This window comes from Zalophus californianus, chromosome 2 (genome assembly GCF_009762305.2).
Source record: "Zalophus californianus isolate mZalCal1 chromosome 2, mZalCal1.pri.v2, whole genome shotgun sequence".
NCBI classification, from domain to species: Eukaryota; Metazoa; Chordata; class Mammalia; order Carnivora; family Otariidae; genus Zalophus; species Zalophus californianus.
This window is the reverse complement of record NC_045596.1, coordinates 156,873,808-157,017,986: the sequence shown is the minus strand read 5'-3', so window position 1 is coordinate 157,017,986 and position 144,179 is coordinate 156,873,808. Positions and strand designations below refer to the sequence as shown.

Below are 144,179 nucleotides of genomic sequence, written 5' to 3'. Positions count from 1 at the left end.
CTGCCTTTAGTATCTTTTCAAATTTGTCTTATTTTCTATCTTAGATTGTAATGTTAAGTGACAGTAGGGATTATGTACCATTAATCTCTGTTTTTTTTTTAAGATTTTATTTTTCAGTAATCTCTACACCCAGCGTGGGACTTGAATTCACAACCTTGAGATCTAGAGTCCCATATTCCACCGACTGACCAACCAAGTGCCCCTATCTTTGTTTTATCTATAGTCTCTAGAACAATGCCCATATATAATGGGTAATCAATAAATATTCACTAAATTCACAAAGACACTCAGTTCTTGAGGTATTATGGAAAAAGCCACCCCAAAAATGGAATGGCTGATGGGAAAACTGCTGATAACAGTAAAGATTGCAAAAAGCAATCTTGGCTTACTTATACATTTTCTCCTAGGCGCAGATATAGCCACCCATCTTCAGCAAGAAACAGGAAATTAATACAAGAAATGCGTACAGTTAGGCCCTATATTACCATCATGTGTTTCTTATTTTCCATTGGTTTCCTTTGTGATTGGCAAGCCCTACATATTTAGCCTAACTATTCATTCTGGGAATTCTTCCAGAAATATCATGAGGTTAGCTCACTTATGAAACTTGAGCAATTTTACTACATGATTATTACTAGTAATAACAATAATTAGTTAATAAAGAGAAACATTGATTCAGAACCAACAGAGCTCTATGGAATCATTTACTGTTTGAAACATGATTGGAGGTGGTGCCTGAGGAGCCAGTGAGCAGAGGGTCGACATTTTAAACCAGGTCTGAGCCAAGAATTATGGTAACAAACCTTAGGCGAACTAACTTCCAACTCTATAAATTTCCTCATAAATTTTCAGAGTGACTTTTCTGAAAGTTTTCATAAAATTCCGGCACTTTCCATTTCATTTTGGAACTGGATTGTCTTAGGATCAAGCCACTGATTTTATCAGACTTTTACAGTTGATTTCATACTGCCTTTTCATTACTTTTACTGGTGCTGCCTCTAGCACCAGGCCTAACAATGTGGGCATGTCAAGAAAATCCAGTTTTTTTGTTTTGTTCTGTTTTTATTGCCAGCATGTTATGTATGCCCTCAAAGAAAGCTTATTAAGTAAATGGATAGTCTCCATTCATTGTGGCAATTGGAATTATTTTTCAATACAGTCACTTGCTGAAAATCAATGTGCTGGTGTAGGCTACTGCTTATGCCAACAGGGCATAAAATTAGAACCACATTATAAGAAACCTTAAAATATGAAGACTTTATTTAAATCTTTTAGAGTTTTAAAATTCATAGGTCAGTATTTGATTTCTTAGACTCACACATGATGTATAGAATGTTTACCAGGAAAGAAGTAGTGGTGGGGGGAGAAAAAGACAAGAAAAACATAAAACAATCTTTCCTTTGAATTTTATTGAGTTTTTTAGCCCATATAGGCAAAACAAAGTTCAGAATTCATTATCAAATATTTATTCTGTGAACGTAAGTCAAATTAAATGAAGACATGCTAGTATAAACATTTTTAAAATTATAAATAGCTAAATAAATGGAATAGCACTTAAAGTAATATTAGGCAATAAAGATCAGAAAATGTTTGAATTTTAGGACAGATTGTAAGCTCCTCAATGCCAGGAAAGATGTTTTGCTTTATCTTTGTACCTGTTCAGGAAGTTGGTCTATCTGAAGTGACGACATAAATGTGAATATATTAATATATAATTTGATATAAATGTATATAATTTATATATAACTATATTTATATATGTATAAATAACATATAAATATATATGAAATTTACAAAGTAGTACCAACTTAACAAATTTGTATTTTCATCACCTTAATAGTCACAACTGTGTGCTTCTTTTGTTCTGTGGAAACATAAAGAGTTAAATTCAGAAAAGTGAGACAAAGCAGGAACCCAAAATTCTCCAGTGTGACACACTGGGAATATTCCTACAAAACAGAAATGTCTATGGATTGATGTGGCTTACCTGAGAATACAATCCTACAGAGATAATAGAATGAAAAAAAAGTCTTGGTGGCTTGTTTATTTTCAGTAAGTGTTCTACAGTGTATTATAAATGGAAGGCATTCCTGCTCCAAAGTAACACACCCACATTCTTTAAATGAAGTTAACTTTATATGTCTGTTTTTTTATAGAAAATTTTAAAGCCAACTCCTAACACACTTTGGAGACTTAATACAGGTTTACCAAAAATGTGGAATTGACTTTCTCCCCTCCTTATTAATCCTACCAGACCCTCCAGACCCAAGTCTTGTCTCACCTTCTCTTAGAGGCATCTAAAGTGCAGAAAGAAAAATTAAAAATCATCTTACTGGCTTAGTTATTTTCCACATGAGAAAACTGAGACATAGAGAGATTAAATGAATTACCTAAAGCCCCACAGTCTATTGCTCTGAGGCCAGAACGTAAAACTTCCAGTCAAAGTCTATTTCATTTTCCTGGCTTCCTCACCATCCCCACCACCCCCTGAACTTCTCAGGCTTTAAAATGACCAAATAGATGCAATATAGAATGATAGTGTTCTAGGAAACGGATGAAATGTTCCAGGACCAGCTGTCCCACCTCATCAGGAAGTGGGTCTTCCTGACAAAGAAAATAAATGTAGGAGGCCCGTTAGAGGCAAGGCCTCCCTCCGTGCTGGCTGGTTAGTTCGAGGGGGTGATGATGGCAATTACAGCAGGGTGGGAACAACCTCCTTGTCAACATGATTATAGTTTACCTTTAATATCAGGAATCAGTGTACATTCTAGAACACTGATTTTGAAACCGGATCTATAAATGGACTTCAGGGAGTCAGTTTTCCCTGCATAAAAATCTAGGCAGAACTTTTTTTTTTTTTTTTGCATTTATCTGAGATAAAATTCACAGGTGTCCTCAAATTTTCTGAGGGGTTTTGTGAACTAAATAAGAGTTAAATATCACAGACCTGGACTTTCAATAGAGGTAAATGCTAAAATAAAAACTGTAATGTTGGTATTTATCTTTGGTATTTCCAGCCTCTTCTTTCTGTAATATTTTACCTTTATTAATAATACTCTGTTTCTATCATCCCTTACCATTTTATGTACTCAGCATTCTCACTGTCTTTTTCTGTCTTTTAAAAGAAAAGGAAAAGTACTCTCAAACTCTGGATGCCCCACTGAGATGTATGACTGATAAGGCAATCACCCATCTGTTCTCTTCTGTTTAGTTGAGCTAGGGTTTGAGGAGGGCCACCTACTTCCTGCTTTGGTAATGAGAGGATGTCTTCAACAATCCTTGGATCTTTGCAGGCCAACTTTAATGATTCCAGGTGGAATATAGTTCCCTTCCTGTGTTTATCAATTTAACCTTCTGAGAACATAGAGTTTTGTCTATGGGAGCTAGGTAATATTTCTATTTCTATTGTCATTGTCTATGGGAGCTAGGTAATATTTCTACTTCTATTATCATTAAGTCCTAAGAATTCTCTAATTTCCCTTAAGATTTGTGTTTGTTTGATCTTCATTTGTTTAGAAATCTGGTTTTAAATTCCCAATCATAAGCCTCTTATAAATTCAATGCAATCTCTATCAAGATTCTAATGGCATTTTTCATAGAAATAGAGAAAACATTTCTCTATTTATATTTATAAAACATTTCTCTATTTATATTTATAAAGAACCACAAAAGACCCTAAATAGCCAAGGAAATCCTGAGAAATAAGAACAAAGCAGAAGGAATCATACTTCCTGATTTCAAGCTATACTGCAAAGCTATAATCATCAAAACAGTATAGTACTGGCATAAAAACAAATAGACCATGGAACAGAATGGAGAGCCCAGCAATAAACCTAAATATATATATACAACTAATATTTTACAAGGGAGCCAAGTATAGTCAATGGAGAAAAGACAGTCTATTCAATAAATGGTGCTGTAATAATTAGATATTTGCATGTATAGGAATAAAGCTGGACCTATTATACCATTCACAAAAACTAACTTGAAGAAGATTGAAGATTTAAGTGGAAGACCTGAATCCATGCAAGTCCTAGAAGAAAATATAAAAATTAAACTTCTTGTTATAGATTTTGGATAATTTTTTTTGATATGATGCCTAAAACAAAGCAATAGCAACAACAATAAAAAAGTGAGAATACATCAAACTAAAAAGTTTCTGCACAGCAAAAGAAACCATCAACAAAGTGAAAAGATAACCTACAGAATGGGAAAATATATTTGCAAACCATATATACGATAAGAGGTTAATATCCAAAACATGAAAATACTCATATAACTCAATAGTAAAGAGTCAGTAAGCTAATTAAAGAATGGGAAAAGGACTCGAATAGACATTTCTTGAAAGAAGATATATATAAAAGGCCAATGGGTACATGAAAAGATGCTCAACATCATTAGTCATTAGGGAAATGCAAATTAAAACCAACATGAGATATTCCCTCACACCTGGTGAAATGGCCATCATCAAAAAGACAAGAGATAACAAATGCTGGCATAGATGTGGAGAGAAGGGAACTCTTGTCCACTGTTGTTGAGATTGTAAATTGGTATAGCCACTATGGAAAACAGTATGGAGCATCTTAAAAAAAATTAAAAATAGAGCTACCACATTGTCCAACAATTCCATTGCTGGTGAGAGTGCAGCTACTGTGAGCACCATCTGTGAGCACCATACTAGATACAAGGTATTGCTTTGGGACTCACAGGAAAACTAAGCCGCGAAAATTTTACAATACAGATTTTCCTTGACTTACAATGGGATTATGTCCCAATAAACCCATTGTAAATTGATAATAGCCCATGTCGAAAAAAATCCATTTAATACATCTAACCTACCAACATCATAGCTTAACCTAGTTAGTGTACCTTAAATGTTCTAAGAACACTTACATGAGTCCACAGTTAAGCAAAATCATCTAACACAAAGCCTATTTTATAACAAAGTATTGAATATCTCATGTAATTTATTGAATACTGTCCTGAAAATGAACTACAGAAGAGTTGTATGGGTACAGAATTGTTGTAAGTATATCAGTTGTTTGCCCTTGTGATCTGGGTGGCTGACCAGGGCCTGTGGCTTGCTGCCACTGCCCAGCATCATGAGAAAATATTATATTGCATATCAGTAGCTCAGAAAAAGATCTAAATTCAAAATTCAAAGTACAGTTTCTATGGAATGTGTAGCGCTTTCACACCATTATAAGTCAAAAAAATCATGAGTCAATCCATTGTAAGTCGGGGACCATCTGTATTTTGGTGGTATCTAAGTAGGGGAGGTAGAAGGACAGGTATGAGTAACAATGTATAAAGTTGTGTTTTTTTGGCTTATTTTGATTTTATTAGTTTTTTGACAAATAAAAATTGTATATATCTAAGGTGCTGTGATAGGCATCAGGACATCTCTCCCTACCAAGAAGTTGACAAAATCCCAAATCAAAAACACTGGACAGTGGACTAGGCCAACACTTGGTTGAGTTGGAAAAGGAGTTATATCAGCCACATAACTTGCATCTAGAACTCTTTTCTGGAAATACAAAGATCTAGACAACAAGAAGGACTCAGAAAATATCATAGAAATCGAACAGGTATGACTGGACCATTTATTCCTGAGTCTAGAAGGGGTAACAATTCCTACTAATAAAGTCTACTAGAGAGGAATAGAGACTATAGTTTACATTTTACATCCTATACTATTTAGGATTAACACAAATGCTGGTATGAGACACATTGACTCTAAGGGTGGTAACGCCAATAAAATTGCTGTGACGAGCTGGAGTGGCTAAGGGGAGGGGAAATTTGTGAAGACTACAAAAAAAAAAAAAGACGGAAGTCATGTTTTAGAAAGATCAGTCTAAATGAGAGATGCAAAGTATTCTATAGGAGAGAAAGCTTAGGCTTAGGAGAGTCAAATTTATACACTGGAACATTTCAGAAGTCCAGGCATAATAATAGAAATTGAGAAGGGGGTGATGAACATACCAAAAACTGTAGGTGAATAGAAAGTCTTGCAAGTATACAATTGAGACTTTGGGGCTAGATGAGTTACTATATAATTTACCATCCAAATCAAGCCATATTGAGAGTGAAAAGTGGTAATACCAATAGTTAGGCCAAGACAAGAGGAGTAAATGGGACAACTCACCGCTTGTCCCAGGTGAGTTAAGATGTATGGTCACCCTGGGTATGGGGTGAAAGTACAGGAAAGATTCTCAGGTTTGCTCAGCTCATGGGAGACTCCAATCCCGCATACAGGGAAGTAGCACTTTACCTTCACTCACCCTTTGTATGATGTGGGATCACAGAGGGGTTAAATCACCTAAGTAGGTGTGATTTTCTTTTCAGACCCAGGTGAGGTTATAAACTTCCATCCAGGCCTCAGAGCCATGCTCTGAGGAAATGTTCAGGTTCTGTGGGGAGACCTTGTGTGTGTGGTTGTGTGGTCCAAGCTGATGCCTGACTTGGGTCCCAGGCAACAGCCAGCGCTAACCTCCAGACGTGAGAAAAGGATCCTTCAGGTGTTTCAAGCCCCAGCTGCAATACACTGCAATTGTATGAGAGATTCCAAGCAAGAACTGCCTAACCCAGGCAAATCCCAGAAATATGAGGGATAACAATACTCATATATTATTGTTTTGTAAGTACTGATGTGTGTGAGATGATATGTTATGCAGCAGAGATCACTGGAACAGATGGTAACCATTCTTTCACCAAAATTAGTTTCATGATCAAATATCTTCTGGAAATTCTAGATAGTATCTTGGCATATAAGCAGATATAGTAACATTAAAGTTCCTGATAAGTCTTTCAGTAAAGAAAGCCTATCTATCATAAAAGGTATACACCTCTGCCCCACCTTTTTTGGTAGAAACAGCTCTTAATATCTAAAAAGATTTTCACAGAGAATATTGAAAAAAAACTAGAAAAGCTCTGTTTCCACTTGGCATTGCAGATTGTTACTGAAATATCTCATTCGGGGCTAAATTTATGCTTTCATGTGCATTGCTATCTTTCTAATTTTGCCAAAATAGATACTGTGCAACTGAATAAAAGCTTTTGCTCAAATTCATCAAATGTCTTTTATGGACCAGTAAAGATCTTCCTTTCAAGAACGGGCTAGGGGCACCTGGACGGCTCAGTTGGTTAAGCATCCAACTCTTGATTTTGGCTCAGGACATGATCTCAGTTTCTTCGGGCTCCGTGCTCAGCACAGAGTCTCCTTGCTATTCTCTCTCCCTCTGCCCTTCCCCCCGCTTATACTCCCTCTTAAATAAATACATAAATACATAAATACATAAATAGATGAAATCTTTAAAAAAAATGGGCTAGACAGAACCCAGGGGTGATGGCACAGATTATTAGGTGGAACAGAATAAAACTCAAGTTTGTGGGTAGCCTAAACTCAAATTATCTACCTGGATGTCTCCTGAATCTCTATCCTGATCTCAAAATGCCATCTGAAGTTTATCAGAAGTAAAGATTAGCAGGCTGAAACAATGCTAGAGCAATTGTAAGGAGAACAGAACCATGATTAATATATACTTAGGGTCTTTGGAGAAGATGGAGCAATACACAATTCACTCTGATATGAAGCTTTTTTTAAAATATTTATCTATTTGAGAGAGAGAAAGAGAGAGCACAAGCAGGGGGAGGGGCAGAGGAACAAGCAAGCTCCCTGCTGAGTGAGGAGCTGGATGCCAAGGCTCAATCCCAGGACCCTGAGATCATGACCTGAACTGAAGTCAGACGCTTAACCAACAGCCACCCAGGCACCCCTCTGATATTAAGCTTTAACGAGAAATGATAAAGAGAAGTATAAATTAGTCATGACTCACTTTGTAATCTGGTACAGACCGCACCCTCTTATGTGAAATACAGCAAGCCCTGTCCCTCTTTCCCATACACAACTGCTGGGAACAGATGGCTTTGGAGAAATTTGTTTTGTAAGATGAGCTTCTGAATTGTCTAATGCACTTTTTTACACAAGCTTTACCTCTAAACATAAGACCTTCAAATCCTTTATTTATCACACTGTTAGGGGATGCCAACTCCTCTCATTCTACACTGACAAATCTCATGCTCTGGCCCTGGTCCATTTCTGCCTAAATTAACAAATGAAAAATGCTATAACTGGAAAAGAGTTTTGAAGGAAAAAAAAAAGCCCTTGATTGAGAGGTAAGAGAACTGAGTTTATTTCCTTTTTTGGCATGAACTGATGGTGGGATTTTTTTTTTTTTTTAAGTAACTTGGCATGACTGACCTCAGCTTTCTTAGGAAAATAAGTGGGTTTGGCTCAAAGGCTTCTTAAGAATTCTTCCCACCAAACTAGTTATGCAGTAGCTCAGATCCCTGATCCATTCAGCAGTACCTCTGTTGGGGTTAAAAAGAGTGTGTTCTGCAAAACAGGTTTGATTTTCACAGCTCAGTTTTTCACTTTCCTGGTTGTATTTTCTCCCTCTCCTCCACCGATTTCCAATTATCTTCTCACCACGCACATTATCAGCTAACTTTGCTTCAGCTAGCATCCCCAGACTTCCTGTCCCTTTTACCTTTCATTAGTTCTAAATTCTAATGTTCTCTCCTCATTTCCTCATCAGCTCCTTTCTCTCAGCCCTCAACCCCGTATCCAGGTTGTTAGCAATCACTAGAACTGTTACTTACGTCTTCAGCCTGCCACTTATCTATTTCTATTCCCGTACAAGATTTTGAAATATTGTAGCTTCATGATTGATTCTAACATCTGCTGAAAATTGACCCCCTCTTGTTCTCACTTTAATGAATTAATGTATTAATCAAGAAGGTCGAGAACATGAAAAAGACCGTTCAGGGGCCATTTACAAAGTTTTGACAGGTAAACTGACAATGTATTTCCTTAGGTCTCTGGGCCAGTAATTTCATTATGACTTGTTTAGATACATAGACAGTTTTCATCTGCAGATCAGTGCTTCTCCTAATCAGCTCATAGAGCTCTTTGGATTCTGTGGTTCGTGTTTCATTCTATTTATTCTACTGCTCTAGTCTCATTCACAAGGTATCACTGTTCCTGATAAATACCTTTTCTACAGTAAACATGTTCTAAGGTGTGTACCCAGCAGATAAGGTATATCAAGCAACTCTGGCAATGATTCATTAGGAAATGCATGCTTTAGACATTTAGGATTGCTTTTGGAAGTTTCTGTGATACACAAAGATAGTTCAAGACAATGTATGTACATGAAAACTCTCATCTCCCATTTCTGCATTCTCCTTATTTTTCTCCTACAACTGTATCTTTTTTCCTAGAATTGTACCTTTTTCTTTCAAGTCCTGGCATCCTTGGTTATCTTTCCAAATAGAAACTACTTTGGTAATTTTTTTTTCTCTACTCTTCTCTAAAAAGTTCTCTGTTCTTCCTAGGCTAACTTGTCACCTCGCCACTGCTCTGTCTTCCAGGCAGGCTAGTGTGCCTTCCAGAATGTTTCATTGTTTACAAAACCTGTATCATTTTCAACATCTCTTCACCTCATTCAACTACTCCAAGGACAGCATACATGTGTAGCTTTTTTGTAGACAATCCTCATTCTATCATTTTCCTAGGAATGGAGAAAGCAGTGGTTAATTTCCATAAGTTTCCCACTGACATTCACATGCTTTTTTCTTCTACCTGCTGCAAGGATATCTTTTTCCTTGTAGTCAGGAACCTCTCCTCATTTGCTTAGCCCCCAAGCTATTTCTCCGCACTTACCTAAAATTTAGCACATAGTTAACAGGTTTTCCTCTTTCAAACCCTAGTTTCTGCCATCATCCCACATGATTACAATGTTCAAGTCATCTGATAGAAAACCTTAACTTACCTTTCAATTTCTGGACATTCAGTTGCAGTTATTGTCTCTCTTCTTATGCCATTTCCAGAAATAGCTTCATTCTTGACCTGTTCATCACTCTAAAATTCTTCAGCTTTGAAAAATTAAAAAAAAAGTTTTGATTTCTTACTTATTTTATAAAAATAATAATGTTCATTTTAGAAAATTCTAAGAAATCACAAATATATAAAGAAAATACAAATTCCCAGTAAGTTCATGATATTGGTAATTTGTATATTATATATGGACCTCTATATCTACCATCTATCTATCATCTATCTATCTAATCTGTCTATCTATATCTATCATCTATCTATCTATTCATCTATCATCATCTATTTATTATCTATTGTATGTATGGTATCTGGCTAGTTAGCTATTATCTAGCTATCTAGCTATCTAATTATCTATAATTCTTCCTCTTCACACCCACAGCCGCCCACTAACACACCTATACTAATATATAGGTATACATAACATAATTTTGTCTATGTCTATGTGAGGTGGCATAGAGCCCATTCTGGCCCAGCCTGCTAGGAATAAGCATGTGCTCTGGAAAATGACTGGGTAGATGAATTTTCAAAATTGTAATGGTATGATCCAAGCCAATTTGAGCAAAGAGCACAAAACTTCAGACATACTAGCTCTCATAGTCTAAATGGAAGACCTCTTTAACTGTCTATAGCTCTTAAATAGTTGCCAATAGTGTGACCAGCAGTGGTGCAGCAACTGTCCTAAAGGAAATCCAAGCTACACTATGTTCTGTATATCTCCAGAGGACTTGGAGTGTCTGGAGCAGAAAGATCAGGTGCTTATGTTCACATTGCCATCTTACACGTTTGTCTCATTACAGGCAGCTCTCTCTGCATGTTTAAGTGTGGTTCCTTCTCATGCCTTTTTCTTCCTGCTATACAGAGATTTAAAAAAAATACATTTTGGAGGGCAACATACGCCTCCTAAATTTTTTATATAGCTTTCATAAAATTATTTTAACATTCATGTTTTTTTATTAAATTTGAGGGTAACGTTCAGTTGCCTTAATTCTGCACATATTTTCATTGACTCCAAGTTGGTTATTTTATCTATATTCAGCTTGGATGGAAAGATATCCTTCTAGTTCTGGTGTTTCCTAATAGGCATGTTGATGGAACTGCACTGCGGATTAATGGATCCCAACATCCAACATGCTTCTCAAGTCCCTCACCTAGAGCAGGTTACTTTGCTCTTTTTTTTTCTTGGAGAAAATAGTTTTCATAGTGTGTGTACTTCTTTACTAGCTGCCAATATTTTTTACACATTTCTTTTTTTTAAGATTTTATTTATTTATTTATTTAGAGAGAGGGAGGAGGAGCAGAGAGAGAGGGAGAGAGAGAATCTCAAGCAGACACTGCGCTGAGTGTGGAGCCTGATATGGGCCTTGATCTCATGACCCTGAGATCACAAATTGAGCTGAAATCAAGAGTCAAACGCTTAACTGACTGAGCCACCCATGTGCCCTTTTTAGATGTTTCTATACATGTAACCACTTATAATTAGTAACTCCAGTGTAATCCATTTATAAATCCTCACATAAGTGGTCAACTACTATTTGACAAAGGAACCAAGAATACTCAATGGAGAAAGCTTAGCTTCTTCAATTAAGACTATTGGGAAAACTGGATAATTACATGCAGAAGAAATAAGTTGGACCCTTATCTTACACCAAACACAAAAAAACTAACTCAGAAAGTATTAAAGACACATATGAGACCTGAAACCATAAGACTCCCAGAAGAAAACATAGGGAGCAAGCTCATTAACGTTGGTCCTGGTGATGACTTTTTGGATGTGACACCAAAAGCACCACCAACAAAAGCAAAAATAAATAAGTTGGACTACAGCAAACTAAGAAAACTTCTGCATAGCAAAATAAGCAATCAACAACATTGTTGGTTTGTAACCTCCTCGGTAGCTTCCTGGGTCTAATCAGAAACTGGCCCCTGAACATGGAGGGCAGGGAGAGACCAAAGAAAGAGGCAGGCCAGTCCATGTTGGTAGGTGGTGGCAGTTTTAAGAAGCAAAGGGAACTTGCATACAAGGCTTGTCTGGGGCAACAGCCAGACAAATGGATCCTTGCACCTGCCCCCTACAAATCTTAAAAGTCATCTTTTCAATGTTGCCCCCCAACATTCCACCCCTTGCAGCCAGCTCTTACATTCTCACATACTCCCCTCTTCTCCCATGGCCCCTGAGTGGTCAGCACAGGTTTCACTAGTATGGAAGTGGCTCTTTTGATGGCTACCTGCCTGCACTGAAGGCAGCGCTACAGCCACGAATCAGGCACATGCAAAAGAAAACATAGATTAGACCACGATTCCCAAAATCAGTGACAACCTTTTCTATTCAGAGCTCCATGATATGAACCCTAATATGCATGTTGATCAAGTCCCCTAAACTGAGGGTCAGATCATTCAGGGTGTTTACGTGTGTTCTCATATGACTTAATAAAAAGGATTCATTCACAGATTCATCAGGTATGAACACACAACATTCTGTCTGGATAATGGCACAGGTGCCTCCTTGAGAGGGAATAATAATGTCTTTGGCTCTTAATTTTGGAAGACAGCTTTTCTCAAGAGATACATTTTGGTGTTCTCCAAACCAAGACAGGTTTTGTTGCTATTAGTTAAGGCTTGCTCAGTGGAATTTAGTAAAGGCTTCTATGTGTGCTATCCTGTCCTCCAGGCCAATCGAGGAGACAAAGATGGCTGCCAAATGATTGTGGGTGGAAAAACCTGACCTGGTTTTACATACTGTACATATTAGCTCGGGGAGGCACCACTATCAGGCATAGATAGGCTGGGAATGGGATATGCCAGACCAAGACCCCCATCTTTGCCCCCTCTTTCAATGGAGTGTGCTCCATTTCAGGTATAACACATTTTAACAGGTCCAGCTTGAAGTAGGACAATGGGATCCTAGTGGAGATTGAATAGTTCCCCTTCACCCCGAGGTGTGAAGTAACTCACCCATCTCAGCAAGATGTCCCATTGTAAATTCCAATGTGCTCTCAGTGGCATAATATGTTGATCCATGGTGAAAATAAGGGGAAAGGCTGTTTCCCACGACTTCCACATTTTCACAGTATTGGGTGCCTTGGCCGGGGTCCCCTGTCTGGCATATGAGGGAACAGGACCTACAAGTTGATCATTCAAATGTATTAAAGCTTGGGACAATACTTCAGTCTACCTGGCCAGGGTGGTTTTATGTGTTAATAGTTTAATCTGCTGCTTTAATTTTCCATTTTTCTTTTCTACCAACCCTTTTGCTTGTGGGTTAATAGGGGAGATGAAATCACCATTCAATGTCATGTTCTTTTGCTCAGCCTTGCATGCCATGGCTTTTGAAATGTGTTCCCTAAAGACTGTCTTGTCAATGAGGGTATCCATAGATTCTATTTCATTTTTTTAAGCACCTAATGGTGGCAGTCTGGTTTGCACTCTAATAGGAAAAGCTTAAGTTAGGCCAGATGTAGTGTCCACACAAACTGAAGCATATTTAGAACACTTACTCAGAGGGAGAGTGCCAATATAATCAATTTGCCAATCCCTCACTGGTTGGGAACTCAGGATTCTTTTGGTAGTAGCTTGGGCACTGTTTAAAACACACAAGACACGCTGTTATGGCATTTACCAAGTCACTAATTCTTCAGGGTCAACTGGCATTCTTGGCAATATGCCATCTTATTTAGGCATCATAGTAGCTTTATGTACCTAATCTACTGCACCTACTGAAGGGTCAATACCTAAGTCTCATACCGAAGCTAAGGCATCTGCTTCCTGATTACCAGAGGCTGTCAGTATCTTATGAGCTGGGACATGAGAAACATTGAGGTCTGGCTGCCTTAGGCTCTTGCAGATGGACCCCAATGTCTTTCCACATATCTTACCCCACAAGGACTTATTTATGATCATCCACTCCCATTTTCTATTGTCCAAGCCATAGATAGGGTTAATCCCTTTAAAATAGCCCAACTGTCCGTGCAAAGGGTTAAGGGCTCATGAGTGATCAATCTCCAGCCAGACAGTTCTGAGCTCAGCCCACTGACGGCTGTGTGAAAGGCTTTAGCTGGAGAAGTTCCATGTACACTGCCAGGGTATATATTGGGTTTCTGCCCCCTTCTAGAGCTTGGACCCCAATTCTAGGGGCATTCTTCCCTTATTGTGTCTACCACAGGGTCCGACCCATACCTTCTAAATTCATAGACACAACTCACTCAAATAGTGGCCCATGCTTAGGAGATATCCCAGAACTTTAATCTGCTTTACTGGTATTTTTGCCTTCTAAAAGGCAACTTGTTGCTCTGATCTCCAGTCCCACACATGCCCTTTCTTTATCAGGCAGTACAAAGGACAGGGGCACTGTGCCAGGTAGGGATTAAAAGTCTTCCCAAACCCCCAAATCCCTACAGAGGTCTGCCCCTCTTTCACATTCTTACCGGTTAGATGAGCTTGCACCTGATTAATCACAACTTTTGGGACAACACCCATCTTACCTGTCCAGATGACTTCCAAACCTTTACAGTGGTGCCTGGGCCTTGAATTTTTCATGGGTTTATTTTCCAGCTTCTCCCTCACAGATGTTCCCCCAAAGCCTTCAGTTTGTCCTGCAACAGAGGTAAGTCTTCACTTGTTAACTTTATACTATCAATGTAATGGGCCCATTTTACTGATGTGGGAAAGAAGAACAAGGGTGGGTCCCTAGCTGCCATCCCATGACATATTGTGGGGCTCTGCAGGTAGCCTTGAGGGAGCACTTGAAAGATCTATCACACATGAAGGCAAACTGATCTTAGTTATCATCTACCTGTACTTGTCAAAGTCGTTTCCATAAATATCTTTGAAGATTAAGCACTTTTGAAGGAACACATTTTTTTTGCTAAAGGATCAAAGTGAAACTATAATTGTCTGCACATGACCAAAGACTTAAAAATGGCCATGGTTGAAGATGTGGTGAGAGTTTGTTATAATGCAATTGACAAAGGAATTTGATTATTTCTGCGACATACATACATATATTTTAAAATTATGACTGACATTATACCAAGACAAATGAAATGGAACAGGTCCAGCTCAAGGGTCAATTTGTGGTTATGTCTTCTCAATGACCTCTCCCAGCACTTACTAAAAAAACAAAAGGATTAAAAACACAGCTTCTAACCATGCAAGTCTCTTCTGGACCACTTATATGCAATTGGTATTTAGTTAGCTGTTGTAGCAGAGTGCATTACAGCAGTCTGTATTTTAAGAGGTCTCTCTCCCGCCTTGTTTTTCTTCAATCTCTGTGGGCAGTGTTTTTGTTATATTCTGGGGTGTTTACATTCTCAAAGACAAGGAAAGATTTACAACTTTAAAAGACAGAGAAAGAATGCAAGTTTTCTCCTATGAGTTTTGGGGTAATTACTATTTTAAAATGTTCCTTTGTATGCGGGGTCAGAAGTCTGGGGCATTTTAGCTGTTTCCTCGTCAATTACAATACCCTCCTCTTCATTTTCATCACTTACTCAGAGGTTCCTCCTCAGCATCCTAATCCAGGTGTGTCACAAGTGCCTGGAACTTAAATCCAGGCATTCGACCCCTCCTAGTTTTACAAGACAGCACGTTAAAGGCTCTAATTCATTATCCTGCTCTCCCACCTTATCTGTCAGCCTCCAAACTGGCTGACTAGTGGACATCCACACATTCTTCTCTAACCTTAGCTCGTCTTCTAACTTCCTGACCTGAGCCTCAGCCCCCAGTTGGGCATTGGTGGCCAACTGAACTGCCCGCAGTAGAGGCCAACCCACTGCACATACCATGTGCTTCCCTCTCCTGCTGCAGTGTGCTATGTATGTGTAGTTCCTCCAACAAATGCATGAGACTGGCTCGTGTTTGGGGAAGTGCCCCTGTACTTACATGGTGATCCACAAGCATCTAATGTGCTGGTCACCCCTCCCCACATAGAGGTCAATGGCCACCTTGGGATTTCCCCTGAGGTTGCCTTATTCACATTTCTCTGGTCTCCTGGCAGGCTCAGCAGTTGTTGGTTTGTAATCTCTTTGGGAGCTTCTGGTAGAATCTGAAACTGGATCCCTAATGAAGAGGGCAGAGAGAGAGAAAGAGGCAGCCACTCCACTTTGGTTGGTGGCAGTTTTAAGAAGCAATGTCCACAATAGCCAAACTGTGGAAAGAGCCAAGATGTCCTTCAACAGATGAATAGAAAGAAGATGTGGTATATATATATATATATATATACACACACAATGGGATATTATGCAGTCATCAAAAAGAATGAAATCTTGCCATTTGCAACTATGTGGATGGAACTAGAGGGTATTATGCTAAGCGAAATAAGTCAATCAGAGAAAGAAATGTATCATATAATCTCACTGATATGAGGAATGCTTAATCTCAGGAAACAAACTGAGGGTTGCTGGAGTGGTGGGGGGTGTGAGGGATGGGGTGGCTGGGTGATAGACATTGGGGAGGGTATGTGCTATGGTGAGCACTGTGAATTGTACAAGACTGATGAATCACAGACCTGTATCTCTGAAACAAATAATACATTATATGTTAAAAAAAAAAAAGAAAGAGAGAAGATAGTAGGAAGGAAGAAATGAAGGGGGGGAAATTGAAGGGGGAGACAAACCATTAGAGACGATGGACTCTGAGAAACAAACTGAGGGTTCTAGAGGGGAGGGGGGTGGGAGGATGGGTTAGCCTGGTGATGGGTATTAAAGAGGGCACGTACTGAATGGAGCACTGGGTGTTATACACAAACAATGAATCATGGAACACTACATCAAAAACTAATGATGTATGGTGATTAACATAACATAATAAAATAAAATTAAAAAAAGGAAATACAATTGGCTATAGCAAAAAAAAAGAAGCATAGGAAGTCTGTCTTGCATGACAGCAAGACAAAAGAATGCACCTGCCCACCAAATCTTAAAAATTTATGAAGAGGCCTTAACTGGCTTCAGTCATGTGTACCACGGAGGTATTCTCCACACATATCACTATCTCAAGGCTATGTCCTTGGAGCAGTCTATGGGATCGGGAAAGGCAAGTGTAACTCATATTCCAAGGATAAGGGAGGAGTTTAGGAGCCTCCAAGTGCCTGGGTTCAGCTCACAGGTCAATCAGTGGCCACAATGATGAGGGAAACAAAGGCAAGAGAAATGTAGCTTAAATTAATCTTCTTACAGTTTGCAGCCCACTGATAGATACCCGAAACGGGCAGTATGTGACTTTCCTCAAGGAATTCATGGCTGCCTTACTGTCTTAATGTTATGTTTTATTAAAGATTAAAAGTAACCTTATCTTTACAGCAGCTAACCCCTCAAAGTCCTAAAAGACTTGCTTCCAAATTCCTTCGAGACTTGCTATCCCTAACCCCCACTAATTAAAAAGTATATAATCAGTCACTCATCACAATCCAGTGTGGCTCTCTCTGCCCACAGGTCCTGTCCCCGTGCTATAATAAAAATCAACTTTTTGCACCAAAAACATCTCAAGAATTCTTCCTTAGCCATTCTCTCATAAGCCCAAAACTTACAAAATTCATCAGCATCATTTTGATGACCCCCCTCAACAAAAATAAAAAAGCAACCTACAGGAGGCACCTGGGTGGCTCAATTGATTAAGCATCAGACTCTTGATTTCGGCTCAGATCATGATTTCAGGGTTGTGAAATTAAGCCCCATTCGGGCTCCACATCCAGAGCCTGCTTAAGATTCTCTTCCTCTGCCCCTCCATTCTCTGTCTCTCTCTCTCTACCTTTCTTAAAAAAAAAAAAAAAAAAGGTAACCTACAGAATGGGAGAAAACGATTACAAATCACCTAAGTGCTTAATAGCCAAAACATAAAAGGAACTCATACAACTCAGTAGCAAAAACCACACAATATAATTTAAATGGGCAAAGGACCTGAATAGACATTTTCCAAAGAATACAAATGGCCAACAAATACATGAAAAGGTGTTCAGCATCACTAATCGTCAGGGAAATGCAAATCAAAAGGACAAGCTATCACCTCACATTTGTTAGAATGACTATCATCAAAAAGATAAGAGATAATAAGTACTAGTGAATATGTGGAGAAAAGGGAGCCCTCATACAACAGTGGTGGGAACGTAAATTGGTGCCGCCACTAAGGAAAACAGTATGGAGGTTCCTCAGAAAATTAAAAATAGAACTCTCCAGCAATCCCAGCAATCCCGCTTCTAGGTATTTATCCAAAGGAATCAGAATCAGAATCTTGAGACATCTGCACTCCCATGTTCATTGAAACTTTATTCATAATAGCCAATGTATGGAAACAACCTGAACGTCCATTGATGGCTGAATGGACAAAGAAAATTTTGTATATTCATACGATTCAGCCTTAAAAAAGAAGGGAATCCTACTATTTATGACAACGTGGATGGACCTGGAGAAGTTAGACACAGAACAACAAATACAGTATAATCTCATTTACATGTAGAATCTAAAATAGTCAAACTTATAGAAGCAGAGAGTAGAATGTTGGTGCTGGGATGGGGTGGGGAGGAGAAACAGGGAGCTGATGGTCAAAGGGTACAAAGTTCAATTATGCAAGGTAAATCAATTCTAGAAATCTACTATACAGAACAGTGCCCACAACTAACAGTACTGTATTGTATACTTACAATTTACTAAGAGGATAGGGGCGCCTGGGTGGCTCAGTCGTTAAGCGTCTGCTTTCAGCTCGGGTCATGATCCCAGAGTCCTGGGATCAAGCCCCACATCAGGCTCCCTGCTCGGCGGGAAGCCTGCTTCTCCCTCTCCCACTCCCCCTGCTTGTGTTCCCTCTCTCGCTGTGTCTCTGTCAAATAAATAAATAAAATCTTAAAAAAAAAAATTTACCAAGAGGATAGATCTTAATGTTAAGTCTTCTTACCACATGAAAATAATAATAACAATAATGATAATAATAAAGAAGCGGGCTTTCTTGGGTGGCAGTGAGAGTGGAGAGTGATCCCTGAAGGCCTGGAGCACACTGCAAGAGTACAGAGTGGTGGGGTGCTGCCTACCTACCCCCAAATGCTGCACTCCTCCCCTCTATCGCATGCGAATCTTTGCACCTCATATTATTGTCAACAAGTCCTGCTTCTGGAACTTTGTGTCTCAGCTGAGGAAGATGAAGTCTTCAGGGGAAATTGTCTACTGTGGCCAAGTATTCAAGAAGTCCACCTTGTGGGTGAAAAACTTCCCCTGGCTGCGCTTTGACTCCCCGAGGGGCACCCACACATGGGCCCCGAACGCCTGGATCTGACCACTGCAGGCGCTGTCAGGCGGTGCTACCGAAACTTGGGTGTCCTGCACCGCACCCAGGCGCACTGCATCCAGATCATGAAGGTGGAGGAGATTGCAGCCAGCAAGTGCCGCAGACCAGCAGTCAAAAGGTTCCACGACTCCAAGATCAAGTTCCCATTGCCCCACTGAATCCTGCATTGTCAGCACCAGCCACGTTTCACCACCATGAGTCCCAATACCTTCTTTTAGATGTAGAGCCTCCTGTCCAAATAAACTCCTTGGGGAAAAAACAAACAAAACAAAACAAAACAAAAAACAGTAATAATAATAAATGGGATGGGAGGAAATTTTAGGAGGAGTTAGATATGTCTATGGCCTTGATAGTGGTGATGACTTCACAGGTGTATACTTATATCCAAATTCATCAACTTGTATACATTAAATATATACAGCTTTTCACATGTCGATCATACCTCAATAAAGTGTTTCTTTAAAAAGTCTGCTGATTTAAATGTAAACCTCATAAAAAACACCTTCATAGAAACATCCAGAATTATATTTGACCAAATATATGGGCATTATGGCAGCCAAGTTGACACAAAAAATTAACCACCAACATATATGTTATATTCTAAATTTTACTTTCTTCAAATACTTTTCTCTCAGTTCCTTGACATTTAGTTACATGTACCTTCTCTCTTCTTAAGCCACTCTCAGATATGGCTTCATTCTTGACCTGTTAAGTAGATCTCCATCTACTTAATCCAAAATTAATTGAATATATGAATAACTAGATGGTTTTCATTCATATATGTAGTGTATAAATGATCACACATTAATAAGACCATGGGGTAACAACTTTGCTTGGTTGAGAGAAAAATCAGAAAGGATTGCCAAGCTTACCCTATATTTTAATCCTATCAACCTTACTGAGCACTTCTTATGACCCCAGAAGCATGTGACACAGGAACAGAATTTGTAAAATGACTTAGCTATACATAGATAAATTGGCTAAATGTTACTCTTGTCAAACAATGTTCTTCCATCTAGTTTCTCTGAAAGTAAGAACACCACCATTAGCCTCAGGGTTTTTGTTTGTCCTGGCTTACATGATCCCACCTGGTGAAAAGATGAACATTTGGGTCTGAGAACTTACCCAAAAACGTTGACTCAGGAATTGCAATCAGCATCTTGATTTCAATTCTAGGTGTTTATAGTTTATTTTTATTAAACTGTCATATCTTCAGGCATGTGGGTATCCCTTACTTTGTAAAATGGGTTTAGGATTTCTAATCGAGAGAAACCGATCCTCTTTGTCCTACAAAGGATCACTTGGAGGGCCTTCTTTGGTATGCAAATGCAGGGCACACATTTTCTAGGATTAGTAGGTTAGTATATAACAAGGTCTTTTTTTCTTTCTCTCTTTTTTTGATGGTCAAAAAGTTGCAATGCCCATTTGGTATGCAGTAGATCTCTGTGGAGAAAGTGACAATTTAAATAAATTTATTTAAATAAAGAGCCCTGGGTTTCCTAGGAAGAAAGAGTCAAATCCCAACCTACATGCCGTGTGATGATTAATTGTATGTGTCAACTTGGCTAGACCATAGAACCCAGATAGTTGGTCAAACAATATTCTATTTCTGTGAAGGCATTTTTTTAGATGAGATTTGCACTTAAATCAACAGACTTTAGTGAAGCAGATTACCCACCATAATATGTGTGGGCCTCATCCAATTTGTTAAAGACCTTCATAGAAAAAAAGAGTGACAGAGGCCTGAGAGAGAGGGCATTTTGCCAGTAGACTGCTTTCAGACTTTCAGACTTGAGCTAACATCAGCTCTTCTGGCACTCCAGCCAGCCGGTGTACCCTCAGACTGTGGACCAGCCAGCCTCTACAATTGTGTGATGCAACTCAGGGAACATTTCAGACCTCTGAATTAAATAACATGTGGAAAGGGAATTTAAGCCACAACTAATAAATCATTGAACACTACATCAAAAACTAATGATGTACTATAATAATTGAACATAATAGTAAAAAATAAAAAGAATTAAGAAAAAGGAATTTAAGCTGGAGAACTGGGCTTTAGACAAAGATATAAGTTCAATTGAGAAGAATAGGTTTGAAGCAATATAGAGCTATTATCCCTTTAGATCTAAGCCGCTCTGGAATAAATGAGCCAGTACGAACAGCAACTAAGTCAACATGAATTAAGAACCTTAATGCCCTATCTGGGAGCACCTTCATAGCCTAGGGAGGGTCCAGGGCCTGTAAAAGTACTTCTACAGTATGGACCAGTTTCAGTTCAGTAACAATAAAATTGCAATAACAGACCAGTCAGAATCTGATCCTTATTCTATGCCTAATATCTTGGAAAGGCACGCCATTCTTTCAACTACGTAAAACTGTAAGAGTTATTGCATGATTTTTGAGAATGGGTATAAAAGAGAAATATGATGGATTTCCTGCTAATAGTGTGTAATGAGGCTCAAATGGGCTACTGAAAACTTTTCTAAAGTTAAAAATATATATCAAATTCTATGTTAATAAATGAAAAAATTCTTACTACAAAAACTTTTTAAAAATCCTTGATTTAAATGTACTCATTTAACAAATATTCACAAATATTTACTGGGCTCTTACTCTGAAACATACACAGTTGTAAGTGCTGGGGCATGCCCTTATGGAACTTAAGGTTCAAGTGGGCAAAAGACAGACTGTAAAAATGAATAAATAAGTAAACAAATGCAGAGTGTAGAATGCTAGTGTTTGATGATTTCAATGGAAAAAATAAAACAGTAAGGGGATAGGTTGTGCTAAAGAAGAGAAAAATGGAAATTATGGTCAGGTTACCTTTCACTGAGAAGGAGATGTTAGACCAAACACTTGAACTAATTGATCATTCAGGTAGATACCTGAGGGAAGCATATTTCAGGAAGAAGTGACAGTCAAAGCAAATGTTGAGGCAGGCATATGTCTGACATATTCAAGGAATATGAAATAATTCAGTGTGGCTAGATTAGAGCAAGCAAGAAGATGAGGTCAAAGATCAGGAGGGAAAGAAGAGTAAATGCAGAACATTGGGCTCCAGTTCCTGTTCAGCCTGAAAGTCATTGCAGTGGATGGAATTGAGTTTAATAGAGATGGTGAAGATTTTTTAATCACTCTGGATTTTCATGTGTAGGCAGACCATGAGTAAACATAAGAAACCTCTCTCTATCCCTGATTATAAATAAGAGGAATGAATAAGATTTCCCTGAGGGAGTTTAACTGTGAAATAAAAACATAATGAATCAAAGCAGATATAAACAGAATACTTCTCATGGCCAAGGACATGTAACTGTGACTGGAGGTATCCTTGTGCTGGGGTGCTTAATGCCTACTATTTACTCCACTGGTGAGGGAGCGATGCCTGCCCTAGTTATGGGGATGGCTGAACACATAACCCCCTACACTGGACAAATGAGATCAACAAGAGTTTATGTCTCATATACTCACAGCCCAGGGTTGGAGGGGTAGCATGCCATGCACGCTGCACCCAAACACCCAAGGGTTGCACTTGGGAACAGAGTGAACCAGGGACTGTGAGAGGTAGGCTTGGTAGTATCAAGGATATGAGGTGACCCCCGGTTCCCATGGAAGCATTTCATTGGTTTGAGTAATTCTGTAAGTTGGCAAGGAACTGAAGCCTGCTATTCAGGAGATAAGCAGGAATTGGGCCTGGTCCTATAATTAAGATTGGTGTTTAACTAGGGGCCCTGACCAATGGAAATAGGGTAGAAACGGAAACTCATGTTTAGGCCAATCCAGGCCCTCTTGTTTTTCCCTAGATGTTAAGGAACACGTAATATTGGATCTTAATTTTAGTTCTTATACCAGATGGAGTGCTGGGGAGAGTGTGGGTCAGCAACGGAACACAGAATTGAAGGATCAGATATAAACATGGACAATATCTATCTTCGTTCTATCTGGATGGTGAAGTGCTCTCCTAGTCCTTTGTACTTAGTAAGCCCTTGTCTGATTGTTAAGTACGTTAGATTATGCAAATGGTCAATCAGTTGATTGGACCCAATAAATCTCTGCTGATTACCTACTGCCTTTTGATTTAGATTTTGCATGATGAGAGGAAATTCATATTGTAGGCATACCTTGGAAATATTATGGGTTCAGTTCCAGAATACTGCAATGCAGTGAATATTGCAATAAAGTGAGTCAAATAAATTTGTTGGTTTCTCAGTGAATATAAAAATGATGTTTATACTGTACTGTAGTCTATTAAGTGTGCAATAGCAGTATGTCTAAAAAAACAATGTAGAGACCTTCATTAAAAAATACTTTATTGCTAAAAAATGCTAACCATCATTTTAGTTTTCAGCCAGTAATAATCACTAATCACAGATCACCATAACAAATAAAATAATAATGAGAAAGTTTGAATTACTGCAAGAATTATCAAAATGTAACAGAGACAGGAAGTGAGCAACTGCTGTTGGAAAAATGGCACCTATAGGTTTGCTGGATGCAAGGTTGGCACAAACCTTCAATTTGTGAAGTGCAATAAATGTAAATAAACATATCTGCAAAAGGAGATACTCCTGTACAAAGAACCTAATGGGATGTAGCAGGCCTTAAACGCATAGCTAATAATTCAGTGCCCGCGGTTATTGGCTGATTATAATATTAAGACCTAAGCAAGAAACTAGACTCTTAGGTAAATACAGTACCTGAAAGGTGATAACAAAATCTCTTGGCTTTCTTATGTAAAAATGTATTTACTAAGCTTAAAAGCAAATAGCTTTCTTTCATTTGTATCACACTACTTACCACAGGTAGGAATCTGATAAGTTAGAATAGGGAACCCTAAGGCTTTAAAGTGGTTTTGGTTTTAAAAGACTACTAGCTATTTCTCTCCCTTTTATTCTAAAACTCAGCTGTTCATGGCTTGTGGTTCAGAGACTCTGCCTGTTTTTTTGAGTGATCCTCCTCCAACCATTAATTCAGCATGCAAACCCATATTTAGTAGCCACTATTTTCAAAGCACTATCTTGGGGTCTTGGGGGTACAATGATGGCTGAAATATATCCTAAAGGAGAGCTCAGTTTAAGGGAGGGAAGGCCCGTCAATGATTTTGGAAAATATTTTGATTTTTTAGTATTTGTTATATAATTTTTAAATTATAAAAAAATAACAACCACTACTTAAAAATCCAGAAATACAGAAAGAGGTAAAAACCCTCAACTTCCCAGCACATACAGCAAAGCTTCTCCAAATATTTTGATTTTTTTTTCTGCTTTGTTTTTCACTCTGAATAGGTTTGTGAAGGTTTTATTTAGTTTTGATCATTTTGTATACAACTTTATTGCTTTACTTTTGTTCTAATATTATAATGGAGAGATTTCCCATAATATTAAAATTCATTACACAGATAATTTTAAATAATGGTTTAATATTTCACTCAATAGATATGTAGTAGATTGCAGAGCCATCTCCTTATTTGGGGGATATTTAGCTTTAGCTTTTTTCCTTTATAAATAATATAATTAACATCTTGATGTATAAATCCATTTTATATTTTAGACAATTTTCATAGATTGATTCTCAGTGGTGGAATTCTTTGTTTAAAATATAAGAAAATACTTCAAAATGTTGAATCTGATGACTAGTCTGTCTTCTTTTGGAGATTACTTTCAAACTCTAAGTTTGTATTTTTGTTTCCTCTCTTACCCTAAATAGAGGTAAGAGATGTGATTAGGTAAAATGTCAACATGTGTACAATGTGTGTATAGAGCAGAGAGAAGGAATTTTCCAACCATGTTAAAACCTGAGCTCCCTATGCCCCTCCACACACATTTTAATGGCATTACTGGAAGCATTGACTCAGTGCCAACTCTGTGCTGTTCATTTCTGGGTGCAGGGTAAACAGTGGAGGCAATGCCTCAGAATTCAGTCACCTTATGGTCTGTCTTTGGTTTGAAGGAGTGGTATGTCTGTGTCTGTTCCAGAAGCAATTGTAACAGCACAGCGGTTTAATGTTTTAATTAAATAAAAACTTATATTAAAGATCCTATCCCCAATGGTACCAAAGTTTGTCACACATGCTTAGAAAAGATCAACTGTCTTTGATATTTCAATGCTACTTCTTTCTCAAGGTGGTGGTAGAGATGGGTCCATGCTCATGTAAAGATCCTGGCACATTCTAATCACCCAGTAAGGCTTTGCTCCCTTCTCTCTTCCTTTTAAGAAGACCTTGCATCCTTGGCCTAACTGGGTCCAAGTGGGTGGTGACTGAATTATCTTTTTCTTTCATTTCCAGTACTAACACCCTTTGTTCTTCTTTCTACATGACAGTCTTTGGAATAATTAAATTGAAAGCAGAAAGGATAGTGAGAAGTATGGGATGAAAAGAGATTTTTGTGAAGTGAGGATATATAATCTTCCACATGTGCAATTCCTTTTCTGCCCTTAGTGAATAGAATAAATGGGATTGGAATCACTATGGTCCTGGGGGTGAAACAGTTACAATGAGGTCTTCCTGGTGCTTCAGTAATAACCCACCTTGGATAGAATGATCTCTCATTCATAGAATTTGGTGGTTCTAAGTAATTATTTCTGAAGATATTTTGAAGCCCTTGAGTGAAATATATTTACAGAGAACAGAGCAAAGTAATTATGTTTATTTATTTAATCAGATCCAATCTATGGGTCTCCAGAAACTACCCATAATTGGGTCCTTTTTTCTCATTCTCATACTCCCAAGTTTTAGGTCCATCCACTCCTAAGAGGGAGAGGTCATCTACCATAAAGATAAGGTGTTTTAAACCTTGAACACCTCCCCTCTCCATTTATCTGTATCTGTTTTATCCAGCACTTTCTTTCTTTCTTGAGATGTGCACCAGAAAGAAAATAGGAGAAGGTATCATACCTTGCTATAGATACTCTGCTCTAAGAAACACCTCACAAAGAACCAGTAAAAAGGCAGTGCTCAGGACCAGATCTTCCTTGAGACAGTAATCCTCATTACGTCTTCTGCTTGGTGCTGGAGAATTCTTTTACTATCAGTCTCATCCCAATCAGCACCCCTGAAGGATTTTTCTCTAACAATCATTACTCAGTGAGCTGTGTCCCCTGAGGGATGGAGCTAGGATCTGAGCAAACTCTGTTGGTGAATGTCACTACCAAACAATCATCAAAAGCTACACACTGCTGGCATCTCTGAGACAGCCCTAATACCTCTGGGCCTCAGTTTCTTCAGATGGAACTTGCAGTTGATGATATCTACATTGAAAGGTTTTTATAAGAATTAGGGACACTAAGTACAATGCACTTCAAATGGTATCAGACATATATTAAAAGAAAGGGGCTTTCCTGATATCCCATAAATTACAACATATAGGAACTACACAATTTGGAACACTGGTACAAAACAGTAATGCTCTTACTGCATCCAAATCAGATTTCATAGCTCATTATTTTTAATCATATGGTTAAAAATGGATCAACTTGTTGGGGTGCCTGGGTAGCTCAGTCAGTTAAGTGTCCGACTCTTGGTTTCAGCTCAGGTCATAATTGCAGGGTCATGAGATTCAGCCTCGAGTGGTCTCCACACTCAGCTGGGAGTCTGCTCTCCTGCTCTTCCCCCTGATCAAACATGCAATAAATAAATAAATAAATAAATAAATAAATAAACCTTAAAAAATGGATCACCTTGCTAGAATCCTCTTTTTTAGCTGATATTTAACTAAAAGAAGCTTGTGTAGAATAGAAAACAAAATAGACATTTTACACATGTGTTGGAAAGGAGGGACAGGAAAGCATCCTTCAAACTGAGAAGGCACTTTGAGACCAAAAAAAAAATGAAGCAGGAGACATCATACAGTTTATGGAGAGTTTTATTCATGTAACTTACTGACGGGGGAGCGGGTGGATTTCACGCCATTCTTCCACAATGACCGTACATCCGAATACTGGGAGGTGACTTGCATCCTTATGCCACAGCAGCAATATAAACATTAACATGAGATTATTATGCATATAAGACAAAAGAAAATACTTAGAACTAGAGTTCCCTCAGTGACCTGGTTAAGAGATGAGCTAAGTAGTGAAGGCATCAGCAAAAGAGATCTTTTCTACATGATTAATAAGCTTCTGCATATGAGGCATTAAGTTCAGCATTCTGCAGATGCAGTAGTGGAGTGATTGTGAATTTCAGCATAGATGGTGGCCCATGACAGCACTAGGTTGAGCCCTCATCCTTTGTAGAACCATTATTTTGGAACTCTCATGTACAGGTATAGAAACATCTGTCCACGGCAGTAAGTGGGGTGTTAAAGTCCTTTAGTATTGTTGTATTATTATCAATGAGTTTCTTTATGTTTGTTATTAATTGATTTATATATTTGGGTACTCCCAAGTTGGGGGAATAAATATTTATAATTGTTAGACCCCTTAATTATGATATAATGCCTTTCTTCATCTCTTGTTATGGTCTGTGGTTTAAAATCTAGTTTGTCTGATATAAGTATGGCTACTCCAGCTTTCTTTTAACATCATTAACATGATAAATTGTTCTGTATCCCCTTACTTTCAATCTGCAGGTGACTTTAGGTCTAAAATGAGTCTTTTGTAGGCAGCATATATATGGGTCTTTTTTTTTTTTTAATCCATTGTAATACTCTGTGTCTTTGGCTGGAGCATTTAGTCCATTTACATTTAGAGTGATTATTGATAGATATGAATTTAGTGCCATTGTAGTACCTGTAAAGTTGGTGTTTCTGGAGATTTTCACCGTTCCTTTCTAATCTTTGTTGCTTTTGGTCTTTCCTTCCCACTCAAAGAGTCCTGTAATATTTCTTGTAGGTCTGGTTTAGTGGTCATGACTCCTTTAGTTTTTGTTTGTCTGGGAAACTTTATCTTTCCTTCTATTCTGAATGACAGACCTTCTGGATAAAGTATTCTTGGCTGCATATTTTTCCCATTCAGCACACTGAATTTATCATGCTACTTTCTTCTGGCCTGTCAAGTTTCTGTAGACTGATCTGCTGCGAACCTTGTTTGTCTTCCTTTGTAGGCTAAAGACTTTTTTTCCTTTGCTGCTTTCAGGATTCTTTTCTTGTCTGTGTATTTTGCAAATTTGACTACGGTTTATGTCTTGGTGTTTGCAGACTTTTGTTAATTTTGATGGGAGTTCTCTGTGACTCTTGGATTTCAATATCTGTTTCCTTCCGCAGATTAGGGAAGTTTTCAGCTATAATTTGCTCAAATAAATCTTTTGCCCCTTTTTCCCTCTCTTCCTCTTCTGGGACTCCTATAATACAAATGTTATTACATCAAGGCTAAGGTCTAAGCCAAATACTTGCCATCAGATTTGCCTACAGTACCTATAGATTTGGATTACTTCATCTTTTTTTGAGATCCCCAAAATATCTTGAGGTTCCTGAGCCTGTCACAAAGTGACCTTCAGTACTTGATTGTGAAGTCCCCCAGAAATGTTATAAAAAAAGGTACCAGGTCAATTTTTCCAAGGGGCTTCACTGGTTGCATGAAGTCAACCTTAGTTCCTTAATACTGTCTTGTCATATCTGAGTCTATGTATGTCTTTCTCAAATATGACATTCCAGTCAAAGCCTTGGTAATATAACCAGCATTTCCCATAGTGTCCTGTTATAAGGAGAACAGATTCTTGTTGAACTTATGCAATAACCGTAATTGCCGTCAAGAAAGAATACTCACTGAGAGTTTCTGAATTCTGGAGGGATCAGGTAGGGAGAAAATGATAAATGTTTTTGTTTTTTAATCTGGTAGAGCAAATATAAGAGTTAGTGATGTTTTAAACAGGAGTCAGAAAAACTATAGTTATCTTTTTTGATTCATTCAGTCCCATGTTACCAATTCTTTTTCTGTTTGAATGAAGTTTTTCCTTTAATTCTAGAAATTCTTACTCAGCTTAGTTTTCTGATCTTAAGTGTATGAGAAACGTTTATTCATCAAAAGTCCTCCCCATAAATCTCTTTGACGATAAAACACATTTGTAAGAACATCAGGACAATAGCTGTAAACAAGACTCAAAAATGACCATGGTTAAAGATCTGATGAGAGTTCAGTATCAATAATTAGAATTACATGTAATGAAGTTATACCAAGACATATGAAACTTCAGGAATTTCATTAATTTCCAGAATAGTTGTAGCATTCACTCATACAATATAACCTAAAAAGGTTTATCCTACCTTTTCTGGCAATGTTTCCAATTTAACTTAACATATCAAGTAAACAAGCCTAATCAGGCAAAAAGGCATCATTTAGAATTTGAATTTTGGGAATTTTGTTAAAAATATCAGAAGGTTTTAAAGCATATGCCTAAATAGGATTATAGGTCATTACAAAATTTAAAACTTAATTATCTGTTTAACCAAGGTGACAATAAGAAATTCTAAAGGCAAATATAGAAGTTTACATAGTTGTCAGCAAAACTTGGCTCTTTTAATATTGAGAAGATTTAGCTTTCCTAAGTAATGAAAGACCCAATAAAGACAAAACATAAGAAACTTTTTTCTGGGCAGATAAACATTTTGTTTACAATTTTCTTATCAAGAGCAGACCAACAATAAAACAAGAAACAAAAAACAAAAAAACCTTTGTCATCTTAACAGAGAGAAAAAAAAACAAATTTTAACCTTACGCCATTATACTTCTGATATTAAAACTCATTCATTCCAATCTTAGTCATTCCTGATTATGCATAAAAATTCTTTTCCAAAGAGTATCTTCTCATAAACTTTCTATAACTTTCTTTTTCATTCAGATTTTGTTCTGTTTTCCCTCTCCAAACAAGCAATCTCATTTTAGGACAAATTTACTTTCTTTTCCCTCAACAAAAATGTATTCCCATTCCTCATACATTTCTTACCAAAAACACATACCTTACTTTCCTTGCATACAGAGTTGTTTCTCTTGTTTCCAGTAGTCTTAATGACATTTATTATAATCTTCATGTTTAGAAAACTCACATTTGAGTGAAAACTAAATAGTAAGCAAGTGTGAACTTTCCACTTCACCAGAATTCTTTGGATTGGCAAATTTATGAATACATTTCATAATCTCTAGAAATGTGTTTTTCCATGGTACCACCTTTCAATAAAGCATAAAACATGTTTACTAACAGACTCAAATTTACTTTATCTGTAATCAGACAAAAGTAGATAAATGTATGTTTAGTAATCAATGTTTCAGTATTTTATCTTACTTGGAAAAGACAGGTATCCAATGAATTCAACCAAATTTATCATTTAACCTAGCCAAACTTTGAAGATTTAGGTTACCAGAGATTCTGAAAGCTATTTAGAAATTTATCTACAAACCATTTTATCTATTCAACCTACTTGTTCCTACTGATTACTCATGAAAACTTCATGAGACAGACAAAATCAACTACCATGTTAAATCATTTTTCCTGACAAATTGCAACAGATACAACATGAATTTAACTAATAAATTCAGGTAGAATATAAGTTGATTATCTGTATTGTATTTGATGTTTATAACTCTAAAAAGCATGCCTATTTTAATTCAACCAACAAACTTAAACTAGCTTTTTTTTTTTTAAAGATTTTATTTATTTATTTGACAGAGAGAGGCACAGTGAGAGAGGAAACACAAGCAAGGGGAGTGGGAGAGGGAGAAGCAGACTTCCTGCCGAGAAAGGAGTCCTATGCAGGGCTCCATCCCAGGACCCTGGGATCATGACCTGAGCCGAAGGCAGACGCTTAACGACTGAGCCACCCAGGTGCCCCTTAAACTAGCTTTAATACTGAATATTTTTCACATGATCACATGAACATGAAAAACATTTGACTTAATCTCTGTTTTTTTTGTTTTGTTTTGTTTTCAGTTTTAGAATGCTCAATTCTTACAAGTGCATGCCTTTTAACCACTGAAATAGAGCTCTTTTACAAATTAATTATAACAATATTATCCGGAGGGAGAAAATATCACATACAGACAGAAACAATGAAATAAAAAAACGTTATAGTGAAGATTTGTATTTATCCTTGATAAGTAACCTCATGGGAGCTGTGACTAGATTTTGAGATACTTTCCTTAAAAGACTTCTTTTTCCCTTTTTTAAAAGTTTCAGTCTTAGGAATGGGAATGATCTAGATAAGAGTTCCCAGAAATGTTGAAAAATCTTGGCTTGTTTCTGGGGCCTCTTTTCTAGTTTTTGCAAAAATTTGCAAGATAAAGACAGTTGCTTTCAATCCCTCAGGGAATTCGGTTGCAACCCAAATGGCATTATAGGTTGATCTACTCATCTGGCTCCATTTTATCCTGTCAGTGTTTTTAGAGGCTTCCAAGTACAATCAAAGTATGCATCCCACTCAGGTTGTTTAATCTACTAGCTGATTTCTCAAGTAGGGTGTACATATACAGTTATTAGATATTTTTTTAAAGATTTTATTTATTTATTTGAGAGAGAGAGAATGAGAGATAGAGAGCACGAGAGGGAAGAGGGTCAGAGGGAGAAGCAGACTCCCGGCTGAGCAGGGAGCCTGATGCGGGACTCGATCCTGGGACTCCAGGATCATGACCTGAGCCGAAGGCAGTCGTTTAACCAACTGAGCCACCCAGGCGCCCAGTTATTAGATATTTTTTAAAAGAACCTCATTTAGGCCATTCAAGTGTTAAAATCATCCTCGGGGGCGCCTGGGTGGCTCAGTTGGTTAAGCGACTGCCTTCGGCTCAGGTCATGATCCCGGCGTCCTGGGATCGAGTCCCACATCGGGCTTCCCCTTCTCTGTGGGGAGCCTGCTTCTCCCTCTGCCTCTGCCTGCCACTCCCCCTGCTTGTGCTCACTCTGTCTCTCTCTCTCTCTATGTCAAATAAATAAATAAAATCTTTAAAAAAAAAAAATAAATAAATAAAATAAAATCATCCTCGGTGTAATCTTAAAATTTTCTTTTGACTTCCTTCATCCAGGGATTTCTAGGCTCTACTTGAAAAGAAGTATTCAGTCTGCCAGTGCATTTACCAAAGGGGGCTTTCTCTTTCTCTCTTTTTTCAAAGGGGGCTATCTCTTAAAATACTTCCCCAGACAGTTCCTTTTTTCCTACTGCTTGAGATAGGGGCAGAGCCCTAAAGCTGATTTGTAGGGCAATTGCCACTCACCTCTCTGAAGGGACTCTCTGATTAAAGTGTCTGGAGTGGCCACTGAGCCTGTTCAGTCAGTCGAGGTGCACAGACCAGCAAGGTGCCAGGAGGGATTCTCCTATGCACCCCTCCCATAGATTCTCCAGCAACACAGATGAGCTGTGGACAATGGACAATGGGCTTTCCCTGGGCAGGACCCCTTCACCCACACTTGTTTTGTTTTCCCATCTCCTGGCTGGCTTCTCAACTGTGAGAAGATTCTATTCAGAGTAACTTACTGATGGGGTAATCTGGTGGTCAACAATCCAGACAGTGACACAGCTATCCCCCACAGAGTCCAAACATTTGTCTACGGATTTTATAAAGTGAGGAGATATGCAGAGGTCAAAGAATCTGCAGGCACTTACTTGATCGTTAACACTTAACAGAATTTGTGGGGCTATTTGGGCAAAGGAGTAGGGGGGAAACAAAATTATCTCTATTGATTATCTAAACAACTTTAGGGAAGACCAGAATAAGCCTCCCTGCCTTTCGGTCAGGGCACACATTAACCTCCAACGGGCCTGGAACCTGTAGTCCCAAGGGAGGTCATCCCATGAATATGAACAAGATGGAGGGCCAAATATGAAGTCAGTATTGTCAGTACTTGCACACTGACAAAACCAGACATAGGATCTCTTCCCATTCCTCCAAGCTCTCTTTGCTCCAACAACACTAAACTATTACCACAAACTAGTATGTTATGACATAATGTCCTCACCTTTTCTCATAATTAATTTTTCATTGACCTCATTATTCTTGCTTCCAGGAAGTCTTCCTTGCCCTGCTAGGGGTAGCCTCTGACCTCCATGCCTATGCACAGACCTATGCACAGTGTCTCATGATATACAGGTAGCACTCACTTTGCACATCTTCATGGCATCTCCCTCACCAGACTGTAAGCATCTCAAAGGGAATGACTATTTTCAACTGTGATCTCAGTGTCTTACATGTCATTGGTACTAATGAATGTGCATAGAATTAATGGGGGGAAATCATGTGACAATTAAGAAATGGGTATAACCTTTCTATTCTCTGAAAAAGAAAAAGCAGTAGAACTTGGATTAAAAGAAAAGAAACCTGTGATGTTCCTAATCCTATGGCTGAAATGCGCAGTAACTAGATTTATTTTTATTTATTTATTTATTTATTTATTTATTTATTTATTTTTAATCAACATATAATGTATTATTTGTTTCAGGGGTACAGGTCATCAGTCTTACACAATTCACAGCACTCACCATAGTACTTACCCTCCCCAATGTCCATCACCCAGCCACCCCATCCTTCCCACCCCCCTCCTCTCCAGCAAACCTCAGTTTGTTTCCTGAGATTAAGAGTCTCTTCATGGTTTGTCTCCCTCTCTGGTTTTGTCTTGTTTCATTTTTCCCTCCCTTCCCCTATAATCCTCTGTCTTGTTTCTCAAATTCCTCATATTAGTGAGATCATATGATACTTGTCTTTCTCTGATTGACTTATTTCGCTTAGTATAATACCTTCTAGTTCTATCCACGTTGTTGCAAATGGCAAGATTTCATTTTTTGATGGCTGCATAATATTCCATTACATCACATCTTTTTTAACCATTCATCTGTTAATGGACATCTAGGCTCTTTCCATAGTTTGACTATTGTGGACATTGCCGCTATAAACATTGGGATGCATGTGCCCCTTCGGATCCCTACATTTGTATCTTTGGGGTAAATACCTAGTAGTGCAATTGCTGTGTCATAAGGTAGCTCTATTTTCAACTTTTTGAGGAACCTCCATGCTCAGTGACTAGATTTAAACAGTCCCTTGTGGTAGTTAGTTGATGCTATATGTCATTTTGAGAAATCCCTTTTCATCAAAATCACTCTATTACAAAAATACGCTTTGGAATCCATAGAACACCGCATAATTTTAGTGGACCAAGAATTGGTTAACACCAATGTCATAACCTCAGGATTGTCTAATAGAACTTTTATTTCATAGGATTAGGACTTGTATTTCATAGGCAGATATTATATAATTTTTCAGTAGAAATAAGACTGGGTGTATAAATCAGCTGTTAGAATGTGTGACTAAGAGCTCAGACAATACTGAGTTCAAGTTCTACTCCTGCCACTTACTGGTTAGATGACCTTGGGCAGAATGCTTAGTCTTATTTACTATATAAAAGGAGGACAACTGAGTCTTAATCTTTTGAATCCTTTATCTTTTTAAATCCTAATTTTTTAATCTACAAAATCGGGGTAAGGTGGCATTTATCATACAGAAGTGTCATAAGAATTAATATGATAGTAAGTATAAAGGACCTGGAACTTAGTAAAGCAACTCAACTTTAGCTATTTAATTCATTACACAGTGTGATATCTGGACATGATGGCTTAGCCTCACTATACCACACCAACAACAGCTCCTAAAGTTTTTCTGGAATTACATCCTTTGGGTCTTGAAGGCCTTCCCCAACTCCTGGTTTTTAGTGATGATACAACTGCCCTTGGGGATCTGAAAAACCTTGAGCTTGTATTATCATCCATTCTTATTTGAGGATAGTTCAAGGTCCCTCGAGCACTGTTGTGTGAGAAGAGAATAGGAGGTAACTGGAAAAGAGAATTTTATGTAATAATTGGATTGGATTAGAAATTGTTTCACTGACTGCATATGCATGTGAGGGAAGAATAACATTCGCAACAATTTGTTGCCAACATAGCAAATACATATATAAATATATTTATATATATTTTTAATATACATAATAAATGCACACTCTTATCAAGGTTCATCAGTCAGTTATGTCAAGGTTGCTTATTGGGCTATAGTAACATACTGGAAACGTACTACTTCTGAGCGGGGAATAAGGAGAAGCAAGAAAAGAGAAACAACGGCTTTTGGTAAAGGAGTCCTACAGCCAGGAGGCGGCCAGAACTTCCGCCTGCTGTGCCATTGTCACAGGACCACAGCTCCAAGATTGTGCAACACCTTTAGTAAACACTTCCTGAAGCAGAGACAAGAATGAACCTGGGAGTTTCATTCTGTCTCACTTGCGAGGAGGCAGGGACAGACCAGACCAAGTCGTGCTCTCGGAGCGCGAACGGCCGGCGCTGTGCGGCCCTACGGGCCCGCAACATGTTGCAGGGGCTTCTTCTGACCGCCACTTTCCTCCTTTCGCCAGTTCCAGGTTGGTGTCTAATTCCTTTTCAGGTTCTGGTAAATATGTCAGTGAACTGCTTGCTTTTCATCTTCTCTCAATAGGTTTTTTTTTTTTAACCAATTTTACTAACCAGTTGGACTGGTTTTAATCTGTTGCTTTGAGGGGGCTGTGACTGATGTAAACTCAATGTAAAGGAGAGGCAAGAAGACGTCTTGAATCGATAGGTCTGATCTGAGACTAAATAAAAATCAAAGGGAAAACTTAATACAGCTTAATTTAAATAGTGAATATGATCTTAGAGTCAAAAAGTGAAATTCGTCAAGTCCCACCTGACCGTTTTTAGAGCAGTAAAGATGCAGCGGATGTGACTAGCTATCTCTGTGCAGGAGGCTTTCAAAAGTATCTCTGTTCTTATTGGGACCAGTTTGGCTGGGTCCTATTCCTTTTGAGTGCACATTTTTATGCTTAGTCCTTCCATAACTGGTGATAATAAATATGTCTAATTAGAAATAAACAGTTGACCGATTCGATACTTATAAAGCATTGTGCTATTACTTGACTAAAATAATGTTGCTGCTAAGCTTAAACTGATAATTCACTTCCATTTTGAATTTAAGAATTCAAAAGTAGAGGAATTTTACTTCCCAATAATAAATCACTTCTAGCATGTCTCTCCATTTCTGAGAAATTCACCAATTAGATTTTGGTTAAGTTCGATTGGGTAACACATTTCCTTAGCTTATTTCTATTTCTAGAGCTTAAGTCACCACATTAGCTTCAATGCCTGGGAATCCTTCCCTAGCAAACCTTTTCTTGGGTTTTAGAATGCTTGCCAGGACCTAGTAACAGGAACAGATTATCAACAAGAAGTATAAGATTAGGGAGGGAAAGATTCTCCTCCCCCTTGCACTCACTCAGCACTTTGTCACTAAAAGTGATTTTCCCCACCCCTGGTTTCTGATTTGTTTTCCAGACTTGTGAAAGTTTTAGTTAATATCATTAAATATAGAACTGTACTAGGCATTTATGTTATTGACTCAAAATTTCTACTTTGTGAGTCAAACTTAATAGAAATATTTTTTCCCTACATTCTCCAAAAGTGCTATCCCTAAAAATTCTTTGGGATCCTTTACTTAGTTGAAACATAAGAATTGCTTGGGAACTAGCTTTATCCAACAGCATAAAGATCAAGCAGGATATATTAACAGAATCACATAGCTAACCCTGGAGTCCACCCACAGGACAGCCTTTTCAGTAAAATAGGCATATGATGGGGCGGCTGGGTGGCTCAGTCGGTTAAGTGTCTGCCTTTGGCTCAGGTCATGATCCCAGGGTCCTGGGATAGAGCCACGCATGGGGCTCCCTGCTTGGTGGGGAGTCTGCTTCTTCCTCTCCCACTCCCCCTGCTGTGCTCTCGAGAGCTCTCTCTCTGTCAAATAAATAAATAATATCTTTAAAAAAATTGGGCATATGAGGTAATTGTTCCCCTGTCTTTGCATTCACAACATGGCACCAAGAGACAACTTCCTTAGAATTATGCCTCAAACTGTAGATTTTCAAGTACTTGGTGGCGGGGACAGAGGTTCTGCAGTGTCTTTTGTGAGAACAGGGGGACATATAGACAGTTGTCCCTTATCTTCCATCTTGAACAGAGAGCTACCTCCTCTTTTACCTTCCATCTTGTATTTTCAAGACTGTCTCCTTGGTATTATTCCCACTGATATTATTACCACATGGATTTATTTCCCAGCCAGAATGTAAAAAATAAAGCAATTTGCATTTTCCCATCTCTTCCCTTTTGTTTATCTGCCCCCATCATCCAAAGGAAAAAATATGCACCTCAGACCATGACTTGTGCTCAGTTTCCATATACATGAAATGAAAGAATGAAACATAATTAGGCCAGCTGTTTGTTTGCCCCTCACCATCCCCTGAGAGAAATAACTTATAGGATTTCATCATAGAAAAAAATACCCCAAATATTTAAAAGGTTGTGACAGTTGTTTGGGGGTGACGATGTAAGTGCAATGACAAAGGAGAAAGGTCTTCAATATACTACAGGAGGATATCTAAAGGATACAGTACTTTTTGAAATTATTTTGTTTCAAATTAGCAATGCTTTCTTGTCTTCATAAAGTGACTAGAAAACCCTCAGAAGTATTTATAATTTAATCTTAATAGCCAAAATGATAGACTTAATCAGGATGTGTTTTCCCTCGATATTTGTACTCACTTTTATAACACTAAATTTAAAATCACCAGATAGTTTGAGGGGTACAGCAAAGCCCAGATCTGAAGTCAATATTGGATAAACTCTGATCCAGGTCTTAATGTCATGTGTCTAGTTTGGGAAGATGTTCTTTAAACAGTTTGGAACAGGTTTGAACAAAAATGAAAATGCCAGTATTATGTATTATGGGCTAAATTCCAAGAATGCTCCAAACTCATTAAAGAATAAAGTAGCAACCCAGACCAGTGCCTGTTATATTAATCTTGTCAATGAGTTTTAACTTTTCTAAAACTAATAAGCAGTAAAATAATTATCTAACCCAATCCAAAATAATAGTTTTATTTTCTTCATCTAAGTTTTGCTTGTCAGGAGTAAACCACCGTGTGAGTTCTCTGGGAGAGAGAAAGCAAGTATTAAAATGAATTAATAGAAACATATTGTGTTACGTCTCAGATTTGTATAATCCCTGGATGGCAGTTAGTTGTGTTTATTCCACAGGCTTCAAAATAATTAGCCTGATGTTATTCAGCTGGGAGGAGGCTGAGTCATTTCCATCAAACTTAAGGATGAATGAGCCAAACAATATTTAGGTCTGTCATATTTCTCTAACTGCCGTCTACTTTGTTCTAATTCAAGTCTCTTTCAGAGTCCTTCTTAGTTTCATAAAAATAAAAGCCATTAAAAGAAATTCTATCTGTTTCTTTTAGAGAATGTACTCTGTTGCAAGAGTTTGGGAAGAGCTGAAAATCTGTTGATTTCAAACCGAAGAAAATGAGAGGTTGCTGGAGGCTTTTTAAAAAATACTCTGGTTCATTTGTTGATTTATTTTGTTTGTCATTTGGAAGTGCTCAGCTATCAAAAAGTTGGGAATAATTTTCTCCACTAATTTATGTATTTGACTCCATATTTAAGTCAATTGGTAATTTCTGATTTCATGAAACATTGATTTAGATATTAACTAGAATCATGGAGATGAGAGTGTATATTAAGAAAGCTTGCAGTGGTTGGATTGGCCTGTTTCCCTCACTACTTCTGAATGGGAAATGTGTGTGGGCTATCATTTTTTGCTTTTATAAAAGAATCAGTTATAATTAGTTATTATTTTATGACCCCAGGGAAGGTTGGACTAATATTTACTCTCAGAATAATGTGTGTATTGGATGAAACCATTTTTCATGCAGCATTTTTAGAAGAGTTACTATGGTTGCAACATTGGTGAATACATGGCTTCAAGAACTCCATATTAGTGGGACTAATTGCATTGATTGGACAAAATCCACTAGACAGCATGTGGTTGCCTTATGGTATGCTTGTTTGGTATTATGGGTTTACAAGAAGCTCCAGGGAATTGTGTCAATACCATCATTTCATTTCTGGCAAGAGTAATTTTCTTACCTCATGGCATCTTATTATTTTGAAATAATTATGATAATTATGAAAATTTTAACTCAATGTTAAGAAAATGATTGTAATGTTCCTTTAGGCTTTTGAATTTGATATAATTTTTTATAAAGTAATGTTATTATTTTCCTTTACCAAAAATTAATTAAATAGAAATAAAAATGCCCAGTGATTATCTCTGTAACAGCAAGAAGTCACTGAGGTACCTTATGCTTGAAGTCTTGACTGTGTAATGAGACTTATTTTATCATAACCAATTAAAACTTTATCCAAATGATCATCACCTTTTCAAAGAGATTATGGGGAATTTTGTATTTATTTTCATAAAATCATAGACTACTTGAACTGTCCTTAAAGATCATTTAATCTGCCCTGTCTGTGCCAACAATTAAAAAATTAGAAGCAAACCCAAAGTTCAAGTATTCTAAGGTTGAATCCATGGTTTTAAAGGGTTTTGAAATGTTTTTAAGAGTAAATCCTGAGGCACATACACCCCAGTCTTTATAGCAGCAATGCCACCATAACCAAAATATGGAAAGAGCCCAGATGTCCATCAACAGATGAAAGGATAAGGAGGAGGTGGTATATATACACAATGGAATATTACTTAGACATCAAAAAGAATGAAATCTTGCCACTTGCAACAACGTGGATGGAACTAGAGGGTATTATGTAAGTGAAATAAGTCAATCAGAGAAAGACAAATATCATATGATTTCACATATGTGGAATTTAAGAAACAAAACATGAACATAGGGGAAGGAAAGGAAAAATAAGACTAAAACAGAGAGAGTGAGACAAACCATAAAAGAATCTTTTATTTATTTATTTAAGAGAGCACAAGCAAGGGGAGTGGCAAGCAGAGGGAGAAGCAGGCTCCCCGCGGAACAGGGAACCCAATGTGGGACTCGATCCCAGGACCCTAAGATCATGACCTGAGCCAAATGCAGATGCTTAACCAACAGAGCTACCAGGTGTCCCAACTGTAAAAGACTCTTACTATAGGAAACAAACTGAGGGGTGCTGGAGGGGAAGTGGGTGGGGATGGGGTGACTGGGTGATGGGCATTAAGGAGGGTACTTGATGGAATGAGCACTGGGTGTTATATGCAACTGATGAATCACTAAATTCTACCTCTGAAACTAATAATACACTATATGTTAATTAAATTGAATTTAAATGTAAAAAAAAAGAGTAAATCTCAAGCCAGTGAAAGAGAAGTTATTGCATCCCTTTAATTTTTCATTTTTGACCTAATAAGTTTTTAGCCAATTTAATTACTTTTCCTATTCTTCAAAGTTAGAAGTAAATGGCTCTTGAGTGATCAAGTGCATTTAGCCATCCTAAAATGATAAAAAAAAGTGACATAAATAGGATTTTTTTAAAGATTCTGCTTTAATTTCTAAAGAAAATTTTTAAAAATAAATATTCTCTGGAGTATTATTGGGATAACTGTACAAGTCATCCAAGATGACTAACAAAAAAATACTCACTTTTATTTGTTAAAAGATCAACAATAATAACATAAATTTATATTACAATAGAATTTAGGTTTGAGTAATTTAATAGGCTGGGATTATCTTTAGAGAGAACTCTAGTCATGACACAGAGAACTAAAGCCTTTCCAGTCCATAGTGTTAGTAAATTGCTAGGCTGGGCCCATACTTTGTTTCCTACTGCATCTATATTCTGGGTAGACCAGTAGCCTCCTGAGAAACCAAAGAGTTGGTCTAGTGACATTTCCTTACACGCTACTCTACCCAGAGCAAGGACTCGATCAAGTGGGCAAATAAAAGAGAAAATAGAAAATTAAGTGTTAGCTTTGGGAAAACTGAATTCCTCTTAAAAATAATTTGTAGAGGGGCACCTGGGTGGCTCAGTCAGTTAAGTGTCTGACTTCTGATTTGGGCTCAGGACAGGTCTCAGGGTCTTGAAATGGAGCCCGGAGTTGGGCTTGTGCTGGGCATGGAGTCTGCTTGGGATTCTCTCTTCCCCCTCCCTTTGCCCCTCCTTGTTTGCTTGTGCATGCCTGCACGTGCTCTCTCTCAAAAAAATAAAAGAAAATTTTATAAACATAACTCATATTGAATGGAGCACTGGGTGTTATACACAGACAATGAATCATGGAACTCTACATCAAAAACTAGTGATGTAATGTATGGTGATTAACATAACATAATAAAATTTAAAAAAGTAATAACTTGTAGAAACAATGTTGACTTGAGAATTCAAAATATAGATAGAAGGTTGGAGATAACTGTTCCGTTCTCTTTCAATATGACTGCAGGCTCAAAAATTTTCCTTCCAGACCAGTAAAAATGTTCTAATTGTTTGCTTCTCTAATTTTCATTCTTTTCATGCTCTGTATGCAAAAATGAAAGTTTATCTGTATTGCAAAAGCCTTGACTTTTTTTCCATTCTATGGAGCTGATATTGGAGGTTTTCTTACTGTGTCTTAGTTTTATTCATTACAATTGGAAAATATAAGAAAAAAATATTAGACTCAGAAATGGCACACATTAGTTATTTCATTTTTGTAACACTGTAGTTTTCAGAGTACTTCTACTCAATTATGCTGACATTGATTAACATTTTAGATTAGGTTGGCTTTTGCCTTCCCGTACTAACTTTTGCCTGTACTGCTTGCTACATTCCTCTATAGAGGATTCAGGGAGCAAGGAGAAATGGAAAAATCCAAAAGAAATATTTTCACCAAATAGAGAAACACTTGTAAACTTTCAGTGGGGAAATATTTGAAGATATAGGTTCAAGATTTGAGAGGAAGTGTGGGCTTCTGATTTTGTCTATCTCTACATTTAAATAACTCTCTGACATAACTCAGGTAAGCCTCTGTGCGTAGCATTATTCATCAGAAATGCAATAAGTCTGATGATTATCAACCAGATTGCTTATATGTTATGCTCCACTAAATCTTCTCTTACCTTTTTTTCCCCCTCAGTAAATGCTATCAAAGAACTCCCTGGAGTAAAGAACTATGAAGTGGTTTATCCCAGAAGACTTCATCCACTACATAAAAGAGAGGTCAAGGAGCCAGAGCAACAGGTACAGCTTTTGGTTTACCAAAGAATCTTGAAAAAATATACATAAATATATTTACATATGATATATAGATAGATATACAACTATAACGTATATACATATTTATATATAGACATTTGCATTTGTTGTTAGACCTTATTTTCATTAATCTTCACAATAATCCAGTGTTTTATCATTAGCCCCATTTTGAAGATTAAGATTCTGACAGTAAATAAACTGCCCAAGGTCACACAGAAAATAAACTTTAATACTTTTATGATAATTTATAATTCTGTGTACTTCCAAAGAGATTTGATACAACTTATTTTATCTATTATCTATCTATCCATCATCTATGTATCTATGTACACACATACAAACAAAACCATAAATAATAAAACTGAGGTGGAAAATAAAATATTGTGGATGAAAATTAAGTTAGAATGAATTACTGTAATTGAACATGAAATTTACCTTTGTCTTTTCTGAAGAGAAAGGTATGAAAGTTTGTATAGTTCTTATTACTTAATGAAAAAACACATTCTCAGTCAAAAGATAAAAGCTAAAACACAATGATCATTCAACAGTTTTCTAAGTACCTGCACCCAGAAGTTTTTGCTGGGAGCTAGGAAGAATATAGATAAATGAGACATAAATAATAATTTGCAGAAATATTGTAAGATGCCACTCCCTGGGAGTACATACTTCCCCAGTGGATAAGGTTCCTAACAGATGATTTCTTCTAAAGCAAATGTTTATAATAGCAGAACCCACAGTAGACATTGTTTATAAAAACAATTCTTTCTCAACAAAATGTTTCTGTTAAATTTAAATGGGACCTATATGCATTGCATTCCTCATCAGTATGGCTCCCTTAAATGCTTTCCAGCATTCTCTTAAAAATGCCAGATATCAGGACACCTGCGTGGCTCAGTCAGTTAAGCGTCTGCCTTCCGCTCAAGTCATGATCCCAGAGTCCTGGGATTGAGCTCCGTATCGGGCTCCTTGTTCAGCAGGGAGCCTGCGTCTCTCTTTCCCTCTGCCTGCACCTCCCCCTGCTTGTGCTCTCTCTCTCTCTGACAAATAAGTAAATAAAAAAATTTTTTTAAATGCCAGATACATTGGGGTGCCTGGGTGACTCGGCTCAGGTCATGATCCCAGGGTCCTGGGAACCAACCCCACATCAGGCTCCTGGCTCAGCGGGGAGCCTGCTTCTCCCTCTCCCACTGCCTCTCCCCCTGCTCAAGCTCTCCCCTCTCTCTCTCTGTATCTCTGTGTCTCAGATGAATAAATAAATAAATAAATAAATAAATAAATAAATAAATAAATAAAATGCCAGATACATTTTGTCACTCATTATTTTGAGGGAAATTTGAATACACATCCAGTGTTTTTTATCGCAGTTATAAAGTGATTTCTTTATAAAACAAATTTAAGTTTTTGAACAATTTATTTTGATGAAAAACCATAGAGTAGTTACTGGTACCTAATAGATGATCATCTTAATTTTTGGAATAGTTGAGTAGATACATGCAGTTGATGCAATGTGTTTGCTATTTATTGCAAATACATCATTTATCTAGTCTACAACTCGATTAACTGGTTGCATGAACCTTATATTTTCGTGATCCAGAGTGAAAGGGTAAAGGATCTGAATTGAAAAGGCTTGTTTATATTCACATCTTAACTTTGTTAATTTTCTTTGTATAAATTTAGACAAAAATGAACTTCAAATTCATGTCTTTAAATTGAGATAATAATAGTAATGCTTATCTTATGTGGCTATTTTGAGAAAACTTGTCTGAAAAGCAGAGCTGGATGCAATCATTAACTCCCTGATCAAGATTATGTTATGACACTGTCCTATGTAACTTATGACTAACCATCATGGCTCTTTTGCTTGATGTTATGGTTTATTAAGCCATTTTGTCTTCTTTTTGCTTTTGACACAACCTCCTTTTTAGTCAGCTTTGGTATTCTCAAGGCCTTTCTTAATAATACACTTGTTTCCACCTCTCTGCACTTTTTTAAGGAGTTTTTCCCTACTTAACGTGTTCTCCTTATATGTAATGCCCAATCTACCTTATATTCTTTGTGAAGTCAACGTGGAATTGTCCATGCTTCAGAAATGGTCAGTATTACACCGTTTGGCTCTTGATTTTCTTTTAATATTGATTTTACTATAGTTATGGTGTGTGTGTGCGCGTGCATGTCTGTGCACGTGCATGTCTGTGAGAGTAAGTTTAATCTTCTCTTCTGGTTTAAAATAGCCCAGGTCAATTAAAAAAAATCATTTCCTTCTAGTGGGTACTTTCCAAATCAAGATGCATCTTTCCTCTCCTCACCCATAGTTCAGGACCCAGGTTGCACACAAATAGGGTAGATTTTTTATTAGCAGGCATTGCTCTCGACCACAGACTTCTACTTGGGACATAAAGTTATCACATCACCCAGTGCACCCTCTTTCATAAATACTTGTTTTCTTCCTTATTGTTTCCTTTCATCTATAATCTCTATGCCAGTGTTGGCTAAAACTTCCAGTCTAAAAGCAATAATCTTTTCTAAAACAATCTCCAAATAATATTTTAGGTGAAAATCCACTAAAAACCATTGCTGACAGGAAATAGAAATTGGAAAGCTCTTCTGGACAGAAGATTATATCTACTATCCTAATATTTTAATTCCATCTGGCCTTTCTTAAATCTAAATGATAAGTGGTACAATGATTCCCCATAACTTTTATTTTCAGCCCTTAGCCTTTTTTTTTCCCCAGCTCCTGCTATTCATCAACATGAAGTGAATTACAGCAGCCTCTCCTCTTCTAGACCTACAGTATAGGATATTTATACCCCGGAGTTTTTGACATCAGAGAGAACTCCAGTAACTAATCATTTAAGGGGAATGCGGACCATACCAACTGACCTTGGAGATGGCAAATCCCTGCACAATCCCCTTGACTTGAAGTCTCTAACTCACTGTTGTCCCTTGCTGAGCTCAGGTATTGTTCTGGCCAGGAGAAGGAGGAGAGAAGAAAAGCTTGGCCTTACGTGCAGCCCAGCAGAGGAAACAGTACTCAGTCATATTTGGTCTGCCGTATTTAGATCTCTTTAATAACAACATCGTGGCACTCCCCAGTGAAAAAACTCTGTTTTATAGAACAAAATCAGAATTCAGTACCCAATAGCATCTTCTTCAACATACAGTCCTCTGTATCTCTTTTGGTATATGTAAATCTCAAAACTGTTCTCCTTTTCCACATGAGGTTTGCTTGAGGTGTTATTTTCTCATTCTTTTCTTCCTGATGACTTCTCTCTGCTTTTGAGTACATATTTCTGTTGTTCTGTCCATATTCTGACCTCCAGTTAGCCGTGAGAAGACCTCCAGACCAAACAACTATCAGTTGGAGTCTTTGAGGTCTTTGGGTCTGTGGGCATACTATTCCTTCTTCTCAAATAACTTCCCCACCCTGCTTCACCTGGCTAATTCATATCTCAGCTTACATGTTACTTCCTCAAGAAAGCCTTTCCTGACCTTAAGATGTTAGACATCTTACATTGCACTCATATTTATATCCCTTGTCATACAACATAAATCACTTTTATTGTCTGTCTTTCCACATGATTATAAGCTTTCTGACAGTAGGTTTCAATTTTTCTTGCTTAGAGTTGAATTTCCAGAACTGAGTAGAGGCATGCATATAATTAACACTCAAATAATATTTGTAAAATGAATGGGTGGATGGGTGGATGGATGGATAGAAAGGTCCCAAATAATTTGTCTATTCAGCTGGCAGGGTTAAATCAAACTAACAAATCAGAAGAGACTGGAAGCAGACATTAGCGATGTAAACTATATAGACTACCATTAAAGAAAGCAAGCATTGTTTGCTAATTATTAAAAAGATGGACATAGCCAAATGAATATTTATGTGTGTTTATAATCACCAGTAAATGTTTGTGCATTTTTGCAGGAAAAATTTGAAACTGAATTGAAGTATAAAATGACAGTTAATGGGAAAATCGCAGTGCTTTACTTGAAAAAAAACAAGTAAGTGTTTTTACTTCTCATATTGTCCTTTTCTTCTGATGTTGCCCTTACCGACGGTAAGTCAGCATGTGGAAAATGTGTTAATTGAGGCTGTTTCTGCTTAAGGCTCTCGAAAACCTCTAATAAGTTTTTTCTTTCAACCGGCCCAAGGGGTTCGGTGAATACTTGTTCCTACTGAAGTGGTGAAAACACATTGAGTAAAGTAACAGTTTACTAGTATTTGGATCCTTCTAAAAAATAACAGTTTACTAGTGTTTGTATCCTTGAGATACTAGCAGATATACATTTTATCAAATTCTGTGAAAAAGCAGATAGATTTTTAAATCTTCCCCTACATTATTGTAGTTTGTTATTCTAATACTGAAAGATTAGGTCTTAAAACAATTTGCAACCATTTCCATCAGGAAAAACAAAAAAGACATACATAATTAAATAAACTCTAGGACCAAAGGACAAGTCAGTGGTAAAACTGGAATTGGGCTCTCCTGATGCCCACACCAGTGCTCCTTCCATCCAGCTACACACTAATCTGCCCACTTTCTCATGCATTATATTGTTCTCTTGTTCCTTCATTCTCTGCATTCAGGTTAGCTACATTCAACATTTCCTTCAAGTTTCACTGTCTCAGCTCTCACTCAAATCTTGATGAGCTTATATGTCGACTATTTCAAAAGTAGTTTTCTCCCCTAATTTTGTGCTTTCAAGCTCTTCCATTCCCTAAACTATTCTATATAGTACAGCAAGATTTTTTCCTCAAATAGACTATTGCCTTTTGCAAAAAATCACAACGGCCTGGACTTTGGAAATGGAGTGCTAAAATGGAAATAGTACACGTGTGGACTTTAGGCAGACCTAGATATGATCCTTTGCCCCTGGAACTGTGTAATCTCATCTGAAAAATGAAGCAAGTCATATTTATCTTATCAGATTGCAGAAAGGATTAAATGAATGATCCATGTAAGGTGTCTAACTCAGTGGCTGGCATAGAGATGGCATTCAACATATAGCAATTACTTCCTTTTCTCCTTGCCCTGCCTCTTTAAAAAGTATATCCAGACGCCTATGTGCTGCCAGGTAATTGAAAGAATTCTGAGAAGTGCAATGAAAATGCCGGAAGGGCCCTAATTACCAAATGCAAGTCAATTCCCAATAAACTTTCCACTGCTACAATTGTTAGCAGTCACTGGGAACCAAAAAGGACTGGGTGAAAATGTAGTTATCTTAAAATGATGAGGAGAACTGCTCTTTCCAGTCATTTTTATCAACTCTCCCCTTCTCAGTTCCATTTCTTCCTCAAATCTCCCCTCAGAGAAGTATCAAAGTCTGATGAGAAAGCAGACACCGTTCCACACTACTCAGGAATGTCAGAAACTCAGCTCTCTCAGTCTTAGCATTGTAAGCATCCTTTTTATGCTTGGATTCCTCTTGAGGGCTTAGGAGAGGGAGCTCAGGAGTTAAAACTTTCCTGCACATCCAGTGGAACCTTTCACTTTGATCACTGCACTTTTCAATTAACATGAGTGACCATGAATTTTTTTTTCTTTTTTTTTCTCCAGGGGTCTCCTTGCACCAGGTTATGTGGAAACATGTTATAATTCCACTGGAGAGGAGGTCACCACAAGTCCACAAATCATGGTAAAAGAATATCCTAGAATCATTGTCATTTGGGGTGTGACTCACATACCCAAAGGTAGTGTCATTGCCAGACAAGTAGTGAAAGTGAAAAAGCATTTACAACATTGCTGCTTTTCCCAGCAGTAGTGATATCTTTTTTTAAAATTTTTATTGTTATGTTAATCACCATACATTACATCATTAGTTTTTGATGTAGTGTTCCATGATTCATTGTTTGTGCATAACACCCAGTGCTCCACGCAGAACGTGCCCTATTTAATACCCATCACCAGGCTAACCCATCCCCACACCCCCCTCCTCTCTAGAACCCTCAGTTTGTTTTTCAGAGTCCATCATCTCTCATGGTTCATCTCCCCCTCCGATTTCCCCCCCTTCATTCTTCCGCTCCTGCTATCTTCTTTTTTTTTCTTAACATATATTGCATTATTTGTTTCACACGTACAGATCTCTGATTCAACAGTCTTGCACAATTCACAGCGCTCACCATAGCACATACCCTCCCCAATGTCTATCATCCAGCCACCCCATGCCTCCCACCCCCCACCACTCCAGCAACCCTCAGTTTGTTTCCTGAGATTAAGAATTCCTCATATCAGTGAGGTCATATGATACATGTCTTTCTCTGATTGACTTATTTCACTCAGCATAACACCCTCCAGTTCCAACCACGTCCTTGCAAATGGCAAGATCTCATTCCTTTTGATGGCTGCATAATATTCCATTGTGTATATATACCACCTCTTCTTTATCCATTCATCTGTCCATGGACATCTTGGCTCTTTCCACAGTTTGGCTATTGTGGACATTGCTGCTATAAACATTGGGGTGCACGTACCCCTTCAGATCCCTACATTTGTATCTTTGGGGTAAATACCCAGGAGTACAATCGCTGGATCATATGGTGGCTCTATTTTCAACTGTTTGAGGAACCTCCATACTGTTTTCCAGAGTGGTTGCACCAGCTTGCATTCCCACCAACAGTGTAGGAGGGTTCCCCTTTCTCCACATCCCTGCCAACATCTGTCATTTCCTGACTTGTTAATTTTAGCCATTCTGACTGGTGTGAGGTGGTATCTCATTGAGGGTTTGATTTGGATTTCCCTGATGCCGAGCGATGTTGAGCACTTTTTTCATCTGTCTGTTGGCCATTTGGATGTCTTCTTTGGAAAAATGTCGTTCATGTCTTCTGCCCATTTCTTGATTGGATTATTTGTTCTTTGGGTGTTGAGTTTGATAAGTTCTTTCTAGATTTTGGATACTAGCCCTTTATCTGATATGTCATTTGCAAATATCTTCTCCCATTCTGTCGGTTGTCTTTTGGTTTTGTGGACTGTTTTCTTTGCTGTGCAAAAGCTTTTTATGTTGATGAAATCCCAATAGTTCATTTTTGCCCTTGCTTCCCTTGCCTTTGGCGATGTTTCTAGGAAGAAGTTGCTACGACTGAGGTCGAAGAGGTTGCTGCCTGTGTTCTCCTTTAGGATTTTGATGGACTCCTGTCTCACATCTAGGTCTTTCAACCATTTTGAGTCTATTTTTGTGTGTGGTGTAAGGAAATGGTCCAGTTTCATTCTTCTGCATGTAGCTGTCCAATTTTCCCAACACCATTTGTTGAAGAGACTGTCTTTTTTCCATTGGACATTCTTTCCTGCTTTGTCAAAGATGAGTTGACCATAGAGTTGAGGATCCATTTTTGGGCTCTCTATTCTGTTCCATTGATCTATGTGTCTGTTTTTGTGCCAGTACCATACTGTCTTGATGATGACAGCTTTGTAATAGAGCTTGTAGTCTGGAATTGTGATGCCTCGAGCTTTGCTTTTCTCTTTCCACGTTCCTCTGGCTATTCAGGGTCTTTTCTCATTCCATACAAATTTTAGGATTATTTGTTCCATTTCTTTGAAATAAGTGGATGGTATTTGGATGGGGATTGCATTGAATGTGTAGATTGCTCTAGGTAGCATTGACATCTTCACAATGTTGGTTCTCCCAATCCATGAGCATGGAACGTTTTTCCATTTCTCTGTGTCTTCCTCCATTTCTTTCATGAGTATTTTATAGTTTTCTGAGTACAGATCTTTTGCCTCTTTGGCAAGGTATTTATTTATTCCTAGGTATCTTATGGTTTGGGGTGCAATTGTAAATGGGATCTACTCCTTAATTTGTCTCTCTTCTTTCTTGTTGTTGGTATATAGGAATGCCACTGATTTCTGTGCATTGATTTTATATCCTGCCACTTTACTGAATTCTCGTATGAGTTCTAGCAGTTTTGGGGTGGAGTCTTTGGATTTTCCACATAAAGTATCATATCATCTGCAAAGAGTGAGAGTTTGACTTCCTCCTTGCCCATTTGGATGCCTTTGATTTCTTTTTGTTGTCTGATTGCTGTGGCTAGGACTTCTAATAGTATGTTGAATAGCAGTGGTGATAGTGGACATCCCTGCCGTGTTCCTGACCTTAGGGGAAAAGCTCTCAGCTTTTCCCCATTGAGAATGATATTCGCTGTAGGTTTTTCATAGATGGCTTATGATATTGATGTAGGTACCCTCTTATCCCTATACTCTGAAGAGTTTTGATCAAGAAAGGATGCTGCACTTTGTCAAATGCTTTCTCTGCATCTGTTGAGAGGATCATATGATTCTTGTTCTTTCTTTTGTTAATATATTGTATCACGTTGATTGATTTGTGGATGTTGAACCAACCTTGCAGCCCAGGGATAAATCCCACTTGGTCATGGTGAAGAATCCTTTTAATGTACTGTTGGATCCTCTTGGCTAGTATTTTGGTGAGAATTTGTGCATCCATGTTCACCAAGGATATTGGTCTGCAATTCTCCTTTTTAATGGGGTTTTGTCTGGTTTGGGGATCAAGGTAATGATCAAGGTAATGGTAACTCATAAAATGAGTTTGGATGTTTTCCTTCCATTTCTATTTTTTGGAACAGTTTCAGAATAGGTATTAATTCTTCTTTAAATGTCTGATAGAATTCCCCTGAGAAGCCATCTGGCCCTGGGCTTTTGTTTGTTGGGAGAGTTTTGATGACTGCTTCAATTTCCTTAGTGGTTCTAAGTCTGTTCAGGTTTTCTATTTCTTCCTGGTTCAGTTTTGGTAGTTGATACATCTCTAGGAATGCACCCATTTCTTCCAGGTTATCTAATTTGCTGGCATAGAGTTGCTCATAATATGTTCTTATAATTGTATTTCTTTGGTGTTGGTTGTGATCTCTCCTCTTTCATGCATGATTTTGATTTGGGTCATTTCTCTTTTCTTTTTGATAAGTCTGGCCAGGGGTTTATCAATCTTGTTAATTCTTTCAAAGAACCAGCTCCTAGTTTCGTTGATCTGTTCTACTGTTCTTTTGGTTTCTATTTCATTGATTTCTGCTCTGACCTTTATTATTTATCTTCTCCTGCTGGGTTTAGGCTTTATTTGCTGTTTTTTCTCTAGCTCCTTTAGGTGTAGGGTTAGGCTGTGTATTTGAGACCTTTCTTGTTTCTTGAGAAAGGCTTGTATTGCTATATACTTTCCTCTCAGGACTGCCTTTGCTGCATCCCAAAGATTTTGAACAGTTGTATTTTCATTTTCATTGGTTTCCATGAATTTTTTAAATTCTTCTTTAATTTCTTGGTTGACCCATTCATTCTTCAGTAGGATGCTCTTTAGCCTCCATGTATTTGAGTTCTTTCTGACTTTCCTCTTGTGACTGAGTTCTAGTTTCAAAGCCTTGTGGTCTGAAAATATGCAGGGAATAATCCCAATCTTTTGGTACCAGTTGAGACCTGATTTGTGACCTAGGATGTGATCTATTCAGGAGAATGTTCCATGGACACTCAAGAAGAATGTGTATCCTGTTACTTTGGGATGGAATGTTCTGAATGGATCTGTGAAGTCCATTTGGTCCAGTGTGTCATTTAAAGTCTTTATATCCTTGTTAATCTTTTGCTTAGATGATCTGTCCATTTCAGTCGGGGGGGGGGTGTTAAAGTCCCCTACTATTATTGTATTGTTGTCAATGTGTTTCTTTGCTTTTGTTATTAATTGCCTTATATAATTGGCTGCTCTCATGATAGGGGCATAGATATTTACAATTGTTAGATCTTCTTGTTGGATAGACCCTTTAAGTAGGATATAGTGTCCTTCCTCATCTCTTATTACAGTCTTTGTTTTAAAATCTAATTTTCTGATATAAGGATTGCCACCCCAGCTTTCTTTTGGTGTCCATTAGCATGGTAAATGGTTTTCCACACCCTCACTTTCAATCTGGGGTGTCTTTGGGTCTAAATTGAGACTTTTGCAGACAGCATATCGCTGGGTCTTGTTTTTTAATCCAATCTGATAGCCTGTGTCTTTTGATTGGGGCATTTAGCCCATTTACATTCAGGGTAACTATTGAAAGATATGAATTTAGTGCCATTGTATTGCTTGTAAGGTGACTGTTACTGTCTATTGTCTGTGTTCCTTTCTGGTCCATGCTACTTTTAGGCCCTCTCTTTACTTAGAGGACCCCTTTCAATATTTCTTGTAGGGCTGGTTTCGTGTTTGCAAATTCCTTTAGTTTTTGTTTGTCCTGGAAGATTTTTATCTCTCCCTCTATGTTCAATGACAGCCTAGCTGGATATAGTATTCTTGGCTGCATATTTTTCTCGTTTAGTGCTCTGAAGATATCATGCCAGTCCTTTCTGGCCTGCCAGGTGTCAGTGGATAGGTCTGTTGCCAATCTAATGTTTCTACCATTACAGGTGAATCTCTCCTCCCGAGCTGCTTTCAGAATTTTCTCTTTGTCTCTGAGACTTTTACTATTAGATGTCGGGTTTGTTGACCTATTTTTATTGATTATGAGAGGGGTGCTCTGTGCCTCCTGGATTTTGATGCCTGTTTCCTTCCCCACATTAGGGAAGTTCTCTGCTATAATTTTCTCCAATATACCTTCTGCCCCTCTCTCTCTTTTGTCTTCTTCTGGGATCCCAATTATTCTAATGTTGTTTTGTCTTAATGTATTGCTTATCTCTCGAATTGTGCCCTCGTGATCCAGTAGTTGTTTATCTCTCTTTTCTCAGCTTCCTTATTTTCCATCGTTTGGTCTTTATATTGCTGATTCTCTCTTCTGCCTCATTTATCCTAGCAGTTAGTGCCCCCATTAATAGCCTTTTTGATTTCAACTTGGTTAGATTTTAGTTCTTTTATTTCTCCAGAAAGGGTTTCTCTAATAACTTCCATGCTGTTTTTAAGCCCAGCTAGTATCTTTAAATGATTCTGAACTCTAGGTCTGACATCGCACTAATGTCCATATTGAGTATGTCCTTGGCAGACGGTTCTATCTCTTGTTCTTTTTGTTGAGGTGATTTTTTTCATCTTGTCATTTTGTCCAGGGGAGAATAGATGAATGAGAGAACAAAATGCTAACAGGTTAACGGTGTCCCCAGAAAATATACTCTAATCAAATCAGAAAAGACCTGAAACCAGGGGAAAAGAAAGGGAAAGAAAGAAAAAAGAAAGAGAAAAAAAAGAAATAGATAAAAACAAACAAAAACAGAACAAAACAAAACAAAAAAACCCAGAATATGATGAAATATGATAAGGGTGGTGCATTGATCAGTGCCACAGCCTAGATTTTGGGTGTATTTTAGTCTGTTAGAAGAAAGTGCCTCCTAAAATTTTAAAGAAAGACATATATGTACAAAATAAGGGTTGATACGATGAAGGGATGGAATATGACTGTAAAGATGAAAATTATAAAAAAATTTTTAAAAAGGAATTGATAAGAAGATGTTTGAAAAAAGAAAGAAGGGGATTTAAAAAAGGAAAGAAAGAAAGAGAAAAAAAGGGGGGGAGAGAATGTGATCAGGCAGGAGACTAGAACAAAGCCATACACTAGAGATGTAGGGTATATTTTGATCTGTTAGAAGAAACCATATCTCAAAATTTTAGAGAGAGAACAACATATATATATATATGCCAAAAATAAGGGTAACTACTATGAAGGGATAGAATATGACTCTAAGAATGAAAAATAAAAATGTTTTTTTAAAAAAAGGGATTGATAAGATGTTGGTTGAAATAGGGAAAAAGAAAAATTTAAAAAAAAGTTAAAAAAATTAACTTTGAAAGTCTAATGAATCATGGTAAGAAAGCCATGAATTCTGGGCGCCTGGGTGGCTCAGTTGGTTAAGCGACTGCCTTTGGCTCAGGTCATGATCCTGGAGTCCCGGGATCGAGTCCCACATCGGGCTCCCTGCTCAGCAGGGAGTCTGCTTCTCCCTCTGACCCTCTTCCCTCTCGTGCTCTCTATTTCTCATTCTCTGTCTCTCAAATAAATAAATAAAATCTTTAAAAGAAAAAAAAAAAAGAAAGCCATGAATTCTATGTGCAGCATTCCCCTAGCGCTGGAGTTCTGCTGTTCTCATTGATCGGTAAACTTGGTCTTGGCTGGCTGTTCCTGCTGATCTTCTGGGGGAGGGGCCTTTTGCCGTGGTTCCCAAATGTCTTTGCCAGAGGCGGAATTGCCTCGCCCTTGCCGGTCTGGGCTAAGTAATCTGCTCGGGTTTGCTCTCAGGAGCTTTTGTTCCCTGCAAGCTTTCTGTACAGTGTTGGAGGATGACAGTGAAAATGGTGGCCTTCCAATCTCCGCCCCGGAGGAGCCAAGAACTCGGGGCCCCGCTCCTCAGTGTGCCCCCAGAGAAAAACAGTCAGTCACTCCCGTCTCCCCAGTCTCTGGCCGCACTCCGTGCTCACCCGGCCTTTGACCGAGCGTTTCTATCTCTGGCACCTGACCCTGTGTGGAGTCTCCAAACCCAGCAGATCCCTGCGGTGCGCTCCCGCGCCGCTCCTCCCAGGGGAGGAAGGGGAGTCTCCCCGGCTCTGCCGCTTGTTGGGTCCCTGCCGGAGGAGCAGTGGCCTGACTGTCACCGATCACAGTTTATGGCAACCCCGAGCTGAGAGCCTGCAGCTCGGCTCCGTCTCTGCAGCCGGCTTCCCCGCTCTGATACCTGGGAGCTCTGCTGCACTCAGGCGCCCCCAGTCTTTCTGTGACCCCGAGGGTCCTGAGACCACACTGTCCCGCGAGGGTTCCATCCCCCGCTTAGCCACTGGAGCGACATCCCTCAGGGGAGCCGACTTCTAAAAGTTCCGATTTTGTGCTCCGCGGCTCTATCACTTGCCAGAAGCGGCCGACGGAGGCCCCCTCCCCCTTCTATCCTCCCGAATATCGCCTCGGATTCACTTCTCTGCATGTCCTACCTTCCAGGAAGTGGTCACTTTTCTCTTCAGAGAGTTGTTCCTATTCTTCTCTTCGATCTCCTGTTGAGTTCGTAGGTGTTCAGAATGGTTTGATCCCTATCCAGCTGAATTCCTGAGACCACAGGAAATCCAGGTCTCCTACTCCTCCACCATCTTGCTCCACCTTGCAGTAGTGATATCTTAATAGATCCTCTAATATTTGTACAGTTTGACAAGAACAAAGGCATTCCTTGACAACCATGGTAACCTCTTCCAACCTTCAGGAGCTCCCTATAACAGAGTGGGCAGGAGTTTCTCATTTTCATTAGAAGAGTGAAGAATTAAATACATCTTATGTTCTTAGTCAATGCCAATCACCTCTCTAGATCATATAGTGGCTCCAACTCAAGACTATTGCCTCAATGACAGAATTATAGGATTCTGTTTTCCTTAAATATTTTTTATTCTTGACTCTTATTTAGAAAATATGGCTGTGTGAAGTAGCGTGAGGAGTCTTTTGTCATTGCCATCTTTTTTGAGCTCCATTTTTCTATTGGATGGCCTTCAGGCATTCTCCTCATAGTGATGGGGCAGACATTTATGTGGGCCAATACCTCATCTATCTCAAAGCACAAAGGTATGCTTGATTCAAGTACATCCACATGGGAAAGTGCTAGGATTGGGCATTTTGCTCCAGATGGAGAAGGGGCTGTCATACTAACTCGGTCTGCTGAAACTCTTTGAATAAATCAAGAAATAACAACATTATCATGATAATCCATTCTTTGGAAAAAGCTTGTAGGTGTTAGAAAATAAAATGAGCAATCAGCCAAGGGAAAGAATGAACCTCTGATGTTTTGGGGGCTCCGATTTTAAACTTCTGTCTCTAAATTTGTTTCTTCCAGATGATGCATCTATCCCTGTTATCCTTTTTCTGCAATACCAATGTGCATTTAGTAAATACTCTTTAAGCATTGGGTTAATTAACTAAATATTACAGATTTTAACCATAAAAAGCTTCTTTTTTTAAAGATTTTATTTATTTATTTGACAGAGAGGGACACAGCGAGAGAGGGAACACAAGCAGGAGGAGCGAGAGAGGGAGAAGCAGGCTCCCGCGGAGCAGGGAGCCCAATGTGGGGCTCGATCCCAGGACCCTGGGACCATGACCTGAGCCGAAGGCAGACGCTTAACGACTGAGCCACCCAGCCGCCCCAACCATAAAGAGCTTCTTAACCATTTTTTTTTTTTACATCTCTAAGTTGACTGTTGCTCAGCATAAAGTGATTTGAAAACATTAGGGATCTTGTTTCAAGCTTTCAAATTCAAATTTAGCAGTGGATCTTCGAAACATATACTTTCCTTTACAAAACCCCCTTTTTCATTTCTATAGGATGACTGTTATTACCAAGGACACATCATTAATGAAAAAGTTTCAGATGCTAGCATCAGCACATGTAGGGGTCTAAGGTAAGGCTTCATGAATGGTTTGTGTATACCTGTGGTATTGGCATGAGTGTGTGTGTTTTAAAAAACCTGATGAATCTCAAATAGAATGAAGTAGGGCGCCTGGGTGGCTCAGTTGGTTAAGCGACTGCCTTCGGCTCAGGTCATGATCCTGGAGTCCCGGGATCGAGTCCCGCATCAGGCTCCCTGCTCAGCGGGGAGTCTGCTTCTCCCTCTGACCCTCTTCCCTCTCGTGCTCTCTGTCTCTCATTCTCTCTCTCTCAAATAAATAAATAAAATCTTAAAAAAAAATAGAATGAAGTATACTGTAGTTAAATATGAATCCTAAGGGTTCAAGGATTTTGAGATTTGAAGGAAACAGGGCTTCTCTTAATGGTGGTTTGTAAATTTACACATTTGAATTGCTTGCAGAGGTGTGTTTGTTTGTTTGTTTTCAAAATATAGGTTTTATGAGTCTGACTCTTTAGGGAATGGGAGCTCTTCACCTTTCCTCTTTATTCTAAACTCTCTCTTCAGTTTGTCCCCATATCAATGCGCATGACATTCTTTTCTTCTGTATATTAATGACTCCCGAGGCATCTCTCTACAATGAGATATTTCTTCTGATGCCCAGACCTGATTATCTAATTTTGTCTTCCATATATCCATATCTGGATAGATTAATGAAATCTCAATCGCAATAAACCCCTAATCAAACTAATGTTTTTCTCCCAAATCTGGTATTTTTCCAGTGTTCTTTATCTCAGTGAATGATATAATCAACCAACCACTTGCCCAATCCAGAAACCTAGGTTCCTTGATGATTTCTTGCCTCTCAGCTGCCCACTTTCAACACATTATCAAGCCCTATTGATTAGATATGCTAAATATTCACTGAGATTATTTACTACATTCTTTCTCTACTGCCACATCCTAGTCCAAACTACCATGATCCTTTATGCAGACCATTGCAACAAACTACTTACTTATCTCCTCCCATCCACTCTTTTAAGATTTTGCAGCAGGGGGGAGGAGCTGCAGGCAGAGGGAGAAGCAAGCTCTCTGCTGAGCAAGGAGCCCGATGCGGGACTCATTCCCGGGACCCCGGGACCACGGGACCACGACTTGAGCCGAAGGCAGACACCCAACCGAGCCACCCAGGCACCCTCCTCCCATCCACTCTTGTCTTCTAGTTCTGTGTACACTTAATCCAGTCTCCTATTATATATCTTTATACTTTTTTGTCCTAGCAGTTATCTGTAATTTTGAATATCTCATATGTCATGTAATTATGTTATTTGTAGGTCAAATGTGACTATTTTATCCACGTCTGTCTTCCTCACTTGACTATAAACTCCATGAAAGGAGAAACCATGACTCTTTTTTCTTATTGTCTGCCTTTAATCCAAGGACTAATGAATAATGGGTGCTCCCTAAATATTGGTTAAATGAATCTTAGCTTGGGGCTTCAGCAGAGATAACTGAGAAGAAATTGGTAATATTTGTTTATCATGTGCTTTATATATTATGTCCTTCAACCTTTATAATCATTCTATTAGGTAGGTACTATTCTCATGTTATGGATGGAGAAACTGAGGCTGTGTGAGTTTAGGTAATTTTCCCATGGTATCACATCCAAAAAGTTATAGACTGAGAATCTTAACTCTTTTTTTTTTTTAAGATTTTATTTATTTATTTGCTAGAGAGAGAGAGCGTGTGCGCCAGGGAGTGAGCAAAAGTACTAGCAGGGGGAGCTGCAGGCAGAGGGAGAAGCAGGCTCGCTGCTGAGTGAAGAGCCCGATGTGGGACTCAATCCCAGGGCCCTGGGATCATGACCTGAGCTGATTAACCACCCAGGTGTATCTAGAATCTCAACTCTTATTTATAAGCCTTCAAAGTCTTTATTTTCAGTGCACCTTTTGAGCAGACAAGGTATTAGATTGGAAGAACACTGAGTGAGAATCAGGAAATTTCCATTCTAATGTCAGCACTGACGTAAGTTAGCTATGTGACATTACGGCAGTCACTTCATCCCAACAGGTCCCATTTCCTTATAGAAAAAATAGGTTTAGGTCATCTCTAAGTGTATCTAGCTACAGTGTTGCACTATAGTCTACTGCCATGAGCTTGAAATTATGTGGAATTGGCAACGTTTTGGAGTCTATAAGTCTATATAGCACCCAAAAGCAGGAATATTTTTTAAGGAGCCCGGATTTTCATGTTTTTCAGGGGCTACTTCAGTCAGGGAGATCAAAAGTACTTCATTGAACCTTTAAGCCCCACAAATCAGGATGGACAGGAACATGCACTCTTCAGGTATGATCCTGATGAAAAGACTAACAGCACCTGTGGGATGGATGACATATTATGGGCACATGGATCTCGGCAGAGTGTGGCTCTACCTGCCACCGGTCTGGTGGTATGCATACTTTCCCTTTTATTTGCAGTGCTTTCATGTATTCTGTCCTGGCTCTGCTGCGCTCCAGTCTTAGTAGTTGCAATTAAAGGAAATTTTATAGTCTTTGTTGAAGTACTAGTACTATCGTAGGCTATAGAGACACTAGAACCTTGTTGTACATTGATGATTTATTTAATAAGTGTTTGTGGATTAACTATTATTAACAACAATGTGCCAGGGTTAAAAAAAAGTATAAATATAATAATGCTTGCCCTCTAGAAACAGGCAACGTTAACAATACTACAACAAACAACAAAGGTGTAAAGTATTATTACTTTGACATAAAATATCCTGCTGTCTTTATGAATGAATTCATTCAACAGTTTTCTTCCAGTCACGGAAGAAAAATGAATATGGTTTGTTGAAACCATAGGAGGTATCTAAAAAGTCATTGCCATAATCACGTTCATTTCCTTCAGGGGACACTTTATACCCAATCATCTCTTCAAATGTTCTCAGAATCCAAAGCACTGGACAGAACTGGTTTAAGCAAAAGAAAATCTCTTTTGGGTTCACTTTGCTGTGTGTTTAAATTCTACCAGGGATATGATACCGGGAACCCAGAAGAACCACTCTTAGGGATGAAGGATAAAAGAATCAAGGATAATTTCTAGATTTGGGCCGGAGCAAATGATGGATGGTAGTACTGTTACCTGAGCTGGGGAGAATGAGGGAGAAGCAGGTTTTGTTTGAAGTTTGGGAATCAGTAGTTTTATTTTGACCATGTTAAATTTGTGGTATTAGACATTTGATGCATGGAATAGGTAGTTAATTATAGCAGTCTGGCCTTTAGAGGAGAGGCCAAGGCTGGAGATACACATTTGAAAGTAATTAGTGCAGAGTTCCTATTTAAACAAGGCATAACACAGGATGGGATTACCTAGGAAGAATGTGTAGATAAAGAATGGGACGTGGGGTTGAGCTTTTATGAGGGCCTTAATATAGAGAGGTCAAAAAGAGGAGGATGACAGTGAGTTACAAATCCTTATATGCTTAGGGCCCCACTTCTATCTGTAATCTACCTCCTTCTACTCCCTGCCTACAAAAAACCTCCCCCAATATATTCTGACAAACACAGATATCTTTTCTGTGCTTTCAACATGCCAATATCAATTTACTTCAGTCTTTTTGTTCATTTTTTTTTCTCTGCTGGAATTATCTTCCAATTTATCTTCCCTCGCCTGCTTTCTCAATGAGGAGGCTGGGAGGGAAGTGTGTAGCTCATTGGACTACACCTAAAAGTCTACTTTCAGTAATGTGTTCTTTTAATGGACGCTCATTTGCCTGTTTAAAAGACAACCACCTCAGGGGGAGGAGCAAAATGGCAGAGGAGGAGGAGATCTAAATTTCATCTGGTCCCAGGAATTCAGCTAGATAGGGATCAAACCATTCTGAACACCTACGAACTCAACAGGAGATGGAAGAAAAGAATAGCGACAACTCTCTGAACAGGAAACCCACCACTTTCTGGAAGGTAGGACGTGTGGAGAAGTGAATCCGACGTGATATTCGGGAGGATAGATGGCAGGGGAGGGGGCCTCCATCAGCTACTACCAGCAAGTGACAGAGCAGCGGAACACAAAATCGGAACTTTTAAAAGTCTTCTCCTCTGAGGGACGTTGTTCCAGTGGCTAAGTGGGGGGTGGAATCCTCGCTGGGACAGTGTGGTCTCAGGAGCCTCGGAGTCACAGAAAGACCGGGGATGCCTGAGTGCGGCAGAGCTCCCAGCTATCGGAGCGGGAAAGCTGGCTGCAGAGACAGAGCCGAGGAGTGGGCTCTCAGCTCGGGGTTGCCATAAACCATGATCCACGGCACAGTTGGGCCACTGCTCCTCCAGCAGGGACTCAACAAGCGGCAGATCCAGGGAGATTCCCCTTCCTCCCCTGGGTGGAGCAACTTGATAGTGCACTGCAGGAACCTGCTGGGTTTGGAGACTCCAAACTGGGTCGTGTGCCAGAGATAGAAATGCTCAGTCACAGGCCAGGTGAGCAGGAGGGCAGCCAGAGACCGGGGAGATGGGAGTGATTGACTGCTATTCTCTGGGGCTCACTGAGGAGTGGGGCCCTGAGTTCTTGGCTCTTCTGGGGCAAAGATTGGGAGGCTGCCATTTTTGCTCTCATCCCCCAAAGCTGTGTGGAAAGCTTGCAGGCAACAAAAGCTCCCGAGAGCAAACCCAAGCATATTACTTAGCCCAGCCCCTGGCAAGGGCAGGGCAATTCTGCCCCCTGCAAAGATATTTGTGAGCTGCTGCGACAGGCCCCTCCCCCAGATCAGCAAGAACAGGCAGCCAAGACCAAGTTTACCCATCAATGAAAACGGCAGAACTCCAGTGCTAGGGGAATACTGCACATAGAATTCATGGCTTTTTCCCCATGATTCTTTAGTCTTTCAAAGTTAACTATTTTTTTAACTTTCTTTTTCTTTCTTTTTTTATTTGAATTTTTCTTTTTCCCTTTTTCAACCAACATCTTATTAATCTCTTTTTTAAAAATGTTTTTTATTTTTCATTTTTAAAGTCATATTCTATCCCTTCATAGTAGTTAAACATATCTTTGGTATATATATATATATATATATATATATATATATATATATATATATACGTTGTTCTCTCTTTAAAATTTTGGGATACAGTTTCTTCTAACACAACTAAATATACCCTCAATCTCTAGTCTCCTGCCTTATCACATTCTCTCCCCTTTTTTTTTAAATCCGCTTCTTTCTGTTTTCAACAAAATTCTTATACTATCAATTCCTATTATAAAATCTTTTATAATTTTCATCTTTACAGTCATATTCTATCCTTTCATCATATTTACCCTTATTTTTCTACATGTATAAGTTTTTCTTTCTTTAAAATTTTGGGAGGCACTTTCTTCGAACAGACCAATATACGCCCAAAATCCAGTGTGTGGCACTGATCGATTCACCAGCCTAATCATATTTGATCATATTCTTTTTTTTATCTTTTCTTTTTCTTTTTCTTTTTTCTTTTTTCTTTCTTCTTTCTTTCCCTTTCTTTTCCCCCGGTTTCAGGTCTCTTCTGATTTGTTTAGTGTACATTTTTCTGGGGTCATTGTTAAGCTGTTAGCATTTTGTTCTCTCATTGATCTATTCTCCTCTGGAAAAAAGACAGGACAGAAAAAATCACGTCAGAAAAAGAACAAGAGGCAGTACCGACTACTAGGGATCTAATCAATAGAGACATTAGTAAGATGTTGGAACTAGAGTTCAGAATGATGACTTAAAGATACTAGCTGGGCTTGAAAAAACCATGGAAGATATTAGAGATACCCTTTCTGGGGAAATAAAATAACTAAAATCTAACCAAGTGGAAATCAAAAAGGCTATTAATGAGGTGTAATCAAAAATTGAGGCTCTAACTGCTAGGATAAATGAGGCAGAAGAGAGAATCAGTGATATAGAAGACCAAATGATGGAAAATAAAGAAGCTGAGAAAAAGAGCTCAGATAAACTGAGATAAAGATCCAGAGATAAACAACTACTGGATCATGAAGGCAGAATTCGAAGATAAGTGATACCATAAGACAAAAAAATATTAAAATAATTGGGATCCCAGAAGAAGAAGAAAGAGAGAGAGGGGCAGAAGGTATATTGGAGCAAATTATAGCAGAGAACTTCCCTAATTTGGGGGAGGAAACAGGCATCAAAATCCACGAGGCACAGAGAAACCCCTCAAAAACAATAAAAATATGTGAACACCTTGACATCTAATAGTAAAACTCAAGAGTCTCAGAGACAAAGAGAAAATCCTGAAAGCAGTTCGAGACAAGAGATCTGTAACCTACAATGGTAGAAAGATTACATTGGCAGCAGACCTATCCACAGAGACGTGGCAGGCCAAAAGGACTGGCATGATATATTCAGAGCACTAAATGGGAAAAATATGCAGCCAAGAATACTATATCCAGCTAGGCTGTCATTGAAAATAGAAGGAGAGATAAAAACTTCTGGGAAAAACAAAAACTAAAGGAATTTGCAAACACGAAACCGGCCCTACAAGAAATATTGAAAGGGGTCCTCTAAGCAAAGAGAGAGCCTAAAGGTAACATAGACCAGAAAGGAACACAGACAATAGACAGTAACAGTCACCTTACAAGCAAAACAGTGGCACTAAATTCATATCTTTCAATAGTTACCCTGAATGTAAATGGGCTAAATGCCCCAATCAAAAGACACAGGCTATCAGATTGGATTAAAAAACAAGACCCATCAATATGCTGTCTGCAAGAGTCTCATTTTAGACCCAAAGACACCCCAGATTGAAAGTGAGGGGGTGGAAAACCATTTTTCATGCTAATGGAAACCAAAAGAAAGCTGGAGTGGCAATCCTTATATCAGACAACTTAGATTTTAAACCAAAGACTATAATAGATGAGGAAGGACACTATATCCTACTTAAAGGGTCTATCCAACAAGAAGATCTAACAACTGTAAATATCTATGCCCCTAACATGGGAGCAGCCAATTATATAAGCCAATTAATAACAAAACCAAAGAAACACATTGACAACAATACAATAATAGGAGGGGACTTTAACACCCCCCTGACCGAAATGGACAGATCATCTAAGCAAAAGATTAACAAGGAAATAAAGACTTTAAATGACACACTGGACCAAATGGACTTCACAGATCTATTCAGAACATTCCATCCCAAAGTAACAGGATACACATTCTTCTTGAGTGTCCATGGAACATTCTCCTGAATAGATCACATCCTAGGTCACAAATCAGGTCTCAACTGATACCAAAAGATTGGGATTATTCCCTGCATATTTTCAGACGACAATGCTTTGATAATAGAACTCAATCACAAGAGGAAAGTCAGAAAGAACTCAAATACATGGAGGCTAAAGAGCATCTTACTAAAGAATGAATGGGTCAACCAGGAAATTAAAGAAGAATTAAAAAAATTCATGGAAACAAATGAAAATGAATACACAACTGTTCAAAATCTTTAGGACAGCAAAGGCAGTCCCTAAGACGAAAGTATATAGCAATACAAGCCTTTCTCAAGAAACAAGAAACGTCTCAAATACACAACCTAACCCTACACCTAAAGGAGCTGGAGAAAGAACAGCAAATAAAGCCTAAAACCAGCAGGAGAAGAGAAATAATAAAGACCAGAGCAGAAATCAATGAAATAGAAACCAAAAGAACAGAGGAACAGATCAATAAAACTAGGAGCTTGTTCTTTGAAAGAATTAGTAAGATTGATAAACCCCTGGCCAGACAAATCAAAAAGAAAAGAGAAAGGACCCGAATAAATAAAATCATGAATGAAAGAGGAGAGATCACAACCAACACCAAAGAAACATAAACAATTATAAGAACATATTATGAGCAACTATATGCCAGCAAATTAGATAATCTGGAAGAAATGGATGCATTACTTGAGATGTATAAACTACCAAAACTGGACCAGGACGAAATGGAAAACCTGAACAGACTTAGAACCACTAAAGAAATTGAAGCAGTAATCAAAATCTCCCAACTAACAAAAGCCCAGGGACCAATGCCTTCCCAGGGGAATTTTACCAAACATTTAAAGAAGAATTAATACCTATTCTTCTGAAACTGTTCTAAAAAATAGAAATGGAAGGAAAACTTCCAAACTCGTTTTATGAGGCCACCATTACCTTGATCCCAAAACCAGACAAGGCCCCATTCAAAAGGAAAATTGCTGACCAATATCCTTGATGAACATGGATGCACATATTCTCACCAAAATACTAGCCAGTAGGATCCAACAGTACATTAAAAGGATTCTTCACCATGACCAAGTGGGAGTTATCCCTGGGTTGCAAGTTTGGTTCAACATCTGCAAATCAATCAATGTGATGCAATACATTAATAAAAGAAAGAACAAGAAACATATGATCCTCTCCATAGATGCAGAAAAAGCATTTGACCCAGTACAGCATCCTTTCTTGATCAAAACTCTTCAGAGTATAGGCATAGAGGGTACATACCTCAATATCATAAAAGCCATCTATGAAAAGCCCACAGCGAATATCATTCTCAAAGGGGAAAAACTGAGAGCTTTCCCCTTAAGGTCAGGAACACATAAAGGATGTCCACTATCACCACTGCTATTAAACATAGTATTAGAAGTCCTAGCCACAGCAATCAGACAACAAAAAGAAATCAAAGGCATCCAAATCAGCAAAGAAGAAGTCAAACTCTCCTCTTTGCAGATGATATGATACTTTATGTGGAAAACCCAAAAGACTCCACCCCAAAACTGCTAGAACTCATAGACGAATTCAGTCAAGAGGCAAGATATAAAATCAATGCACAGAAATCAATGGCATTCCTATACACCAACAACAAGACAGAAGAAAGAGAAATGAAGGAGTCGATCCCATTTACAATTGCACCCAAAACCATAAGATACCTAGGAATAAATCTAACGAAAGAGGCAAAAGATCTGTACTCAGAAAACTATAAAATACTCATGAAAGAAATGGAGGAAGACACAAAGAAATGGAAAAGCATTCCATGCTCATGGATTGGAAGAAGAAATATTGTGAAGATGTCAATGCTACCTAGAGCAATCTACACATTCAAAGCAATCCTTATCAAAATACCATCCACCTTTTTCAAAGAAATGGAACAAATAATCCTAAAATTTGTATGGAATGAGAAAAGACCCCGAATAGCCAGAGGAATGTTGAAAAAGAAAAGTAAACCTGGTGACATCACAATTCCAGACTTCCAGCTCTATTATAAAGCTGTCATCATCAAGACAGTATGGTACTGGCACAAAAACAGACACATAGATCAATGGAACAGAATGGGGAGCCCAGAAATGGACCCTCAACTCTATGGTCAACTCATTTTGAAAAAGTAAGGAAGAATGTCCAATGGCAAAAAGACAGTCTCTTCAACAAATGGTGTTGGGAAAATTGGACAGGCACATGCAGAAGAATGAAACTGGACCATTTCCTTACACTACACACAAAAATAGACTCCAAATGGTTGAAAGACCTAAATGTGAGACAGGACTCCATCAAAATCCTAGAGGAGAACACAGGCAGCAACCTCTTCGACCTCAGCCGCAGCAACTTCTTCCTAGAAACATCACCAAAGGCAAGGGAAGCAAGGGCAAAAATGAACTATTGGGACTTCATCAAGATAAGAAGCTTTTGCACAGCAAAAGAAACAGTCAATAAAACCAAAAGACAACCGACAGAATGGGAGAAGATATTTGCAAATGACATATCAGATAAAGGGCTAGTATCCAAAATCTATAAAGAATTTATCAAACTCAACACCCAAGGAGCAAATGATCCAATCAAGAAATGGGCAGAAGACATGAACAGACATTTTTCCAAAAAAGACATCCCTATGGTCAACAGACTCATGAAAAAGTGCTCAACATCGCTTGGCATCAGGGAAATCCAAATCAAAACCTCAATGTGATGCCACTTCACGTCAGTCAGAATGGCTAAAATTAACAAGTCAGGAAATGACAGATGTTGGCTGAGATGTGGAGAAAGGGGAACCCTCCTACACTGTTGGTGGGAATGGAAGCTGGTGCAGCCACTCTGTAAAACAGTATGGAGGTTCCTCAAAAATTTGAAAATAGATCTACCATACGACCTAGCCTTTGCACTACTGGGTATTTACCCCAAAGATAACAAATGTAGGAATCTGAAGGGGTACGTGCACCCCAATGTTTATAGCAGCAATGTCCACAATAGCCAAACTGTGGAAAGAGCCAAGATGTCCATGGACAGATGAATGGATAAAGAAGAAGTGGTATTTATATACAATGGAATATTATGCAGCCATGAAAAGGAATGAAATCTTGCCATTTGCAACGACTTGGATGGAACTGAAGGGTATTTTGCTGAGCAAAATTAGTCAATCAGAGAAAGACATGTGTCATATGACCTCACTGATATGAGGAATTCTTAATCTCAGGATACAAAGTGAGTGTTTCAGGAGTGGTGGGGGGTGGGAGGGATGGGGTGGCTGGGTGATAGACACTGGGGAGGGTATGTGCTATGGTGAGCGCTGTGAATAGTGTAAGACTGATGAATCACAGACCTGTACCTCTGAAACAAATAATACATTATGTGCTAAAAAAAAAAAAAAAGAAGAAGAAAATAGCAGGAAGGGAAAAATGAAGCGGGGGAAATCAGAGGGGTAGACGAACCATGAGATACTAGGGACCTTGAGAAATAAACTGAGGGTTCTAGAGGGGAGGGGTTTGGGTGAATGGGTTAGCCTGGTGATGGGTATTAAAGAGGGCATGTACTGAATGGAGCACTGGGTGTTATACGCAAACAATGAATCATGGAACACTACATCAAAAACTAATGATGTAATGTATAGTGACTAATCATACATTACATAATAAGAAAAAAAAAAGACAACCACCTCTGGGGCCCCTGGGTGGCTCACTCTGTTAAGCATCGGACTCTTAGTTTTTATTTTTTATTTTTATTTTTTTTTTAAAGATTTTATTTATTTATTTGAGAGAGAGAGAGAATGAGATAGAGAGCATGAGAGGCAAGAGGTTCACAGGGAGAAGCAGACTCCCTGCTCAGCAGGGAGCCCGATGTGGGACTCGATCCCAGGACTCCAGGATCATGACCTGAGCCGAAGGCAGTCGATTAACCAACTGAGCCACCGAGGCGCCCCCGGACTCTTAGTTTTGGCTGAGGTTATGATCTCAGGTTCATGTGATCAAGCCCTGAGTTGGGCTCCATGCTCAGCATGGAGTCTGCTTGAGATTCTCTCTCTCCCTCTCTTTCTGACTGCCCCCACCACCACTCGTGCTCCCTTTCTCTTTCTCTCAAATAAATAAATAAAATGTTAAAAAAATACAAGTACTTCCAGAAATATAATAAACTTTGATAGTTTATTATTTAGTATGAATAATGTATCTGCTACTTTTCAATGGAACAAAGCACTATGAAATGTGTCTTTTGTTGTTGTTTGGTTTGGTTTGGTGGAATAAAAGGAAGCTTGGAATGTGGGAAAGAGATCCACCTCTGCTTGAGGAAAAGAGAGCCATGGTGAAGAGAGATAGGTGCCATGGGGGCTCTGGGCTTTGCACTGTTGCTAAGGAAGGGGGTGCTCACTGACAGAAGGATAAAAGGCTACTTATAGCCACCACCACCACCTCCAGCAACAACAACAACAAGAAAACACTAGGAGGATGATGAAGTCAGAGTTTCTCCATTTCAGGTCAGGATAGTGGAGAAAGCCCATTGTTCAAAAAATCTGAAAACTTTGGTTTTAGTTCCAGCACATGTGCAATCATTTAAATTCTGTCAAAATGGAGTCAGACTAGAATTTCACTCATGTCCCTTCTAGCTCTGATATTCTGAACCTCATCTATAGATAATTTTGCTTGGTTAGAGTTAAAATGGTAATGTTGTTTTCCCTTATTGCCAGATATCAACCAATCTTTTCTAAAATTACACATTTCAAATAAAAGAATGACTCTTGAGGAGAATGATGTTGTTTCAGTAATTTTCTTTTTTATATTTATTACAGAAATCCAAACACCAGAAGGGTCTGGAACATAAGAAATACATAGAATATTATTTGGTGCTGGATAATGGTGAGGTAATTATAACAAATAAATGTGTCTTTTAAAATCCCCTTCTACATGAATTTATTTTGGGAAATATAAAACATATGGATCAGTTTTGAAAAATCATGAATCTGAGCTATTCCTTTTTATGAATTGTTCTGATCCTAGGAAATTTGACATATAATTAGACTGATATGATTTTTCCTTCTCAGGAATGTGCACCTGATATGATATGCATAAAGTGAATTTTTTGCATTTTATCCTCTATTATTGTATCCAAACTTAGTTTCCAATTAAATTCCTTTGTCCTTTTTCTTTCATTAAGCAGTTAAATCACTGGTAAGTTAGAATTTATCCTCATCAGAGAGTGGTAAATGTACAAGACTGATGAATGGAATTTTCTGAAAAAAGCATTTTTTGGTAATATTCATTGTTTATATTATTTACAAGAATGCATTTTCAAATATTGGAAAACTAAGGTTCACATGTGTGATCTCAAAAGGGAAAGCTTTGCACTATGATAATATGATAAGTTAATTTCTTCAGGCCCTAAAGCTTGACCTCTCATTATACTACATTCATTTATCATTTATCATTCATATATATGAATAAGCTACTCCTTGCACCAGTTCTGCACAGCTTGTGAAACCATGGCATTTAAATGAGAATATATTTGGAGTAATTCCTTAGAACTTTACACTGAGCTACTACTTTAGGGGTAAAACATCATCTCTACTCCAAAAGTACTTCAATTTAGCTAAAGAAATAAGGGAGCATTTTGCTTCTATCTTTTAACTGTTAACTTTTATAACTGATTATTAATTATAACCACTGATAAGCAAAATCAACTGAAGTTACCTTTTTATTTTTTTTACCTTCCAATTATATTCATTTCTGTCAGTACCCATATTTTGTCATGGTTGGTTTTTGTTTGTGTGTTTTGTTTTGTTTTTTTTCCAGTTTAAAAAGTACAATCAAGATCCAGAGGAAATAAGAAAGAGGGTGTTTGAAATGGCCAATTATGTCAACATGGTATGGTATACTTCAAGTGCAATTTTAACAATTTGTGAGGCAGTGTCATTGGGTGTATCTATGAATGCTCATGAAGCGAGGAAAGAGAGACAATACTCCTAAGATTAATACTGCTGATTGGTTCTTGAAATTTTGCTACTTAATTGAATATTAATATTACATGATAGAGATGTTTCTTACCTACTTGCCACACAACTCTCAGGCTGATGAAGGTATAAGAAATGGTTTTGTTTGAATTGGTTGTTTTGTTTTGTTTTTCTAAAGCCTGGGGAGATAGCACTGACCAGCAAATCCCAACAGAAAGCCCATCTATGGGAGAACATGGGAAAACAAACAAAATCAGCCAAACTCTGGCACAGTACTATCTTTCAATACATCATTTCATTGAATCTTCAAAACAGCTCTGCGATATTCCTAAACCTAATTTATAGCTAAAGAATTAAATTCTGGGAAGCAAAGTAACTTGCCTAAAATCACAAAGTCAGGAAATGGTAGAGATAAGATTTGAACTTGGATTGGTTGGATTTCAAAGTCCATTTCAATTGGAACGATGTTGATTTCAAAATCCATTTCAATTGGAAAAATTAGATGATTTTGTCATCTAATTAACAAAATCTTTTAAAAATGATTTCTGTATCCCTTCTATTTAAATCTAATTGTTAGTGTCTTGTTCGTTGAACATACAGTTAGTCTGCCTACTTACATGAGTGAGTCACTTTGTGGTAGCCTGCAAGTCCTCTAAGGATAGAGAGAAAATGAAGGTGGATTTAATGACCAATATCATCCCTATCTCATCTTCTCACCACAAAGATCATTCTGACTCCTCTTAAAGAACCCCAAGAACTGGCCATATTTATTGAACATCTTTGTGACAGGAACTTTTCTAGGTGACAGAAATAAAGTGAGGAACAAAACTGACAAATATCCCTTCAAGGAGTTTACATTCTTGTTCAAGATGAACATAAACACACCAAATAAAGAGAATATAGGATGGTGATTATAAGTGGTCTAAAAAAATAAAGCAGCTTAAAAATAAAGAGATAGGTTCATCTTGGGTGCTGTGTTAAATAAGAAAGTTCAAGTCCAAAGTGTCCAAGGTGACATTTGAGTTAAGGAAAGGAACGGAGATAAGAGTCTGACTCTAGGGGAGGTTGTGCAAGGCAGAGTGAGGTTCTGAGGACAGAACCTAGATTGTCATACTTGAGGAACAGTGGGAAGGCCATTGTGGATGGCATGCAGTAAGCCGGGGCAAGGGTGGGAGCAAATGACATCTGACAGGTAGCAGTGGTCGGAATCTGCAGCTCCTGGTAGGCCTGTGTAAGGACTTTGTTATTTTTCACAAGCAAGGAAGACATTGGAGAGCCTGAGCTGAGGTGTAACATGTTCAGATGTGTATTCTTAAAAGGTTATCTTGGCCATTATATTGGAAATAAACTGAAGGAAAGCAATTGGCAGAAGGTAGGGGAATTATTCCCTAACTCAGGGCAAGAAATGATGGTGGCTTGAGAAAAAGCAGTGGTATTGGATCTAATGAGAATAGCTGATCTCTGGATAGAGTACACAGGGTAGATGAGGTAGATGAGAGATAAGTATAAGAAAAGGAAGAGAGTCAAGTGACATCAAGGATTTGAACCTGAGCAACTTTAAGGATGGGTAACATGGTGGGGGATAGTGACTCAGAGGAAAGATGAGGATTTCCATTTGGAACACATTTGCTTTGAGATATCTTTTTGTATAAAGATTTCCAGGTGCACATCATTATGTTGTATACCTAAAACTAATATAATGTTATATGTCAATTATATCTCAACAAAAATATTATTGTTCTTAGTGGGGGTGGCAATGGCAGTGGATTGCTAATTTTTATTAAAAGTGTTCTATGACTATAATTTTTTCAAATGTGTACATGTTTCATTTATACATCTATACATTTTTATATTTAAGAAATGAAAAATTAGAGACTTTACATTTCAAAAATCAGAGAAATAATACTAGGAAATTTCCCTGAGATGAGGGGTAGACATGTCCATATTGACAATGCCCTCCACATGTCCAGCACCTAGTAACATGTGTCAGATTATATCATTGTGAACTTTTGGATCATTAAAGATTAAAGAGAAGATTCATGGATGCAAAAAAAAAAAAAAAGATTTCCAGGTGAAAATGCTAGATATACAAGATTGCTTGGAGTTCAGGGGTTAGGTCTGGGTAGAGATATAAATCCATGTCTTTAACACATACAGATGGCATATGACATGGATCAGCAAACTGTAGCTTGTGGGACAGATTTGGCCTGCTGCCTTTTTAAAAGTAGTTTTAATGAAACATAGCTACACCCAAGAGTGCCAGTGGTGGTGAGTAGTTACCACAGAGACCACGCAGCCTCAAAGTCTGAAGCATTTTCTGTGGACCTTTACAGAATAAGCTTACCAATCCTGGTATAAGAGAACCAAAGGAGTGGGCATAGATAAGTAGAAAAAAGACTGAGAACAGGTCCTTGAAGTTCTTCTTTGAGGAGAAATCAAAGTGCAGGAGAAAATGACAGAGACCAATAAAGAGTAGACAATGAGCTTTGAGAAAAATCGGGGGATAGTGTTGTTCTGGAAGCTACTTGAAACAAAAATCTATCAAAGGAAGAAATGATCAATGATGTTAGATGCTTCTGAGGACTGAGGATTGGCCATTGGATTTAACAAAGTAGAAGTTATTAGTCACCTGATGCATGATGCAAGTTTCTGTAGAGTGTAAGAGTACAAGCATGATTAGAGTGAGTCCAATGAGAATAGGAAGTAGAATTAGAGACAACAGATACAGAAAATTCTCTTCAGAAGTTTTGCTATAAATGGAAGCAGAGAAATGGAAATAAGTGAAAGGGAGAGGGGTCATAAAAATTGTCCCCCAACCATGATGGGTCATCCTTTTTATGCTGATGGGAATGATTCTGTGGAAGGCTAAGCATAGAATTGCAAGGACGATGGAAGAATTGCCAGAATAATCTCCTTGACCTGGGAAGAGGTCGGAAATCTAGTGCATGAGTGGAGAAGTTGGCCTTAGGCATGCAGCATTCATTCATATAGTAAAGAAGGGGAGGTATATGTTGTTTGAAGTAAGCCAGTAGGCAGACAGTGGTGGGAGCTTGTGGATATTCTCTTCTGGTTGCTTCTATACTCTGAGTGAGTTTGGAAGCAGGGGCATCTGCTCAAAGTGAGGTTTTAATAGAAAGTGTCACAATTTCTAAAAGAGAAGAGTGAGCATGGAAAAAATGTGCAGAAGCCTCTGGGAGTAAATGGATTTTGGAAATGCAGCAGGTTTGCTGAGACTGGTAAAGACCACTTGAGGTTAGTAGTCATGGCTTCCAAGTGAAACCAGTCAGCATAGTGTGCTCTCTCCTTTGTTCTGGGGCATGGTGCATGAGAGTCATAGGGAGGAATTGTTTTAACCAGGATTGAAGTTTAGTCAGGTGGGTCAAATAAAGAAAGAACGGAAGAGGGAAGTTGAGGGAATCATCAAGGGGAGGGTTTTAATCTAGTTAGATTCTGACTTCTTTTGATGATAATTGCATTCCTCAATGCTTTTATTGTTTTCCAAACTACTTAAACAGTTCCTTCAGGTTTCTCAGCAAGAAGTTGCCCCATGAGAAAACCTGTCACTGTGCAGGTTTTTTCCCAGCGTTATTGCGATATAATTGGCATATAACATTGTGTGAATTTAAGGGGTCCAGTGTGTTGATTTGATATACTTACTTGCAAAATGATTTCTGCCATGTTAGCTAACACCTCCATTGCATCACATAGTTGCTGTTGCTTTTTTGTGGTGAGAACATTTAAAAATTATTCTCACCAATCTTAAAGTAATTAAGACAGTATTTTTACTGTCACTACCAAGCTATATATTAGATCCCCAGAACTCATTCATTTAATAACTGGAAGTTTATCTGACCAACACTGTGCAGTTTTGTGAACTATAGCAGCAATTTAAACTTTTGTTTTTAGAGTAAACATACTCTCTTATAAGATTAATTCATTATTTCTAAAGATTATCCTATGTGCATTATAGATTATTTGGTTCAGTCCAGTTTTAAGAATTAGAGGACCACTTACTTTATTGTGACTCACAGATGCAGGACTTTTTCATATAGCATGTTCCTTTCCCAGTGTCCAAACCAGTACTGGATCAACCTTGCTAATTCTGAAATGTTATTACTCTGAGAACATTGCAAAGCATTTGAATAAATACACTTAAGTTGAAGTCATAGTAATGAACTACTAACAGAAAATTATAATGTTTCTTGAGGTTGCAAGCAAGAGAAGTTTGTTTCAATAGGAACTTTTCTCCAAAAAAAAAAAAAAGGAGTTTTCACAGTGAATTATCTAAGGGTGTCTGCCTTGCCTAAACAGGGATGCTAGCTAGCATCTGTGAAAAGAGGTAGTAACTTCCATTTCACAAGTATGTTTGGAAAGTTTTTACAGTGCTGCTATTAATAAGTTCAAAAATCTACAGTACATTGAAAATATTGAAAGATAATATCACCATTATGTAGCTCCTTTGACATGTATTCTCTTTGGACAGCTTTACAAAAAGCTCAATACTCATGTGGCCTTAGTTGGTGTGGAAATCTGGAATGATGAGGATAAAATAAAGATAACCCCAAATGCAAGCTTCACCTTGGAAAATTTTTCTAAATGGAGGGGAAGTGTCCTCCTCCGAAGAAAACATCATGATATCGCTCAGTTAATCACGTATGTATAAATTTTCCCTTTGTATGTTAAATGGTATTTAGCATAGAAACTTTCCAAAGCCTTGGCAAGGCAAGTGGTATCTCAGGGGATAGGGTAAGAGGAAGTGGCTTATGCAATGGGGTTGAAAATTTTAAAAAGTACTCATTTGAATATCATGGTGAATATGCTCTTACCTTTGTTACAAGTATTTCTTTTTCTTTCATTTTTAAAGAAAAGCTAACAGTTTAACAATGATTCATCAGAATTTTGTCTGTTTTGATTAGGTATACAGAAAGGAAAGATGGGTTTAGAAAATGGCAAGAGAAATTTCGATTCAATGTTTTAAAAGACCTGATTAGCTTTAAGCACTAGTCAGGACAAACTTCTAGGATTGAAAGAAAATTGCATATTATATTCTAATCCCAAACCTCTACCATCCTGCTGAAATGACTAATTAAAAAAAAAAAAAACAGGAAGTAAATCTGGTGACTATAAATTAGATAAGACTGCTGAGCATATGCCTCAAAAGAAATCAAGAAAATTCTGCTGGATAGTTTGCAGCTGGAATCAGATAGAAGGAAGCAGCAAGAAGTGACTTCAAATTATTCAAGTTTTACTTCCTAAGAAAACAGGAGTTATAGGAAATAAGAATTAATTAATATTCTGTGTAGTTATCTACTACACATAACATATCAGCCCACAACTTCCTGACTTAAAGTAAATCTTCTTAAGTGTCTGGTTCCTTGCCTGGTATGGCTGGAGCATGGGTGCTGGGTTGGTCATCTCTGCATAAACAGCTTTCATGTGGCTAACTAGGACTGCCTCCAGCATGGCAGTCTCAGGGTTCTGGAGATCTTGCAAGGTGACTAGTTTTCCCCCAGAAGAAGCATTCTAAGAGGACCAAAAGAAAGCTTCAAGACTTCCATGACTGAAGCTTAGAAATTGCTCAGTGTCTACTAGGTATTTATCCAAAGGATACAAAAATAATGATTCAGTGGGGCACCTGTACCCCAGTGTTTATAGCAGCAGTGTCCACAATAGCCAAAATATGGAAAGAGCCCAGATGTCCATTGACAGATGAATGGATAAAGAAGATGTGATATATATATATATACACACACACACACACACACACACACAATGGAATATTACTCAGCCATCGAAAAGAAAGAAATCTTGCCTTTTGCAACTATGTGGATGGAACTAAAGTGTATTATGCTAAGTGAAATAAGTCAGTCGAGAAAGACAAATACCATATGATTTCACTCATATGTGGAGTTTAAGAAACAAAATAGATGAACATAGGGGAAGGGAAACAGAAGTAAAATAAGATGAAAACAGAGAGGGAGGCAAACAATAAGAGACTATAGGGAACAAACTTAGGGTTGCTGGAGGGGAGGTAGATGGGGGGATGGGACAATTGGGTGATGGGCATTAAAGAGGGCACAAAACGGCAATCCAATATCAAGAGCAGATTTCCTGACTAGACTAGAATAAACAAGATAAAAGTACTAAAAAGATATGATGGAAGGAAATAACTGTCCTTTCACTTGTAAACTGAAAGTCATAGCCTTTAACTTACAAATTAACAAAAGGTATATATCTATACCTGGCATAACCAGGTAAGAACCTTGTGGTACAGCTATACCCCACCCACTGAAAACAGGAACCAAAATAGCTAACTCCATAATGGGAGAAGATTTTATTTATTATAAATAAGCTGGTAGTGAATATTAAACCCACACAAATGCAGACTTAAGTAATTTTATAATGTAATTTTTAAAGAGGATATAAATGCCATGAATCTTTAAAATATGTATAATGCAAAATACCATTTCAAAATAACAGATATCTGAAAACTTTCCAAAGGAAATGTAAAGTGGGAACAAGTTCTCTAATTTTCCTTATTTTGCATGGCAAAATTAATACTCTCCATTTTTGAGGATGAAAACTGGGAAAATATAAGTTCGACTATTTATGTAAATACATCTACTAAAGGAATTTTTAAAATAATGCATTCTTTGCAAATTACTAAAGACAAACCAGGACTAGGATCTTGAACAAATAGCAGAATAATAACAAAGGCAGCACATGAAATCCCACTACAAACTGAAAGAAAAACAAAATGAACAAAACTAAAATAAAATTATGAAAGACCAAACCAATTGTCTATGCAAATAAATGCAAGTGGTTCTGATTCTTTTTCAGTAACAAATATTTCAATAGCATAAGTGCTTCAGTAACACAAATATGTTCAGAATGGGCCCAAATTCCAAATCCCACTATAGCTAAAACAGTGCTAAAAGAGAACAAAGGTAAATGGATATAAAAATATATGAGACAAAAATATAAATTAAAACAAAGCATGTGTGATAATACTAATATACAAATAAGATATGTATATATACATATATTATAATAAATAAATAATAAAATATATTTAATATTTTATATATATAATATTCAAAAGGTGATTATGTCCAGGTGCTTATATTTAGGTGCTATGACAACCATTGTATATAAAAAAAAGCCTAATTCAATTTCAAAAACTGAAGGAAATATTTAAGTTATTCACAATGTGAGTTTCTCTATTAACCGTTTAGAGTTCTGGATTGTCTATAGGACATATAGTTGAGAGTCATAAATTGTTATATCATTTTTTTTCTTTCTTGCAGAGCAACAAAACTTTCTGGAACAACCGTGGGCCTTGCTTTCATGTCTACAATGTGCTCTCCTTATCATTCTGTTGGCATAGTTCAGGTTTGTTTGAAGATAAATAGTTGGTTCTACAATTCAAGTGTGTCAAATGCTCTTTTTTCTGAATCATGTAGTTTTTTGTTGTTGTTATTGTTGTTGATATGGTAAATAACATGGATTGAATTTCAAACCTTGAAACAGTCTTGCATATCCAGTATAAACCCAGCATGGTCATAATGCATTATCTTTCTTATATCTTGCTGGATTCAACAAGCTAACATATCTTGAGGATTTCTATATTCTATATAATCATGAGGGATATTAGTCTGTAGTTGTCTTTTCCTGTTACCTGTTTTTCAAGTTTTGTTATTAGGGTAAATCTGGTCACATAAAATGATATATTCCCAACTCTTCCATTTTCTGGAATGTCTTAGCAGAATTGGCATTACTACTTCCTAAAATATTTGGTACAATTCATCAGTAAAACCATATGGGTCTGGCATTGTCCTTATGGAAAGGTTTTTAACTACAAATGCAATTTCTTCCATAGATACAGGACTATTCAGGTTATTTATCTTTTCTTGAATAACCTTGGCCATTTGGATCTTTAAGGAAAGTGTCCATTTCATTTAAGTTGGCATAAATTTGTTGATGATATTCTTATAATATCCTTTTTTTATATCTGTAGTGATGTCCTCTCTCATTCATGATATTAGTAATTTATGTCTTTTTCTCATGGTCAGTCTCACTAAGAGTTTATTAATTTTATTCATTTCTAAGAAACTGCTTTTGTTTTATTGATGCTCTGTGGTTTTCCTTCTTTCAGTTTCATTGATTTCTGCTCTTCTCTTGATTATTGAATTTCTTTTGCTTTCTCTGCACTTAATTTGTTCTTTTTTTTTTCCTATTACTTAAGGGAGAATTTTAGATCATTCATTTGAGACTTCTTCTTTTCAAATGTAAACATTTAAAGCATAAATTTCCTGCCATGCACTGCTTTAGCTGAACCCATCATATTTAGATATGTGTGTTTTCATTCAGTTAAAAATATTTTCTAATTTCTTTTTTGATCTCCTTTTTGATTCATGTATTATTTAGGAGTGTACTGTAATAATTTCCATTATGTTTTTTTTTAGTTTCATGTTGTTATGATCTGCTTATTCATTTGCTAGGGCTGCCATAACAAAATACCCCAGAGTGCATGGCTTAAACAACAGAAATGTATTTTCTCAGAGTTTTGGAGGTTAAAAATCCAAGATCCAGGTGTTGGTAGGTTTGGTTTCTCCTGAGGTCTCCCCCGTTGGCTTGCAGATGGCCACCTTCTTGCTGTGTCCTCACATGGCTTTTCCTCTGTGCACACATCCCTTCCTCTTTAGCCCTGTTGTATTAGGGCCCCAGGATCATAGTCTCATTTAATTTTAATTATCTCCTCAGAAGCCCTATCTCCAAATACAGTCACATTGGTGGTTAAGGCTTCAACATATGAATTGGAATGTGTGTGTGGGTGGGCACAATTCAGTCCATAATAGTCTAGGAACATAATTAGTAGAATTTCGATATTTTAAAACTTTTTGAGGTTTGTTCTTGGTCAGTACCGCATATGCACTTGAAAAAGAATACCTTCTGCTGTTATTGGATGGAACATTCTGTAATTGTCAGTCATGTCAAGTTAACTTATAGTGTTGTTCAGTTCTTTTGAATCATTGATGTAGAGAGAGTAGTTAAGTATCCAAGTATAATTGTAGATTTGTCTGTTCTTTCAAATCTATAAATTTTCACTTCATGTATTTTGAAGCTCTGTTGTTAAACAAATACACAAATAGAGTTGTCATGTCTTTTTAGAGAATTAATCCATTTATTATTTCATGTTCCTCTTTTTTCCTGAAATATTCCTGTTATGAAGTCTACCTTGTCTGTTATCATTATAGTTACTCTGACATCTTGTGGCTAAAGTTTGCTTGATACAACCTTTTCCTTACTTGTATTTTTAGCATATATTTTTCTCTGCATTTAAAGGTTTCTTGTAGACAGTATATACTTGGCTTTTACTTTTTATCTAATCTGACAATCTCTGTCTTTTATTTGGTGTATTTAAATCATTTATATGTAATATAATTTTTGATATTGTTGAACTAAAATCTTACATTTTGCTAGATCTTTGCTATTCCTTCTATTCTATATTTTTCTACCCTCTTTAGGATTGAGGATTTTTGAAAATAATTTCATTTATTTTCATTATTAGCTTTTCATTTTTATCTCTCTTTATTTTTAATGGTTGTCTTTGTTTATTATATACCTCCGCTTGTCTGTTTTTACCTTGAAATACTCTTGTCCTCAGTGTGCCTGGGTGGTGCCGTCAGTTAAGCATCAGACACCTGGTTTCACCTCAGGCCGTGATCTAAGGGTTGTGAGATCGATCTCCACGTTGGGCTCCATGCTCAGCATGGAGTCTGCTTAAGACTCTCTCCCTCTGCCCCTCCTCCCTGCACACTCTCTCTCTCTAAAAAAATAAATAAAATCTTAAAAAAAAGAAGAAATATTCTTCAGCTGCTTCACAGGTAGTATAAGGATATTATAGGAGTATACCTCTAATTACTCCCTTCCATTTTTTGTGCTATTGTTATCATATGCTTAACTTTACATACATTAAAAATACACAACATATTGTTACTAATTTTTCTTAGTCTTTCTCAGTGCAATTTAAAATAAGAAAAAAATAATATTATGCTTACCTTATCTTTACCTACACTCACCTTTATCACATTCCCAACACTCTCCATTACTTTTCTTTAACACTCTCCGTTTCTTTTTTTTACCTTTTTTATTTTTTTAATTTTATTTTATTATGTTATGTTAATCACCATACATTACATCATTAGTTTTTGATGACTGTTCCATGATTCATTGTTTGCATATAACCCCAGTGCTCCATTTAATACATGCTCTGTTTAATACCCATCACCAGGCTAACACATTGCCCCACCTCTCTCCCCTTTAGAATCCTCAGTTTGTTTCTCAGAGTCCATAGTCTCTCATGCTACATCTCCCCATCAGGTTTCCCCCCCCTTCATTTTTCCCTTCCTACTGTCTTTTTTTTTTTTTAACATATAATGTATTATTGGTTTCAGAGGCACAGGTATGTGATTCATCAGTCTTACACAATTCACAGTGCTAACCATAGCACATACCCTCCCCAATGTCTATCACTCAGCCACCCCATCCCTCCCAACACAACCACTCCAGCAACCCTAAGTTTTTTTTCCTGAGATTAAGAATTCCTCATATCAGTGAGGTCATATGATACATGTCTTTTTCTGATTGACTTATTTCGCTTAGCATAGTACCCTCTAGTTCCATCTATGTTGTTGCAAATGGCAAGATTTCCAGGTTTTTTTTCTGAAGGCTGCATAATATTCCATTGTATATATACCACATCTTATTTATCCATTCATCTGTTGATGGACATCGTGGCTCTTTCCATAGTTTGGCTGTTGTGGACATTGCTGCTATAAACATCGGGGTACACATACCCCTTCGGATCCCTACATTTGTATCTTTGGGGTAAATACCCAGTAGTGCAATGGCTAGGTTGTATGGTAGCTCTACTTTCAACTTTTTGAGGAACCTCCATACTGCTTTCCAGAGTGGCTGTACCAGCTTGCATTCCCACCAGCAGTGTAGGAGAGTTCCCCTTTCTCCACATCCTTGCCAACATTTGTCATTTCCTGGCTTGTTAATTTTAGCCATTCTGACTGCTGTGAGGTGGAATCTCATCGATGTTTTGATTTGGATTTCCCTGATGCAGAGGGATGTTGAGCACTTTTTCATGTGTCTGTTGTCCATTTGGATGTCTTCTTTGGAAAAATGTCTATTCATGTCGTCTGCCCATTTCTTGATTGGATTATTTGTTCTTTGGGGGTTGAGTTTGATAAGTTCTTTATAGATTTTGGATACTAGCCCTTTAAGTGATATGTCACTTGCAAATATCTCCTCCCATTCTATCTGTTGTCTTTTGGTTTTGTTGACTGTTTTCTTTGCTGTGCAAAAGCTTTTTATCTTGATGAAGTCCCAATAGTTAATTTTTGCCATTGCTTCCCTTGCCTTTGGTAATGTTTCTAGGAAGAAGTTGCTGCAGCTGAAGTCGAAGAGGTTGCTGCCTTGGTTCTCCTTTAGGATTTTGATGGACTCCTGTCTCACATCTAGGTCTTTCAACCATTTGGAGTCTATTTTTGTGTGTGGTGTAAGGAAATGGTCCAGTTTCATTCTTCTGCATGTGGCTGTCCAATTTTCCCAACACCATTTGTTGAAGAGACTGTCTTTTTGCCATTGGACATTCTTCCCTGCTTTGTCGAACATGAGTTGACCATAGAGTTGAGGGTCCATTTCTGGGCTCTCTCTTCTGTTCCATTGATCTATGTGTCTGTTTTTGTGCAGGTACCATACTGACTTGATGATGACAGCTTTGTAATAGTGCTTCAAGTCCGGAAATGTGATGCCACTGGCCTTGCTTTTCTTTTTCAACATTCATCTGGCTATTTGGGGTCTTTTCTGGTTCCATACAAATTTTAGGATTATTTGTTCCATTTCTTTGAAAAAAGTGGATGGTATTTCGATAGGGATTGCTTTGAATGTGTAGATTGCTCTAGGTAGCACGACATCTTCACAATATTTCTTCTTCCAATCCATGAGCATGGAACGTTTTTACATTTCTTTGTGTCTTCCTCAATTTCTTTCATGAGTATTCTATAGTTTTTTGAGTACAGATTCTTTGCCTCTTTGGTTAGATTTATTCCTAGGTATCTTATGGTTTTGGGTGCAATTGTAAATGGGATCTACTCCTTAATTTCTTTCTTCTGTCTCGTTGTGGGTATATAGGAATGCCACTGATTTCTGTGCATTGATTTTATATCCTGCCACTTGACTGAATTCCTCTGTGAGTTCTAGCAGTTTTGGGGTGGAGCCTTTTGGTTTTTCCACATAAAGTATCATATCATCTGCAAACAGTGAGAGTTTCACTTCTTTGCTGATTTGGATGCCTTTTATTTCTCTTTGTTGTCTGATTGCTATGGCTAGGACTTCTAATACTATATTGAATAGCAGTGGTGATAGTGGACATCCCTGCCTCATTCCTGACCTTAGGGGAAAAGCTCTCAGTTTTTTCCCCATTGAGAATGATATTTGCTGTGAGTTTTTCAGAGATGGCTTTTATGATATTGAGGTATGTACATTCTATCCCCATACTCTGAAGAGTTTTGATCAAGAACGGATGCTGTATTTTGTCAGATGCTTTTTCTGCATCTATTGAGAGGATCATATGGTTCTTGTTCTTTCTTTTATTAATGTATTGTCTCACATTGATTGATTTGCAGATGTTGAACTAAACTTGCAGCCCAGGGGTAAATCCCACTTGGTCGTGGTGAATAGTCCTTTTATTCTACTGTTGGATCCTATTGGCTACTATTTTGGTGAGAATTTTTCCATCCATTTTCATCAGGGATAATTGTCTGTAAATCTCCTTTTTGATGAGGTTTTTATCTGATTTTGAGATCAAGGTAATGCTGGCCTCACAAAATGAGTTTGGAAATTTTCCTTCCATTTCTATTTTTTGGAACAGTTTCAGAAGAATACGTATTAATTCTTCTTTAAAAGTTTGGTAGAAATCACCTGGGAAGCCATGTGGCCCTGGGCTCTTGTTTGTTGGGAGATTTTTGATGACTGCTTCAATTTGCTTAGTGGTTGTAGGTCTGTTCAGGTTTTCTATTTCTTCCTGGTTCCGTTTTGGTAGTTGATACATCTCTAGGAATGCACCCATTTCTTCCAGATTATCTAATTTGCTGGCATATAGTTGCTCATAATATGTTCTTATAATTGTTCGTGTTTCTTTGGTGTTGGTTGTGATCTCTTCTCTTTCATTTATGATTTTATGTATTTGGGGCCTTTCTCCTTTCTTTTTGATAAGTCTGGCCAGGGGTTTATCAATCTTACTATTCTTTCAAAGAACCAGCTCCTAGTTTTATTGATCTGTTCCTCAGTTCTTTTGGTTTCTATTTCATTGATTTCTGCTCTGATCTTTATTATATCTCTTCTCCTGCTGGGTTTAGGCTTTATTTGCTGTTCTCCAGCTCCCTTAGGTCTAGGGTTAGGTTGTGTATTTGAGACCTTTCTTGTTTCTTGAGAAAGGTTTGTATTGCTATATACTTTCCTCTTAGGACTGCCTTTGCTGCATCCCAAAGATTTTGAACAGTTGTGTTTTCATTTTCATTGGTTTCCATGAATTTTTTTTTTAAAGATTTATTTATTTATTCGACAGAGAGAGACAGTGAGAGAGGGAACACAAGCAGGGGGAGTGGGAGAGGGAGAAGCAGGCTTCCCACTGAGTAGGGAGCCTGATGCAGGGCTTGATCCCAGGACCCTAGGATAACGACCTGAGCCGAAGGCAGACGCTTAATGACTGAGCCACCCTGGCGCCCCTCCATGAATTTTTTAAATTCTTCTTTAATTTCCTGGTTGACCCATTCATTCTTTAGTAGGATGCTCTTTAGCCTCCATGTATTTGAATTCTTTCCAACTTTCCTCTTGTGATTGAGTTCTAGTTTCAAAGAATTGTGATCCAAAAATATTCAGGGAATGATCCCAGTCTTTTGGTACTGGTTGAGACCTGATCTGTGACCTGGGATGTGATCTATTCTGGAGAATGTTCCATGGGCACTAGAAAAGAATGTGCATTCTGTTGCTTTGGGATGGAATGTTCTGAATATGTCTGTGAAGTCCATTTGGTCCAGTGTGTCATTTAAAGTCTTTATTTCCTTGTTGATCTTTTGCTTACAGGACCTGTCCATTTCAGCGAGGGGGGTGTTAAAGTCCCCTACTATTATTGTATTGCTGTCGATGGTTTCTTTGCTTTTGTTATTAATTGCCTTATATAATTGGCTGCTCCCACGTTAGGGGCATAGATATTTACAATTGTTAGATCTTCTTGTTGGATAGACCCTTTTAGTAGGATATAGTGTCCTTCCTCATCTCTTATTATAGTCTTTCTTTTAAAATCTAATTTGTCTGATATAAGGATTGCCACCCCAGCTTTCTTTTGGTGTCCATTAGCATGGTAAATGGTTTTTCAACCCCTCACTTTCAATGTGGAAGTGTCTTTGGTTCTAAAATGAGTCTCTTGCAGACAGCATATCAATGGGTCTTATTTTTTTATCCATCCTGATAGCCTGTGTCTTTTGATTGGGGCATTGAGCCCATTTACATTCAGGGTAACTATTGAAAGGTATGAATTTAGTGCCACTGTATTGCCTGTAAGGTGACTGTTACTGTATATTGTCTGTATTCCTTTCTGGTCTATGCTGCTTTTAGGCTGTGTCTTTTCTTAGAGGACCCCTTTCAATATTTCTTGGCGCGCTGGTTTCGTGTTTGCAAATTCCTTTAGTTTTTGTTTGTCCTGGAAGCTTTTTATCTCTCCTTCTATTTTCAATGACAGCCTAGCTGGATATAGTATTCTTGGCTGCATATTTTTCTCGTTTAGTGCTCTGAAGGTATCATGCCAGTCCTTTCTGACATGCCAGGTCTCTGTGGATAGGTCTGTTGCCAATCTAATGTTTCTACCATTGTAGGTTACATATCTCTTCTCCCGAGCTGCTTTCAGGATTTTCTCTTTGTCTCTGAGACTCGTAAGTTTTACTATTAGATGTCGGGGTGTTGACCTATTATTATTGATTTTGAGAGGGGTTCTCTGTGCCTCCTGGATTTTGATGCCTGTTTCCTTCCTCACATTAGGGAAGTTCTCTGCTATAATTTGCTCCAATATACCTTCTGCTCCTCTCTCTCTTTCTTCTTCTTCTTCTGGGATCCTAATTACTCTAATATTGTTTCATCTTATGGTATCACTTATCTCTCGAATTCTGCCCTCATGATCCAGTAGTTGTTTATCTCTTTTTCTCTCAGCTTCTTGATTTTCCATCGTTTGGTCTTCTATTTCACTAATTCTCTCCTCTGTCTCATTTATGCTAGTAGTTAGAGCCTCCATTTTTGATTGCACGTCATTAATAGCCTTTTTGATTTCGACTTGGTTAGATTTTAGTCTTTTATTTCTCCAGAAAGGGTTTCTCTAGTATCTTCCATGCTTTTTTCAAGCCCAGCTAGTATCTCTATAATCGTCATTCTGAACTCTCATTCCAACATCTTACTAATGTCCATATTGATTAGGTCCCTGGCAGTCAGTACTGCCTCTTCTTTTTTTTTTTTTTTGAGGTGATTTTTTTCCGTCTTGTCATTTTGTCCAGAGGAGAATAGATGAATGAGACAACAAAATGTTAACAGGGTAACAATGATCCCAGAAAAATATACACTAAGCAAATCGGAGGAGCCCTGAACCCGGGGGAAAAGAAAGGGAAAGAAAGAAAAAAAAAGAAAAAGATAAAGATTAAAAAAAAGAATGTGATCAAATATGATCAGGCTGGTGAATAGAGCAGTGCAACACACTAGATTTTGGCCGTATTTTGGTCTGTTAGAAGGAAGTGCCTCCCAAAATTTTAAAGACAGAAAAACTTATATATGTGCAAATAAGGGTAAATATGATGAAGGGATGGAATATGACTGTGATGAAAATTATAAAAGATTTTATAAAAGGAATTGATAGATAAGAAGTTGGTTGAAAAAAGAAAGAAGAGAAATTAAAAAAAAAACGAAATAAAAGGGAGAGAATGTGATCAAGGAAGAGACTAGAACAAAGCCATACACTAGAGATTTATGGTATATTTCGGTCTGTTAGAAGCAACTGTATCCCAAAATTTTAAAGAGGGAACAACTTATATATAAACCAAAAATGAGGTTGCCTACTATGAAGGGATAGAATAAGACTCTAAAAATGAAAAATAAAAAAGATTTTTAAAAAGGGATTGATAAGATGTTGGTTTAAAAAGGGAAAAAGAAATATTCAGTAAAAAAAAGAAATTAAAAAAATTAACTTGAAAGACTAAAGAATCATGGTAAAAAAAAAAATCATAAATTCTATGTGCAGTATTCCCCTAGTGCTGGAGTTCTGCCATTCTCATTGACTGGTAAACTTGGTCTTGGCTGGCTGTTCTTGCTGATCTTGCCTGTTGCTGTGGTTCCCAAATATCTTTGCTGGAGGTTGAATTGCCCTGCCCTTGCAGGTCTGGGCTAAGTAATCTGCTCGGGTTTGCTCTTGGGAGCTTTTGTTCCCTGCAAGCATCTGTACGGCTTTGGAGGATGAGAGTGAAAATGGCAGCCTCCCAATCTCTGCCCAGGAGGAGCTGAGAACTTGGGGCCCCACTCGTCAGTGAGCCCCCAGAGAAAAGCAGTCAATCTCTCCCATCTCCCCGGTCTCCCGCTGCACTCCATGCTCACCTGGCCTGTGACCATGCGTTTCTATCTCTGGGGCACGACCCCGTGTGGAGTCTCCAAACCCAGAAGATCCCTGCAGTGTGCTCCCGCGCCGCTCCTCCCAGGGGAGGAAGGGGAGTCTCCCCAGATCTGCCATTTGTTGGGTCCCTGCAGGAAGAGCAGTGGCCCTACTGTGCCGCAGATCACAGTTTATGGCAACCCCGAGCTGCAAGGCTGTGCCTTGGCTCTGTCTCCACAGCTGGTTTCCCCGCTCTGATACCTGGGAACCCTGCTGCACTCAGGCACCCCCGGTCTTTTTGTGACTCTGAGGGTCCTCAGACCACACTGTCCCGCGAGGGTTCCACTCCCTGCTTAGCCACTGGAGGGACGTCCCTCAGTGGAGCCGACTTCTAAAAGTTCTGGTTTTGTGCTCCGCTGCTCTATCACTTGCCAGCAGCGGCTGTTTGAGGCTCCCTCCCCCACCGTCTATCCTCCCAAATATTGCCTTGGATTCACTTCTCCGCACATCCTACCTTCCAGAAAGTGGTCGCTTTTCTGTTCAGAGAGTTGTTGCTATTCTTTTCTTCAATCTCCTGTTGAGTTCGTAGGTGTTCAGAATGGTTTGATCCCTATCTAGCTGAATTCCTGGGACCAGAGGAAAGTTAGGTCTCCTACTCCTCTGCCATCTTACTCCTTCTCAACACCCTCCATTTCTTTATATAGCTACAAGTTTCTATCTGGTATATATATTTTTTTTCTTCCAGAAGATTTGTAAAAAGTATTTCCTGTAATACAGGTCTGCTGTCAATTAATTCTTTTAGTTGCTTCAGATAACTCTATCTCTCTTTTATTTTTGCATGTATTTTCACTGGTTTATAATTCTGAGTTAATAATGTTTTACTTTCAGCACTTCTAATGATTTCACTTCACTGCTGGATTGCAGAGTTCCTGATGAGAAGAAGTCTGCTATAAACTTTATCTTTGTTGCTCTAAAATGTGTCTTTTTTTTTCTACTTCAAGATTTCCCCTTTCTTTTTAATTTTCTTCAGTTTGATTATAATTATGGTATAACTAAATGGGTTTTTTGGGAGAAATGGTTAATTTATCCCACTTAGTGTTCTTTGAACTTGGCCCGGGGCTTGTATCCGTAAAGAATTTTGGAAAATTCTGGGCCATTACTTCTTCAAGTATTTCTTCTATTTCATTCCGTCCCTTTTTTCTTCTAGGGATACCAATTACATGTATCTGTGACGATTTTATATTGCCCCTCAAAAGTTGTATGCTCTGTTCTGTTCTTTGTTTGTTTTCTTTTTTATTCTTTTTGCACTTTGTGTTTCCATTTGAGTAACTTTTGTTGAACTATTAAGACGAGTGATTATTTCCTCAGCTATTCCAAATCTACTGTTAAGCCTGTTGAAGACATCATTCATCTCTGTTACTGTCTTTTTCATTTCTAGCATTTCCATTTGAGTCTTTCTTATGGTGTCCAGCTCTGCTGAAATTTCTCATCCAAACTTGTGTGCTATTCATCTTTTCCACTGGAGCTTTTAACATATTAATCATAGTTATTTTAAAGTATCGTCTTATAGTTCTAACATCTGTGTCAGATATGAATCTGGATCTGTTGATTGGCAGGGTATTGCTTTTCTTTCTTTTTTTCTTTTTTGTTTTCTTGGATGACCTATTATTTTTTCTTGAAAGTCAGACATCCTGTGAAAGACATTAGTCCAAGGTGTGTGTGTGTCTGTGTGTGTGTGTGTGTGTGTGTTGTGTGTGTGTGTGTGTGTGTGTATTTTGGCCTAGAAGTGATCAATTCTTTCCTTCTGCTAGGCCTCTTGCATGAGGATTTGAATCAATCTAGAAGTAATTGAGTTGGGTTTGGGATTTTGTTGTTGTTACTATGACTACTCTCAGTACATCACAGGCTTTAAATTCCTCTCCCATTATTTTGTGTTTAGGGTGAAGGCTCGTTTTCTAGATGGTTTTCCTTAGTGTGTGCTTCACGCTCATCTTTAGGTCTTTACTGGATTCCCCAGTTTCTTTATGCTGTTGGCTCTCCCCTCTCAGTAGGTTGTTGTTACTTGTTACTGGATGATCATTAGACTTCTGGTGGGAGGAAGGCATTCTCTTTGTTCTTATTAAGTCTCAGTCTGGTGTCCCTTAGTGTCTGGGGTAGGTCCTTATAGTGATCTTCCTCCACTGCCAAGTGGTACAGACCTCTAATGACAGAGCCCAGCATGTATTCCTGCCCTTCCTTCCCCCCGCTTCCAGGGGTAGAGGTTTGTGTGTGTGTGTGTTTCCCTTCCCATTCCTGTTTTAGAGTTGCTTTGAGACTTCACCAGTGCTCTAGATGACAGGATTTATTGCCCTTTCTCTCAGAAGCTTAAGCCCTTTAGCTAGGTTTAGGGCTAGGACTAGAGTAAGGCAAGGGAGACACTCATTCTACCCTGAGTCTGGTCATGTTTGTTCCATAGCAGAGATAGAGGAGAATGATCCTGGGAGGGTTTTATGACTTTTCAGCTGCTGTTCCCCTCCTCCAGGCCCATTCTATGGGGGAAGCTTTCTTAGAGCTTTCACTTGGTGAGGTCCATGTGGGGAAAAATCAGTAGGTAGGTGGGAATTCCCCTATTTCCGAAGCGCCCACATTTTGTATATTCACTTTTATTTAAATAATTTTTTATTGTTATGTTAATCACCATACATTACATCATTAGTTTTTGATGTAGTGTTCCATGATTCATTGTTTGTGCATAACACCCAGTGCTCCACGCAGAATGGGCCCTCTTTAATACCGATCACCAGGCTAACCCATCCCCCCACCCCCCTCCCCTCTAGAACCCTTAGTTTGTTTTTCAGAGTCCATCGTCTCTAATGGTTCGTCTCCCTCTCCAACATACTCCCCTTCACTCTTCCCCTATCTTCTTCTTTTTTTTTTCTTAACGTATATTGCATTATTTGTTGCAGAAGTACAGATCCGTGATTCATCAGTCTTGTACAATTCACAGTGCTCACCATAGCACATACACTCCCCAATGTCTATCACCCAGCCACCCCATCACTCCCACCCCCCACCACTCCAGCAACCCTCAGTTTGTTTCCTGAGATTAAGAATTCCTCATATCAGTGAGGTCATATGATACATGTCTTTCTCTGATTGACTTATTTCGCTCAGCATAACACCCTCCAGTTCCATCCACGTCGTTGCAAATGGCAAGATCTCCTTCCTTTTGATGGCTGCATAATATTACATTGTGTATATATACCACTTCTTCTTTATCAATTCATCTGTCCATGGACATCTTGACTCTTTCCACAGTTTGGCTATTGTGGACATTGTTGCTATAAACATTAGGGTGCACGTACTCCTTCGGATCCCTACATTTATATCTTTGTGGTAAATACCCAGTAGTGCAATTGCTGGATCGTATGGTAGCTCTATTTTCAACTGTTTGAGAAACCTCCATACTGTTTTCCAGAGTGGTTGCACCAGCTTGCATTCCCACCAACAGTGTAGGAGGGTTCCCCTTTCTCTGCATCCCCACCAACATCTGTCATTTCCTGACTTGTTAATTTTAGCCATTCTGACGGGTGTGAGGTCGTATCTCATGGAGGTTTTGATTTGGATTTCCCTGATGCCGAGCAATGTTGAGCACTTTTTCATCTGTCTGTTGGCCATTTGGATGTCTTCTTTGGAAAAATGTCTGTTCATGTCTTCTGCCCGTTTCTTGATTGGATTATTTGTTCTTTGGGTATTGAATTTGATAAGTTCTTTATAGATTTTGGATACTAGCCCTTTATCTGATATGTCATTTGCAAATATCTTCTCCCATTCTGTCGGTTGTCTTTTGGTTTTGTGGACTGTTTGCTGTGCAAAAGCTTTTTATCTTGATGAAATCCCAATAGTTCATTTTTGCCCTGGCTTCCCTTGCCTTTCACGATGTTTCTAGGAAGAAGTTGCTGTGGCTGAGGTCGAAGAGGTTGCTGCCTTGGTTCTCCTTTAGGATTTTGAGGTACTCCTGTCTCACGTTTAGCTCTTTCAACCATTTGGAGTCTATTTTTGTGTGTGGTGTAAGGAAATGGTCCAGTTTCATTCTTCTGCATGTGGCTGTCCAATTTTCCCAACACCATTTGTTGAAGAGACTGTCTTTTGCCATTGGACATTCTTTCCTGCTTTGTCAAAGATGAGTTGACCATAGAGTTGAGGGTTCATTTCTGGGCTCTCTCTTCTGTTCCATTGATCTATCTGTCTGTTTTTGTGCCAGTACCATACTGTCTTGATGATGACAGCTTTGGAATAGAGCTGGAAGTCCAGAATTGTGATGCCTCCAGCATTGCTTTTCTTTTTCAATATTCCTCTGGCTGTTCAGGGTCTCTTCTGTTTCCATACAAATTTTAGGATTATTTGTTCCATTTCTTTGAAAAAGGTGGATGGTATTTTGATGGGGATTGCATTGAATGTGTAGATTGCCTAGGTAGCACTGACATCTTCACAATGTTTGTTCTTCCAATCCATGAGCATGGAATGTTTTTCCATTTCTTTGTGTCTTCTTCAATTTCTTTCATGAGTATTTTATAGTTTTCTGAGTACAGATCCATTGCCTTTTTGGTTAAATTTATTCCTAGGTATCTTATGGTTTTGGGTGCAATTGTAAATGGGATGGACTCCTTGATTTGTCTCTCTTCTGTCTTGTTGTTGGTGTATAGGAATGCCACTGATTTCTGTGCATTCATTTTATAGCCTGCTACTTTACTGAATTCCTGTATGAGTTCTAGCAGTTTTGGACTGGAGCCTTTTGGGTTTTCCACATAAAGTATCATATCATCTGCAAAGAGTGAGAGTTTGACCTCCTCTTTGCCGATTTGGATGCCTTTGATTTCTTTTTGTTGTCTGATTGCTGTGGCTAGGACTTCAAATACTATGTTGAATAGAACTGGTGATAGTGGACATCCCTGCTGCGTTCCTGACCTTAGGGGAAAAGCTCTCAGCTTTTCCCCATTGAGAATGATATTCACTGTAGGTTTTTCATAGATGGCTTTTATGATATTGAGGTATGTACCCTCTATCCCTATACTCTGAAGAGTTTTGATCAAGAAAGGATGCTGTACTTTGTCAAATGCTTTTTCTGCATCTATTGAGAGGATCATATGATTCTTGTTCTTTCTTTTGTTAATGTATTGTATCACGTTGATTGATTTGTGGATGTTGAACTAGCCTTGCAGCCCAGGGATAAATCCCACTTGGTCATGGTGTATAATCCTTTTAATGTACTGTTGGATCCTATTGGCTAGTATTTTGGTGAGAATTTTTGCATCCATGTTCATCAAGGATATTGGTCTGTAATTCTCCTTTTTGATGGGGTCTTTGTCTGGTTTTGGGATCAAGGTAATGCTGGCCTCATAAAATGAGTTCGGAAGTTTTCCTTCCATTTCTATTTTTTGGAAAAGTTTCAGGGGACTAGGTATTAATTTTTCTTTAAATGTCTGATAGAATTCCCCTGGGAAGCCATCTGGCCCTGGGCTTTTGTTTCTTAGGAGATTTTTGATGACTGCTTCAATTTCCTTAGTGGTTATAGGTCTATTCAGGTTTTCTATTTCTTCCTGGTTCAATTTTGGTAGTTGATACATCTCTAGGAATGCACCCATTTCTTCCAGGTTATCTAATTTGCTGGCATAGAGTTGCTCATAATATGTTCTTATAATTGTTTGTATTTCTTTGGTGTTGGTTGTGATCTCTCCTCTTTCATTCATGATTTTGTTGATTTGGGTCATTTCTCTTTTTTTTTTGATCAGTCTGGCCAGGGGTTTATCAATCTTGTTAATTCTTTCAAAGAACCAGCTCCTAGTTTCGTTGATCTGTTCTACTGTTCTTTTGGTTTCTAGTTCATTGATTTCTGCTCTGGTCTTTATTATTTCTCTTCTCCTGCTGGGTTTAGGCTTTATTTGCTGTTCTTTCTCCAGCTCCTTTAGGTGAAGGGTTAGGTTGTGTATTTGAGACCTTTCTTGTTTCTTGAGAAAGGCTTGTATTGCTATATACTTTCCTCTCAGGACTGCCTTTGCTGTATCCCCAAGATTTTGGACAGGTGTGTTTTCATTTTCATTGGTTTCCATGAATTTTTTTAATTCTTCTTTAATTTCCTGGTTGACCCATTCATTCTTTAGTAGGATGCTCTTTAGCGTCCATGTATTTGAGATCTTTCCGACTTTCCTCTTGTGATTGAGTTCTAGTTTCAAAGCATTGTGGTCTGAAAATATGCAGGGAATGATCCCAATCTTTTGGTACTGGTTGAGACCTGATTTGTGACCTAGGATGTGATCAATTCTGAAGAATGTTCCATGGGCACTAGAGAAGAATGCGTATTCCGTTGCTTTGGGATGGAATGTTCTGAATATGTCTGTGAAGTCCATTTGGTCCAGTGTGTCATTTAAAGTCTTTATTTCCTTTTTGATCTTTTGCTTAGATGATCTGTCCATTTCAGTTAGGGGGGGTGTTAAAGTCCCCTACTATTATTGTATTGTTGTCAATGTGTTTCTTTGCTTTTGTTATTAATTGCCTTATATAATTGGCTGCTCCCACGTTAGGGGCATAGATATTTACAATTGTTAGATCTTCTTGTTGGATAGACCCTTTAAGTAGGATATAGTGTCCTTCTTCATCTCTTATTACAGTCTTTGTGTTAAAATCTAATTTGTCTGATATAAGGATTGCCACCCCAGCTTTCTTTTGGTGTCCATTAGCATGGTAAATGGTTTTCCACCCCCTCACTTTCAATCTGGGGGTGTCTTTGGGTCTAAAATGAGTCTCTTGCAGAGAGCATATCGATGGGTCTTGTTTTTTAATCCAATCTGATAGCCTGTGTCTTTTGATTGGGGTATTGAGCCCATTTACATTCAGGGTAACTATTGAAAGGTATGAATTTAGTGCCATTGTATTGCCTGTAAGGTGACTGTTACTGTGTATTGTCTGTGTTCCTTTCTGATCTTTGCTGGTTTTAGGCTCTCTCTTTGCTTAGAGGACCTCTTTCAATATTTCTTGTAGGGCTGGTTTTCTGTTTGCAAATTCCTTTAGTTTTTGTTTGTCCTGGAAGCTTTTTATCTCTCCTTCTATTTTCAATGACAGCCTAGCTGGATATAGTATTCTTGGCTGCATATTTTTCTCGTTTAGTGCTCTGAAGATATCATGGCAGTCCTTTCTGGCCTGCCAGGTGTCAGTGGATAGGTCTGTTGCCAATCTAATGTTTCTACCATTGTAGGTTACATATTTCTTATGAGCTGCTTTCAGGATTTTCTCTTTGTCTCTGAGACTCGTAAGTTTTACTATTAGATGTCGGGGTGTTGACCTATTTTTATTGATTTTGAGAGGGGTTCTCTGTGCCTCCTGGATTTTGATGCCTGTTTCCTTCCCCACATTTAGGAAGTTCTCTGCTATTATTTGCTCCAATATACCTTCTGCCCCCTCTCTCTTTCTTCTTCTTCCGGGATCCCAATTATTCTAATGTTGTTTCATCTTATCGTATTGCTTATCTCTCGAATTCTGCTCTCGTGATCCTGTAGTTGTTTATCTCTCTTTTTCTCAGTCTCTTTATTTTCCATCATTTGGTCTTCTATATTGCTGCTTCTCTCTTCTGCCTAATTTATCCTAGCAGTTAGTGCCCCCATTTTTGATTGCACCTCATTAATAGCCTTTCTGATTTGGACTTGGTTAGATTTTAGTTCTTTTATTTCTCCAGAAAGGGTTTCTCTAATAACTTCCACACTTTTTTCAAGCCCAGCTATTATCTTTAAATTCATGATTCTGAAATCTAGGTCCAACATCGTACTAACGTCAGTATTGAGTAGGTCCCTGGCAGACGGTACTACCTCTTGTTCTTTTTGCTGAGGTGATTTTTTTCGTCTTGTCATTTTGTCCAGAGGAGAACAGATGAATGAGAGAACAGAATGCTAACAGGTTAACAACGTCCCCAGCAAATATACTCCATACAAATCAGAAAAGACCTGAAACCAGGGGACAAGAAAGGGAAAGAAAGAATAGGAAAAAAAATGAAAAAGAAAATGATAAAAACAAACAAAAATAGAACAAAACAAAACAAAAAAACAAAATATGATCAAATATGATCAGGCTAGTGCATAGATCAGTGCCACACACTAGATTTTGGGCGTATTTTTGTCTGTTAGAAGAAAGTGCCTCCTAAAATTTTAAAGGAAGAAAGACTTATATATGTACAAAATAAGGGTTGATACAATGAAGGGATGGCAGATGACTGTAAAGATGAAAATTTAAAAGATTTTATAAAAGGACTTGATAAGATAAGAAGTTGTTTGAAAGAAGAAAGAAGATTTAAAAAAAAAAAAAGACAAAGAAAGGGAGAGAATGTGATCAGGCAGGAGACTAGAACAAAGCCATACACTAGTGATTTAGGGTATATTTTGATCTGTTAGAAGAAACTGTATCTCAAAATTTTAAAGAGAGAAGAACTTATATATATATGCCAAAAATAAGGGTAACTACTATGAAGGGATAAAAATATGACTAAAAATGAAAAATAAAAAATGTTTCTTTTAAAAAAAGGGATAAGATGTTGTTTGAAAAAGGGAAAAAGAAAAATTCCAAAAAAAGTTAAAAAAATTAACTTTGAAAAACTAATGAATTATGGTAAAAAAGCCATGAATTCTTTGTGCAGTATTCCCCTAGCGCTGGAGTTCTCCCATTCTCCTTGGTCGGTAAACTTGGTCTTGGCTTGCTGGCTGTTCGTGTTGATCTTCTGGGGGAGGGGCCTGTTGCCGTGGTTCCCAAATGTCTTTGCCGGAGGCAGAATTGCCCCGCCCTTGTTGGTCCGGGCTAAGCAAGCTGCTCCGGTTTGCTCTCAGGAGCTTTTTTTCTCTGCAAGCTCTAGGTACAGCTTTGGAGGACCAGGGTGAAAATGGTGGCCTCCCAATCTCCCAGGAGGAGCTGAGAACTCGGGGCCCCGCTCCTCAGTGCGCCCCCAGAGAAAAGCAGTCACTCCCGTCTCCCCGGTCTCCAGCTGCACTCCGCGCTCACCCGGCCTGTGATGGCGCATTTTCTATGTCTGACACCCGACCCCGTGTGGATTTTCCAAACCCAGCAGATCCCTGCGGTGCCGCCGCTCCTCTCGGGGGAGGAAGGGGAGTCTCCCTGGCTCTGCTGCTTGTTGGGTCCCTGCTGGAGGAGCAGTAGCCCAACTGGGTCGCGGATCACAGTTTATGGCAACCCCGAGCTGAGAGCCCGTGCCTCGGCTCCGTCTCTGCAGCCGGCTTCCCCGCTCCGATACCTGGGAGCTCTGCCGCACTCAGGCACCCCCGGTCTTTCTGTGACCCCGAGGGTTCTGAGACCACACTGTCCCGTGAGGGTTCCACCCCCTGCTTAGCCACTGGAGCGACGTCCCTCAGCGGAGCCAACTTCTAAAAGTTCCAATTTTGTGCTCCGCGGCTCTATCACTTGCCAGAAGCGGCCGACAGAGGCCCCCTCCCTGCCTTCTATCCTCCCGAATATCGCCTTGGATTCACTTCTCCGCACGTCCTACCTTCCAGAAAGTGGTCGCTTTTCTGTTCAGAATGTTGTTACTCTTCTTATCTTCGATCTCCTGTTGAGTTCGTAGGTGTTCAGAATGATTTGATCCCTATTCAGCTGAATTCCTGAGACCAGACGAAATCCAGGTCTCCTATTCCTCCACCATCTTGCGCCGCCCCTCTAGTTGCTCTTTTTTTTTTTTGTATGAGTTATTACTGGCATCTGGTAGTGTCTGTTATCTGGTAGTGTAAACAAATATTCATGCTCTGACTTTCCCTGTAGATGTAAGCCTACCTTTCCTTAGATTTCAGGTTTGTTTGTTGCCTTGTGACCTCAGCTCTGGATGAGTTCTATAAATTATGAATCTTATTATGTCCAGTGGTTCTCTCCCCAGTGGCTTCTGGCTTCTGTTCCTTAAAAGAGAAAGATTTGGATATGGCTTATGCTCTTTTCCTGCAGCAACAGCTACTTCACTCCTTCTGGCCCATTCCACAAGAGAAATTCTTTCTGTTTTACTACCTGGCTCCCAGTGTCTATCATGAGCTCCTGGAGAGGAGGTCTCTGGAGAAATGTCTGTAAGTGTGTGCAAAGCGCCCTTGTTTCTGAGGTCCTGCAGATTCTATACTCTTGCACTGGCCCATACTAGGCCTTTAGCAATTAATTTAAGAATTTAAATGAATTACTTCCCCACTTGCAGGTACCTGGCATCTCCTTCTCTATGCTTTGCTGGAGATAAACCAGTTCTTACGTCCAATCTGTACTTGGGAGGGCCTGTCTCTTCTTAGTTTCCAGGATCTGTCAATGTCCTACAACCACAATTGACTGATAGATTCAAAGAAAATTATAATGAAGTTTATCTACCTAGTCCTTGTTTCTAGTGCAAGAATAATGTTCTTTCCAGCTTTCTACATCCTAGGTGGAAGTGTGATATATATATATATATATATATATATATATATATGAGTCTGGTTTTGTGATAAGCTTCATAAGGTGAACAGAAGAAGTAAAATATATTTTTTCTTTTCTTTTTTAAAGATTTTATTTATTTATTTGAGAGAGAGAGAGAATGAGAAAGAGAGAGAGAGCACATGAGAGGGGAGAGGGTCAGGGGGAGAAGCAGACTCCCCACTGAGCAGGGAGCCCGATGTGGGACTCGATCCCAGGACTTCAGGATCATGACCTGAGCTGAAGGCAGTCGCTCAACCAACTGAGCCACCCAGGCGCCCCAAATATATATTTTTTAAATTAAAAGAGCTTACCATAGAATTGGAAGAGAAATTAGACTACTTAAAGCAATACTTAATAATATATGATAGTAGAATTGAAAACTGCAGTAGGAATCCAGAGTAGAGGATTATTAATGAAGATGAATATGGTCAGGAAATGTAGCTGTAAAATAAACTTCAAAGGGTGGGTAAGGTTTAGAGAGGGGGGAGAGAGAATGGAGTTCATTCCAAAGGAAAAAAAAATTAAGTTATGAAAATAATTGTTTAAACGAAGATACTATAAATTTAAGGAGTCTCACGTAAGGCAATTGTGGAAAGTCTAAACATATTTTCATTTTTCTTAATTTTTTTTGGTTTGTTTTTGTTCCCACTTGAGTAACTCCATCTTACTAAATAGCAAGGTTTACCAGATTCATCTTCACAGAATGATTGAATATCATGAATTGTAAGTATTAACTTCCTATCTTACACAGGTGTTCCTTGTTTACGAGTCTTGTACCATGCCCTATGGATCTCTTTATTTGGTTCTTTAGAATGAAGTTGATAAGGAAATCAGGTTTCTTTGGGTGGGTGTAACTGGCAGATTCCTGTCTCCCCATTGGGAAATTACAGCCTGCAGTGATTCTGTAGTGCTGTTTTATTGCTCCTGAAAAATCTGGAGCCCCCAGTCCAACACTTCTAATCAGAAATAATCTAGTAATCAAGTTGGCTACTAGCCAGATTTCATGCAATGGGGCAAGTCTAGAAGTGACTGATGTCTAGTCTTGGTGGTAACAGAATTGAAAAAGATACCAATGGTACTAAAGTCCTGGGTTAACAGACACTTTCAGATCCCCACTAGCTAAACATATCAAAACCCTTCAATCAAATTAGAAGGTATTAAAAGCCAGCCGGGGGGGGTGGGGGCTGGAGGTAGATCAGTTTAAAAAATTCTGATTCCTTATCATCGTTGAAGACATTTCACCACTATCTCTTATGGCAGGAAACCACAGAAACGTTTCTCATCATAAATATTCCCCATGTACAAGAATAAAGAGCAAGCAATGTGTCTGTGATGCACATTCAGTACCAAAGTTGTGTGTGAGAGAGAGAGAGAGAGAGAGAGAGGGGGAGAGATAGACAGACAGAGGCAGGAGAGGAAAGGAAGAGAGAAGGGGAGGGAGAGAAAGAGACATGGTGAGTAGTGAAAAAGCTGAAAGTAAAATCACTCGTTCAGCCCCAGTTAGTAAAACTAATTATACCCTGAGTTATAATTTAGTTTGAAAACCAGAGGATCTATTTCCTTATTCTCGCCCTTAGGACCACAGTGACAACATGCTTAGAGTAGCAGGGACCATGGCCCATGAAATGGGCCATAACTTTGGAATGTTTCATGACTCCTATGTTTGCAAGTGCCCTTCTACAATATGTGTGATGGACAGAGCACTAAGGTGAGGCTCTCTGGGAAGATGCTTTCTGTCCCAGTTTTTGGTTCACTCTGGGCTTTATCTGTGCTATATCTTTCATGTCATCTTCAGCAACACACTCAAGCTTTTAAATATTAAATAGTATAATCATGAATGCCTATCTATACCAGACCACTTTATCCCTCATCTATATGCAATATTTTTCATTAACTAATACATCATTTAAACATATTGTGTCTTTGCTGTTGGCATGATTGACATTTTTAACTTCATCTTATCTACATAAGACCTGGTTTCAGAAAATCTTTAGTATTTATCAAATTTTCAATGAATTCAGATTGGGTGGGTTCTAGGAGAACATCCTTGCAGGAGCATAAAGAAATGATACATTCCTGCCTTGCCTAAGCAAAGTTTCCAGGGAATTTTATCTTTAAAAATCCCCAAATCCCTTTTTATGTATGTATTTCCTCTCTTCTATTTCCCTGTCCCAGCTCACTCAATCTGGGGTTAGTCTCCTAGGCGATTCCCCAAAATACTTGGTTCTGGTGGCTGCCAGTCACATACATTTGTTATCTCTCCCAGATACTACTGCATTTTTAAACCTCATCTTTAGTTGAGGTATGTGAAATGAAAAAATTCTCCCCAAAGTATTTCCTCTGAAGGAAAGTGAATTCTTAGACACATAAATAAGTATGACTACTAGCTGTAGGACTTCACAGCCAAAATGACCTAAGGCTGAATAAGATTATCTGGATAAGTCAGACGCATCTTTGTCTTTTTAAACAGCAGCCCGGATGCTACACTTTAAGATCTGACATATTTTTTCATTAAGCTGGAGGTGTTTGTGTCCATCCGGGGCTAATTCAGGTACACAAATGAGCTCATGATTTAGCAGTTGGACAGTGGATTGGGTTTAATCTTTTAGGGCAGGTTTTGGGTGTATTATCCCCAGTGTGTCATATTGCTCCCTTCATGCTCAGCGTGACTGTGTTCCATTTTCTTTCCTTATTGTCATAGCTTCTATATACCTACAGACTTCAGTTCCTGCAGCCGCATCAGCTATGACAAGTTCTTCGAAGATAAATTATCAAATTGTCTTTTCAACGCTCCCTTGCCCACAGATATCATATCCATCCCAATCTGCGGGAATCAGTTGGTAGAAATGGGAGAGGACTGTGATTGTGGGACTCCTGAGGTACCACCAAATACTTTCTAAAATGATCTAATTTGTTTTTCAATTGCTAAGAAGATAAACTATAAAATTGTATTATTACTCTGAAATTGTGCGTTTCTTATAATTTTGCATATGTTTATTTGTAGACATTTGTCAGGCCAGCCTTTCTAACAATGACTACTGCATTGCTTAGCAGAACTTCCTAATTTCCTTCTTGGTGTTCTTTCCCCATTTCCTGATTTTTAAGAACCACTCAACAACTGGGCTTTGTATCCTCATCCCTCTCCTTCTGGCAGAAATAACTTCACTTTTCTTATGTGGCTACAACCTTCTGAGCCGTTACTTTAGGGTCAACACCACAATAACGCTCAGAGGGTGTAAATGGCTTGCCCAAGGTCACGGAGCTGGTAGAGGGAGAGGCCAAGATGAAGACTCAGGTGTTTGTTTTGGCAGTCCTGGGGACATCTTGCACTGAGATTTAGTTCTTCTCTTTGTGACTTAAGAGTTTGTACCATTAGGGGTCCTAGCCTGATCCCACCCTATTGACAAGGCAGCCAGGGTTCTGAATGGGATCTTTGTCTCCGTTTTATCAACACTTAATATGAGTGACATGTCAAGGCTTCAAGGGGTCATCTCTTCAGTAATTTCAAAATACGACCACAAATGTATTCATTCTATGAGAAAGAGGAATTTTTCCAAGATGATGTTTATATTTGAAATAAGAGCAAGAGTTTTAACCCTAAAAAGTTGTAATTCTCTTAGGGAACCTAAACAGCTATAAGAGGAAGTTTCCAAAGTAGGAGCTTCCTCAAAGCCTCATGCAGTTGACTGATTTCTCAGAAACAAGGGGGGGAGAGCAAGACACAGCCTATTGCTTTATGCAGAGTTGAATTAAATGTCAAAATTGCATAAAGAACTATACTTCTAGATTTTTAGTACATGTCCTAGAGATTAATTTTGCTGCTGGATAGGTACAAAATTGATGAGCTCAACTAATTATGTTTTTAACTATTTAGATAAATTTTATTTTATTTTATTTTCCTTGAATAACAGGTTTATTGCTCAGATAAACTTAAGAAATGTTACACATACTATTTGCCTCTGGAAAGTCACAGTGAGCCTTGTGTATTAAAGGCTCTGAAAAGTTCCGCAGTCAGCAGTTGTGCTTTTTAAATTTTTTTTCTTATTATGTTCAATTAACCAGCATATAGTAGTACATCATTAGTTTTTAATGTAGTTTTCAATGATTCATTAGTTGCGTATAAATTTTATTTTAAAAAAATATCCTTTTTCCTTTTGTTTTCTTTCATATTTTACCAAAAATAGATCATTTTCAGTACTACCCTGGGAGGCTGAGTGAACTAGAAGAGATACTCAAATTTAAAAAGATGTCAGTAGACTTCAGATATGTGACAAATCACCAGTGGCTCCAAAATCTGTTTTTCTAATGTTGAACTTTGTTCTATCTTTTATTTTCCTGAAAATTATTTTCAGACTATATCACAGTAGGATCTGTATGATAAAAAAATATATTATGAATTGTAGTGAAACAAGAGCAAAAAATTGAGACCCAATCTGGCATTTGTATTTGTTTCTGGTATTTCTCAGGAATGTACCAACATTTGCTGTGATGCTAAAACTTGTAAAATCAAAGCAAGTTTTCAATGTGCATTAGGAGAATGCTGTGAAAAATGCCAGGTAAGATTATTATTTTATTTTATTTTAATAATTATGATTACTGTTTATTTTTCTATATTAAAATCTCAGTGATTATGTTAAATAAAATAGCAAAGCACTAGTTTTCTGTCTATAAAATAATGCTGCCTACCATTTATATATGAGTGTTTATAAACATGGGCTATTTGATCCCCCAACATCCCTTTGAATTAGGTATTATTATCTCATTTTGCTCTTGAAGGAACAGAAGCTCAGAATAGAAAATGTGCAACATAATAGACCCACTGAATGGCAAACTCCAAATACGACCTGTTCCAAAGCCAATGCTGGGGAACAATATCTGCCGCTGCATCTGATGCCACAGAGCTTTCTTGCACCAAATCTCATAACTGGTTGCATATTCCTTTAAAAATAGGTTCAGTGGAAAAGCTTTTGTTTTTCTCTTTCTTTTTTCTTTTTTTTAAATTTTATTATGTTAATCACCATACAGTACATCATTAGTTTTTGATGTAGTGTTCCATGATTCATTGTTTGTGTATAACACCCAGTGCTCCATGTAGAACATTCCCTCTTTAATACTCTCCACCAGGCTAACCCATCCTCCTACCCCCTCCCCTCTAGAACCCTCTGTTTTTCAGAGTCCATCATCTCTCATGGTTCATCTCCCCCTCCAATTTCCGCCCCCTTCATTCTTCCCCTTCTGCTATCTTCTTTTTTTTTCTTTAAATATATAATGTATTATTTCATTCAGAGGTACAGATCTGTGATTCAACAGTCTTGCACAATTCACAGCGCTCACCATAGCACATACCCTCCCCAGTGTCTATCACCCAGCCACCCCATCCCTCCCACCCCCACCACTCCAGCAACCCTCAGTTTGTTTCCTGAGATTAAGAATTCCTCATATCAGTGAGGTCATATGATACATGACTTTCTCTGATTAACTTATTTCACTCAGCATAACACTTAAAGCTTTTGTTTTAAGTAATATGGGGTCTCCCCTATCTTTAGACTTTGAAGTCACTTCAGTGTGAATTTCTTAGAAAACAGACATAAAGTAAGGATTCTGTGTCATTTTCTCTGTGGGGCGTGTTGACTTTCCTTTCATGTTCAAGTTTAGGATTTTACCTTCTATTGTTGCAAGGAATTCTCTATTATGATTATTTGTTTATATGCCTGTTTCCTTAGTTAGACTGACTTCTGAGGGCAAGGGACTGATTCATCCTCAACTACCACAGAGTTTCATACATTTTTTTATTAAAGATTTTATTTATTTATTCATGAGAGACGGAGAGAGAGAGAGAGAGAAGCAGAGGGAGAAGCAGGCTCCCAAGGAGCAGGGAGCCTGATGCGGGACTTGATCCCAGGACCCCGGGATCATGACCTGAGCCGAAGGCAGACGCTTAACCATCTGAGCCACCCAGATGCCCCAGTTTCATACATTTTAAATGCTCAAGAACTGTTTGCAGAAGGAATGTGTAGATAGATGGCATACCAGGTTATAGGTAGTATTGGGGAATTTTTTTTTTTTAATGTCAGAAGGAGAGGAAAGAAATAAAAGAGGCCAAAAGGAAGAAAGTTTGAGAACTTAAGTCGTATTCAACAAGTGTTGATTAAATGCTATTTGTTGGAGATTGTGGGAAATTAACAAAAAAGTAGTTTTTGACTTCAAAGAACATGCTGTTTCTTTAGGGTAATGATATACATACCTGAAACAGATGAAAATATAGTGCATGATTAAATGCCCAGGTAGACATTATAAGGATATATGCCCTTTGTGTAATGCTTTCCACTTAAATTTTCACTTAAGTTCCATAATGACTCTGTAAAGGAAATATTAGATGGGGAAATGGATTTTCAGAGAGATTAGGTCCCTTTTCTAAGGCATACACCTAGCCCCTGGCAGAGCCAAGATTTAAACCCATATCTTCCAAATCCAAATTCAAGGCTCTTCTCACCATGTGTAGGAAGAAAAGGCAACAATGTGCCCTGAAGACGTCAGAGGAGGCTTCGTGGAAAATGAGGCTGTCACTAGTCTTAGAGTAAGGCGTAGATTTTAGATAAGTAGACAAAAAGAGAAAAACACTCCTAAATGAGGAGGCTGAGGGAAGGAATAAAGTTGGATCAGGAGGTATAAGCATGGCTCTGGTAAGAAAGCTTGTCTGGCTGGAGCAGCGGGGGTTGAATTTGGAAGGTCATGTATGATCTAATTAAATTTTGGATTCCATTCTGTCATCAATGTTAAGATACTGAAAGTTTTCTGATGATATAGGGAAACATGCTTGCTCACCTCAACTAGGGAAAGATATGCTTCCAGTACCCATACAGGCCTCTTCAGATCTGCATAAATGGCAGAAGTTGTCTAAGGTTTCTCTCAGGCAGTAAGAGCAAGATTTGCAGGAATAAATTGCAAGGAATTAATACATCAAATGCACATCCAGTTATTTCTCCCCCATAAGAAATCATTTCATAGGAAGAAGTGAATTGAAAAGAAACATTTGAGCATACAATAAAAGGAATTAAGGATTAGGAAACATGATGCCTGGGAAAGTCTCAGAGCACGCTGATCTGGTGCTCCCTTAATACAGAAGATTCACTTTGCCAATAAATCTCTAAAGTTGCAGGTGTAAATCTCCTTGAAAATCCTGACAAAGATGCCTTTAACAAAGGAAAAAATAAATCCCTTCTTTGCATCTAAGATGAGGCTTGGTTTCCTTCTGCACTTTTCTCATTGATATTCTATAGTGCTTGCACCATAAATTCAGAAATATTGATTACTTAAAAACTCAGGCCATTGGCAGAAGTCAATAGAAGTGATATAATAGGAGATGTCTTTAGGTTTATGCAGTGCAGATGTAAGCTACAATAGAATGATGCCTCTAACTACCTTGCCAAAAAAAGGCCAAAGGGAAAATATTATTTGCATTAATTTGAGATATTAGAGTAAGTCAGATAGAAAAAAGCCTTCTCTTCATTTTTCTTTCCCTGCAGTTTAAAAAGGGTGGTGCAGTGTGCAGACCAGCAAAAGATGAGTGTGACCTGCCAGAAATGTGTGATGGCAAATCTGGTATTTGCCCTGATAATAGATTCCGAGTCAATGGCTTTCCCTGCCAAAACGGAGAGGGCTACTGCTTGATGGGGATGTGCCCCACGCTGCAGGAGCAGTGCACCCACCTGTGGGGACCAGGTAGGAGGACAAGCCCCAGTGTTATGGGCATTCCTGCCTCTCTCTAGTCACATACAAAGAAAAATCATGTTACCGTGTTATAACAGATGACAGTGTTTAATCATGGCCAAAGTAGTATTCTATCCCAACCTTCTTTCTTGGAAACTGCGCTACAGCTCCAAATCTTGGATGAGTGCATTTTAAGACATAAGGTCAATTTGGGGATTTCTAGATTCAACAAATAAAAATAAGGATGGACCAGTCAATTTGATTTTGAATTCCAGATTAACATTTTTTTTTTTTTAGTATCAGTATGTCTCATGAAATACTGGAGGTAAGCTTATACTAAGAAAACTTTATTTGAAATTCAAGTTTAACTGGGTAAAGCAGGAAAGGTTATCCAATGGGAAAAACTCTCTTCAACAAATGGTGTGGGGGAAATTGGACAGCAACATGCAGAAGAATGAAACTGGACCACTTTCTTACACCATACTCAAAAATAAATTCAGAATGGTTTAAAGACCTATGTGTGAGACTTGAAACCATAAAAATCCCAGAGGAAAACACAGGCAGTAACCTCTTTGACATCAGCCAGAGAAACTTCTTTCTAGACATATCTCCAGAGACAAGGGAAACAAATGCAAAAAATAAACTATTGGAGCTTCATCAAAATAAAAAGCTTCCACACAGTGAAGGAAACAATCAACAAAGCTAAAAGGCAACCTATGGAATGGGAGAAGATATTTACAAATGGCATATCTGATAAAGGGTTAGTATTCAAAATACATAAAGAATTTATAAAACTTAACACCCCAAAAACAAATCATCTGGTTATAAAATGGGCAGAAGACATGAATAGACATTTTTCCAAAGAAAACATGCAAATGGCCAACAGACACATGAAGAGATGCTCAACATCACTCATCATCAAGGAAATGCAAATCAAAACTACGAGATACCTCCTCACACCTGTCAGAATGGCTAAAATCAACAACACAAGAAAGGACAAGTGCTGGCGAGGATGTAGAGAAAGGGGAACCCTCTTGCACTGTTGGTGGGAATGCAAACTGATGCAACCACTGTGGAGAAGAGTATGGAGATTCCTCAAAAAGTCACAAATAGAACAACCCTATGATCTAATAATTGCACTACTAGGTATTTACCCAAAGAATACAAAAATACTAATTCAAAGGGATACATGAATTCTGATGTTTATAGTGGCATTATCTACAATAGCTAAGATATGGAAGTAGCCCAGGTGTCCATCGACTGATGAATGGATAAAGAGGATGTGACGTATTAATATGTATATATAAATAGATCTACATATATAAGTAAATATATGTAGATCTATTTATATAATATAAATAAATAGGGAGAGGAATATTACTCAGCCATAAAAGAATGAATCTTGTCATTTGCAATGACATGGATGGAGATAGAGTGTATTATGCTAAGCAAAATAAGTCAGAGAAAGACCTACCACATGATTTCACTTATTTGTGGAATTTAAGAAACAAAACAAACAAAGCAGGAAAAAAAAGAGACAGGCAAGCCAAAAAACAGACTCTTAGCTATGGAGAACAAACTGATGGTTACCAGGGGGCGTTGGTTGGGGGAGATGGGTGAGATAGGGGATGGGGATTAACGGGTACACTAGCTGTGATGAGCACTGGGTGTTGTATGGAAGTGTTGAATCGCTCTATTGTACACCTGAAACTAATATAACACTGTATGTTAACTACTGAAATTTAAATAAAAACTTACAAAGAAACAAATTTAACTGGATATCCGGTACTTTATCTGACAACCCTAATCAAGATCCTTCTCAGATAAGTACACCCTTAGAAGTCTCTGTGTGTGTCTGTGTGTGTGTGTGTGTCTCTGTGTATGTGTCTGTGTGTGTGTGTGTCTCTGTGTATATGTCCGTGTGTGTCTGTGTGTGTGTCCATGTGTGTCTGTGTGTGTGTCTCTGTGTGTGTGTCTGTGTGTGTGTGTCCATGTGTGTCCGTGTGTGTCCGTGTGTGTCCGTGTATGTCTCTGTGTGTGTGTCCGTGTATGTGTCCGTGTGTGAGTTTGTGTGTAGGGGTGGCAGGAGTGCTGGGAGATGGGCAGAGCATAAGGGAAGGGGGAGGGAAAAAAAAGGACTGTGGGAATGCAGATGAGCAATGTGGAAAAGTGAAATCTCTTAAATGCTTATTTTGCCCCTAATACTAGAATTTTAGAAGCCATATTCTCTGATATACCACAAAAAATAAATTAAAAATAAAACTTAACAATCTCCAAAACTGTAAACTAAAACTTAAATTGTACTAAACAACCTTGATCAGAAAGGCAATATAAAAAAATATCAGTTCTTTGGACTTTCTGGATATGATGTCCATTGCGCACATTCCTTAAATGACTGAAGGGAATTTTTTACAGGGAAAATACATATTCCTAAAAATACTTGAAGATGGTTATCACATGCCAGGAACTTTTCATAATTCCTGAAAATATATATAAAACAAGATAAAGGAAAGCAACAAAAATCAGTCTTTCACAATATACCCAGTAAAAAGGAAACCTGAGAAATACAGGGATTAGAACTTAGAAAAATTCCTGAATTAAAATAAATTCTTTGTATCAGGCAAGGGTGGGCTGAGACACAATTTGAGGAGCATAGCTTAATACCATGGGTGCATGGGCAGGTGCACTGGCATGCAGGAATCTGGCCTCAGCAACCCTCCCGCTTACAGGTAATGCAGACTCACATGCTAAGTTACAGGTGGAAACAAAGATGTTTGTGTGGGTTAAAGAGAGACTCTGTGCTTTCTTGACTAACTTTGGTATATAGCAGAAACTAGGGAAAGAAAATCTTCTGCACAGAGTTGAAGCTCTGAGCATCCCCTTTATTATCTGGTGATAAATCACTGCAGTAAATACTCTTACCTTCTCCTTTTGCCTGACCCTTCACTATCTGCCTCCCCTGCAAATCTGTAAATTTCCCAGTACCTAGACACTGTGTATTTTGTTCACAACTGTATTCCCAGTGTGTCCCAGCACATTGCCTGACTTTTGTAAATGTTCAAAATTATTGAATTAATGTTGAACATATTTATCTTTTATTGGAAGAGGAAAGATCTTTTAAATCACACATTTAAAGGTAGCCCATATAAAAGATCAGAGAACAGATTGGCCTAAATAAAATTCCAAATTTTGTAATTCCTAAGGGATCACAATTTATTTCAAATTAATCTTCAGAGTTTGAAAAGTCTTATATATAAGGAGGGAGATCACTCTCTCTGATATCAAGTCATTTCTATAAATCATTTGCAATTCCAAATATTGAAAATGCGACCAAGGCATTAACAGGCAATTTGTCATAAAGAAGTCCAAATGTCCAAAAACCATTAAAGTCATTCTAACTTACTAGCAAGAAGTATGAAGTACTGACACATTGATGTGTCAGGAAATGCCAATATAGTAAGAAATATGAATGAAAAGTTGATTCCTTCAACACTTGTCAAATTGGCAACACTTTGTTACAGTTAATCCTCAGTGTCAGTGAAGATGTGGCAAAACACCTGGTTTTATACAGTCTGGTAAGAGCATGAATTAGGACAGTCTTTCCAGGATGAATTGGAAAAATGTATGTACAACTTAAAAAGAAAATATACTGCTTTCCCCAGCAAGTGTATTCCGGAATATTTTTTTCACAAGGGATTTTTCAGCCAGCACTTTTAAAATTAATAACGGATAATTGGGAAACATCTCAAAGTCCAAGAATAAGCCTCAGTCAAATAAGTTATATAGTATTTCTTCAGTGCAGCTTTTACAGCTATGAAACTGCTTAATATTTAGTGCCTGGGGAAAGCACAAGTATACTGTTATTTGGGAAGCAGCATGGTACCAGGTGTATGAATGATACTTTCTACAATATTAGCCATAATAACTCTGAAGTTTGGGATTAGGAATATGCTTTTTCCTTATTATTCATGCCCGACTATTCAATATTTTCAGTGTAGATATTTTATTATAATAATGAGCCTATAAATGTTACTGAGATCAAATAATTAAGAAAATATGATAATAAAACTTATTTTATCATCTTGGACATTGAAACATGAAATTCATTTAAAATGATTCAGGTTTACAGATAAACCAAGAGGTTAAGGCACTTGGCCAAGGTCACACAGCTGCAACTTAGCTCCTGAGCTCTTAACCACTGTGTTCTATTGCTCATCTGATAAGGATCTAAGGAAGATCGCCTGAGAAATTAAATATGTGGTGCCTGCACAAAGCAGAAGTTTGACTAAGCATAGCAAGTAATTGTGACATAGCAAGTATTAGCAGAAGAGCATCCCAATGTCTGCCTGCGAGATGTTAATATAAGGATTGTGGCTCTCCTAGCTAAGTCTTCATATTTAGATGGATTTTTTTTTAAATCTTCAGCAAATCAACCACATTTCCAAATATTTAGATGGCCATTATTCAAAATTTAAATATATGAAGGGTTATTTTATTGTATTTTTTAAAAGATTTTATTTATTTATTTAGAGAGAGAGTACGTGAGGGGGAGAGAGGCAGAGGGAGAGGGGAAGGATCTTAAACAGACTCCAAGCTGAGTGAGGAGCCTGTTCCGGGGCTCGATCTTACAACCCTGAGATCATGACCTGAACCAAAATCAAGAGTCCCATGTTTAACCAACTGAGCCACCCAGGCACCCCTAAAGGATTATTTTAATTTCTAGCCATGTTTCTCAATAACAAACTATTGCAGCCTATATTTCTGACAATGTCCAATGGGATTATGCCAGAATAGTATTTCTCATGCTATATATTTCATTAATTTTATATTTCATTAATCCTTTGTAGCATTGAGTATCTTATCTCTTTTCTTTTCTAATATGTCCCTACTCACCATGCCTGGTTTCAGGGACCAAGGTTGCAGACAAATCATGTTATAGCAGGAATGAAGGTGGGTCAAGGTATGGGTACTGTCGCAAAGTGGACGACACACGCATTCCCTGCAAAGCAAGGTGAGTGGCCTTGTTTGAACCTTCCCGCTCCTCAGACCAGAGAAATCATTCACTTTCAGACACATGTTCTGATTTATTCCAATTAAAGCAAAAGTTAATTTGAACATCATTCGTTTAGTCAGCATTCATTAACTATCATGTGCTGTGTTTTAGACTAGGCACTAAGTTAAAAGACGAATAAGAAATAAACTCTTTTTTCCAGTCCCTCATGGTGGGTGCTTTGGAGGACATCAAGTACAGTCATCGTGAAATTGAGTGACTGTGTGGATGGAACATGCAGCAGCAGTGAATGGGCCTGTATGGAAGTCTATACATGAATTTTTCAATATACGTTAGGCACTTTTCCATCTAGGTATTTTGTTATGATTCTAGGAGTAGAAATATTTATCTACTCAGAGGAATAACCAATACAATGCTTGTATAGTTTTGTTTAAGCTTGTCGTGGCATTACAGAAAGAAAAAAATACAGTAAGAGAAAAGATTGACAATTCGCCTGGAGAGCTTGTTTTACTTTTTGTATGGATATTCTGGAAAAAAAAATTTCTAGAATATCATGAGCAATGGACTTGAGATTTTTGTATAAGATTTTTGTGGTTCTACAATTTTAAGGTGACTTTTAAAATTCAAATTATAATAGGTTAGACTTAGTGCCTTCTCCAAATTTCACACATACTAAGTAATGTATAACAAGAGACTGAACAAGATAAACATTTCTCAAAGTTTTTCTTTTAAACAGTGGTTTTTCCAGTATTACCAAACTATACTTTGGACGTAGTGTCATCCCTTGGAGAGTCTGAGCCTAAAGGATAATAATATTCCATGGCCTCTCCTTTCTAAGAAATCAGGGTAGATTCAAAAGGGAAAACAGTTATGTAAAAAGCAATGTGTGTGTTTTCTGGGAGCCAATATGTAGTTCGAGAGGTAGCGAGCGGGAAAGAGGGTAAGGTGTTTCCACTTCCCTCTGTTAGCATGCACACACATTGTCCTGAATGACTGTATGATCCCTGGATCACTTCTGCAACTAGAGGCACAAACATGTCATTCTTTCCACAGGTTGACCTCTTAGTCACTTCTGAATAGTCATTGGCTGTAGTGGAGAATAGACCTGAATAGTCATTGGCTGTAGTGGAGAGTAGACCTGAATGGTCATTGGCTGTAGTGGAGAGTAGACCTGAATGGTCATTGGCTGTAGTGGAGAGTAGACCTGAATGGTCATTGGCTGTAGTGGAGAGTAGACCTGAAAGTAGGCCTTCCTTATAAAGCTCTAAGTGACTCAAGAAAAACAGCTCTTCAGGTTTGGAAAGAATGTGTGCCTTTCTCCACTCCTCAGTCATATTTGCTAACCACCACCAGAAACATCAGGAGAATCTGATTCTGTCCCTTGCAGAGTAGTTTTTCACAGCCCTCCTCTGAATTCAGCATAAAGCAACTGACTCCAATTTTATTGGCCCTGACTTTATTCACCTTGGCAGTAGTGAATGGCTTTACTGAGTACTGAGCTGTTTCATCTTTATTTGCAGGGAGACAGTTCTTTCAGTAACTCCACATGATGCCTTGGAGTGTCACCCAAGGCTCAGCCTTACGTAGACACAGCTATAGTTGGGAGAATTATTCTGCTGCAATTCATGAAAATAAAAAAGTAACTTTAGCTGAAACAAAATAGAAACTGTCTACGTGCCCTCCATGATATTAGAAGTCCATCCTCCTTATATCTGGAGCATGACCTTCATTCCCAGGTGTTTCTCTTGGCCTATCATGGCTTCTGCAGCTACAGCCATTGCATTCCAATAAGCCAAAAAGAGAAAAAAATGAGAAGTAGGACATACTCTTCATGTAACGCCCTCCTCAAGGATTTACACATAAGATTCTGCTTCCTTCCCATTGGCCAGAACTAGGCAATTGGCCAAAATTAGCTGCCTAGGAATCTGGAAAATGTGGGTTTTGTTTTTGAGCAATAATGTGCCTTGCTAGTGCTTTGTGGTTCTATTACTGAAGAATAAGGGGAAATTTGACATAAAGGGAGAACTAGGAGTCTCTACTATGGGGAGAAATATGATTAGTTAAATACTGATAGCCAGGGAGCTGATTTAGAACTGCATAAGACTATAATTTGGATCCTGGTATTTCAACTGCAACAAATTTGGCTTTTCCTCAGTGATGCCATGTGTGGGAAGTTGTTCTGTCAAGGTGGGTCAGATAATTTGCCCTGGAGAGGACATATAGTAACTTTCCTGACATGTAAAACATTTGATCCTGAAGACAACAGTCAAGAAATAGGCATGGTAGCCAATGGAACTAAGTGTGGAAACAAGAAGGTAAGTTGAAAATGTAGCTTTTAATCAAAATGTTCTTTTGTCTTGTTTTTTTGTTTTGTTTTGTTTGTTTGCTTCTCAAGGACTCTTTATGTTTCATGGGGCACAGTTTTCAAAGCAATACTTAATGCCATTCACTTATGCATGTGTGAATTCATCCCTCCAATACTATTTAATAAGTAACTATTATGTGCTTAGTACTAGGTTATTAAACCTTGGTAAGTTTTATTGTCCCCAAATCAGTAGGTTCTCAATACATGATAGCCACCCTGATAATAATAAAGATAATAATAACAATACTATTTATTTTTACACAAATTATAGGTATTATAATATTGCAGATGATGTGATATTAACATGTTTTCCATAATATTTTTGTTTGGAGTGGGTGCCTTGTATCATGCACAAAGCTTAGCTCAGTGCTAAGTTATCAGTCTCAGGTATGGACTGAAGAGGTGGATTAAGGGAATGACCCATGAGGAATAAAGTGAAGTAAGGAACTATTCTTCAGAGGACTTTCCAAACTTTTTTAATAAAAATTATCTAGCTTCATCTTCTTATTTCCAAAAGAATGCTGTGATTTCCGTAATAAAAAGGTAAGTTTGATAACAATAATCATAGCTAGTAATAGAAGACTAAATTCCAAAGAGTCAGCAATTTGCAGAGCTGAAGCCTTTGGGTATTGATGTCAGCTTGATGTTTTTCACATCACTTTCAGATTTGCATTAATGCAGAATGTGTAGATATCGAAAGAGCCTACAAATCAACCAATTGCTCCTCCAAGTGCAAAGGACATGCTGTAAGTTTTGAAAATGTTTCCCCAAGCTTGCTGAGTCTTTTGTAATTTTAGGTCAGTCTTGATGATGCTAAAGTAATGTTTCAGCATTAAGTGATTAAAATTATTAAGTTTGCCTTAATGCACAGTAGTTTGGTTCAATGAAAAAAATTTCTTCTAAGAACCTGGTATTGACATTCCTATGATGGATTCATACATTATGTAGATAGCTGAAAGGCTGCAGAGTTGGGGTTAGTTTCTGATGAATAGGGCCCTTGGGTTGGTGGTCAGCCTAGTGTGGCAACTAATAGGATCACTGCTTCTCTAGGTGTGTGACCATGAGCTCCAGTGTCAGTGTAAAGAAGGATGGGCCCCTCCTGATTGTGATGACTCCCCAGTGGTCTTCCGTAGGTAACATTACACGTCTAATCTGAAAAATTGCTCTTCTAAGCTTTTATCTCATATTACATAAGATTTCATTGCCACTTTTCTCTCCTCTTGGAATTCTTGTTCATTCCATAAATATTGAATCTACAATATTAATCTTCAAGGTCTCTAACAACTTTTTAGTCATATTTTCCACAATCTTTTGCTTTTACTATACATACAAAAAATTTCCTCAAATTTTATATGTGTAATCTTAATTTTAATTTCCTAAATGTTCTTGTTTTATGATTGTTCTATTTTTGTAGGAGCTTTGACTTAATGTATAGGTACAATATTCTCATAAAATTCTCTAAGAATATGGCTTGGATTATTTTTGTAGGTTCAATTCTGTTCTTTGAATCATCTCTATTTCTTTTGAGTTTGATTTGTTTTTCACCCTGTCTCTTATTGTGCTATTTTTCTTCAGGATATAGGACCCTTAGCTGAGGGTGGGATTAGGTTGACTTCAGTTAGCTTTCATTGGTTTTCTTTGCATGCTTGTGTGTTTGTTGTAACTACCCATACTTCTCCAGATGGGAGATCTGGCTGTGAGCTCCATCAGTAGATAGATAGGCCTCCATCCAGACCATCAGGGTGGGAAACAGCCAGGGTGCGGATCCTCACCTCCAGTCACCATGGTGAGGAGTACTTTGCCCAGAAGAGAGCTCCTCACTGCATTTACTTCTTGAGAGAACTGCTTTCCCTCAGCACTCTTTCCTTGATCCTCCCTTCTGTCTCATCTACTGTGGGTATCTGCAGTTAGCCTCTGTTCTGCTCCTCAGGCCCTTGCATCCCCCATTGCTTCTAGAGAGCAGTTCTTGGGTCTTTGTCTTCACTCTTTTTCTTTATACAAAAGGGATGGGGATAGGGATGCAGATGGGGATGGACCTGAACAAACCATCTGTCTCAAGTTAAGATTCTCTGTGGGCTTCCCAAGAAAGAATAGCATCTACTTCTGATGTTTGGGTTATTTTTTAAAGATTTATTTTTATTTATTATTTTTTAGAGGGGGGATGGGCAGGAGGAGAGGGAGAGCGAGAATCTCAAGCAGACTCCATGCTGAGTGAGGAGCCTGAGACAGGGCTTGATTTTACAACCCTGAGATCATGACCTGAGCTGAAATCAAGAGTCTGACACTTAACTGTCTGAACCACTCAGGCACCCCTGAGCTATTTTTTAAAAATGTGTTGGTGATGGGTATTAAGGAGGGCACGTACTGCATGGAGCACTTGGTGTTATGCACAAACAATGAATCATGGATCACTACATCAAAACCTAATGATGTATTATACGATGAGTAACATAATAAAATTAAATTAAGTTAAAAAAAAATTGTTGGTTATTTGCTAAACTTCCCAAGAAAGAATAGCATTTACTTCTGATGCTTGGACTATAATTTACTCTGTTTCTGTCTGCCTGAATCCCTTTACTTTCTTTCTGAAATTTCTAAAAGTTCTTTACTATTTTTCTAGTGCTCTATGATTTTATTACATATATGTTTAAATATTAAATATATTATTACATTTATATAGACATGCAAACACATGCACATATGCTACTTAGGATGTGTTATCTGGTGTTTGGATATGGTAGGGGAATAGACGCATCAACATCAATCAACTACTTATTTAGAGAATTCTTTAATGGTTTAAACACTCACTAAAAATCCTTTTAAAATATGACTTCCCTCTTCTTGAACTGTATTTTGTTTAATCTCTTGATTTGCTAAATCACTTCCATTAGTCATTCCTTCTTTCTTCTTGCATGAAACTTTCTATGTTGCATTTATAAGGATTTATTTCCACTGCTAAATAGAAAACATGAATAGATTGGATTGGATTAGATCTTTTGACTCACAGTTTTAATTTCATGACTCTCTCAAGATGTAGATACTGATATTTAATGTTCAAAAACCGAGGCTACCCAGATTTTGCTTGTTGTTGTTGTGAAATAACCCTTTAAAAATCATTAGTTTATTTTCCCTTAAGTGTTTTTAGACTCTGAAACAAATAATGTTTAAAAAAAAAAGAAGAAGAAGGAGAGAGCAGGAAGGGAAAGATGAAGGGGGGGAATGGGAGGGGGAGACGAACCATGAGAGACGATGGACTCTGAGAAACAAACTGAGGGTTCTAGAGGGGAGGGGGGTGGGGGGATGGGTTAGCCTGGTGATGGGTATTAAAGAGGGCACGTTCTGCGTGGAGCACTGGGTGTTATGCACAAACAATGAATCAAGACACACTACATCAAAAACTAATGATGTAATGTATGGTGATTAACATAGCATAATAATAAAAAAAAGAAAACAACAACAACAACAACAAAAGAATTGCTACTATATGAAAACTAATCATCATGCTATGCCTGGGTGTTGTTTTGTTTTACTTATTTTAATTGTTAGCGAGTGAGGTCTTTCAAACTGAGGATTTGATTCTTCAGTACAAGGAATGTTTCTGTTATTACAGATATTAAAATTGATTCTGTTCCACTTCTCTGGTTTCTAATTCAGAAATATAAATTATTTGTATCAAATATCTTGATTGTGTGGCTTTCTTGTTATCCTTTTTTGTCATTGTCTATCTCCTGTTATTTTGGGGAAAGTCCCTCAAAATTATTTTCTGTATCATAGAGTGAATTTTTGGCAATGTCAACACTCCTATTTATTAGTTATAATGACATTCTAAAATGGTCAGTGGCATTTTTGTGTTTCTTTAAACCTCTTTCATACCACTCTATTGTCTTCTCTTATTTTGTATCTTTTTTAACAATCTATTTTCATTTTAATGGGAGTACCAAGCAGATGCCACCTTAAATTTACTTTGATTCTTTATAATTTTTTTCTGAAAGCATATATTCTATATCTATTCTACTTCCACATATTATTTTAAACCTAATCTTTTCATATTTTTATGTTCTTTCCCCCTTAATTACTTATCCTCCAGTAAAGAAGAATCAATTCCAACACAAATTGTTAAAGTATTTCTTGAAAACTTTAAATCAAAGGACTAGTAATGGAAATATGCATTATGTGACATCAGATTTATATCTTAAGGGGATCAAGGAGGCAACTGGAGTGGTTCAGGATACAGATAGGGGATGTTTTTCTCTGAATCACTTGTTCTACTTGTTAAAGCCACTGTGTCAGGATTCAACTTCATCCATCAGGTTTTCTTTTTGTTTCCGGACACTGTGTTGGTGAGTTTGGTTCCATTTGTGGCACTACTTCTGACCCAACCATCGAGCAAAACCTCCACCAGACTGGGGAAAATGCAGTAAGGTGTCCCGTCACCAAAATGACAGACCGCAATGGCTGGTTTTCCTGAAATCCAGGCTTCTAATCAAAACTTGAATGAGAAAAATTACATTTCTATTTTCACTAAACTCTAACTAAAATTTAGAATTTTCTACAATTACAGGGATGTATGGAAACAAACCACAGTGGTATTAGTTCTCATGACTGTGTCACCAATAGAAATTACACATTTTTACATCACATTGCCGTTGCTGCATAAATCCTTAAATGTCCTATATGTGTGTTTCTAGTTTGAAATTATAGTGGCTACTAAGCCACTGTCAGGTCTTATAATTTAGGGGTTAAAAAAGAAGTATATATGTAACCATATCATAAATTCCTTTATAATATTTTGACAACTGTATTCTGACATAATTGGCTTCCTTTTTAGTCCTATGCATTTTATTAATGAATTTAAAAGCATTCAGAGAAAGGGTTTATAGACCTTATCAGATTTCCAAAATGATCTGTGGCACATAAAAGGTTAAGACCCCTGCTCTCTAGTATGGCCATACATAACCATCGGCTTTCAAGCTTCCTTAATTAAAACAATTTTTTGTAAAATTTGTACAGAAAAACATATAAATAGATATATTACATGTATTGTTTGTATACATTTATAATATAGCATATATATATATATATAATACAAATTATAAAATGAGCATTCATACACTACAGTCTGGGCCAAGAAACAGAGCATTGCTAGCAGCCCAGGCATGTTAGCACTTGGCTTCATCCCTGTCCTAATGTCTTCTCTCTCTGAGGGTTAATCATTAATGTGTCTTTTATTATAAACATTTTGTTACTTTTCTTCATGGTCTTCCTTTCCAAATACACATTCCTAATCAGTAGGTTCTGTTTTTAACTATATATGTGTAAGTGTGTGTGTGTGTGTGTGTGTGTATATATATATATATATATATATATATATACACACACACACAATTATTGGTCCCCATAGTCTTCTTTTCTCTATATTATGTTTTTAAGAGCATCCATATTCTTATGGATGGAATTAGTTTATTTTTGCTATTGTGCATAATATCACAATTTTGTCATATATTGGTATAATATTGTATATGTGTGTATATATATATATATATATATATATGACAGTTTCCTTTTTTTTACTGCTTTTATGGATATTTCAGGACTATTTTGAGAAAAAGTTTCTATAAATATTGTCATTCAAGTCTAATTTAACTAGATCGTACCAAACTGTTTCCAGAGTGGCTGCACAATTTCACACTCCTAACAGCAGTGAATACAAGTTCCTATTGTTATACAACCTTTAAGCCATTTGACACTCGCAGATAGCAAATTTTATTCCTTCTGGTAGGTAAGTAGTGATAGCACATTGGGGTTTTAATTTGGTTTCTTTATTTTCTTAAAGATTTTATTTATTTATTTATCAGAGAGAGAGAGCGGGAGTGAGAGAGGGAGAGAGAGAGAGAGCACAAGCAGTGGGGAGCGGCAGGCAGAGGGAGAAGCAGGCTTCCCGTGGAGCAGGGAGCCTGATGTGGGACTCGATCCCAAGAGCCTGGGATCATGACCTGAGCCGAAGGCAGATGCTTAACCAACTGAGCCACCCAGGCGACCCTTAATTTGCTTTTTATAACTAATAATAATAATAACCAAAGAATCTTTCTTTATTTGCGGGCCGGTTGGATATTCTTTTCTGTGAAGTATTTGTTCAAGCCTTTTTGTCTGTATTTCTATTGAGTTGTCTCCCCTCACCCTTTTATTAACTTACATATGTTTTAATATTTTTTTGATATAAGCTATTTTCAGTTATGTATGTTGAAAGAACTTCCCTCCTGTGTTTTCTCACTCTCTTTGTGATATCATGTGCTTAATGGAAGATTTTAATTTCAATGTAGTCAATTTTTTAATCATTCTCTTGATGGTTAGTTTTTTTTTTCCTTTGTGTGTCCTTTTCTAAGGAAATATTCCCTACCCTGAAGTTATGAATATATATCTGTATATTGTCTTCTAAAAGCATTCTGGTACTGTCTTTTCAAATTTAGGTCTATAATCTGAAACTATTTTGTGTATGATACAAATGTTTAATTTCATTTTCATCCCAGATAGATGGCCGACTGTCACGTTATCATTCATCCTTCCCAAATGCAAGTGTTCACATATGTGTCTTTCTGGGATATCTATTCTTTTCTGGTGGTCCTACTTGACTGTCCTTTGTGCTAGTATGACACTTTTTTAAACTCTGTCTTTAGAATAATTTTGATATAGGCTGTCCTTTAACTTTGTTCTTCTTTAAGAATGATTTGGTTATTAGCTTTTTGCACATTTACATATATTTTATAATCAGATTCTCAATTTATACACATAATTCTTGTTAGGATTTACATTTAACATAAACCACATCTATGATTTACTTGGGAGAATGAGTATATATAAAAAATATTGAATTCCTAGGGCACCTGGGTGGCTCAGTTAGTGAAGTTGTTGACTCTTGATTTCAGCTCAGGTCATGATCTCAGGGTCATGAGATGGAGGCCCGTGTTGGGCTCTGCACTCAGCAGAAAGTCTGCTTGAGATTCTCTCTCTCTCTCTCTCCCCTCCCCCTGCCCTCTCTCTCGCAAATAAATAAATAAATCTTTAAAAAAGTATTGATTTTCCTCTCTCTCTCTCTCTAACAAATACATAAAATCTTTTAAAAAATTTAAAAAAAGAAAGGGGGACACCTGGGTGGCTCAGTCGCTTAAGCATCTGCCTTTGGCTCAGGTCATGATCCTGGGGTCCTGGGACTGAGTCCCGCATCAGCTCCTTGCTCAGCGGGGATCCCACTTCTCCCTCTGTCTGCCACTCCACCTTCTTGTGCTCTCTCTCTCTCTAACAAATAGATAAAATCTTAAATAAAATAAATAAAAAATGTTGATTTCCTAATCATTGACATGAACTATCTATTCATTTATTTAGTCTTTCTTAAAATTAGTTATCCCCCCTTTTTTTTTTGGCAAAAATGTCTTAGTTGCTTTTAGTGGGAGAGTTGGTCAGAATTTCCCAAACCACTGTTACCAGAAACAGAAGAGCATACTTTCTCTTCAATTAGTTCCATGTTAAACTTCATACCTCCTTCCTATCATAATATTCCCCATCTGTCTTTTTTTTTTAAAGATTTTTATTTATTTATTCATGAGAGACAGAGAGAGAGAGAGAGGCAGAGGGAGAAGCAGGCTCCCAAGGAGGAGGGAGCCCGATGCGGGACTCGATCCCAGGACTCTGGGATCATGACCTGAGCCGAAGGCAGACGCTTAACCATCTGAGCCCCATCTGTCTTATACCTCAACTTTCTCTGCAGACCTTGTCCTTTCAAATAGGGGTGTTTGTGAAGTCCTGTCAATTTCCTCTTTATTTCTTCTGATACCATGTTGCTCTTCTGAAAATAGTTATAATTCTGAGGTTAGTGCCAGTATATTTTCTTTTTCATTCTGAATCTATCTATGCTATATTCAACTGAAATGCCTCAGAATTTTATTTTCTTTGGCTTTTTGGATAGGAATTGTTATGGAGGGGTGGTAAGTTTAGATATTGTTATTATCTTAGAATTCTACTTCTGACATATCTGCCTCTATCTGCATGTATGCATGTTCACACTTGGGAACTTTTCTTGCATTATACCAAAATTAATCTTATTATTGCCTGGCTGATCTCTAATGAGAAAGCAGTAGTTGTTCTCATTGCTCTTTAAATTTGTACCTCCTGGTCTCTAAAGTTTCAGATTATTATAAGAGAAATTAATATTTGACATAGCAAAAGATTGACGTTACACTCGTTACTTCAATGAGCAGTTAAAAGAGAAAATACCATATAGACCCAGGAAATTTGTTCAAATTGGTCTGCAACTCACAGGGTCACATAGTTTCTTTTCTGTCTGTAATAATTCCGAGATGGAGCAAACACCAGTAAAACGCTCACCTGTGCCTCTATCAATTCTCTTCTTCTCGTCTCCACTCCTCATTTGCTGCTGACAGGAATATGATCACAAGGCTTCCGTTTCTTTTTCTTTGTTTCATGCCAAGGCCAAATTTTAAAAATGTTTCACTCCTTTTCTTCCATCCTCCTCCCTTCCCATTCTCTTTAAACTCCCAGCCTAACACTTTCCAGTTGGTACAAACATCATCCCTTCTAAGGATTCTCAGTAGTATGATGCTTTACCTATTTCATATGCCATGTTTTATATGGATTTTCCCCCTACTTCCTCTATCTACATAATATTACAACACTCATGATCAAAATGCATTTTCATTTTACTGATTATGAGAGATTTTCCAGGGAATGCCTTCTTTGGAGGAAAGGGTAGAATGGAGTTTGTGATAAATGAAGAAATAAGGACTAGAGTGATGCATATTTGTGCATTTCTCATACCCTTAACAGGTCTGGGTTCTCTTTGTTGCAGACTTCTCCATTGTGGTTGGGGTGCTGTTCCCTGTGGCCATGATATCTGTGGTGGTTGCTATAGTAATCTGGCATGAAAGCACCAGAAGAAAGCAGAAGGAAGTCCAGAGGTAGCCTTCTATCTTACTTTGGGGACTTTTTGACCTCTAATTTATTTTAAATTCAAGGATATGACCCAAATTCTCAAATTTAAGTAGTTTACTACAAATACTCAGAAATAAGTACAGATACATTTCTCTTGGACCAGAGGCTGGGTATCAATTTTACTGGGAAATCCGTCACAGCAATACATGTATTGTTTTTATGTTGATTACTGTATTCATAATTAATAAAAAGTTATAACTCTTATTAGTAAAGATTTTACACCCATTATAAGAATACACTGTGTAACATTTATTGGTCATTATCTTTATGACAAGTGCTATGCTGAGTCTTTTTATAGTTCATTATCTCTAATCTTCACAAGAATGTTGTGAAGTAGTAACTATTATTTCCATTTTATAGGTGAAAAGGTGTTTTATATTAGTCCTTAACTGTAGCAGTCTTGCAAAATCAGGCACTTCACACTTTTTCTTAAGTGGAAACCAAGGCTCAGAGGTTAACAAATATGTTCGCAGTCTTACCACCTCAGTTGTTGGAATCTTGATTTGCACCTACATTGGTTAATCTTTCAAACATGGTCTTGACACTACAGTTATCTTTCTAGCCTTTGTTAAAGACTAACTTATTCACATATAATGGGTTTCCTAAATATTGAATGAATAAAATAAATCATTAATTAAATGAGATAATTTAAATAAACGCTGATTCAACACCATCATTATTAGGAATCAAGGCCCTGTAGAGAATCTAGAAGAAATTTAGTGGTGGTGATTATGAATTCCAGGACAAGGAGTCCTTAAGAAAGTGCTAGAGAGCAGAAGAAAGCCCAGTCAATGACCAAAGATGACACAATGGGCAAAGAAAATTACCAAGCTTCTTTCAAGTGTCCTCATCATGGTGAAGGAAATGTTAAGTCCTTTTATATGATATGCTTTCATATACAGGCCACTTTCTACTACTGGCACCAGGCCTCGCAGACAGAGGAGGACCCCACTGATGGTGAAGGATATTCAGCCCCAAGAGGTGAACCATAGTTTATAGTGTGCTTGCCTTGGACGCCAGTTTGTGATTCTTTCATTTTCTTGTCCTGACCACCTACCTATCTGTCTTTCCTACTCAGCAGTATTTTACAAATCCAGTCCACTAGTTAGTATGTAGCTAGAATTTGGGGCTCTCTAACTACACATTCGGAAAATTCTCCTTTGCCTTTTTTTTTTAAGATTTTATTTATTTGAGGGGGGCAGAGCAAGATGGTGGAGGAGTAGGAGACCTAGATTTCGTCTGGTCTCAGGAATTCAGCTGAATAGGGATCAAACCATTCTGAACACCTACGAACTCAACAGGAGATCGAAGAGGAGAGCAGCAACAACTGTCTGAACAGAGAAGCGACCACTTACTGGAAGGTTGGACGTGCGGAGAAGTGAATCCGAGGCGATATTCGGGAGGATAGACGGCGGGGGAGGGGGCCTCCGCCGGCCGCTTCTGGCAAGTGATAGAGCCGCGGAGCACAAAATCGGAACTGTTAGAAGTCGGCTCCGCTGAGGGACATCGCTGCAGTGGCTAAGCGGGGTGGAATCCTCCCGGGACAGTGTGGTCTCAGGACCCTTGGGGTCACAGAAAGACCGGGGGAGCCTGAGTGTGCCAGAGCTCCCAGGTATCGGAGCGGGGAAGCCGGCTGCAGAGACGGAGCTGAGGCGCGGGCTCTCAGCTTGGGGTTGCCATAAACTGTGATCCGCGGCCCAGTCAGGCCACTGCTCCTGCAGCAGGGACCCAACAGGCGGCAGATCCAGGGAGACTCCCCTCTCTCCCCTGGGAGGAGTGGTGCGGGAGTGCACCACAGGGATCTGCTAGGTTTGGAGACTCCACACGGGGTCAGGTGCCAGAGATAGGAACGCTCAGTCACAGGCCGGGTGAGCACGGAGAGCGGCTGGAGACCAGGGACAAGGGAGTGACTGCTTTTCTCTGGGGGCGCACTGAGGAGTGGGGCCCCGAGTTCTCAGCTCCTCCGGGTGGAGATTGGGAGGCCACCATTTTTGCCCTGGTCCTCCAAGGCTGTACCGAGAGCTTGCAGGGAACAAAAGCTCCTGAGGTCAAACCCGAGCAGCTTGCTTAGCCCGGACCAACAAGAGCAGGGCAATTCAGCCTCCGGCAAAGACATTTGGAAACCACAGCAACAGGCCCCTCCCCCAGAAGATCAGCACGAACAGCCAGCAAGCCAAGACCAAGTTTACCGATCAAGGAGAACGGGAGAACTCCAGCGCTAGGGGAATACTGCACATAGAATTCATGGCTTTTTTTTTACCATGATTCATTAGTTCATCAAAGTTAATTTTTGTTAACTGTTTTTTTTTTCTTTTTCACTTTTTCAACCAACATCTTATCAATCTCTTTTAAAAAAAAAATTTTTTTTTATTTTTCATTTTTAGAGTCATATTTTATCCATTCATAGTAGTTACCCTTATTTTTGGCATATATATATAAGTTGTTCTTTCTTTAAAATTTTGAGATACAGTTTCTTCTAACAGATCAAAATATACCCTAAATCACTAGTGTATGGCTCTGTTCTAGTCTCCTGCCTGATCACATTATCTCCCTTTTTTCTTTTTTTTTTTAAATCTTCTTTCTTTTTTCAAACAACTTCTTATCTTATCAAGTCCTTTTATAAAATCTTTTATAATTTTCATCTTTACAGTCATCTTCTATCCCTTCATTGTATCAACCCTTATTTTGTACATATATGTCTTTCTTCCTTTAAAATTTTAGGAGGCACTTTTTTCTAAGAGACCAAAATACGCCCAAAAGCTAGTGTGTGGCACTGATCTATGCACTAGCCTGATCATATTTGATCACATTCTTCTTTTTTTGTATTGTTCTGGTTTTGTTTTTATCTTTTTTTTCTTTTTTTTTTTCTCTTTCTTTTTTCTTTCTTTCCCTTTCTTTTCCCCTGGTTTCAGGTCTTTTCTGATTTGTATACAGTATATTTGCTGGGGACATTGTAAACCTGTTAGCATTTTGTTCTCTCATTCATCTATTCTCCTCTGGACAAAATGACAAGACGAAAAAAATCACCTCAGCAAAAAGAACAAGAGGTAGTGCCGTCAGGCAGGGACCTACTCAATACGGACATTAGTACGATGTTGGACCTAGAGTTCAGAATCATGACTTTAAAGATACTAGCTGGGCTTGAAAAAAGCGTGGAAGTTATTAGAGAAACCCTTTCTGGAGAAATAAAAGAACTAAAATCTAACCAAGTCGAAATCAAAAAGGCTATTGATGAGGTGCAATCAAAAATGGGGGCACTAAATGCTAGGATAAATGAGGCAGAAGAGAGAATCAGTGATATAGAAGACCAAATGATGGAAAATAGAGAGGCTGAGAAAAAGAGGGAGAAACAACTATAGGATCATGAGGGCAGAATTTGAGAGATAAGGGATATGATAAGACGAAACAACATTAGAATAATTGGGATCCCAGAAGAAGAAGAAAGAGAGAGAGGGGCAGAAGGTATATTGGAGCAAATAATAGCAGAGAACTTCCCTAATGTGATGAAGGAAACAGGCATCAAAATCCCGGAGGCACAGAGAACCCCTCTCAAAATCAATAATAATAGGTCAACACCCCGACATCTAATAGTAAAACTTACGAGTCTCAGAGACAAAGAGAAATTCCTGAAAGCAGCTCGGGAGAAGAGAGATGTAACCTACAATGGTAAAAATATTAGACTGGCAACAGACCAATCCACAGAGACCTGGCAGGCCAGAAAGGACTGGCAAGATATCTTCAGAGCACTAAACGAGAAAAATATGCAGCCAAGAATACTATATCCAGCTAGGCTGTCATTGAAAATAGAAGGAGAGATAGAAAGCTTCCAGAACAAACAAAAACTAAAGGAATTTGCAAACACGAAACCAGCACACCAAGAAATATTGAAAGGGGTCGTCTAAGCAAAGAGAGAGCCTAAAAGCAGCAAAGATCAGAAAGGAACACAGGCAACATACAGTAACAGTCACCTTACAGGCAATACAATGGCACTAAATTCATATCTTTCAATAGTTACCCTGAATGTAAGTGGGCTAAATGCCCCAATCAAAAGACACAGGCTATCAGATTGGATTAAAAAAACAAGACCCATCAATATGCTGTCTGCAAGAGACTCATTTTTGACCCAAAGACACCCCCAGATTGAAAGTGAGGGTGTGGAAAACCATTTACCATGCTAATGGACACCAAAAGAAAGCTGGGGTGGCAATCCTTATATCAGACAAACTAGATTTTAAAACAAAGACTGTAATAAGAGATGAGGAACTTAAAGGGTCTATCCAACAAGAAGATCTAACAATTGTAAATATCTATGCCCCGAACATGGGAGCAGCCAATTATATAAGGCAATTAATAACAAAAGCAAAGAAACACATTGACAACAACAGTAATAGTGGGGGATTTTAACACCCCCCTGACTGAAATGGACAGATCATCTAAGCAAAAGGTCAATAAGGAACTAAAGACTTTAAATGACACACTGGACCAAATGGACTTCACAGATTTTTCAGAACATTCCATCCCAAAGCAACGGAATACACATTCTTCTCTAGTGCCCATGGAACATTCTCCAGAATAGATCACATCCTAGGTCACAAATCAGGTCTCAACTGGGACCAAAAGATTGGGATCATTCCCTGCATAGTTTCAGACCACAATGCCTTGAAACTAGAACTCAATCACAAGAGGAAATTCGGAAAGAACTCAAATACATGGAGGCTAAAGAGCATCCTACTAAAGAATGAATGGGTCAACCAGGAAATTAAAGAAGAATTAAAAAAATTCATGGAAACCAATGAAAATGAAAACACAACTGTCCAAAATCTTTGGGATACAGCAAAGGCAGTCCTGAGAGGAAAGGATATAGCAATACAAGCCTTTCTCAAGAAACAAGAAAGGTCTCAAATACACAACCTAACCCTTCACCTAAAGGAGCTGGAGAAAGAACAGCAAATAAAGCCTAAACCCAGCAGGAGAAGAGAAATAATAAAGATCAGAGCAGAAATCAATGAACTAGAAACCAAAAGAACAGTAGAACAGATCAACGAAACTAGGAGCTGGTTCTTTGAAAGAATTAACAAGATTGATAAACCCCTGGCCAGGCTGATCAAAAAGAAAAGAGAAAGGACCCAAATCAACAAAATCGTGAATGAAAGAGGAGAGATCACAACCAACACCAAAGACATACAAACAATTATAAGAACATATTATGAGCAACTCTATGCCAGCAAATTAGATAACCTGGAAGAAATGGGTGCATTCCTAGAGATGTATCAACTACCAAAACTGAACCAGGAAGAAATAGAAAACCTGAACAGACCTATAACCACTAAGGAAATTGAAGCAGTCATCAAAAATCTCCCAACAAACAAAAGCCCAGGGCCAGATGGCTTCCCAGGGGAATTCTATCAGACATTTAAAGAAGAATTAATACCTATTCCCCTGAAACTGTTCCAAAAAATAGAAATGGAAGGAAAACTTCCAAATTCATTTTATGAGGCCACCATTACCTTGATCCCAAAACCAGACAAAGACCCCATCAAAAAGGAGAATTACAGACCAATATCCTTGATGAACATGGATGCAAAAATTCTCACCAAAATACTAGCCAATAGGATCCAACAGTACATTAAAAGGATTATTCACCACGACCAAGTGGGATTTATCCCTGGGCTGCAAGGATGGTTCAACATCCGCAAATCAATCAACGTGATACAATACATTAACAAAAGAAAGAACAAGAATCATATGATCCTCTCAATAGATGCAGAAAAAGCATTTGACAAAGTACAGCATCCTTTCTTGATCAAAACTCTTCAGAATATAGGGATAGAGGGTACATACCTCAATATCATAAAAGCCATCTACGAAAAACCTACAGCGAATATCATTCGCAAAAGCTCTCAGCTTTTCCCCTATGGTCAGGAACACGGCAGGGATGTCCACTCTCACCACTGCTATTCAACGTAGTATTAAAAGTCCTAGCCACAGCATTCAGACAACAAAAAGAAATCAAAGGCATCCAAATCGGCAAAGAAGAAGTCAAACTCTCACTCTTTGCAGATGATATGATACTTTATGTGGAAAACCCAAAAGACTCCACACCAAAACTGCTAGAACTCATACAGGAATTCAGTCAAGTAGCAGGCTATAAAATCAATGCACAGAAATCAGTGGCATTCCTATACACCAACAACAAGACAGAAGAGAGACAAATCAAGGAGTCGATCCCATTCACAATTGCACCCAAAACCATAAGATACCTAGGAATAAATTTAACCAAAGAGGCAAAGGATCTGTACTCAGAAAACTATAAAATACTCAGGAAAGAAATTGAAGAAGACACAAAGAAATGGAAAAACGTTCCATGCTCATGGATTGGGAGAACCAACATTGTGAAGATGTCAATGCTACCTAGAGCAATCTACACATTCAATGCAATCCCCATCAAAATACCATCCACTTTTTTCAAAGAAATAGAACAAATAATCCTAACATTTGTATGGAACCAGAAGAGACCCCGAATAGCCAAAGGAATATTGAAAAAGAAAAGCAAAGCTGGCAGCATCACAATTCCGGACTTCCAGCTCTATTACAAAGCTGTCATCATCAAGACAGTATGGTACTGGCACAAAAACAGACACATAGATCAATGGAACAGAAGAGAGAGCCCAGAAATGGACCCTCAACTCTATGGTCAACTAATCTTTGACAAAGCAGGAAAGAATGTCCAATGGCAAAAGACAGTCTCCTCAACAAATGGTGTTGGGAAAATTGGACAGCCACCTGCAGAAGAATGAAACTGGACCATTTCCTTACACCACACACAAAAATAGACTCCAAATGGTTGAAAGACCTAAACGTGAGACAGGAGTCCATCAAAATGCTAAAGGAGAACCAAGGCAGCAACCTCTTCGACCTCAGCCGCAGCAACCTCTTCCTAGAAACATCACAAAAGGCAAGGGAAGCCAGGGCAAAAATGAACTATTGGGATTTCATCAAGATAAAAAGCTTTTGCACAGCAAAAGAAACAGTCAACAAAACCAAAAGACAACCGACAGAATGGGAGAAAATATTTGCAAATGACATATCAGATAAAGGGCTAGTATCCAAAATCTATAAAGAACTTATCAAACTCAACACCCAAAGAACAAATAATCCAATCAAGAAATGTGCAGAAGACATGAACAGACATTTTTCCAAAGAAGACATCCAAATGGCCAACAGGCACATGAAAAAGTGCTCAACATCGCTCGGCATCAGGGAAATCCAAATCAAAACCTCAATGAGATACCACCTCACACCCATCAGAATGGCTAAAATGAACAAGTCAGGGAACGACAGCTGTTGGCGGGGATGTGGAGAAAGGGGTACCCTCCTACACTGTTGGTGGGAATGCAAGCTGGTGCAACCCCTCTGGAAAACAGTGTGGAGGTTCCTCAAAACAGTTAAAATTAGAGCTACCATTCGATCTAGCAATTGCACTACTGTGTATTTACCCCAAAGATACAAATGTAGGGACCCGAAGGGGTACGTGCACCCCAATGTTTATAGCAGCAATGTCCACAATAGCCAAACTCTGGAAAGAGCCAAGATGTCCATGGACAGATGAATGGATAAAGAAGAAGTGGTATATATACACAATGGAATATTATGCAGCCATCAAAAGGAATGAGATCTTGCCATTTGCAACGACGTGGATGGAACTGGAGGGTGTTATGCTTAGTGAGATAAGTCAATCAGAAAAAGACATGTATCATATGACTTCACTGATATGAGGAATTCTTAATCTCAGGAACAAACTGAGGGTTGCTGGAGTGGTCGGGGGTGGGAGGGATGGGGTGGCTGGGTGATAGACATTGGGGAGGGTATGTGCTACGGTGAGCGCTGTGAATTGTGTAAGACTGTTGAATCACAGATCTGTACTTCTGAAACAAATACCGCAACATATTTTAAGAAAAAAAAAGAAGATAGCAGGAGAGGAAGAATGAAGGGGAGTAAGTCAGAGGGGGAGATGAACCAGAAGAGATGATGGACTCTGAAAAACAAACTGAGGTTTCTAGAGGGGAGGAGGGTTGGGGGATGGGTTAGCCTGGTGATGGGTATTAAAGAGGGCACGTTCTGCATGGAGCACTGGGTGTTATGAACAAACAATGAATCATGGAACACTACACCGAAACAAATGATGTAATATATGGTGATTAACATAACAATAAAAAATTAAAAAAAAAGATTTTATTTATTTGAGAGAGAAAGAGTGAGCGAGAGAGAGAGAGAGGGAGAGAGCACAGCAGGGGGAGGGACAGAGGGAAAGCAGACTCCCCACTGAGCAGCGAGTCTGACATGGGGCTCGATCCCATTACCCTAGGATCATGGCCTGAGCTGAAGACAGACGCTTAACCGACTGAGCCATCCAGGCCCCCCTCCTTTGCTTTTTTTTTTTTTAAGTGCAAAACTGTCTTGCTAAAATGCAGAGGCTGCTTTGTTGAGATTCACAAATGCAAAGAAAATAAAGAGAACAAGGAGAGCAGAGTCCAGATGTCTCTCTCTTTCTCTCCCTCTCTCTCCCTCCCCTGACCCTCCTCCATCTCTCCTCCCCTCTCTGTCCCCCTCCCTCCCCCTTCTCTCTCTCTCTTCTTCCTTCTCTCTCTCCTTCTCTCTGACTCTAAGTTGATTCCTTTTTCCTTTTGCAAATGTCCCAATTAAGACAATAATATGTGTATTTGTATGACAATACATGTAATATGTATAACCCTTAAAGCCCTGGCTGTGTCCTGCAAGTTTAGAAGTTTTAGCAGAGATTGGCTAATGGTAATGTCATTGGAAATAATGTTTTTGATGGAAACATACCTATCTCTGACAGCTCTGGATACAGCAGAATGCAGCAGCTGGACTACTGTGATTGCCCATCCTATTTCTTGGTGTCATCGCAATTCTGATCTCCCATCTCTTGAAAGGACTGCTTATTTGGAAGTTGAATTTAGAAAACTGATCATTTCATTTAAAAATATTATTATTTTCTTTTTTTTTAGATGAGTCAGATGAAGCTCCATGCACCTGATCTGCCAGTAGAGAGCAATGAGCTTCCAGCTTCTGTTGTGAGTTAGCAACTTCTCTTAAATATCACTTCCAATCTAATCTCAAGGTAATACTAGTAAGAGACATAACCCACAATACCCAATTATTTCCTCAGAAGAATGTTAAAATCTTGGTGAATATTAATATAAAATACAGATTTTCCAGCAAAACTTTTTAAAATGCAAAATGTGAGAAGGTTGAACCTACCTATGTTTAACCCCTTAATCTGAATTACTGGGTCTGAAAAGCTGGTAACTTATTACAAGAAGAGTACCAAACTGCTTCATAGAGTGGCATCTTCATCATCTGTCTATTGGCACTGGCCTTATTTCTGAATTGTATATATATATGTATATATATATATATATATATGCTTAAATGAAGACACTTGAGCTTACAGATTTAAACTATTTTCATGGGTAGTATCATGAGTTCTCCATTTCTGAAAATGATTTAAGCCTTTCCATTAAGCACATCTGTTTTCAAGGCCCCATCTTTGAATTAATTTTATTTTACCTTTTTATTAGCTAATTACAAAGCCAGATTTTCCACCACCACCGATTCCTACGTCTGTGTCATCTTCTTCTTTCCTTGTAAGTATCGGGTAGTCACTAATAATTTTTTAAATGTCTTTTGTGCCCCATGTGGATAGTGTCTCTAAATCTATGGATTCTTTCTCAGGATACATGCTCCCTAGGCCAACCTGAGATATTGTAGCACATGGGTTTATCTGAGAAAGCAAGGCCTACTTACTATCTATAAATCAATATGGGTATTAATTTTTTATTATTAAAAATATTTCTGTTACATAATCATCAAGAAATGATAAATAGTTTTTATTATTAAAAATAGTTCTGTTACAAATGGTAAGTAGTTTTGCTTTAGGAGGTAAACAGTCTCCTTTCTAGATGCTTATTTTGGAGAATATAAAATTTTATTATATATTTTACTTTTTAATTTAATATAGATAGAATAAGGCCTATATTAGCTACAGTTTTCTATAGAAGGTGGGGTATGAAAAACAGACCATATGTAGGCAAACCTGGAATAAAAGTTAGGCACTTAGGAAGTAAAAGGTAGAATTCATTCACTCAGTAATTACTGAGCATGTTTCTTCATACTTGGTACTCTGTTGTGGGTAAATGAGAAAGAACTAAAATTAAAGTCATTTTTTCAAGAATGTTTACATTTTTAGTGTGAAAACTAGTCATATGTGTATAGAGCGCTTAATCCCTCACATATTTTTTTGTGCCAAGGTATGTGATACCTATGAAAAGAATGTGGTAAAGGGGAAAATGAATGTTAAAGTGGGAGAAAGATCCATTGGGTAAGTGGTTGAAATTTGAACTAGAGTGATGGGGCGGTAAGCGATGATTTAAATAAGGAAATAAATATGCCTAGGATTGGGAAAGAATAGCATTTCTAATGACCTACTATTATTTTTGTCTCTAATATAGCATAATGCCACAAAAGTACTTCCCTCTACTGTTTTTAAGGATAAAATAATGTCAACACCTAAGGTAAGAGATCCATAGGCAAACAACTATAATCTTGTCACACTCCCACTGTCAAGGAGAGAAGTTCTAACTGTGTCTTCCTAGAAGATGTTCACTAAGAACAGTAGCTGTATGATTATAGGGTGGGAGCGGAGATATGTCTTCCTTCCTAGTGTGGTCAAAACCAAGAGGAAGAAGATGGAAGGGTTTTAGCTAGAAAGTGATGATGATCCCAATATTCTTTATTTTCTCAGAAATATTCCCAGGGAAGTGAGATAGAGAACATCTCCCATAGGATAATCCCCCAGTGTCTCATAACTCTTCTCTTGATCCCTCACCTTCTCCATATTACATCAATTAGTCAGATGGATATTTGGATCCCAGGGTGGTGTTTTTCCTCACATTCTTTTCCTGCCTTCCCATGTTTGCACTCCTTCACTGCGGTATATCAAATGATCTATAAAATAGGAAGTGTGACTACACAGAATTTATTTTAACTTCTTAATAGTTCAAAGTTATAGAATATCTAAGTTTTAGAATTAAATAGATCATTTAAGAACTTTGTCTTTTTCAGGGTTCCAATCCAAAAATCTGAAGCATTGACTAAGCAAGGATGGGTGCAGTAATGATCTACTTGGAAGATTGGATAATCTGGATGGAAGAGAAATATACTTACTTCCTCCTTATTATTTGCTCTTGATACTCAAGATGTTAACATATCTTGATTCATCTTGTACTTTGAGGAGACTAAACAAAAATTTTCGAGAGAGACACTCTTGAGAATCTTTGTATGAATTTACAATTTCTATCTTCCATACTCATGGGAAAGAAAAGGACTCTAAACAAACAGCTGTGGATCTGAAATCTCTAATTAGGTGACTTTCTTAGACAACCCTCCTTTTCTTACTATGATGTTGACTAATATTTCCTCAAATATTTTGAACATCTTAATTTTCTCATTTAGTAAGAAACAATTTACCCTCTAATTAAAACAAACAAACGAAAATCCCCAGGAAATCACAGGAAACTGGGAGGGATGGAAGAAAACCCTATGTTCCTCATTAGATGACTAGCAGCATCTTGACTGTTTTAACCATAAACCTGTCAAATTAGAATGGTAAGAACAAAATTATATAAACAATCTCTGATTTATATAACTTTTTCCTACATTATCTTTTGCAATCCTTATTAGCTGTGTCATTTGAAATTTGCTACAAGTGAATAAAACTTTATTAATTAAAATTTTTTCACAGAAATTTGTACAATTCAGTTACTGGCAAGCTTAAAGTGAACTTCACTTTCTACGTGGAGAAAGTTTTAATTACATAAATTAATAGCATAAACCAGAGGTTGTCAACTGGTAGCTTGCCGGACATATCTGGACTACAGATTTAATTTATTTGGCCGGGATGATTTTGGTCATAAAGTATTTTAAAAATGTTTTGAATTTGTGGTCAGTATTTAAAAATTGGGAGATCTTGCATAAACATCCAGATTTCCAGCTTTGTAAAAGTAATCAAATGGTTTGGCAGCACTGGAATCACATTGCCGATAGCAACCATTAGCTTAGTTGACTGATGTTGGAATAAACATTGTTGGTTGCCTTCCAAACAACTTTCTTCCTTCTTGTTTTCAGAACACCAGTTTTATTCAGTTGTCCATATTTTAGAAAAAGGCAAACCTGATTCCATCTCCAGGTTAAATCTCTATCGTTTCAAATCAGTCATAATAATCTTATTTCCCTTACTAGTGATTGATTTGGTAAGTGTATGACTCCCCCCCTTTTCTTTGCCCATGAAACAAGAGAAGAGACATGTTGTGAAATTTTCACAAACGGTATTCTGTCCCTTCTTCTGGATGTTGGGATCTGGATAGCCTATCTGATAGTGTTGCAACCATGTTGTGATTATGATGTCAAGGTTGATATAATAAAACCTGGTCTCTTAAAGATGTCATTGAATTGGTAGATTAATAACTGCTGGAGTTACCCTAAACTTTGCTGGGATTTCCTATTATGCAATCAATAAAATTTCCTTATTGTTTAAGCCATTTCAAGTTGGATTTTCTTATTTGCTACACAAATCGTCCTAACTAATAAAGTTGCTGCTTCCATTATTAGGGTACATGCTTTCCATGTGTGCAGTTAGGGCCACTTCATCATCACCACGATTTTTGTGTTTTTTTTTTTATACTTGGCCTGCTTTGCCCATTTCCACCACGGACCTGGTCCCATACCCCTTCTTTTCCATGGGGAACTTTATCCGCAAGAAGTTCATTTCCCCTTTTAGTGTGAGTTTCTATATAAGTTCAATCCCCAGCATACCCAGAGTCCATCTGTCAAATCTCTCCTATTATAGCAGCCTTTCTTTCCACGTGGGAGTTTACTCAAGAACACATTAAAAACTATAGCTTTATCTTTGGGGTTAGGTTTCAGAAGACCTTGCCCTAACCAGAAATAAAACCCTATTTCCCACGAGGCCACAATCTCACTTATGACAAACCTGTAGATCTTTGCTCTATTGTTTGTTTTCTTTCTTTGTTTTTTGGTTTTTGTTTTAATTCCTGTCCCTGTCTCATTCTTAATATTGATAAAATGGAAATCTTTAACCTATGAATCTTTAACTGGCCACCACATGACCTGAGCTAGAAATAAAACTTATGCTATCAAGAAGAACCTTCCTGTAAATTTTGAAATGATGGCACTAGGTCTCTGATGTGGAGGCCTCAGAGCTCCTTATGAGGACAGACAACTGGAAGACAATGATGGAGAAATGATTCTCTTATCCTAAGACTTTGAACCCAAGCCCTGCAGAATTTCCTACTGAGCTGAACTGTAGAACAATTTAGACCGTTTAAAGCAAAGACTTTGATTTCACAGTCCTGTTTCCAAATTAGATCTGCCACTTACCAACTTTGAAGGAATTGCACAATATGACATTTAAAACCTCAGGTATACCTCCAAGCTTGCTTTTATAATTAGTTATTTTTACTTTCTCTGCTTTAAAATAATAGATTAAATTATGGTCTTTTTCAGGTATACCATATGGTTTCTCTAAATACTCCTTAGCACCTCACCAAGTTATTGCTTTTTATGATATTTGAAAATGCTTTTAACTTTGCATGAAATGACAAAGTTGTGCGAAGTATGAGTGAAAAAGAAAGCAAGTTTTAGCTGTAATTAGAAATTATGGAAAGGGTGGAGCTATACGATTTAAGTGAGTAATAATGACAGCTAAATTGTAAAGAATCAAGGGCCTCTGAGTGACAACTAGCAGGGAACTGAGCCTGTCAGCCCAACAACACTCAAAGGACTAATTCTGCTAACAAGCACTGAATGACCTGGGGAGCAGCTTCCAACCCGGTTGGACCTCAGTGGCTACCTCATGAGAGAAACTGAAGCAGAAAACTCAGCTAAGATTTGCCCAGATTCTACAAAAACAGAAACTATGAGAAAATAAATATGTGTTCTTTCAAGCTGCTATGGTTCGGAGAAATTTGTTATGCAGCAATAGATAACTACTACAAAGGAGTAGAGATCAAATGTTTCGAATATTCCAGACAGGTTTAGGTAGAATTAATCACTATCTTTAACAGGAATTTCACCATTTCAAAACTTTCTTTTTTTTTTTTCCTTTCTTTCTCCTTTTTTTCCTTTCTTTCTCTTTTTATATTCTCTTTCATTTATCCTCTCTTTTTAAAAATTATCAGTTATCCTCTTAAGATTTCTGATATCCCGTCTTCTCATATATCATGTTTTCTCTCACATCTGTTTGCCTGTTTTCTTGGTCTTTTTGAAGAATTCGTGAAGTTTATCTTTTAAACTTCTTATTTATCTTTTATACTGTGAATGCTCCTTTTTGCTAATTTTAAGGCATTTTATAATTATTCCTCATATTTGCTTAATAACAGTCTCTCCGTTCTTATCTCCATTCAGTTTTATAAAGGCCTGCTAATGAACTATTTTGGCCTCTTGTTTCCAGAATTTTACTTTTAAAATTCAATTAGTGAAGCAATTTCTGTCTAAATTTTATTAGTCCTTCTCAAAGTAACTATTTTTCAAAAGTTCATCCTTCCTCAGCCACTTGAGTACTATGCTCCCCGTCTTTCACTGACATAATTATTTTCATAGGTGATGCATTGCTATTTTCCAGTTGGCTCACCCTCGTGTTTTAAAAGTTCTATCCTGAACTATAATATTCTTACATTTTATGTCTTTGATGAGAGAATCTATCTCTTCAGCTAAAGAATTTCAGTACAACTAGTATTCTGAGTGTAATTTGCAAGTAGCTGGGCCATGGGTAAATCTTGCATATTCTCCTCTGCCCAAGATTCTCTTTTATTTTGAGCTAAAACTGTCTACCAGGGCCACATCAGGAGTGGCAAACCTTGTTGTTGATACTGAGATCTACCTCATCAGGCCTTCCTGACTCATTATGGGAAGGCCTCCACCAACAAAACTTGCAACCATCTTGGCATATCTGCTCTTTAATTTGCCTTGTCTTTTCTGCTGCTTCCAGAAAAAGACCTTCCCTTGCCAATGACAACTTTAGACATTGCTTAGCAACTAGCCCCGGGCGGTCTGTTATGCTGCTCATCAGTAGTACAATATTACTATTATTATCATGCTAAGTAAGTAAGATTGTTATGGAATAACCTAAATCCCTAAGCAGAAGAAAATTATGGTATGTAATTTATTGTGAAGGCATCTTCTTGATAAAATTTAACTCTCATGCCTAGTGTTGAAATCCAAACTCTTTTTTTAATAAATTTAAAAAAATTATTGTGGTGAGAATGCTTGACATGAAATGTACCCTCCTAACAGATTTTTAAGTATACAATACAACATTGTTATCTATAAGCACAATGTTGTACAGCAGATCTCTAGAGTTTGTTTATCTTGCATAATTGAAATTTTATGTCCATTGATTAGCAACTCCCCACTTCTCCCTCCTAGGCCCTGGAAATCACAATTCTATGCTTTGTTTCTATGAGTTTGATTACTTTAGATACTTCATATAATTGGATTCATGCAATATTTGTCCTGCTGAGACTGGCTTATTTCATTTAGCATAATGTCTTCCAAGTTCACCCATGTTGTTATATATGACAGGATATTCTTCCTTCTTTAAGATTGAATAGTACTTCACTATATGTATATATCACATTTTTAAAAATTTATCATCCAGGGGTACCTGGATGACTCAGTTAGTTAAGCGTCTGACAATTGATTTTGTTTCAGGTCACCATCCCAAGTTCTTGAGATCAGCCCCATGTGGGGCTCCATGCTCAGTGGGGAGCTTGCTTGAAGAGTCTCTCCCTCTGCTCGCCTCCCCACAGGTTCACACTAACACACACACACATACTCTCTCTCTTTGTCTAAAATAAGTAAATAAATCTTTAAAAAAATCTGTCATCCACTAATGGACATTTACATTGTTTCTACATTTTTAGTATTGTGAATAGCTGCAATGTATATGGGATTACAGATAATTCTTGCAGATTCTGATTTCAATTATTTTGGATGAATACCCAGAAATGGAATTGCTGCGTCAGATGGTAATTCAATTTTTATTCTTTTGAGGAATTCCCATGCTGTTTTCCATAGTGGCTGTATCACTTTAAATTCCCACCAACAGCGCACAAGTGTTCCCTTCTCAACACCCTCCCTGAACTCTTGTTATCTCTGATCTTTTTTGATAATAACCATCCTAACAGGTGTGAAATGATATTTCAATGTGGTTTTGATTTGTGTTTCCCTGATGATTAGTGAAATTGAGCGCTTTTTCATATACCAACAGGTATAGGCATTTATATGTCCTTTTTGGAAAATATGTCTATTCAGGTCCTTTGCCTATTTTTAAAATCTGGTTGGGATGCCTGGGTGGCACAGTCAGTTAAGGGTCTGCCTTTGGGTCAGGTCATGATCCCAGGGTCCTGGGGTCGAGTCCCACATCAGGCTCTCTGCTCAGTGGAGATCCTGCTTCTCCCTCTGCCTGCCGCTCCCCCTGCTTGTGTTCTCTGCCTCTGTTTTCTTTCTCTCTCTGACAAATAAATCAAATCTTAAAAAAAAAATCTGATTATTTGTGTGTGTGTGTGTGTTTTTGAAAATATACATAACAAAAACTACCATCTTAACCATTTTTAAGTTTAAAGTTCAGTGGCATTAAGTACATTCATAATGCTCTACAACCATCATTACTATCCATTTTCAGAACTTATCACCCTAACCAAAAACTTTGTCCCCATTAAATATTTTCTCATTACTCCTTGCCCCAGCCCCTGATAACCTCTATTCTACCTTCTGTCCATATAAATTTGCCTATTCTTGGTACTTGATGTAAGTGAGATCATACAATGTTTTTTTCTTTTATGTAATTGGCTTATTTCATATAGCAAGGTTCAAGGTTCAAAGTTCATCCATGTTGTAGAATGGACCAGAATTTCTCTCTTTTTAGGGTTGAATAGCCTATTATCATTTTATTATATTTATTTTCTGTTTGAAGCAGTTGGGGATAATTTCTGGGGCTCCACATACTCATTCACATTAAGATTGCTTTTATCTTGCTCATTTTCCTGACAAATAATGCTTTTGACACTTTGTTTTACTGTACTTCTTTGAGGGTGAACATATTTTTAAGTTGATAATTTTACTTACTCTATTCCTAGCATTTTAGAAGCTTGTTTTAAATCAGGATTATTTCTATCTTCGTCTTAGCAAGGAACCATATCTGAAGTTGCTTTCTTAGTCTTATCAACCCTCTGCATCAGTTCAGTGTTGAAATCCATGGTGTACAACCCTGATGGGGGGAAGTAACAAGGAAGTTCACGAATATATATAAGTGAAAAACATGGTGGTGACACTATGACTGTAGATAATGATCTCCTCCTGATGTCCTAGTAACTTCTGAGGCAAAATAGTCTCAGCCTCTGAACTGCAAAAATTATCACATTTCTCATAGCAAAGACTCCTGAATCACAGGCCAATTGTTGTGACTCAGCATGTGGCATTTTTCCCTTGTAAGTCAATGTGTGTCACCAATTTGGCTTTCTAAACTATGTGAAATAGCTCACAGAGATTTGTGTGTCTTTTGGGACATGTAACTATAATTGGAATGGAGTCTACAGAAGTCAATTCTAGGCAGGGACTCCTTTAGCTCTATTGCCAATGGTGGAGCCGAACAGATCCAGTAGAGAGCTGAAGTATCAGATGGGAAAATAGGGAAAGTCAAGAGAAAATTCAAAAAAATGTCCAGGAGAGAATAAGAAATTTTTTTTCCTAAAATAATGTTATATGAGGGAAGTAGAAAACATACAGGATAAAAACAGAGACAGACCCCTAACTCTACTAATAGCTGGCTTTTTAGACTTAGCAAATATTTTCAACTCTTTGGGAAATTTAAAAATTTCCCCATCCTTGAAATGGAATTAACAATTTGTGACTTACCAATTTCCAAAGATTTTCTAAGTAACATGTAAAGGCAGTATGAAAATATAAAACAAAAAAGAAAAGAGATATCCATTGTCTAAAAGGATGACTCTGTCCTTGGATTTGTCAGAGGTAAGGCCCTCTCTGTGTGGGCTACTGTTTCACACAGCTTTGAGCAGGATCTGAGAAAAATTACTAATTATTTGTACATATTTCATGATGAGACTGCATTTTTCTTGGTGTTTTATTCTTCCTCTGAAATGTGTCAGGGAGCAAGAATTCCTGTCCCCTTCAAGGGTCTAGCTGGACTAAGAATCAAATTGACATGAGGCAGATTAACATGAGAAAATCAAATTTAATAGCATATGTAAGGGGAATCCAACACACAGGGAAATTGCAAAGACAGTCAGGCAAAATGAGGTATAACTGTCAACCTGAAACAAGAAGGGGATCTGGGACTTCAGAGAAAAGGAATGCACTTCACAGGACATTAAGAAAAGAGCAGATGTTTGGTAATTAGATGTTTGCCCTGCCATACAGATGGGTCACTCAGATAAAATTTACCTCTGCTAATAACCCTGATTCTGGGAAAGAACCCCAATTTAAATTTTCCTGGGTAGTTAAGGGAGAAGCACAAGTTTCTCTTGAGCTTCATGGGGCTGTCAATTGCCTTCAGCATAGAATAAACTTCATGTTGAAGTGGCCCATTTTGGGGTGGCCTTCCCTCAGCCTCTACAAGTGCTTTCAGAATGTGTCTCCATTTCTATTCAGATTTCTCCTATTACATTAAGTCTAAATCTCAAGCAGGACTTCTGGATTGAATCAAACACTGTCTTCAAACTGAGGCTGCCTTGTGCAATGATCATGAATTGATGATTTGGGGAAATCAATATGCACTGAATCCACAATCTATTAGAAACTATGAAATTACAGCTGGTTGTCCATTTGATGATTTTTAAAATGAAAATATATGATAATAAAAGTTTACATTTGTAGCATGCAGTATGATTTATACAAGTATGTGTATATGTTGAATACATGACTTCACATTCACCTAATCCTTATAACAAATCCATGTAAAGAATCATTGTTCTCATTTAACAGATGAGAAACCAAGATAAAAATGAAAATAGGTGATTTTTCTCTACCTCACACAGCTAGTAAGGGTTGGAATAGGGATTCAAACCCAACTATTCTGAATCCAAGTTTTTAATTCCTTCTACACAACCACACTGCTTGCAGCAAAACTATTTTGCACAAAAAGGCACATTTAATATTATAGTACGAGTATAGAAATTCCCTTTTATTTCGAGCTACAATTTATTTTTGTTTTTAGTTTACTGTTTATTTTTATAATAATTTATTTGAGTATAGTTGACAATTTCTTTTATAAAATGTTTCCAGTGAAAATTTATCTGATGTTTCAGTCAGATAAATAGGCCCCCTGACTGTCCACTCCTTCTGAAAATCACTTTGGATTTTTGTCCCCATTCTTGTGACTAGTGATCACCATAAAGCCTAGAAAATGGAAGTCCTCAAAAAGTCTTTGTTTAACAAAGGTTTTCTATCAAAATTCTGGATTTATGCATTGTACAGTCTACACTTACCTGGTTGTTTTCTTTTTTTCTTTAATTCAAACATTTACAAACCCCTTATTTACTATGTTGCCACTGGAAATGGAAAGATTAAACTCTTTCCCTGCTGTCCATGGACTCACAGCCTCCTTTTAAAGACTGACATCAATAAATACAGAAATAAAGTAATTGCTAAAATAGAGGTACGTTGCTAAAACACCAGCACAAGGGAACAAAGGAAATGCTTATCAAGGGAGGGCATGAGAAGTTTCTCAAGGAGATGCCATTTAAATCTTAAATTATAGGCGGTTTATCAAGACTATAAAGAAAAAGGGGACAAGGGCATTGCAGGGAGGGAATGAGGTTCAACAACAGAATGTGTGAAGCCATGATTCATCAGGTTTATCAAGGCTGAACTGAAGTAAAGCATTTTATTTATTTTTAATGATCCCCTTAGTATGTTTATATGTACCACCCTTCATTAAACATGCACACACTTGTGCGCATACACAAATTGAGGAGATTTAGAACATATAACAAAAGAAAAAGAAACAGTTAAGAACAGAAAACATGAAAGCAAGAAAGTTCTAGGAGTTGTAGTACCATGGATCAGACGTTACCAGTGAGATATAAAAGTATAATAAGTAGGAGCTCCAAGTTTCATTCCAAACTACAAACAAGCAAAAATATAAACAAATGAGAAGTAAACAGGATTGATTCTAGATTTGTAATGTCCATAAAATAAAAACGCACATGCTATCAAGGATAATAAAACCACATAAACAGAGCAAAACCAACCAACCAAATAAATAAAAGTCAGTGGCTCAGATGGAGTATAGCTCTTCTGCCTCTGAGATCTTGAAAGAAGTTTTCATGATGGTATTGCTCTCAGATTAAATTTGGGAATGTGTCTCTGCCTTTTTCCTGGGTTCTCACGCTGCTAGGCCCTAGGTATTTCACATATACAGACTCTTGGCTCCTTGGCCTAATCCACACGCTGGTCACACCCAATAAGAAACAAACCCCAACGGGGAACAATGCATAGGTTCAAATCAGGGCATCTGCCCAAACTTTTTGTTAATAACTTTATCATGTGTCACGGTAATGGAGTAGTTATTTTTAAGTGAGCTGCATATCATGAATTGAGAAACCAAGTAATAGCTCCTTCTCAAGCTATGATCTCATATCAACATTGAACAAATAAAATAGGTATTTTTTCATCTGTTTTAACAGTACTTAAAGGATTTTTTTAAATGTATATCATAACATATTTGAATTTTCTACTGAGGGAATTTAAATCTGAAAGCAACAATGCTTTTACACTAAGTGACATTGCTTACATTTTATATCACTGCAGAGCCATTATTTATAAATGTTTCTATCTCAATTGATTATTTGAGAATCTGAATCTATTTTTTCTCAAATAGAATCGTTCCTAGGCTCATTGAATTGATCTTTTATGTTCACTATGGTATATATAGAGTATCGTATTTGCTCTCTTACCCATATAATGATTTTATCTGTAATCAATTCTGCTCAGAGTAAAATAAACAACGAAGTTATATATAACATTTTTTTCATTTCCTAAAAATCAATAATGAGAGTGTTTTTATAATTTTTTTATTGAATTATAATTGACATGCAATATTAGTTTCAGGGGTACAACATAGTGATTCAAAATTTTTATACATTATGATACGATTACCTTGATAAGATCTAGTTACCAACTGTCACAATACAAAGTGCTTATTATTGACTATATTACCTATGCTATCAATCCCCATGATTTATTTATTTTATAAGTAGGAGTTTGTACCTCTTAGTCCCCTTTACCTATTTCACCCATCCCCCAACCTCCTCTCCCCTGTGGCAACTGACAGTTTGTTCTCTGTATCTATGAGTTTGTTTGTGTTTTGTTTTGTTTGTTCATTTGCTGTGTTTTTTAGATTCCACATATAAGTGAAATCATACAGTATTTGTCTTTGTCTGACTTACATCTCCTAGCATAAATCCTTCAGGTCATCCATGTTGACACAAATGGTTAGATTGCATTCTTCTTTTTTTTTAATGGCTGAGTAACACTTATGTATACCACACCTTCTTTATCTCTCCATCTATGGGTAAACATTTAGGTTGCTTTCATATCTTGGCAGTGGTAAAGAATGCTGTAATGAACATAGGGATACACATATCTTTTCAAATTTGATAAATATCCCAAAGTGGAATTGCTGCGTCGTAAGGTAGTTCTATTTTTAATTCTTTGAGGAACCTCCATACTGTTTCCACGGCAGCTGCCCCAGTTTGCACTACCAAAAACAGTGCACTATTCTCCACATCCTTGGAGACACTTGTTATTTCTTGTCTTTTTGATAATAGCCATTCTGACATCTGTGAGGTTTTGTCTCATTGTCATTTTGATTTGCATTTCCCTAAAGATCTGTGATGTTTAGCATCTTTTCATGTGTCTGTTGGTTATCTGTATGTTTTCTTTGAGTAAATGTCTATTCAGGTCCTCTGCCCATTTTTTAATGAAGCAGTTTGTTTTCTGTTGAATTGTATGAATTCTTTAATTTTGGTTATTAACTCCTTAACATTATATCATTGGAAAATATCTTCTATTCAGTAAGTTGATAAAGATTTTCAAACAGTCGTTATAAAGATGCAAAAACAAGCAATTATATTTTAAATTTTTTATTGTTATGTTAATCACCATACATTCCATGTTTCATTGTTTGTGCATAACACCCAGTGCTCCATGCAGAACGTGCCCTCTTTAATACCCATCACCAGGCTAACCCATCCCCCCAACCCCCTCCCCTCTAGAACCCTCAGTTTGTTTTTCAGAGTCCATTGTTTCTCATGGTTCATCTCCCCCTCCGATTCCCGCTGCCCCTTCATTCTTCCCCTCCTGCTAGCTTCATCTTCTTTTTTTTTTCCTTAACATATATTGCATTATTTGTTTCAGAGGTACAGATCTGTGATTCAACAGTCTTGCACAATTCACAGTGCTAACCATAGCACATACCCTCCACAACGTCTATCACCCAGCCACCCCATCCCTCCCACCCCCTACCACTCCAGCAACCCTCAGTTTGTTTCCTGAGATTAAGAATTCCTCATATCAGTGAGGTCATATGATACATGTCTTTCTCTGATTGACTTATTTCGCTCAGCATAACACCCCCCAGTTCCATCCATGTCCTTGCAAATGGCAGGATCTCATTCCTTTTGATGGCTGCCTAATATTCCATTATATATATATATATATATATATATATATATGTATGTATGTGTGTGTGTGTGTGTATATATATATATATATATATATATATATATATATATATATCACTTCTTCTTTATCCATTCATCTGTCAATGGACATCGTGGCTCTTTCCACAGTTTGGCTATTGTGGACATTGCTGATATAAACATCGGGGTGCATGCACCCCTTCAGATCCCTACATTTGTATCTTTGGGGTAAATACCCAGTAGTGCAATTGCTGGATCGTAGGGTAGCTCTATTTTCAACTGTTTGAGGAACCTCCATACTGTTTTACAGAGGGGTTGCACCAGCTTGCATTCCCACCAATAGTGTATGAGGGTTCCCCTTTCTCTGCATCCATGTCAACATCTGTTGTTTCCTGGCTTGTTAATTTTTGCCATTCTGACTGGTGTGAGGTGGTATCTCATGGAGGTTTTGATTTGGATTTCCCTGATGCCAAGCGATGTTGAGCACTTTTTCATGTGTCTGT

At 37.9% G+C, this 144,179-nt stretch overlaps 1 protein-coding gene and 1 pseudogene across 3 annotated transcripts; both read left to right on the top strand.

Annotated features, from left to right (window-relative positions):
- The first annotated feature begins 18,924 nt into the window (after nt 1-18,924).
- LOC113925417 lies at nt 18,925-19,386 on the top strand (annotated as a pseudogene).
- A 15,965-nt stretch (nt 19,387-35,351) lies between these two features.
- On the top strand, nt 35,352-133,468 carry ADAM28 (ADAM metallopeptidase domain 28). Of its 3 annotated transcripts, XM_035725631.1 has the most exons (24): nt 35,352-35,483; nt 42,047-42,150; nt 46,097-46,173; nt 47,730-47,808; nt 56,411-56,487; nt 58,693-58,882; nt 68,459-68,530; nt 69,459-69,530; nt 74,100-74,269; nt 76,924-77,008; nt 98,345-98,475; nt 99,469-99,646; nt 101,234-101,323; nt 104,294-104,489; nt 109,386-109,488; nt 111,644-111,803; nt 112,519-112,599; nt 112,904-112,982; nt 120,714-120,822; nt 121,759-121,837; nt 129,886-129,951; nt 130,459-130,524; nt 131,389-131,451; nt 132,002-133,468. In XM_035725631.1, exons 1-24 carry the CDS (start codon nt 35,432-35,434, stop codon nt 132,020-132,022), a joined length of 2,400 nt encoding a protein of 799 aa, XP_035581524.1. In that variant the 5' UTR covers nt 35,352-35,431; the 3' UTR covers nt 132,023-133,468. The 3 variants fall into 3 exon arrangements, 2 of the variants coding, with proteins under 2 accessions (XP_035581524.1, XP_035581528.1); XM_035725635.1 differs by lacking the exons at nt 35,352-35,483; nt 56,411-56,487 and having other exon boundaries at nt 42,086-42,150; XR_004819831.1 differs by lacking the exons at nt 130,459-130,524; nt 131,389-131,451; nt 132,002-133,468 and having other exon boundaries at nt 112,904-112,986; nt 129,886-129,948.
- Nucleotides 133,469-144,179: the final 10,711 nt, after the last annotated feature.

What these genes read in the sequence shown, in the direction of transcription:
- ADAM28 (XM_035725631.1), top strand. Translation starts at nt 35,432, where the DNA reads ATGTTGCAGGGGCTTCTTCTGACCGCCACTTTCCTCCTTTCGCCAGTT. An exon ending in CCACAAGTCCACAAATCATG is followed by an intron (nt 47,809 to 56,410) that starts GTAAAAGAATAT and finishes TCATTTCTATAG; the next exon opens with GATGACTGTTATTACCAAGG. An exon ending in TACCTGCCACCGGTCTGGTG is followed by an intron (nt 58,883 to 68,458) that starts GTATGCATACTT and finishes TATTTATTACAG; the next exon opens with AAATCCAAACACCAGAAGGG.